The sequence below is a fragment of the Caretta caretta genome, chromosome 3 (assembly GCF_965140235.1).
Source record: "Caretta caretta isolate rCarCar2 chromosome 3, rCarCar1.hap1, whole genome shotgun sequence".
NCBI classification, from domain to species: Eukaryota; Metazoa; Chordata; order Testudines; family Cheloniidae; genus Caretta; species Caretta caretta.
In genome coordinates, this window is record NC_134208.1 from 158,508,777 (window position 1) to 158,652,955 (window position 144,179).

The following is a 144,179-nucleotide window of genomic DNA, read 5'->3' on the forward strand; positions in this document are numbered from 1 at the left end:
CAAGAAAGAAAACCTTAATGCTGACTCATAGGACATACCACAGATATACAGCTGTATACGTTATTATTAATAGTAAGTAGGAACTATGGGTCAACTTGCTAATCTATTGCAGAACAGTAAAATGTGTTTATGACACACACACATACTACAGACCTAGGCCTGATTCTTTTCTCACATTAGGCTAAATAAGGAACAACTCTACAGAACTCAATGGAATTACACGAGCCTAAAACCAGTGTGTCTTCACAATCACACACACATTTTAGTATGTTACCTAATGAAACAATGAAGGTACCCTCTGCATGAATGTTCTGTGCCCAACAGAACAATAATGTCTCAGATCTCTGATGGGTGCCTAAGCCTAGCACAGAATTTCTTTTACCCTGTCTCTCTGCATGTGTATGTCTATACATAATTTCTGTTCCTTAGCTCTTGTATAATACCTTTCAAACAGAACTATCAAAGCACTTGAGTTCTTTCAGAGTCCGCCAACCCCCTGCTACAAGAGTTAGAACACATCATCCAGCCCCATGTTCTTAGAGTACTACTACTAATACTTTGCACATAGCTTGTTTCATCGAGGGATCTCACAGTACGCAACAAACATCAAGTGACATAAACACCCCTGTGAGGCACAGTAGATATTATTATATCTGTTTCACAGACAGGTAAACTAAGGCAGAAAGATATTTTAAAAAATAACATCCCCCAGATCAAGCTGCAAGTCAGCAGTGGTGCCAAGAACAGAACCTAGAAATCCTTGCATCAGATTCTCTGCTTCACTGAGCTTCTACGTGGCACAGCAGAGAGGGGGCAGCTCTCAAACAGCCACAACTGACTCCTTGATTCTCACAGTGATTCTACACTGAGCTGAGTCCCAGTGTAGGTTAGTGGAGCCTAGAGGCAGCTCTAAATTCTAAGAGCTATTTAGGTACCTAACTCCCACTGAAGCCAATGGGAGTTAGGCACCTAAATACCTTTGAAGATCTGGGCCCATATACCTGTTGAGCAAGAGCTGGAGCGCAATGTTCCAGCCACGCCCTCTTCCCAGATTAATATTCTCCCCATGCTGGGAGCCAAATACATGCATGAGGGGGAAGATGTTGGCCTGGTCATCTGGTAAGCCAGCTATGACCCAGCTAAGAGCTGTCCCATGCCAGAGAAATTCTCAGCTGGGCAGAGGTGTCTGCTTTCTGACCCCTTTAAGCCACTGAAGCAATGCAAAGGAGACTGGACTACAACTGAATAACACTCTAGACCCTTATTCCCATTCCTTTGTGTCACCCACCAACCCACTCTACCTCCCTGGAATGATCAGAAGTGTATCATTCTTGTGACAGGAAGGCTCATGCTTCATGAAGAGTTGCCAACCCTCAACATTAGTTTTGGCTTGTATTTCCTGTTAGGTCATGTGTGGTTTTTTTTTTAAATAAAATATTAGCCAAATTCATTCTCAGTTACAGTGAGGTAAATGTGGAGTAAGTCTGTTGATTTCTGTGGAATTACTCCACATTTATTTACATACTCATATTTCCTATTGGTATACAACTGGTCTTTCTGCTGGGAAGAATCAATAAAATATCTGCCACTGGGAGGCTGTAAACACCATTCATAGTTGCAGAGATAGCTAAACAGTGACAAGCACACCTGTTTTGAAAATTCATTTTTAATGCACAGTGAAAACTTTCTTAAGCAACCACTCAAGAGACTGACAGAGATTGGTTATTTAACAGAGATGGATCTTGTAACAAAAGTGGGTCAGAATTCCATTAGGAATGAGGATACTTTGGGATTGTTATTATTATTAGATAGGATGATATATAAATAGACGGGGGGGAGGGTTGTATCAGTTTTGCTGACTTTTACAGTGTACTCTTCTTTAGAACCTATGTATAATTCACTGATCACTGCACTGTACATAAAAAATACTACATTATCATTAACTTTGAGAATCATGAAGTTTCTCTTCGTAAAATATTCCTATCCTCTGTCAGTGGGAGTCTTTTATACACCTTCAGTTCTATGGCATGCTTTCATTATTTGTCTCCACTCTGCTTCCTGAATATATAGGTCTGGAGTCTGCAAATCTTTCTTCAGGTGAGTAGTCCTGTTAATTTCAGTGGCAATGTTCCATGTGAGTAAGGACTATTGGCATGGGTAACGGTTTGTAGGTTCAGGTGCTTGTATGTTATCCTCTCAGTCCATTCAGTGTCTCCCCTGCAGTACAATGCTTTTATTTTGAAGCAGGGGGTATAAACTTAGATGTGAAGGATTTGGACCCCGGTCCTACTTCCACTGAAGTAGGTTTGCCACTGACTTAGGCTTTTTGTGGTTGTTTAAGAATTTTACTTTTACTATATTTAGACTGCAAGCTCCTTGGAACAGAGAATGTCTTTTTATTCTGTGTTTGTGCAGCACCAAGCACAATGGGATTTTGGTCCATGACTGGGGCTCCTATGTACTACAGTAATAAAATAATAAAATAATAATAATAGAACTGATCATCCATCTTATGAAAGAAATATTATTTCCCCACCCCTTCATGTTTTTACATAGCAAGAATATGACTCCATAGGACCAAATAGTCTACCTTTGTGACCTGGTTAGATTTGTGATTGCAACTTAGTCTAACTGATGTACACCATAGGCCTATCTTCTGCAGATTACTTGATGGGAAAACTAGTGCACTGAACTTTATCTGCTCTTCATCATATAATGATGGCCCCTATGTGATTCCAGGTCTAGAAACTATAATTTCCTTGCCTTATCTAAACATCACGAAAAGGGATTTGTTGCTAAGAGGGATTTGTTGTTTCTTTAAATTTTTATTAACCACTCCCTGTATGATTAAAAGAGTGATGTATATGATGTATATATTCAGAAGAAATTTAGATCTGGAGGTCAGATTTTCTGACTCTTTAAAATAATATTACAGTACTCTTAGGCTGTCTACATTGGGGATTTTTGTATAAATGTAGCTGCACTAATGCAAACTCACAGTGTAGATGTGCTGCATGGGTGCAAAATAGGGCTTGAACTCATGTGACTTACCCTGGTAACTTATCCTGGGGTAGGTCACACAGAGGCAAGCCACATTTTGCACCAGGGCAGTGGGTCTACATTAGAGCTTTCTACTAGTGTAGGTACACTAATGTGGTTACATTTGTGCAAAATCCTTAGTCTAAATAAGCCCTAAGTAGTAGTCTAAAATATGCACACACAGCTGTATGGCTACATAGCAACACACATGTGAACATGCCATTGTAGAATACTTCCGATTTTTTTAAGGGGAACACCTACAAATCTTCAGGCATTTCTGAATGTATGATTAAGATCAAATTTTCCACACACACACACATTGCATAGACTGGGAGACACGAATGGTCAGACCTGCAAACTCTTACACAGGAGTAACTTTACTCACATTGAACTCAATGTATCTGCTTATGTGAGTAGTGTTACCCATATGCTTAAGTCCTTGGAAGACTAGGCCCCTCTGAGCTCAGACACTGCAGAAAAAGTTGCTCTTTTTGTGGAAAGATTCTAATACTCTCTTTTCCTGCACAGAGCGCTAAATAAGATTTCTTGAAATAGAAAAACAAAAATGTGCTCACTCTGTCTATCTGTGTGTCTATGAGATTGGCAATCCACACCTCCTTCTGCAGGTTCAAAGAACTTTCTGCCCCTGTTCACTCCAGAGGCTATGTCTTTACTGCAAAAATGAGGTATGGTTTTACATCGAGATAGCTATCTCAGTATAAAATCCTAGCAGAGACAAGACATGGGTTGTTTTTACCTCAGTGTAGCTAGTTGAGGTCAACCCTATAACCACCAGCCGGTGTTATCTTAGCTACACAAGGGTAAAAACTGCAGTGCCTTGCCTCCCTTACGGATTTTATATTGAGATAGCTAATTTGAGATGGCTATCTTGATTTTAAATATCACCCCTTTTCACAGCCAAGAGCCCGTTCTTGCTGCGAAATGGGAGTTGTGCTTAAGCCCTGCAGGAGCTGTGTGGGATAGCTGGAACCATAGCTTTTGGGGGAGGGATAGCTCAGTGGTTTGAGCATTGGCCTGCTAAACCCAGGGTTGAGAGTTCAATCCTTGAGGGGGCCATTTAGGGATGGGGGCAAAAATTGGGGATTTGCCCTGCTTTGAGCAGGGGGTTGGACTAGATGACCTCCTGAGGTTCCTTCCAACCCTGTGATATTCTATATTCTATGACCTCCTGAGGTCCCCTACAACCCTGATATTCCATGATTCCTGAGGTCCCCTCCAACCCTGATATTCCATGATTCCTTTTAGATCCACCTTTAGGATGCAATCCTACAGAAATACAGGGGACAGATCCTAAGCTAAGTGAAGTTACTGCAGAGCTATGATAGTTTACATCAGCGGAGGATCTACCCTGAGGATTCTGATTCTCCATTGCCCTGCGTCTTTAGTCATTTCCATCAGGGCAAAGTAGGTACCCCATTGGAAAGGTAGTGGTTTGCACCCTCTTTGTACAGATGCAAATAACCAACAAGGGGCAGGGGAGCATCCAGTCCAAGTCACGTCCTCACTTTGGGAGAAATGTACCCCTGTGCTGAAGGACACTACAACACAACCCTAGGCACCACTTAAGGCTCCAAAACAGGATGTAGGTAGAACTGAAATGGCCTTAAACACACTGGCCATGAGCAGGCCCTCTGCACAGAGGTGCATTTAACCCTCCAAGTACTGGCATTAGAATCCTGAAAGCTACGGTTATAAAATATGCTACTTAGGTTAGAGAATTAATTTGAACCCACCTTGTTCTGAAGCTTCTTACAATATTACTATTTCTGGTATCTATCCTAGGACTGCCTCCTGAGCTTTGGAAGCTCAGCAGGGTGTGTATTAGATGCAAACAGCAGCCCATGTGTGGGTTAGGCAATGACCCAGGGATCTTCTTTGTGAAAAAGGAACTGAAGTTGAGGGTTTAAAATAGTGCAGCAAGTGATATACATAGCAAGATCAAGCTGAGGTTGGAAAATGGATCGTGTATCTTTAACCCACAGAAGTAGAAACCTTTTTTTTTTTGCTAGTTAACAATGGAAACTTTTTTTTTTTTTTTTTTTTAGTGTTTCCCTCCCGCGGTCCTGCCAAGCAATAGAAAGGAAAGGAAAAAAAAAAAAGAAGAAGAAGAAAAAAATGAAACTTGTTCCGCTGAGTTCAACCCCAGACAGGCTCACAACTTCCTTCCTGCCTTCCTACTCCCCGCCCCTCCTCGCTCGCCCGCTCGCTCGCTTTTAATCGCACATTGAACAAACATTCAAGAAACTGCAAAGCTGAAAGGGACAAGGCTGATCGCGCGGTTGGCGGGGAAAGGATCATCAATTAGCAAAACAACAGACCGGTGAAGGCAAGCCCCCACGAGTCAACAAAAAAGAAACTAGCCCATTTTTTAAAACCCCTCTCCTATAGAATATAGACGGCTACATTTTAAAATCCTGATCTGGATGAGGAAATGATTTCTGGAGCATTTTGTGTGGGTCTCAGTTCCTGCGGGTGTTTCAAGGGGATGTGAACTAACAGGACTGTGAAGTCTGCATGAGTCCCTGATCTACCAGGTAAGGGTGGACTGTTTAATTCGATTTTTTCCCCTTGGCTTTCTCTCGATTAAGCGGATTTTTCTTTATCTGGGAAGAACAGCAGGGCAGGGGGGTTGGATCATGGAAAAAAAATAGTCGCACACGTTTCACAATGTTTCTCAAACGTGCCTCCATGCAAATGCCATTTCAAGCCGCCTTCTCCACTCTTTAGTGAGTAACTGTAGTATTTTCACCCCCTGGCATTAGCTCGTGCATTATGCTGCAGGCAGGAGCAAAATACCTGCCTTTTCGGGCAAGCGGAGCGATAGCAGCAAATGCCTGTTTGAAAAGATGGTGGTGGCAAAAGGCAGTTAGATCATTTTCTGTGAAACCTATGAACTGGTTACAAGAAAAATACAAATAGGCTCATGTGCGCTCCGGAGTTCTCTCCAGGGAGGAGAAAGCAAGCTGTCAGCAAAACCACTCAACCGTCCGCCTTACAGTGCATCTCCGGCCAGGAGTTGAGTATGAAAGGCTCTCGGTTTGCTCTCCCACTACATAGCAGGATAGGGGCGTTCAAATGTATTTCTCCTGAACGCTCTGAGAGAGATGGGCATGTACACACACACGACATCTGCACACACCTGGACACTCACCCGTTTGCACATTGTCACAACATGAGCCAGTGCGAGCAGCAGGCTGTAATTCTAGAGATGCATAGGCACCTGTATACCCCGCTGTACACGCACACCGCTGCAAATTATACCCCGGAGCGAATAGATGCCTTTTAATTAATATTAATACGCAAGACAAAGGCATTTAGCAGATAGAGTCATAAGGACACACAGAAATATACATGGACATACAGTTGCACACAGTACATTTACATCTACAGCTTGTGTATGCACACGTGCATATAAATAAACATTGACACACACAACACACTCATGCATATCTTTCATACATAGAATTCAAATGCTCCAAAGGGAAAAGAAGGCCGTAATTCTAGCTATACATACATGTACAAAGAGAGGCACCGAGCTAATATAAACAGATGAAGACACATGGGCAGAGGGTCACCCACGCAGGAAGAATCACATACACACAAAAGCACACAGAGCTGCAGCACACACCCATCCAGATGTCTATACAGGGAACGCAAACTAGACATGCGTGCCCAAGAGTATATGTAAGACTAATTCAAGAGATGCATACACAATCTTATACCACACAGTGGGGACAGACACAGGGTAAACACATCTAGATCTAACATACATGAAACTGCACAAAGCCATGCAGATGCACACAAACACAGAGAGCCAACAGCAGACATATGGATGCATAGTAAACAAAACCACACAAAGGCATATAGACCTATCCACACTTACACTGAAAAGAAACACATTCTCTAAGGAGAACCTAATTTGATCTTCATGTCATACGGGGACAGACATATACACACATACCCACAGCATAGACAAAGGCACACCAGTACTTACGCATATTTAAGCCAAAATCTTTTAGTCAAAACTTGAAAATTGTTATTTAGAAATTCTCTTGTGGTGCTGTATGGGAGTTGTAGTTTGAGTGCTTCATGCCCCCATTCTCTTCTATAGGTTGGGCTCCTTGGCCAGGCTGCGCCTCTCTTGAGACACAATAGTTTGCCCACTTGCTGAGCCAGTCCATCCTGAGAGATGTAGTGTGGATGGAGAGGGAGCCAAGAGGAGATAGGAGCCATGAGGCAGGTGAACTACAAGAAGTGTGTGTTTTTAACAAAAAGTTGAATTTTTCCACAGAAAGCAGACATTTCTGTGAAAGATTTTGTTTAGTTGAAGTTCCAGTTTTCCATTGAAAATCAGTTTTGACAGAAGAATTTTGATCAGCTAATGTGAATAGATGTAGCGTACACACAAATGCAGATAACACATGCACAAGGCAGTAGAAATACACAGGCAGAAGTTGTACAGAGTCAGCCAGAAACCCCTCCAAACAATGAAGTAGACAGGAACAGATGTAACCAGATGAAGAGACATACAAATACACACCTGAAGTAGTATACATAGGTATATTTGGCATACTCCATGCCTTGCAGAGAGACACACCTAACATACACAAAGCTACAGATATGCACAGGGACTGAGCAAATAGACACACGTGGGGATACACTCAGAGTGAGACACACATACACAGTAAGTGGATTCAGGCCCTGAGGCATACACACACACAGAGGCAGTAGATATATATGTACATAATCGACTCCTAGCACACGGAGGGCCACAGCAAACCACACCACACCACAGTCACTTACCCTTTGCTCACGGGCGGAGTCTGTGCCTTGTCCCATGCCCATAGCGCTGTTGCTCCTGGCTCCAGGCTCATGGCTCTCTCTCTCCTCTCCAGCTGATTTGTTTATGGAGCTTTGGGCAAGGGCCAGGCCAGCTCCTCTGCCCCCCTGCGGCTTCCCAGGCGATGGTGCTGCCCCCGGCCCAGGGAGGACCCCGGCTGCCCGGCAGAGGCTGACCCAGGAGGAGAAGGAGGAGGCGGCTTCCCCCGCGAGCGCCCGGGCTCAGTACTATGGCTGTGTACTGCTATGCGCTCAATAGCCTGGTGATGATGAATAGCAGCAACGAGGTGAAGAGCGGCGGTAGCCGGAGCAAGACGCCTCCCCCCTTGGGGCAGGTGCTGCAGGTCCCGGAGCGGCACGGCAGCTGCTGCCCGCTGGCCACGCTCAGCCCGGGCGCTGGGAGCCCCAGCTGCCCCCGGAGGAGCTCGGCCTTCCTCTTTCCCCAGGGGGAGCAGCCGCCGCCAGAGGAGCCGGGGAGCGCCGGGACTCCCGGGGGCGGCAGGCTGCCCAGCAGCCCGAGCTGGCTGGGAAGGGAAGAGCTGGCGCGGCCCCGCCAGCGGGAGCTGCAGAACGTGCAGGTGAACCAGAGAGTGGGGCTCTTCGAGGCGCACATCCAGGCGCACAGCTCCGCCACCCTGCACCTCAAGAGCCCGCGGCTGGGCAGGAGATCGCCGTCCCCCATCCCGCCCCGCCGCAGCCGGCCCCCCGGCGGAGCCCCACAGGAAGCGCCCAGGAAGGAGGAGGACAAGGACCCGAGAAGCCCCTTTCCCTGGCCGGAGGTGGAGAGGGGGATTTGGGGCCGCGGAGCGCAGGATCCCGGAGAGATGGAGAGGGGGCATGAGCCCACCAGAGTGCAGGTTTCCGGAGAGATGGAGAGGGGGGGTGGGCTCTGTGGGGCGCAGATTGCCAGGGAGACGGAGAGGGGGAGCAGCACTCTTGGAGCACGTTGTACAGAGGAGATGGAGAGGGGCGGTGGGGTGCCCAGGGCGCTGGGAGCGGAGGAGACGGAAAAGAGGAGCGGGTCCTGCGAACAGGAGGGACCAGAGGAGAGGGGGAAGTGGAGCGGGTCCTCTAGGGCACAGAACTCAGAAGTGATGGAGAGGGGGAGCAGTGGAGCGCAGAACTCAGAAGTGATGGAGAGCAGGAAGAGGGTTCACACAGCGCAGGGCTCGGAAGAATTGGAGAGGAGGAGCGAGTCCAGTGGAGCGCAGAGCTCAGGGGTGTTGGAGCCAGGAGCGGGGACCCACAGCATGCAGGGCTCTGGGATGATGAAGCCAGGAGCTGGGACCCACAGCACACAGGGCTCTGGGGTGATGGAGCAAGGAGTTGGGACCCACAGCACGCAGGGCTCAGGGGTGATGGAGCGAGGAGAGGGGACACACAGCGCGCAGGGCTCAGGGATCATGGAGCAGGACAGAGTGTCCCTAGAAACTCAGGGTTCTGCATCAACAGAGGAGGGGAGCGAGAACTGTGGATCAAGGGGCTTGGACACTTCAACTGCCCCGGAGCAAGGGAGGGGTGAAGAGCAGCATTGCCCCCCCAGGACTGGCTGCTGGGGGGAGCTCAGGAGTCTGCTGGCCTGGGCTGGCTCTGCGGAGGAGCTGCGCCCAGTGTCTGGGAACTCCTTGGGAGCAGTGGATCAAGCCTGTGCCCGGCTGCAGCAGGACCACCCTGGAGACCATCAGCTGCTGGTGACAGTGGCATCCACAGAACAAAAGGGGAAACCCCTGGGGGAGGGCTGCTGCGGAAGCAGCATCCCTGCTGTCATCATTACTGACCTAGGGGGTCAGGAGGAGGAGGCCGGGGAGAGCCCCCAAGTGAACATGCCCATCAGGAAGCTGTCTTCCTCTTCGGCTTCTTCCACTGGTTTCTCCTCATCCTGGGAAGAGTCCGAGGAAGACATCTCCAGCGACCCCGAGCGCACCTTGGATCAGGCCCCGCCCTTCCTGCAGACCCTGGACCAGCACAAACCCAGAGTGGTAAGTCCAGCCCAAAGCAGCTTCCCCGGGGTTGTGGTCCCCAGTGTTGGCTCTAGTACTGGTACCCCAGACTCCACCATGGCTCCTTCTCTCAATGCTGGGCCTGGGACCAGGGCCAGCCTCCCTAACCGTAGCCTACCCACTAGCTTCTCCTGTGTCCTCGCTCCCCCATCCTGGAACTTGGCTGCTCACCATGCCAGACTGCGTTAGGCTGCGGACAGGTAAATGACAGGCAGGGTAGCTGAGGTCTGGTAAATGGATACTGTAGCCCCAGATCCTTTGGGAACCACTCTTCTAATGCATCATCACCCTGGCAATTATAGTAAAAGACCTGCCAGTAGCCCTTCTTTATCTCAGCTGGGGTGCTGCCTCATTAGCCATCATTATTAACCACAAAGCCTGTGTGCTTATTAAACTCTGATGAAAGACAAAGCCAGAGTCAAACTCTTTCTGTCCTGGCTGAGATTATATTGATTGGTAGGTGTTTAGAAGATGCTTGCAGTCATTTAAGAGAAACTTTCTCTCTCTCTCTCTCTCTATTTCACACACACACACACAAAACCCATCACTGGTAACAGTATGTTGATGGTCATCAACTGCTTTTAGGAGAGATCTTGCACAACCCAATGGAATGCCCAATTCTGTAGTACTTAGGCAAAACTCCTAACCAAGGACTGCAAGCCTGGTTGCAGAGAATTTACGTAGAACTATTTATTATTCTTTTAATTTCAGACTATGATGTGGTTCTTCTCACCGGCACCAGTTTTACACTAGTGTAACTTCAATGGCTTTTGAGGAGTTTGCCCTGATTCACTTGCACATTTCCTCTTCAGAATTTCTATCTATCTATCTATTTATCTATCTATCCATCCTGCTGCCCACCAATGTGGCATTTGCACACCTTTCACGTAAAGTGAATAGCAATAATGAAATCTCTAATACATTTCATGGACTCTCTGGCATGTCTCCATTTTTGGAGTAAAAACTTTGCTCAGAGTAGCATTTAACATTTGTTATTAATTTATTTTATATGTTTATTTGAGGTGGGTTTATTTGGTTGGTTTGGGGTTGCTTGGGGTTTTTTGGGTAAGGGGGAGGTGCGAGTGTTGTGAGTGTCATTCTTGCGAGGGTGGAAAGGCCTTTTCAAAGAGGAAGGTTTTGCAGCATTTCCTAAAGATGGTCAGACTCTGGATTCACCTGATCTTCTCTAAAAGATTGTTGGATCCTCTGGACAAAGCATGCTTTTTCCTTAGCTCTCACATGCTTCGTCCTGAGCTTTGTGAGGTGAATTGTCCCAAAGGAGCAACGTCACAGTGTTTCAGAGATCGAAATTCGGTCTTTAATGTAGCTGGGACTTGATCCACTAATTGCTTTAACATTTAGGACCAAAGCCTTTAAACTGTCAAATCCTGAAAGCGCCCACAACTCTCATTAACTCTAATGGGAGATGTGAGGGCTCTCTAACTCTAATGCGAGATCTGGAGCATTCCTCATGATTCGGTCCATTATGTTTAAACAGCCTTAGGCATATGGTAGTGAAACTCCTGTTGACGGCAGTGGTATGAGTACAGTAGAACATAAACTGAATAGAAGGATCAAGCCCTCAAAAAAGGATACTATGTGGTTTGTGAACAACTATCAGGCTGAAACATAAATGAAAAACACCTTTTTTTGGCTGCTTTTTTCTTCTCATAGCAAGGATCCAGGCCCAATTCTGTGGAGGGCAGAGAAGCAGCTGGGCAGAAACACTGTTGGCAAATGCTGTAACTCTTAATGTTTTCAAATAGTTCGACATATTTAGATCCTTTAATCACTCTCTGGGCTCCTTGTTTTGTGATATTCCTCTAGCTGACAAATTTTTGTTCTGTGCATATTAGTTTTAGTAATCATTGTCCATCACTGACAACTGTGATCAGCAATAAGTCCTGCTGAACCTGTGCTGCAGACAGTTGAGTGCTAGTGTGAACGGGACAAAACCAGCTTCCTTGAGTCTCAAAACTAATTTCTGTGCAAAAGTGGCAAAAAAAGCTTTGTTTCATCCTTACTTGTGGACAAGTGGTTTTCTAAGCTGTTTCAGCAGGACTCACGGCTGACAATGGGCCTGATTCAAAGCTCTTTGAAGTCAATGGAAAGACCCCTATTGACTTCAGCGGACTTTGGTCAGGCCCAGTGGTCTAGCAGTGAGTTTGCTAGCATAGGTAAGATTAATTTGTATTATCAAAGGGTCAGATTCTGATCTAAATCTGGTGGAACACCAGAGTAAGACCAGAATCTAGCCCAAAGAGTCTCCTGAAAATCTGGGGGAGGTTAGCCAGCATTTCTTTTTGCTTGGCTAATCCCCATAATAGTTGCTGGGTTGCAGCCTCCGTGGGGATTCCCTACTATAGCATGAAGTTCCACTGTGGCTTTGATCCCCTGCTTTGCCATTTATAGTGAACTTCTCACGAGGATTATGAGCAAATGTCTGGTAATCCCGTGTTGTTTTGTGCAGATCCTTGATTAACTAAACATGCCCAACCCCCAACTCTGTGTTCGCACTGCAAACATTTGAGAATCCATAATGACAACAGAAAAGGGCCACTTGAATGGTCTCTGGTTGTACACACATTTGTTTTCATGGGTTTACCAATTTCTATTCGACAAAGTGTAACTGTCTGGAAATGAAATATACAGCGAAGGAACATGCATAAGGAATGCCGACTACAGATGATACTAACATTTTTCTGACAAGATAAACCCTAGTGGCCAAATCCTCAGCTGATGTAAATCAGTTGAGCTCATCAGTGGCATTGTGTTGAATTATACCAGCTGGGCCTGAGTATGTGCATCTGCAATTAGTGATATTTGTGTGGGTGGGAAAGGTTACAGCACCTGAAAAGGAGGTAGCAATGAGCAACCGGAAAGTGGTTCTCACTGGAGGTATGTTCGGGGGTTGTATGCTTCATGCTGGGTGTTTACAGATTCAGTAAACAACAGGCTCACTTCTGCCCTTCCTTTCTGGTGTCTATCTGGCTAGAAAAGCTATCTGGGATGTCCGGCTGTCTATTGTTGTTCCTCTTTGTGTTCTTTGTATGGTGGGGCAGGCAACTTCCTTCAGCTGGACTTCAGAACTCATCCTGTGTTGATGTTGCAGATATGCTGCTGTCTAAGTGTATTTTGCAATCTCCACTATCAGGCCAGCTAATCAGACAATAATCCTGCAAATGATTGGGAACATTAAGTTGTTTTGCATGAAGAATGTGGATAGGTTAGTCACCTCCTTTAGAGACACGACACATTTAGGAATGATATTTTCTGTATAACTCTATAGTTAGGTACCTCCACAGATCTCTTTGCCACTCCCCCCCGCCCAACTGATGAGGAGAGACCTACCTCTCCTGTTTCAGTCTACTCAGTAAACTGCCTGTATGTAAAATGCAGTGGGGCCCTGCAGGATGAATGGTGTTAGAGAAGATTGAGATAGAAAATATTATTAAGGAGTGTGTTAGTGATTCTCAGTGAAATGACAATAAGCAAATTAGACCTTTTTTTATAGTAACTCCTCCCAAGGTTTAAATAAAGTGTAAACTGTGCGCGGGTTTCAGGCACTGTGGTTTTTACTGGGCTGCAGATAGTTGCTTGGGGGAAACCCCACCCCCATTTGTGCCAGCTTGCAAGGCTCGAAAGGCAGCAGAGTGATTGCACTTCTTAAGCAATGTAGGAGGAAGAGCCTGTCCAGGGGAATCTGAAACCCAGTGTGCTCCACAGAGTTTCTGGGCCGGCAGTGCGACTGTGGGCAGGCTGGGGAAGGAGAGGGAGTGTGGCCAGTGGGTCCACATGACCTGCAACCCAGCTGCTACTCCAGTCTGGGGGTTGTCTAGCAGCCACCCCATAGACATGCCAGTGCTTTGCATATTGGGAAGGATTCCTTTCTTTTGTCACATAGGCTCTTTGCTTAGAAGGTGGGGAGAGGGGCTTACTATCCCAGCAGCTGTGCCCATTCAACTCCCCATTGGAGACAATGCAGCTGCACAGATACAGCAGAGTGGATGATCAGACCCCTGCAGAGGATTTCACCCTCATTAGGCACCTGATCCTCCTGTCACAGGGTAGATGTAACTCCCATTGCCTTCAGTGGAGAATATGGCCCTGCACGTGTTTCTTTCCGACAGGAGCCCTATTCTCCTGCCACAGGATCTGAGTAACTCCTGCTGCAGTCAGTGGAATTACTCATGTCTTGCAGCAGGTGACCTGGCCCCCTTAGCTGGTTAATTCTCCACTCTGACTCTTAAGCAAAAGACTGGTGCAACGTGTTATTGCTTACTATCTGATCACTATGGTGAGTCGCTGCTATCCAAGCAAAATCCTTGATTCCTCAATAACTCAGAAGCCGGAGAGAAGCAACACTTAGTTTGTCAGAACATCCTGTAACTATTTCCCTTAAGAAAACAAAGGCTTTAAACCCACCCCCCACCCCTCCCGGAAAAAGTAGCATAAGATGCCCTTAAGCCAGAGGTGGGCAAACTACGGCCTGCGGGCCACATCGGGACCGTCCTGTCTGGCTCCTGAGCTCCTGGCCCGGGAGGCTAGTTCCTGGCCCCTCCCCTGCTATCCTCCCTCCCCTGCAGCCTCAGCTCACTGCTTCGCTGGTGCAATGCTCTGGGCAGTGGGGCTGCGAGCTCCTGGGGCAGTGCAGCTGCAGAGCTGTCCTGGTGCAGCCACGCCGCCAGCCACCATTGCCCCAGGCAGTGTGTTAAGGGGGTGGGGGGGGAGGTTGGATAAGAGGGCAGGGGAGTTCGGGGGGGTGGTCGGGGGCGGGGGTGTGGATAGGGGTCGGGGCGGTCAGAGGGTGGGGAATAGGTGATTGAATGGGAGCAGGGGTCCCGGGGGGCAGTCAGGAAGGAGAGGAGGGGTTGGATGGGGCAGAAGGGGGCAGTCAGGGGACAGGGAGTGGGGGGGTGGATGGGGCAGGGGATCCGGGGGGGGCAGTCAGGAAGGAGGGGGGGTTGGATGGGGTAGCAGGGGCACTTAGGGGTGGGGTGACCAGGGGCGGTCAAGGAGAAGGGGTGGTTGGACGGGGTGGGGGGTCTGGGGGAGGTCAGGGGACAGAGGGCAGGGGGCCGTCAGGGAATGGTAGGGTTGGATGGGGCAGAAGTCCAGGGGGGGGCTGTCAGTGGGTGGGGGCCGGGCCATGCCTGGCTGTTTGGGGAGGCACAGCCTCCCTTAACCGGCCCTCCGTACAATTTCAGAAACCCGATGCGGCCCTCAGGCCAAAAAGTTTGCCCCCCACTGCCTTAAGCATTCTTCTTCCTAGCCTTCCCCGGCACTAATGCAGAAACTGAGGGACTCTGACCCCTGAAGTGTTGCAATCACAAAACTTGCAGCAAGTTCAAGAACTCTGGCTCTCTCAACAAGCATCGTGTAATCGCCACTGGCCTAGAAGTATGGAGTTTCCATTAACGTGAGCTAAATAGTGAGAGCTTTTGGAAAGTGCATATGTGATTACTGCAGCAAGGGGAATATATTTATTTGTGTGCCTGACTGGCAGTGACTGTAAAATATTTCTGACATGAGACAATGTAGCTGTGCCAAGCTCCAGCCAGGCACCAGGCAGACCCCTTGCCTTCTCTCTAGGGTGTTCCAAAGCATTGTCTGACAGAAGCACTCCTGATTTGCTCCCATAAAATAAATCAATCAAATTCCATGTTTTCATTCCCATCCGATATGTCATTTTAATGAGGAAGTAGCTGTGTAATAGCAAGTATTTCCTCACAGGGCTTGCTGGCGATGATGCTATGCAGAGCCCCCTGCCACACGGTTCCCATCTGGCCTTGTTCTCTCATCCTGCATACCCCCAAATGCATTGTGGTGCGGTGGAAGCGCTTCTATAAGAAGGTGGATGATACCATTTTGGCTCCCTTCTCTTCAGCAGTTTTTGAGCCAATGGAGGAGGATTTTTACTGCATTCACCCCCCTCCATGTCCTATAGCATAGGGATTATATGGCACATATTACACCCTTTTATTATAGGCATGTGTTTACCAGCACATTCATTCACTCTGGTGGTTTTGAGCAATTCCAGGCTGAAAACATTCATAAAAGAAAGCTGGGGAGGTTTCCGAGATCTCTTTATTTGGGATTCGAATTCTGTGTTGCACAGTTTTGTGACCCCTGGTGCCCGAAGGATGATTAGGAACCAGCTTTTCAAAACAGTCCACTCATTTTGGGTGCCCAGCTTGACACACTGCAGGCCAGCCACCCACATATCCCACTGATGCCTGTTGGAGTTGTAGGTACCTAGCATCTGTGAAATGACTCAGATTGGATACCCCAACATTTAAGCTCACTAAATTTGTGGAGACTTTTCACAGTTTTGTCTACATCTTTACAGAACCATAAAGTGATTAAAAACAACCAAACTGCAGCCAGGACCTGTGTCATGTTTTCCATGTTATTTCTATAACAAGTTAGGACAGATTTACATGAAAAGATAACATGAGCTCAGCACTCACTTTCAATCATTGCGTGGCACTTCTTGAGTATGTTGGCACCTATTTCTGGTATTAAAGCTCACTTCAGCTAAGATTAGTCGTGTACGATAATTAGAGCTCACTTTTTATCCATACCAGTAAGTGAACTGGTTATTACTGAATAACTGAAGTTATTCTCATCTGTTTTTATTAGATGGAACCCAGCTAAAGCTTCCTAAGAAATATGTTAATATTTAATAAACACTGCAAAAATAAAATATGGATGACATTTTCAGAAGTGCCTGAGTGACTTAGGAACCTAATTCCCATTTTCAAAAGTGATCTAAACACTTAGGAAACTAAGCTCTATTGATTTTTAGTGACATTTAGGCTCATAAGTGCCAAAGTCATTTTTGAAAATAGCACTAGGTGCTTTTGAAAATTGTACCCTATGCCAGCCAAATTATGTGAAAGCACAAATAGACTTTTCTCTCCACAGCCTGCACAGTGGTTACGAGTAATTCAAGAAGCTATTTAAGTATTATGTCCATGAGCTTCAAATGTGGGTGCCTACAGTTAGGTTCTTAAATCTCTATTTAGGCAACTAAATAAGTAGCCTGATTTTCAATAGTGCTGAGCACCCAGCAATTCCTGTTGGCTTCAACTGTCCTGCGGGTATTCAGAAACTCTGAAAATTAGGCTCCCAGTGTCAAGTTGGGCACCATAAATGGAGGCACCCCAAATTAGTTTTGAATATGTAGATCCCAACCTCCGTGTACCTTTTCCCTTCTACAATATGTGTGTGACACTATTTACCTAGCACACAGGGCTGCAGTGTGACTTTAATGGATGTTTGCAAAGCTCTTTGAGATCCTCAGACAAAAGGCTCTAGAAAAGTGCAAGGTACGATTACTGGTGAGCACCAGTGCTTTCTGTCCTCATGTAGTTTTTTGTAGATGTGCACAATTAAAATCTGAAACATCTGAATGTTGTTCAGACTCATGTTATCATTCTTCCTCCGGCTACAAAGGTTATTTTCGATGCTATCATACATTTCTGTTATGAAAGAAAAGAAGATTTTATAGTAAAAACATTTTTTATTATTACACAGGGAAAATGAGACAGTCTACTAAAGAAACATTCAGTCCTTTCTTTCAGATCTAAGATTTGTTGCTGATCAAAACACAGAGATGATTTTGGGAGAAGTAGGGGGAGGGATAGCTCAGTGGTTTGAGCATTAGCTTGCTAAAGCTAGGGTTGTGAGTTCAATCCTTGAGGGGGCCATTTAGGGATCTGGGGCAAAAATTGGGGATTGGTCCTGCTTTGAGCAGTGGGTTGGACTAGATGATCTCCTGAGGTCCCTTCCAACCCTGAGATTCTATGTCTGTACTTGCTGCTTGAAACTTCTTTCTTGTAAATAGTACGGTAGTCTGAGTCTGAGGAGCACTACAGAATGGGAACGGCATTAACAATCAGTACGATTGGGGACTTTAAGCAATGGGAAAGCATCCCTTATCTCCCAGAAAAGACAAACATAGTCTCTGGAGTTGGATTTGAAGTATACTTTTAGCTGCTCCCTGCCCTTGAGGTCTGATTTTCAAAGTGTTGAGCACCTACGATTGCCATTGGGTGAAGTCCTGGCCCCACTGAAGCCAATAGAAGTTTTGCTCAGGATTTCACCCCTCGACTTCTGCTGGAGTAGTGGGTGCTCTGCACCTCTTGAAACCAGGCCCTTAGATGTTACCAAACACAGTGGGCCTTATCCAGCAGTCCTTACTGAAGGAAAACTCCCATCAGCCTGAGTGGGTGTGCTTGGCCTGCATAAAAGACTGGCCTATCAGACCCAACAATAACAGGAGTAGCTTGTTGTCAGGACTGCAAAGACCATGTGGCAGCTCTGACTCTCTCACCTTTGCATGGTATCAGTAATGGGGCAGGTTTTATTAATGGAGTTGCGCAGAGCGGAAGTCAACACAGGATTTGGCCCAGCATCTTCACCTGCCTTAGTAAGCATGAGCTTGCCCCGTCAGCCCCCTCACTTGGCTGTTTTCCTGAGAATTCAGATTCAGAAAACCTGAACTGTTTGCCCTACCCTTTGTCCTTGCTTAGACAATGCATATGCAGGAAGACATAACAGAACCAAGTAACACACTTCCCCCCCCGAACGGTTAAAGAGGCACTTGGATACCATGGCAAAGGGGTCGATGCCCACACCAAAAAAGAGACGAGATCAAGGCACTGTGGGAGGAGTCTCCCTCCTTCTACAGTCCTTGTACATGGCTTGGCCATTAGGTGGCCAGAGGAGAATTCCCCCATTGCAAGGAGAGTATAGGACAATCATAGTTGTCTTACAAGGTCCATCCCACAAGCCCTGGCATGGGGGGCTTATTGTGAGTGGGATGGGTTTTACTGGGGTGTCCATTTGGAACCCTATATGGAAATTATAATGTAGTTTCTATCACTGGCAGTTTATATTTAACACACTGTAGAGTGTTCAGACCTGAAGCTGTGTGCCAAGGGGGGGAGAGACAGGATGACTTTCCCAGTGATCTGCAGACCAGAAAGATAAATCTGCAATCTCTGTTGGTATGTTTTATGCTGGTGGATTTTGTTAAATTAGAGTCAAAGTTATTGCATCCTAAACCACTCACATTAAATGTTCTTCCATTTTAGCAGCATTCTTTCCAGGCTCAGCTACATTTGTTTTTATCTTTTCTATGGCAATTGATGACCTAAGTCTGAATATGTATAATTCTGCAGGATCTCCTGTTATGTATTTCTTCCACAGCTGTAGCTGAATCAGGACCGTCTAATCCAATGATATGTTGTAATGCCTAATGCTTCCTTTAATAAATTCCAGATTCTAAGAGTTAGCAAAATTTACATATCCCAAGTAATAATTTTAAACAATAATAGGGACAGAGCCTGAATTATGATTGCATCTTTATTTATTCTTTTAATCTTCTCTAGTCTGACCAGAATGGGAAACCTAACAGGATGGATAAATGATAATGAGACAAACAACATAATCTTTTAATAATGTCAAGTGGAAAATCCAATGGCAAGTTGGCATAGAACTTAAATAAGAAACTCCAACTAAATCCTTACTGGGGACAAGTTCAAATGTGCTGAGCAAGGGATGTAATTAGAGACAAGCCCAAATAAGCTCCCCTGATTCACACAACTGTCTGAACTTTGAAACAGTGGACCTGATTTTTCTCTCGCACCAGTTTTATACCATGCCATGCCATGCTATGCCCCTTCTGTAGTCATTAATACCAGTGCAGAGTGAATGCAAGGGGGGTGCTAAATTCTCCCAAATGCAAATGGTAACATTTTACACCTACTGTGCACTCATTTTGCACTGGTGCAAATGACTGCCCAAGGTGCATGTCAATGCTGAATCAGGCTCATAGACATCCATAGAGTTACATCTGATTTACAACAATGGAAGTGAGAGTAAAATCAGGCCCTGATTTGGAACCTCAACATGATCTGGTGCTGAATTACAGAGGCAACCCCTACTTTTATAATGGACCAAGCCAAAAAATCCAGCTCCAAGTACCCCTCACCTATGAGTGGATGTTCAAAATACATATCTCATATTGCAGCTTGGGACAATCACTGGCTGTCATGACTGTTCATGCATTCAAAGCAAGGCTTGTGGTCACAGTACGAGGAGGTACTAGGGAATGCAATTGCTAGTGTGTTTAAGCAGCTACGGGAAAATTGTTAATTATTATCACTTCAGCAATGTATTGCCATAGTGCTAAAGGCCCATCATGCTAGGCTTGAGCTGCAGGGACACCCCTTGCTATCAGAGGGCAGGGTGAAGATAAAAAGGAAGAGAACAAATAGAGAAAAGAGATTTCAGAAATTGACTTGCACCTGCCTAAATTATTGTAACATTTTAAAAGGCTGCACAATATATGTAAAACCTATGATTTGACAAAACACTGTCAAGTACTTTTTCCCCAGTTCCATTGTTTGTAATTTTCTCCTAGGGACTTGTAAATACAATTTTATTCTAATCAGTTTTGCCCTCTTTCTACTTGGCAAAGCTTAGGTTTTTTTCGCCTGTGTTTTTAACAGAGCTGAGATGAACCTCACTCATTTGCAAAACTAACAAAGTGAACCTAGTGCTCACAACACTGCTTTTCAGTTGAGTTAAACACAATTGAAAAGCCTCTTTAGCATGCAATAAGAAGCTAGCAAAAACATCTGAAGCTCTGCTGGCTGGTCTTGTTTTGTACCTTGTCTACATGGGAAAATTACACTGGCTTATTTATATCTGTTTTTAAGTCAATATAGTTACACAGGTCCAAGCACCTCTATGGACACATCTATTTGGATTTCAGAATGACTTGTTTCAGCCTAGCTTAAACCTGCTCTCAGTTGACTTAGGTCAGGTCTACACAACAGACCTATGTCGGTATAACTACATTGCTCAGGGGTGTGAAAAATCCATACCTTGAGTGACATAGTTATGCCGACCTAACCCCTCCAGTGTAGACAGTGCTATGTCAGCGGGAGAGCTTCTCCTATGAACATAGCTACTGCCTCTTGGGGAGGTGGATTAACTATGCCGACAGGAGAGCTCTCTCCCAGTGTAGGAGTGTCTTCACTTAAGTGCTACAGTGATGCAGCTGCATCGGTACAGCTGCACCGATGCAGCATTTTAAATGTAAACTGCCCACAAACTAAACCAGAAAAAAGTCACGTTTAAACTGCAGTCAGAGGGCTACACAGGGATTGGCCTGGCTTAACTGTATCAATTTATATCAACTCCTTACACTATATTGGTGCATCTTCCCAAGGCCTAATCTAAGGCCATGTCTACACTACAAAATTAAGTCAAGCTAACTTACATTGGCATACAGCCGCCGCAGTAATTACATCACTTGTGCGTGTCTACACTTTGCTCCTGTGGCGGTGATGTGCGTCCTCACTTGGGACGCTTGTACTGATTATACTGTCAGTGTGGGGCATTATGGGATGGGTCCTGAAAGCCAGTAACAGTCCGTGTAAGCAACACAGTGTCTACACTGACACTGCTTCGACCTAATTACATTGACCGTGACTCTACGCCGCTCGTGGAGATGGAGTTATGGTGGCGGTGTAGCGAGGCAGTCACGTCAGCAGGAGCGAAATTTAAGTGTAGACCCTTCCATACTTAGGTCAACGTAAGCTGCCGTGCGTTGCCCTAACTCTGGAGTGTAGACCAGACCTGAGGGTATATCTACATTGCAATTGAGGGTATGATTGCAGCTCAGGTAGGCAAACCCACGCTAGCTAGCGCAGCTATCAATAGAAGCGAAAACATGGCGGCAGAGGCTTCAGTGCAGCCGTGGGTGCATACTGTACCAGAGTCTATGTCACTGCTTCTTCACTGCTATTGTTATTTGAGCTCTCTAGATTCAAGCTAATGCAGGTATGCCTACCCCAGCTGCAAGCACCCCCACCCCTTTGCTGTGTAGACATACCCAAAAGGGGGGAGCCAAAAGGGGTTAAGCTAACTTGACTGAGCTAACATGATTGAAAAACACACCCTGTTTGCCAGTCAAGACCGTGCTGGAGGGGTTTAATAGCTTAGCCCTGAGCCAGGCAGCCACTGTGCAGCCTTCTCCCATACATCAGTCTGGAGTTGCCGGTGTACAGACAGCAGTGTCTGAGCTACCTGAGCCCTGGGCTTCTCTGGAGCAGGGCATGGCTCAACTGCCATGAGTTTGGGGAGGGGCACAAAAGGGGACTAGGAATAAAAGACCCATTAGACAGACTTATTTTCACTTGAGGGGTGCATGGGCATTTGGAAAGAGCTGTGCAAATAACTGACTTTTTGGTTTGCTGGCCATTCCAAAAAATAAAACCGAAATTGTTTCAAGTCAACATAAAACAATTTTTTAAGAACATTTTTGGAAAACCGAAAAGTTAGAAAAAAAACCTTTTGGGATAAACTAAATATTTAAAAATAAAATTGAAATATAATTTGAAATGAAAAGTCATTTGGATTGTTTTGTTTGTTTCTTTTTTTGACTGAAACAATTTGGAAAATTCAACTTCAAATTCAGTTTTGGTTCCCCCAAATCTGCATTATTTGCCTCCCTCTCACCCCAAAAAAAAAAGTTTTGGCTGAAAATTTTTGCCTAACTCGCCATCTGAACTCGGGTCTGCCAGCGTGCAAGCACGGTGCTCCTTTAAACAAAATGCTCAGTACATGAAAGGTTTAAGGACTGTTCATTGCCCAAACTTTCCCTTCATTTCAGCATATGTCTCCTCTCAACTCTATCCAAACTTAGAAATAAGTGATGTGCTACAGTTCACTTTCCTTTAAGTGCCTCCCACTGGAGCAGTTCTCTCCATCTGAGCCAGTCTCATTATTCAAGATCACAGCAATATTTCATGGAAATGGCACCAAACAACGCATCTCACAGTGTGTTTACTAAAATCTTTTGGACCTTTGCTGTAATGCTGTTGTGCCCTTTGACAAAGGATGCTACTAAATCTGCACATACCAATTTGAACATTCACCCTAGAGAATTTATCTTTGTCAGTCCCTATATAAAGCTTTTAATGCAAGGATCTCAAAGGCCTGGTCTGCACACAGAAGTTGCGCCAGTTTAACAACAAGTGTGAAGTTAAATTGATTTAGCTAAAAAGATACAACTTTGTGTGTAGACACTCTATGCAAGGTAAACTTCTGAAAGCCAAAGTAGAACTACTCACAGAATGAAGAGTAGCCAATGTGGAACTGGCTACTGGAGACAGCAGAGGGATTTCACCAGGTGGCATAGAGCCAGAATAACAGTTTTATGCCAACCTCTCTGTAATTCCCTCAGTCATGTGCCTTCAGGAGAGAGGGCATGGCCAATCACTGCTGTGCTTCTCTTACTCTCAGCTGATGGAATAGCTGTTGGAGTCAGAGGCAGCCCAGAGAGTAAGTCAGAGTAGCCCTAAAGCTTCTCTGATTTATGCCAAAGGCTGGGCCAAGAATAAATGAGAAGCAGAAAGGTAGCATAAAGCCACCTTTGCCTTCCCTCTCAATTTTGCCACTGAGCATATCTTGGCCAGAACTGATAAATTGGGCACCAGATCTTTACAGCAGTTTAAATCTGGATCCAGCTCCAAAGTGTGTAATCAGGTATTGAGACCTTGCAGGATCAGCCTCTTGAAAGTGGTTCAGCCTGTTTCTTTACCTGCTAAAAAGTGAGTACAGGCTGTAGGGTTGCCAACCCTCCAGGAATTAAAGATTAATCTTTAATTAAAGATTATGTCATGTGATGAAACCTCCAGGAATATGTCCAGCCAAAATTGGCAATCCTGGTATGGGGTGGGAGTAAAACCCTATCAAACCAGAATGGTTGCATTTACACTCATGTTGCACTGGTGTAAATTACTTCACAAGGTGCCTGGCTGTGGAGAATCAAGCCTCTGGATCTCATTACAAACCTGGGGCCCAATTAAGTTTCCATTGAACTCAATGGCAACATTTTCAATTACTTCTGTGGGAGCAGGCCCAGGCCCCCTTCCTGCCACCCAATTCCCCTGAGGGGGCTGGTTTTAAATTGAAGATGTATTTGTGGGGCCACAATCTGTATATGCTCTGGAGGCATCAAGGGGCTAGAATGGCTTCTTGGGGAATTTCCCCAGTGTGGGTTGGTGTAGGGCTGATATAAGCAGCTCTGTGCTGCCCTCCTGTGCAGCCCCCTGCAGAGGAAGAAGTTGGAGGCGTAACTGGGCGGGAGGGTGGTGTCTGTGTGTTGGGGGAAAGGCCAAGCACAAAGTGCTCTGGTTATTCTGGGCTGCAGAGCCTGGAGTTGCCTAAAATTAGAGGTGATGTAGCAGAGCCATGTTTGCACCCCTATCCCCAGTCTCCTGGGCTGTGTCTTCTGTGCTGTGATTCTTAAGAGGGGCAGCACAGAATGTGTCCCTTTGTCTCTGGCCCAGAGTTCGCGACAAACCCTGAGCAAGACAGAGGTGCCTCATGGCAGTGCTGACAAACCCTTATTTAGCTCTAATGGCATGAACAAGGTCTATAGTTTAATCTGAGGTCAACCACACTTTGCTGTGATTCAAACTGAAACCTGTGGTATCAAATGAATAGGAGCAGCAAGGGCTTTACATAACTGGCGTGGCAGCTTCTCTGGAAGGTGCACTGCCGTGGCTCATTTAGAAAAATAATCTAAACTCACGGGGGCCCTGAAATCTGATCTGAAAATCTTCAGAAAGGCCTGAATTTGTAGGGCTAGGCCTGAATTTGTAGGGCTGAGTGGCAGACTTTCACTCCTCCAGAGCTTCACACTAGACTCATTCAACAGATTCAGGAAAGGGGAAACTCAGTGGCAGGCAGCTAGCTGCAACTTCACCATGGCTTGTATAAACTGCATAGGTTCCAGCTACAAAGAAAGAGAGAGACATGAGCACACGCATGTGCTATATGAAGAAGTGTCACAGAGCTCTCTCATCACTGCTGCCCTTTCTGCACTACTTGTACGGGTTGGGCTGTTCCCTCACTTGGTGTAAATCACTTGGTGACATCAATGCAGGGAAGGGGATTTATACCAGCTGAGATCTGGCCCCCTAGACTCATCTTTTCAGGGGGATTTGGGCAAATAGAAGAAACAGGAGGCTATTGTGTGGTAATGTTAAGGTTTTAGCAGCAGCCTTTACTTGATATAAATCAGTAAAATAACCCTCTCTGCAGTAATGTACTTGGGACTGTCTCTACTAGGAAAGTTTGTAAGCATTTTTGTGCACCAGTGCAATTTTAATGGTGGGTGCAAGGTATAGTGTGGCCAGGTTGCAGGTGATTTTACACTGCACCCACTACACTACACTAACCCTGCTCTGAATATTTTAAGTATCCTGATAGACTAGTGCAATATTCAGTATGCATCTGTGCATAAACCTCATAGGTGAGTCAGAGCACCAAACAAAGGAACCAATGAAGCAACTGAGAATAGCAGAGTCCAGTAGCATTCTGGCAGTGACCCTAGTGCTGACATGCCTCCATGTTGGTAGTGGGAGGCAATGATGTGCTAGTAAATTGTGCTAGCTCTATGCTATCTCAGGGATCCCATTAAGTGGGAGGAAGGGAACACGCAGGACTGGCCCCTTCATAGGGGTGGATTCTGCATTAAAGGGCTGCAGCATAATCAAGGCCAGCGTTTTGCCAAGCTTCGTGGCTCAGCCCAGTAACAGCTCTGTAGCTCTCTAGACAGCAGCATTACGATTGCAGTCTTGCCAACCCGAAGTCTTTCAAAAATCACAAGTCAGGCCTAAAAACTCATGAGATTTTAAAAAGAAATAATAATTATGGGGTTCATTTTATTTGTTTTGGGGGTTTTGAGCCTTTAGGTTGGACATAGGGTCACATTTTCAGGCTTTTTATCCATAGCCATGAGGGCTAGAAACTTTGCTTTTTTAAAAAAAATAAAAGCTGAGATTCTCAACTAATCATCTGGGAATTTATGGAAAACACCAAATATAATGAGACTCCTGATTAAATCTCAAGAGTTGGCAACACTACAATTGAAATGGCTTCTTCTGTCTGCCAAGAATTCCACTGACTGGGGTGAAAGGCCATAAAGCAAGCCACACCTACCTACTAAGCAGACTTTGCTGACAATAATAAAAACAAACAAGATAAAGAAACCCCCAGCTGCATGCCCCAATGCTCAGTAAAACAGCCTGCCTTCCTGTTGGTACATGCGCCTGGGGGCAGAGATAGTGGAATCAGCCTGACTCTGATAACTATGTGGAACTTACACAACATTATCTCTTGGACAAAATATGGAGATAGGTGGACAAATATGGTTAACAGAAGAACTAGCACCAAACAAATCCTAGACCAAAGGCTAGATGGATTTCAAGTTGATCTTCACATAAAATCTTTAAAATCGAAATCTTTCCTTAAGAACATAAAAATGGCCATATTGGGTCAGACCAATCGTCCACCTAGCCCAATATCCTGTGTTCCGACAGTGGCCAATGCAGGTGCCCCAGAGGGAATGAACAGAACAGGGAAATTATCGAGTGATCCCTCCTCTCTCCGCCAGTCCTAGCTTCTGACAGTCAGAGGCCTAGGGACACCCAGGGCAAGGGGTTGCATTCCCTGACCATTCTGGCTATTAGCCACTTAAGAACCTATACGCCATGAACTTATCTAATTCTTTTTTGAAGCCAGTCATACTTTTGGCCTTCACAACTTTTCCTGGCAACGAGTTCCAGGTTGACTGTGCATTTTAATGGTGCAATTTTAATGGTGCTACCCAGGGGTGTAAGGTATAGAGTAAACAGAATGCATGTATTTTTACACTGCACCCACTACACTACACTAACTCTGCTCTGAATATGTTTAATATCCTGATAGAATAGCACAGTATTCTCAGCGAGAGAGAGCGAGCAATCTGTGCATAAAACCTCATAGGTGGGCCAGATACTGATAAAGGTGCATTCAGAGCTCTTTGATGCCAGCAGCTACCAGGAGATAGGAAAGCAGCTCTAATTATATTAATCCAAACACAGGAAACCAGCACAGAGGTTGTTGGCCAATATCTCTCCTTGATGCAGATTGCAAGATTTTAGCAAAAATCTTGACTTTCAAACTAAACAATTGCACCTGCACAATGATCTCTGAAGATCAAGCACAGTTTTATTTACAGGCAAGATGAGGCGCTGACAATACTCAGAAAATATCAAGCAGGGTTATCTAAACATCCTATAACTGCCATACAATTGAATGCTACAAAGGCATTGGACAGATTCTTATGGCTCTGTTTTCTAACTGTACTAGAGGACTTTGGATGGTTAAATGGATTGAAATATTTTTTCCACTTGAATTGAAAACCTGTATTGTTTGCCTCTTTCATTAATAATGGATGGGCATACATCCTTGCTACATTCTAAGATAAGGACTTTCTTTCTCCTTTCCTTTTCAATATCTTTCTAGAGCCTCTTGAAATTTTTAGTTGTAATAATCCACAAATCAAAGTAATCAACATTAGGTGTAACACCTTTAAAGTCAATGGACCAAATTATGTTCTCAGGTACACCATCTGTTATGCTGACTTTGACGGATTTGCACTAGTAGAACTATGAAGAAAATCGTACCCATTCTGTATTACATGCATGTGTTCTTTTGCAGGTCAGCAGCACATGCATAGATTAGCACTGCCTAATAAACACAATTAGAACATTTCCAGGATATAAAATTAACTTGGGAAATAAGTTTACTGGATAGTATCCAAAAATATATGATTGCATAACATTTACCATCTACACTATGCAATGAAATAACTTATTTGGGAATTAAATGGCAAGCCAGTTTAAACAGCTTAGCCGGCTGTAACAAAACACACGTTACAAAACAAATAATGAACACTATTACTAAGTGACAACATTTATTGAGCAGAATGAGGATGTCAGAAGTAAACATTGGCAAATACTAACACTGTGATAACACTTACCATCTTCAAAGCATGGCTGCACAAGCCTTACATGTTAGGTATAATACCCCTGAAAATTCCATACTTCTGAAAATACCTGCTAATCCCTTCCAACCCTCAAAATATACTAAATTTCATACTGGATAATTAACAGCCTCAAATTTCACACTCAATCTAGAAATATATTGGCTCATATATAGCGTGTGTAGCTCCCTGTAGACTGTAGGGCTGAATCTGAATCTGTCTTCAGATGCATACACAGTTCCTGTTGACCTCGATAGAACAAGCACCCACACCTCTGACTGCCAAATTTGGCCCATGCTCTTTACTGAGAAATCTGTCTTCTGCCACTGAGAGAAGTTGACTCAGAAGACCACAGACTGCAAAGCCTACTGACTGGCTCCCCTGAGTTATATGAACCTCCAACTATCCATGCTTGGGTAACTGGGATTATAGAACATTATTTCACTTCATGTTGAAGCACCGTAATGACATTGGGCCAAATCTATCTCTGGTATAGGTGCACTAAGTACAGAGGGCTTATACCAGGGATGAATATGGCCCAGTGTATGAAAGACATGAAAATGGAGGGTTAGGTGGGTTGGTTCAGGGTGTTCACGTTAATGAGAAATAGGAAATGTCTCTGAGTTGCCTCGTGCCCAAAACTCGATGCGTTCAGCTGCGGAACAACCTGAACATTAAGGGTATGTTTACATTGCAATTTAACACTCATGTCTTGCCTGTGTCAGCTGACTTGGGCTCACGGTGCTTGGGCTGTGGGGTTGTAAACATGTAGACATGCCCTCTAATAACAAGAAAAAGATAACATTAATAACCAAGAAAAGTATATAAAAATAAATTAAAATATCTTGTTCCTCTATTGATCCAGAAACAGAAAGCAGACTCAGGGGTACGTCTACATAGCAATTAAACACCTGCGGTTGCCTTGGGTCAGCTGACTCAGGCTTGCAGGGCTCAGGCTGAGGGGCTGTAGAATTGCTGTGTATACATTTGGGCTCGGGGTGGAGCCTGAGCTCTGGGGACCCTGTGAGGGGGGTGGGTACCAGCTTGTTTCTCTCACCCACAGAAGTTAGTCCAATAAAAGATATTACCTCGCCCACCTTGCTCTTTAAGGTCATGAGTCATTCTTGTGCTAGGCTCCAGCCAATCTGGGCTGGAGCTGGGCTAGTGACTCGGGGAGGTATATAAGCCTCACAAGACAAACAGCACTTCAGTCTGCTCAGCATCACTTCATGGCGTGGAACTCTCCTCTGCCTGATAGTGGTAACAGATTCCACAAACCTTAGCCTGCTCCAGCCCAGTTCCTAGTCCTGCTCCAGCCTTCATCTTGCTCCGGCCTTGTTCTCAACCCTACTCTTGCCTTGATCCTACTTTGCTTTGGACTCCTGATTCTGGGTCTGACTCCTGGCTCTAACCACTAGGCATGACCACCCCGTCACTGTTTCTGACACTGAAATCCTTATGTAGTCAAATCTCTCATTAACTTCAGTGGAAATTTTGATTGAATAAAGACTCCCCAGTTTGATCTGTAAAAACCAAATGAGGATTGATGGTTTATGTGATGAGAGCAGATGGTGCCAGTCCAGGTGTTAGTCTGGACAGATGACCACAACACAAAATCCACCATCACAGCTGACATGATTGAGCTCCCTTTGACAGTCTCAGCAGAGAAAGGCCAAGGATGGAGTGGGCTATGAAAACTGAACTATCTCCTTATTCCTAGAGATAGTTTGGGGATGAGGTGCCTTGGCAGGGCTGCGTAAGGGAAGGTTGCCTGTGATATACTAGAGGAGCTTAGACTTCAGGGCTATCAATCCAGCATCCTTCTTCACCAGTAAATTCACAGACACATTTGTAGACCAGAAATAAGAACTCTCCTCCTTAGCTATTTCCGGTCATTTCAAAATGAAGTTAGAATTCAGCATTTTCTCTCTCTCTTTCTCTCTCTCTCTCTCTCTCTCAACATAATTGCTGAGCTCTCCTGTGGAACAGGAAGTAGTTTGAGAAGCTGTTTGAGTAACCAGTATCATCAGATCAATGGAAAAAAATGGTTTGAGATGGTTTGTAAAAGTGCAGCAGGCTATTTTGAAATTACTGTAGTTTCCTTTTCCCAAACCAGAGCAGGTTTTTTACTGTTAAGGGGGTCTCTATAGTCAAATGGAGCATTGCTTATTGATTGTTTACATGATGTACTTTGGGCCTGATCCAAAGCCCACTGAAGGCACTGAGAGTCTTGCAACTGGATTTTTTCTGGAAAGACTCCCATTGCCATCCATGTGGTTAAATGAGGCCCAGATCAGTTGGTCACTAAGAGGACGAAGGCCCCATGTAATATAACAAAGGTGGGAACATAGCTTTTTGATGGATTCTCTTGTGTCTGTTGTCAATTGCAGTGCTCTAGACTAGAGAACCTAGGTTCACTGGGGCAGGGGGAAAGAGAGGGAGAGATAGAATAGAGAGATGCCATTTTGCTACTAGTAGAGGGATGCAATATAACTGAATTCTTTCCCCCTGTTCTTAATAATGAAGCTGGGGCTGGCCATATACCTTAGTGACACCTGCAGTTGCTTTCATCTTTTACAAGTTGAGAACAGAATGACCCATCCCCTCAGTTCAACTTTTAAATGAAACCAGAAATGTTGAAAGTACCCATCCACCACAGGTTGATTTATTTATTGCGTAGGACTTTGAAAAAAGTATTTGAAATACATCTACTGTCCTTTCTCTGATCATCTTCGCCCTTCGCATTCCTTTGTCTATCTCACTCCTTTTTCTCTTTCCCTTCTTTCCATTCCTCCCTCTCCCTGACTCTTTCTCTTTCATCTTTCTTATAGAAATCAGAGATGTTAGAAACCTTTTAGATCCCATCTTGCCCATCACTTGGGGGCTGAACTTTTCTTTACAATGTGTTCTCCAAGGTTTTATCATGTTTGGCTTTAAACATTCATCAACCTTTTTCATGGCTCATCTGTTCAGTTGGTTCCTAGCGTCAATGAGCCTTTGGCATTGAATTGTTTTCTGTGGCCCTTTTGTGCACTCCAGAAAGAGTTTCCACTAGAGTTGGTTTGAAAAAAATTGGAAAAAAAAATCCACTGATTTTTTTTTTCCAGTGGAGATTTGAATACACCCAATATTCATCCTAACCTGAAGAATGTTGGCCTAAAACCAAAATGTTTTAGCCTAAAATTGAAGTATTTTGATTTGGAAGTGCTGAGCACAGTGCCACATGGAAGTTGTAGTTTGGGTGCCTCATGATCCCAATCTTCTCTATAACCTGGGATCCCTGGTCAGACTACATCTCCCATGATACACTATGGCCTCCCCTCTTGGTACTAGGAGGAGTGTAGAGCAGAATTGGGAACTACAACTCCAACTCCTATATGGCACCACAGCAGTATTTCTAGATTGAAATATTTCAGTTTTCAGGGGTTTGTTTTTTCAATAAAAAACGCAAAATTTTCAGTGGAAAGCAGACACAGCACACACACATTTTAGTTAATAACCCAATTTTCTGTCAAAAAACAGTTTCAATGGACATTTTTTGACCAGCTGTACTTGCCACCTTTTATTGTTTGTCCCAGAGCACTGTCTGGTTGTGTCACAATGTAATGACCCAATGTGATGATGATGTCATGAAAAAGGACCCAGTCTTGCTTTCCTTTAAATGACTGTCAAAATTCCCCATGTACTTCAGTGAAAGCAGAATCAATATTAAGTTCAGCAGAAGGCCAAAGAACTGTGATGTGTTCCTTGACAATATGGTTCTGTATTGATGCCAAATCATTTACATGGCATTTGAATGGTCCTGCAGGAATAGATAGATACGGAATGAGCCCCCAAAATTAAACATTAGAGGGCAGCCAATGTTTAAAAAAAGGATGCGGAGACACTTCTCAGGTTACATGTTAGACCTCCTTGTACCATGTAGTTCAGGTTAGCAGGAGAGAATGGTCTAGATCCATAACCTTTGAATTCATCAGGTTACATTGTTATGGGGCCAATGCTACTTTCCATGGACCCCAGAACATAGTCCTGATAGCAGATTAAGACAGTGCATTTAAATAGGTCTTTACAGGACTGTATATGGCAGAAGTGCAAGGGAGGGTTTAATGGAAGGTGTAAGACATTAGCTTCAGCAGTTAGCATAAGACTTTGGGTCTATGACCTTTGGCACAGAATTCTTAAGTAATCAATTTAATTAATTATAATGTATAAATAATTAATACATAATCTATAGATTGGGCAACAGTGATGTAGTCAGTAGACAAATGTTAAATGGGCCCCTGCCTGTTAGTTGCAGCAAAGGGTTGCAGTGCTAAGTAGGGAGCCTGGGGAAAATGGGTCAACACAGAGGATGGAATGGAGAAACCTGCAACAGGAGAGCTGGGGCAGCTCTGGAAAGAGAGAGTGCAATCTGGGATGGGAAAGAAGGAGATCAGCAGGGAGGGCCAAGGGGGCAGATGTGCAGCAAGAGGGGAGCTGAGGGGAAGGGCAGGTTGAGAAGGGAAGTAAAAAGGGCGAGCCAGCAGGGAGTGCAGACAGAATGCAGGGGGAACCATTAAGCCATTTGGGAATCTGCTGCTACTAATGGTGGGTCCCGTGAATCCTGGCTGCAGCTCTCCCCTTCATAGGCCAATATGCTGTTTTTGCAGATGTTCTGTAGCGATTCCTTCACTCAGCCCCTCGGAGGCTCCAGGGATAGCAGTGTGCATGGGTAGGGGCGCAGAGAGGAGGGGTATCACTGTGGGGAGGCAGTGAGAGAGTGGGTGTATGGGGAAGGCAATGAGTGAACAGCTGTAGGGCTGGGGGGGTCAGTGAGAGAGTGGGTATATGGCTGTTAGGGAACACAGCAGAGAGAGTGGGTGTAGGAGTATAAGTGGGTGAGTGAGCGAGGGCAGTGAGTGAGTGGGTGTAGGACTCTAAGGAGGGCAGTGAATGAGCAGGTGTAGGGCTGTGGGGGGCAGTGAGTGAGTGGGTATAGAGCTGTGGAGGGCAGTGAGTGGGAGGGTGTAGGACTGTAAGGGGGGCAGGGAGTAAGCGGGTGTAGGGCTGCGGGGGGGCAGGGAGTAAGCGGGTGTAGGGCTGCGGGGGGGCAGTGAGTGAGTGGGTGTATGGCTGCGGGGGTCAGTGAGTTAGCAGGTGTAGGGCTGTGGGGGTCAGTGAGTGAGTGGGTGTAGGGCTGTGGGGGGCAGTGAGTGAGTGGGTGTAGGGCTGTGGAAGGCCGTGTGTGAGTGGGTGTAGCATTGTGAAGGGCAGTGAGTGAGCGGGTGTAGGACTGTAGGGGAACAGTGAGTGAGCTGTGGAGGGCAGTGAGTGAGTGGGGGTGGGGCTGTGGGAGGGGGCAGAGAGTGAGTGGGTGCAGGGGTGTGTAGTTGGGGGAAGGGAGGGGAAGTGAGTGGGTGCTTTAGGTTTGCATGTTTGAGCGGGCAGGCAAGTTCAGTCAAGGCATCTGTGTGATTGGGCCCAGTCAGCATGTGGGGGTGTGTATGTGTGTTTATGGTAGTACCTGAGTGACAAGTGTGAGTAGGCTGTGGAGGGGGAAGGGAGTGAGGGGAATGTAGACAAAGAGTGAGCAACTGAGGAAGTGATTGCCTAGAAGAGTGAACAAGGAGGGGATTTCATGGATGGAAAGGGACAGAAAGGGAGGAAGGGAATAAGAAATTCAATTGAAGGGAAATAGACACTGGAAAACATGAGTAGAGTAGGGCAGAACTACTGCACAAGATTATACCCAGAGAAAGTTACCCAGGGAGAACAGCAACAACAGAGGCCAAGACAGTTGGATTTTAAAATTATTTAATGACTGGTATCAAAAGGTTACAATAAATTAATGTACACAAATGGCATTGGATTTTCTGTGCACAAAGTGATCCATGCATGGAGCTGTATAACTGACCGCCTAGACATGTGAATACCTGCTTCAGCATGCACACGTCTGAGATTTGGATGCACAAGCTAAGCACATACAAATATCTGTGCACCTCTAACTCTGAAAAATCTGGCCCATATCATTTGAGAAGGTCCTACGATTGCACCTGAACTGCCCTTGGTTTACTAGTACACATGGGTTTAATATATTCAATCCTTCAAAAAAGGTTCTGGTAAAGGGAGGGGGAGGTGTGCTACACTTTTGAGGGCTGCTGATAATTTCTGAGCTACTAGCCCACCCCTGGGCTTGTGGGAGAATCCTGTGAGCTGGAGGGACAGCAATGAGTCCTACTGCAGGAGAGAGAGGAGGGGATTTTGTGGCCCAATCACAGTCCAGGCTTGGGATAGGAGACTGCAGCTTCCCACTTGCTTTGGCCAGTCTGTCTCCCTGCAGCTTTGCTCTGCTCCGCACAGCTCTCTCTGACCAGCTCCCAATCCCAGATTCTACAATTAGGCCCCAGTCCCCTGTTCCTTTGCCCAGTGGGCACTTATCCTTAAATCTGTCCCTGCAAATTTGATGCCATCAATACACATGGATTAAAATCTGAGAATATCCTTCTGTCATTGGAAGTTGGTAGCACACTGAGAGGGGAAACGGGCTGAATTATGAGGAACCTAATTAAACCTTAATTCAATCTTCCCCATTAACTTGAGGAAAAATATAAATGCATCTGAAAATACACACAAGTAAGCAGCAAATTTTTCACTGTGGTTGTAATTTCTGAAAGCTTCCCACACTACTGGAGCTTTGTTGAACATGCATCACTTATTATTTAAGTGGAAGCTGATTGCTTTCAAATCTAGTGACTGTGACATTGCCAAACAGATGTCATGCCTGGGTTCAGATAAACGATAGCATCCTTTGCTTAGTCCTTTTTCCAAGGTACCTCGTTCTCACGAGGTAGCATATCCCCTAGCTTGAAGAGCAGTGAGACAGAAAAATTAATAACATGAAGTCGTGTGTTCTCCATATTTATTCCTTCTCAAGAATTCCAGAAGAAAGACGATCAGTTTAGAAGTCAAGAGCGGACTTCTAATTGCTGAACTTTGCAAACTCTAGACACTAGTTGTATTCTTTCTGCCTCTTACGTAAATCCCTGTAATACAGGGGCATCAGATAGACAGTCCTCAGCTGACAATTTTGTTGATATGATGCACTAGGCTGTATAGAGTCCAGCTTGCTGAGTTGGGCAATGCATGGCTAACTGTATAAAGCCATATTTGTCAGTAAATGACTTAGACACAGAGTGTTTGATTCTCCATTGGTATACCTGGTATAGTCATTGACAGTAATGAACAATGAGTGTCAGTCATTTCCATTGTGATTTGGTAGTGGTTCACACTTACTCTACACCAGTGCAAACAAAAGGTGCTGAGCAATGGAGAATCAGGCCCAGGGAGCTGATAAGCTAATAAGACATTATTTGTATATAGTAACTTATTCTAAACAGATCTTAGCTACACTTTAGTTCTCTTCCATGTGCTCACATTCTTGCAGATATGCAGGCAGGCATTGGGTATCCCAGGGGCATGTGGTAACCTCTGAGACTGTAAAGTACCTTTGCCATCTCCTTGCAATACCCACAGGGAGAAACGCAAAGGCTGCCCCCTCTCTCTTTCCACTGTCACCATTAAATGTTTAAATAAATCATCTCAGATTTGGGATTTGAGATGTCACCCTGGTGGATGGTTACATTTTAGGGAGATCACCAAACCCACAAAACATGTGTGTGATCGTTGCAATGGTATTTCAAGTTTATTTTGATTGAAACCTGGCTTTCTCCGTCCACCCATACATTGCAACCCCTGGGCTGAAATTGAAAAGGTCCAGATAATGAAGATGATTAGAGCCAATGTAGGATTTACATGGGAGAGATTGCAAGAAGTAGGATTACAATTTAGCCTGGAAAGAAGTCTGAAATGGGGCTTGAATGAAATATTTAAGGTTTATTGTGAAAACTTATCAGTACTTCCTTCCTACTTACCCTGCCCCGTAGTACAAGAAAAAGGGCCGCTCAATGAAATTGAAAGTGAGTAAGTTTAGACCTCTGACAGAAAACACTTCTTTGTTTTGTGTATAGCCAGCCTGTGGAACTCACTGCTGCAGGCTGTCATAGAGTCAAAAACTGGCTGGATTTTTAAAAAAGAGTAGCAGCATCTCTGAACTTTACCTTTATAGTTATGCAGGCTATGATTTGTAATCATGTCATGTTTCAGTTCAGAATTTCCACCCTGCAGGGATAGCATGGCACTACTGCTGACAAAGATTATGAGTCTGATTCTCATTTACATTAAGGTGCCTTTACTTCACTCTGGCAGTGTAAAGGGGCCTTAAAGTAACTGTAATTTATGCCCACTTTAAGGGCCCTTTATACTGCTAGAGTGATACAAAGTGGGACTCCCTGAGAGTAAGAGTATCATGGATTACCAACTAAGCAGGCCAGGCTGGTAGGTGTTAGATACGGCAGGAAGCAGAATTCTGGCCTTGACAAACCAATGGTCTGATCCAGCGTAGAAAGCTTTGTGCTCATGGAGGCATCCTGTAGGGTTACGGCGTTATTGGAATGATTATTTTGTGACTGTCAGCATAGAAGAGGTGGCTTGAATGGGTCTGCATTGATATGCTCTGGAGGACAGATCTTCTGCTGGTGTAAATGGCCATCATTTCATTAACTCCAGTGGAGCTCCCCCAGTTTGCACTGGCTGAGGATCTGGCCCAGAGTCTCCAACTTACATAAATAAGTAACTGCTCAGTTCAGTTACAAAACCCCACCCTTTTCCTGCCGTTGTGACTAGAGAGGCTGTGCCACGGTGATGCTTTATCACAACAGAAAATAAGAGAAACATGGAAAAAACAAAGTGATCTGACATTTGGTATAAAGTGCACAGCTTGCCTCTGTTGGGGAAGGGGAGGGGGAAAGACATTTGATGTATGGGAGGTATTTTTTTAATTAATTTTATTAAGCAAGAAGGAATGAATCAGACCTGAAATGTACTTATATGGGGCTAATTGTGGTTAGGTCTAAGGAGTGGCTTAAATGGAAATGATTATTTGTGCACTGTCCAAGCAGTCATACTACTATAGCATATTCAAATGAAATTAACTTTGTGTGTGTCTATTGATTCTGACTAATCAGTAGCCTGACATTTCAGCAAAGCTGATTTTCATAGTCTTGGTGTGTTATTTAAAGCCTCATTGGTTTAACTGAGTACTTTAACTTCCAAAGAAGAAAGCCAACAGGGCTGGGGTGGGTGTGGGAAGGGTAGGATGGCTTGGTCAACAAAGTTCAGAGAGAATAAGTGTTGTGTTCAGTGATCATGTGAGTAAAGTGTGGGTCAATCACAACAACTGTCGTGTCAATGTGTACAGTGCTTCTTCATGCCAAGATATTTCAGGGCCCCTTTCAAAAGCTGTACTGAGTTATGATTGCTTGGCTGTTCCCTAGGGAAGGTCAAGTGAGACTGGCTATTTGTCCATTAGTATTGGTCATATTTGAATTTTTTTTATAGTAACCCAGTCCTGACAGTCATGCTACTACAATTGCTTAGCTTCTACAGTAAAGCCCTGGTCCAAGAAAGCACTTAAGCATGTGTGACTTCAGTGGGACGCCCCATATACTACAAAGTGCAAGCTTTGCTGGACTGGGGCCTGAGCTAGTCTGTACACTGTACAACGTTACCCTCCCAACTCCTTGGGTTCAAATCCTGCTGCAGGGAACAAGAGAAAATGTGTTTGGTGAGTCTCAACCAAGGGACTTGGCTTTATTTTTTCATTCACGTCTCCACACAGTTGAAGTTGGCAGTCAGGAGATGCCTGGATTGGAACAACTGCATGTTGTGGGCCAGGCCTGGGGGACATGAGCAGGACTTTACAGCTCAGTAATACCACTCAGTGCTTTTCAAACATTAACTCATTTATTCCACACCTCTGTGAGTGTGTTGGTATTGTGTGCCAGGGTAATCAAGTGGCAGAATGGGTCAGGCCCCTCAGAGCCTGCCAGTGATGAGCAGAGCAATAAGGAGTCGCAGAGGGCAGCATAGATTATATTGGACAGTTAGACAAAGAAGGGTTACAGCAACAGCGCCTTCTGCTCTCAGGGCACAGGAGTTCCCTGTGTTTGCTACCTTACCTCACTGCCGTTCTCCTGGCTTGGGGTAATCTGCCCAGCACCTTGGAACAGTGGACATAAAATAGTGCCTGCAGTATGGCCCTACGGCTATCAGAGATCCATGGTCTCGGGAAATGAAATTTAAGTTCACACTACACGGTCTCCCTCTTTAACAGGGTTCAGGTAAACTTATGCTTCCGGGGTCCAGCAAAACCCATTCCTGCCAAACGGGTCTCGCCCCCTCTCACCAGGAGTAGCCCCCAAAGCAGCCCAGAAGGCCTCTGTTTCACCCTGCGTTCCAGGGCTTCCTACCTAAATTCTCTTCTGTGATTGGAGAGAGATTCTATTTCTTCCCGTCAGGAAGACAGCCAGAAACATCAGAACTTGGAGCTCTGCTACCTGGGCAACCCCAGCAACTTGCCACCCCTCCCACCCACCCCCACCAACCTGCAGTCAGACCCGCCCACACAATCACTTACCAAACCTTTTGCTACTCATGCACATTCACCCATTTTGCCTGTATCACAGAGCTCGTCTCTGATTGTTGCCTCCTTTATTTCCTGCTCCCTACTGTCCCCTAGCCCTCCCACCTAGGGTTGCCAATTGGGGTTGGATGTATTCCTGGAGATTTCATCACATGACATAATCTTTAATTAAAGATTAATCTTTAATTCCTGAAGACTCCAGACCAATCCTGGATGGTTGGCAACCCTACAGTCCCACAATGATAGGCAGCCCTGCACTTTTTCCAAGGTGAGGCAGGTACTCACTCCACAGCCGGGGTTTAACCCCTTCTGTGCCTAGCTGGGGTTGGGAGTCTGTACAACTGGTCACAATTATCATCTCCATCAGCTTGTGCTCTGGCTAGCTCTGGCTCTATGCCTCCCTTCTTTTCAGGAGCCACTTCCAAAAAATAATTGCAGCAGAGGCCAGTGGGTTAAGTCCCTTTTCTTTCCAGGGATCTACTATTGGCAGGAACTGCATTAGCTTTCTACATCACTGGGAGTAAGTGTGCACATTACAACAGTGTATGAAAGAAAATGCATCCATTGGCTGGCATGCCAGGGGAGGGTAGCATACCCATACCCTCTAATGCAAGAGAAGACAGGGCTCTACAACATTTCCTCCTTCTGAGGGCAGCTTGCCAAGGCAAGCACGTTAGAACTGATAAAAACATCTCTATGCAAACCAGAAACTGGGGTGTACGGGTTTCCTCTTCGGATTTGCATTTGTCTTGCAGCCTTTTTGAACTGACCTGAAGTGCAGTAACATGCTGGCGGAAGAGCCTTTTATGAGTGTGGTTAATTGTAAACAACTTGAGGTGGAATGAGAGGGTATGAAAAAATGAAACAGAACATTGCTTTCTGTTACAGGAGATCAATGTTCTTTCATGGCACGGCCTCTCTTTCCTCACACAGCTGGCTAATATGCTGCAGGAGCAAGAGATAGGAGACTGACTAGCACACACACATGCATACAAATGGTATACACGTTGTAGAATGCATATACCACCACATACTAACAGAGACAGACACATACACACAAATATGTGATTGTCACCATTTTGGCCAACACAAGGAATTGAACTAGCAACCTCCAGAGCTAAAAGCATGAGTCGCTATAGTTTTAGCTAACAGGTCAGGCTAGAAAGTAGTATGGGATGGGAGGGTGTCTATAACAAACCCATATTCCTTGTGGCTCAGGCACAGAGGAGGATGTGTCTCTTTCTCACACACACACCAGCTGCTGGCCCATTGAGTCGAATGTTCTGACCAGTTCCTAAGTGCAATGTGGGCACTGTTAGTACCCAGTGGACCAAATCCTGAAGTCCTCATAATTTTTCCCCTCAGTCCTTACTCAAGCAAGACTCCCATTGAAGTCCCTGGGAGTTTTGTCTGAGTAGGGACTAAGCAGAAAATGAATGAGGACTCCAGGATTTGGACCACTGTGAACTTTGCTTTTGCTTTTTTTTTAAAATTAAAATGACAAGCATCCCAGGATTCTGTAATAACTGAGGCCAAAGGGAAAACAGCTGTTTTTGCGAATGTTTAAACTGACAGTCTAGATCTATTAGCTTATACCGACAAAACAAAAAAGCCTCCACATTCAGATATCCAGTCTTGGGTCAGCCCAGTGGTTAGCAACAGTGTATGAGGCTTTCATTAAAGAACCCACAGCCAGGCAGAATGTCCTGCCTGCATGTTTCATTACAAACCAGACACCCATCCTAGGGCCTTTTGTCTCAGCAAGATTTGGAAGATGTGGGCTAGCTGGGCCAACAGGCATAGTGGGGAAAGTGGTCATATGAACGTGTTTAAGGAAAACATGGACTATTTGCCAAAGAGCTGACAGTGCATCTGAGCAAACCTGCCAAAAGCAGGAGGAGCTATAGGTTCCAAACACTCTTTGGGGGAAATTCAATTCCAAATCCCCATTTGGCAGCTGGCTCGTATCTCTGTAGTGGGCTGAACTAAACACCTGGGTCCAAACAACTCCAAACTTTGAGGAAGTTTGGGACTTGATCCACATTTGGTAACTGGCCCCTGTTTCTATAATGGACTAAGACAACAGTGCACATCTGACTTTGGAAAAGTTCTCACCTGGACCCTAACTTTGGAGCTTGGGCCAATATCTAGTTTCCAGCAGAGATGTGATAGGACTTGCTTACTAACCCCATGATTATAGCAATGCATATCTCAGGCTGAGGGTTCGTCTGGCACAGACATTCAACTAAGCTGTTCCTTCAGCCTAACTTCATCATTGATAGCTGGGGAGTGGATGGGAACTGTCAGGAGTACTGTGTAAAGGAACTGACATCACACCATTCCTCACCCACCAGGGTCAAAGAAAGAAGCAATAAAAAACTGCACTGATACATAGCACTTTTAGTTCTTGTACACATGGAAGTCAGGTGTTTGCTAACCACCATTGTATTAAACATGGCTGTTGCTAGCAGGAATCTAGCACAGCTTTGCTGGATTTGGATTTTTTTCTGAGAATTGCTTTCCCCAGTGAGTTGATGCCTCAGATATAGACAACAAATCAGTGGCACCAGTGATTTGTTGGAGGAGGTCCTTGGGGGCTCCCAGGTACTCCTTGTTAAAATTCCATCCCTAAATTGAAGTGATTTCCCAGCCACTGACAATCACCCCCCACTGGATCTACCAGAATTGATTTTTGTCTCTGGAAATTCATAAAAATGCTTTTGAAGAGCAAATACATTGCCTCTGAAATGCACCAGTGCGGCACAGATTCCTGGTTACACTTAGCTCTACCACAATACTAATACGCAGAAAACTTGGATTTTTTTAATTTCCAGGGAAGGATCCCCCAGGGTCCCCCAATAAGATCTTCAGTTTTCCCCCAACCCCACTTACAAATCACACAAGTCAAACACTCCATTATACTATTGATATGCTTGGCAGATTTTTTTTTTTTCTAAAGGAACAAAGTATAAGCTTTTCCGGTGACATACAGCTTGATGTAAGTTTGTTTGCCCTGTGGTGATGCCTCTCTTCTTAATTACAGTTATGAGTAAACACTTTTGTTTACATGAGAAAACAAATGAGCAGACCCCTTCAATCTCTTGTTCCTCCTCTCCATGAGCATGTAAACCCTGATACATGGCGATTATCACAGGCCAAGGTGGAGACATTTTGATTGAAAACTTGTATTAAAATACTGGCAGCACATTACCAAGTGGTAGAAAAATTGTGCCAGTACCAAACACATGGTTAGAGCTAACATGATTCTGTTCCCAATGTTAACAGCACTAACTAAACGTTAACTACCTTACATCATCCTTGTTGGACAATTTAAGCGAGCATCAATTTCTCCCATTTTACAGCTGGGGAAATCAAGGCATAGAAGTTCAGGTCAACATTTTCTAAAGTGTCCACTGATTTGGGGTACCTCTATTTTTTGTACCTAACTAGAGACACACAGGGCCTGATTTGTTGGAGGTGATGTGCAGCTGTGATTGATTTCAGCTGGAATTGAGTGTGTACCACCGATTGAACACCTGGAATTTGAGCTGCTCCAAATTAGTGGCCACTTGGGAAAATGTTGGCCTGTATGAGCTACAGACAGTGTCAGTGCTGGGATTAGAGTCCTGGAGCACAGTCCTGTGCTCACCCCCAGGCTAACTCTCCAGTTTCCCAGGAGCACATTCAGTCACATATACTAGCCCTTAAAATGACATTTAACTCTTTTTTTCCTATTTCTCATTTGTAAGTGACTGTAAAGCCAGTTCCTTTCAGTCAAACAGAGAACGAGATAATTCAGAAAACAATGTGTGATTCAGTTTGTAGTGGAGCAGACAGTTTACAGGAACTGGCTACTCAGTACAGTACGTGCTGTGAAATAACAGTTCTAACTTGGCACAGGTTGGAAGGACAGAGGTGACTAAGCAGTAAAATTGATTAATAGCAATAGCCATTTACAGTAGATCCAGGAAACCTCCTTGAAAACCGTCCTATAGCTTAATGAAATGCCCCCTGAGAAGCACGAACCTTTTGGCACACAGTCTGGACCAGTTTTCAGAGCACTACGGGCCGGGTGTGAGCAAAGGAGGGACACACAGCTGGTGGTGCTTTCCCCCGTGGCACTCCACATTCTGGGCTGCTGCTGGATACAGGAAGTGCCATGGAAGGCTGGATACCTGTGCAAGGGGCTCAAGGGAGAGACAGCAGCAATGGAGCGGAGCAACTGGCATGGGGATTTTGGTCTAAGGTAGGGAGTCATCAGGTTACTGGGGAGTGGCAGGTGCTCAACAGCATCTAGATACTATGGTGGATGGTGCTCTCTATATTACGTAAATACGAGAGGAGAATGAGATTCATGTAAACAAAAGAAATATGGGTCCAACTGCTCAAGGGCAGTATTACAAAGGAAGATAAGGGTCTGATCATCAGGAGTGCTGAGCACCCACTGTTCCCACTGAAATCAATAGATGGAGAGGATGCTCGGTACCTTTTGAAATTCTGTCCCTTAGTGTATTGTACTTTAATCCCATCCGCAGGGCTGTGTGACTGCTTCTGGCTATTTTCTGTATACAGATTCATGACATACTCATTCATAAGGAGGCAAAGCTGTTTCCCCGATATGATTTAATCACTCATGATAAAAAAGACTTTCTTAAAAAAAAAAAAAAAAAAAAAAAAAAAAAGAATCTTTGTCACACACTCTGAGCAACAACCCTGCAGCTCCTTTGCTTGCTCCTGTTACAGGTTAGCATTGGCACCATTATCACTGCTTGCTTGGTGCACAGATCTTGCACAGTCCTTTCACCTCCTCCTCCACATCGACCTCATTTGGGGTTTTACTAGCATGAGAACCAGAGATTTTTTTCCCCTTGGTAGCGGCTGAGATTAGCTGAACCATCGTTGTGAAAAGCCTTTGTACTGATTGAGGGCCTTTTGGGGGCAGCTAGGTTGGGTAGTAGCTCAGTAGAAAATAAATGGCCACGTGCATGGATTCAGCTGAGCAGGGGGTGCATTCTGCAGTGCATTCAGGTGCCATATAGCAGAGGAATGTCCTAGCTTTCCATCCCCACAGTATGAACATTATCTGATCCAAGTAACAGCCACCCATGGTCCCAGATCTGCAGCCCTTCCCTAATGCTTCCTTTCTCCAGCAGGCCACGAGCTTCCCTCCTCATTCCAGCTGTAGTCATCTTCTGCAGGAGGCTAATAGCCTTTTACTCCCCATCTCTTTTCCCCTGTGTTTTGGAGAGCTGGCTGGTAGGCCCAATGGTACATTGCCCACCAGACCAGGCCAAGGTAAGAGGCTCTGGTAGCTGGGCAGTGGAGAGAGAGATTTGCCTTCTATCCTAATCAGTTCTCCTAGCTCCTGACGGCCACTGTCAGTCACTGCATGGAAATCGGTCAGAAATATTCAGCCATATTTACATAGCTGGTATGTCCGCTGTCTGGGAAATTTGGGGTTCCATTTGCCCATCCCTAGCAGCTAAACAGCGGAAAAAGCCACGAGGGAAATGAAGCCCGTCTTGACAGTGATAGTGTGTGACTGTCCCACTGGCAGCAAGGGCAAAGAGCAAGGGAACCCCAAAGTCAAAGGGAAAGTCAAGGGCTGATAGGAGTTGGTTACTCGAGGAGGAGGGCAGAGAAATGACCCTTTGCCACAGTGATTAAGGAGGCAGATGCAGTTTACTGTGAAGGGAGCAATATTCTCCTTTGTCTGAGATCAGGGCTTGGGGTAGTCCTGGGCTCCTCCAGAAGGGGTGAAACCAGTGACATTCTTGCTAGAGATTCATAAGGCTAGAAGGGACAATTGTGATCCTCTAGGTCTTACTTCCTGTGCAACACAAGCTATAGGGCTTCCTTGAGTTAATTTCTGATTGAATCAGAGTATATCTAGATCTAGTGCTGTGTCCTGTGCAGCAGGAGTCAACCTTCGGTGTGACTTGTAGGCTTCGGGAGGAACAACATAGAATGGAAAAATACAGCTTTTCATCAATATAAGGGGCTAAATCTTTGAACGTTCTGTTGTCTGGGCCCTGAATCCCTACCAGGCCTAGAAGAACCTTACTGTGTAGGGGGCAAGAAACAAACTGAAGCCAGAGGATGACTGTGTGGCTTTGTGAGGATAGGATGAACCTGCTGTGGCAGAAAAGGTTTCTCCAAGGCCACTGTCTAGCAGTCCTGGCACTGATACTTTTCTCATCACTGTGGTAGCCAAACTCCTCTTGGTGCTGCTCTATGCATGAATTTATTCGGCAATAGTGATTCAGGAATAATTCAGAATATTCAAGAATAACTATTCTTATTGCAGAAAAAGAGTGTCCACACGTTGAGATATGCAGGAATAGCTCTTGCACTTCAAATTTACCCCCTTAATCCAAATTAATTTTCAAGTGTAGACAAGCCTTTACTCCACTTGAAAAGAAGGAAGAAGGAGAATGCCCACAATGGAAAATACAGCCTCAGTATGAGAGAATCAAAATACTGATTGCCAGTTTATCCCAGCTCTAAAGTACTTGGCAGTGCTAGCATCTAATCTAATCTAATCTAATGTCTTTGTAGGGGAGGTGCTTTTATGTGTGGTCCAGTTGCACATTTTTTATTGTCTACGATAAGAATTTTTGTTTCACTAAATAGCTCAGCAATCTAACGATTTCTGCAGGTGTGTTGCTGTTAAGGGGTGGAGGAGGAGATACTAACTAGAGAGTTGCTTGCTAATCAAGATCTTCTTTCAGCTGGACTATACCAACAAAGCTCACAGCTGGGTCTGTGCAGACACATGCCTCACAATACACCAAAGTTTTGGTTAAAAATTCTTGGGCGGTGGGGCGGATGCTAATACCATACAGCCCAAAGGGGGAAACCAGCGGACTATTTCCTGATGGCCAAAAGTGATAACATCAAAGTATTGTTTATATGGTCAATTGTTTCTAGAACTGTCAAAACTTCTGGGGGTAGAGATTGTACTTGTCTTGAAAGTTGGATTCAAGAGCCTTAGTGCTATTGTGGCTGCTGTTTTGCAGCTGATAATTAAATACACTCATAATAGTGCTTATTGTTATCAATTATTAAAGATGCTAAAGTAAACTTCAAGTTAGAGAAACGATAAAGAAGACTCTTGACCATGAGGAATGATTTAAGAAAAAGCTTCTCCCCCTCCCAAACAAGCTATAGCTTTGTTTGCCGTGGATTTCGTCTGCTGATTGCTTAGCTGTTGGCTGAACTGCTTGAGCCTTGAATATTCCTTCTATATAGCTAAAAGTTATAAACTAAGTGTGGTTCTGACAAATGAACAAAGGGGCCTTTCCAAACCAGCCAATGTCTTTCTGTGTTGGCAGCGTGTATGTGAAAGTGAAGGTTAATTTGAAAGAAACAGATCTAGACTAAGTTTAAATCTAAAACTACTGGCTGAAACGTGACCCTGTTTTAGTCAGTGGCAAAATTCTCATTGACTTCAATGGGACCAGGACGTCACCCACTGTTTGTGGATTGATATAATGCTGTTTTAATTGAATTAAAATTCTAAACACTTCTCCATTTCTTACTCTAGTGTTCTTTAAAATACTCCTTAACTGGTGGCCAATTCTCCCTTTCCCACTTCTCCCACTAGTCTGCGGAATGGAGCTAAAATTAACGTGGCTGTCTTGTAGTTTAAAACCCTCACTGTGCTAAATAGCTGTTCTTAACTGCTGCTAAGAAGTTTCGGGGGGGTCCCACAGAAATGGCAGATGTTAAATCTCAGCAGTGGAAAGGAAGGCTTAAAAGACAGAGCAAACCCACACCAGAACAGTGAGGTCAAATCCTGGCTTCAGGATCCTTGTCAGTGATTCTCTAACACTAGCTAATCTGTAACAAGATACACGTGGTGTGGGTATACAGTTCTGCACAGCTTTATTTCTTCATGCAAATAGAATCTGCTGGCTATTGGCTAAGTGCATATGCTCATGTCTCCCTCTGTTTGTGGTCTGCATCGAGGGTGAGAGTCTGGTACTTACTCCCAGCTAAAGGAGTTGCCACAGGCTCCTGAAACTGAAAGTGTTGTCTTGTGTACTGTACCTTTCTAACGTCCAAGAACTCTCTTTGTGAAGAAACAGCAGCCATGATGTCTTTCTGCAGCCTGTTAGCTGAAAAGCTTCCTGTGTCTTTCACAGAGATGCTGCTATTGTTTATTATGTCCCTTAATCAGAAACCTGTTATTCAGTCTGGTCTCTCTAAGGGTTTTATCCCCACTGATGAGTCAGGGTGGCACCAGTTACATTATATAAACTGTGTCTCCACAATAACTATTGAACTGAAATAACTGAGGAGGGGATGAAGAGGACACAAAAGGGAAATCCTTCCTGTTGAAATTTCAAAAATGTATCGGTCACCAATGTGCTGCAGAGTAATTGTATAACCTGTCTGACTCGATGCACACAAATATTCACACTTAGTCTTGTTCGGAATTCAGACTGCATCCATGAACCTGCAGTAGCCTGCTTCAAACTTGATTGCATTCACAAACGCTCTGGAGATGCTTCTTACAAATGTCCATGCTCTGGCTATTCTGGATCCTCCTGTATGTTACCAGGTGGCTGCTCGTGCTGCTGCTCAAGACGAGTCTCTCTCACTGGGCTAGATTACACAATCCACGATAACTGACTACAGTTTATCGTAGGGGGAGGGAGGAGCCTCCTGATTCAATGGGTGCACAATACGGAACTGCCAAGGGGCACCAGCCACTACCAGCAGCACCCTTTGCCCTGGCACCACAGTAGTGTGGAGGGGAGGCTCTGAGGGTGGAGGCGGGGAAGGGCTGGAGAGCAAACCTGCCCTGCGCTCACCCTGCAGTGGCAGCTCCTGTTCCTCAGAGCTGGATCTGGCTCCCTGCGCCAGATATTGTCTCCTGACACATGGGTTCTGAAACCTAGGGAGGGATTTGGAGCTCCAGAGCTCTAGCCCAAGCCACAACCTCGACGCAGTTATTTTCAGCTGGTAGCCTGAACCCCGCAAGCCTGAGTCTGTCGACCTGGGCTCTCAGACTCACTGCTGCTTGCTGTGGAGACGCACCGTCTGTCTTCATTTCCCCAAAAAAACAGGGGTGATATGCGCTGTACTTGTCTTAGGTTGATGAGGACTAACTTGTTAACATTTACCAAGTTCTTTGAAGTCTGAAGGGGGCTGCATGTAGGTTTACTCTTATTTCTGGAAGCTTTTAGCAGAATAGACCAGTGCTTACTTTGGGGGAGGGAGAGAAACTGTGCAGGGCTTTGAATTACATGAGGTTAAAGACTTATGTACGATTAACCAGTGCTCTCATTGGTCTGTGCTACCACATTTATTGCCTCTAAACAGAATTGGAAAACTAAAATCTGGTCAGAGGACGCACTCTTTTTTTTTTTTTCATGGACAGGCTTGGCTCAGCGTTCTCTCTCCTGGTATTTTGACAGACTGCTGAATGGATTTATTGCAATAAGAGCCAAAAATGACTGTCAGTAAATCCCTGGGGTGTGGGGGTTCTCCCTTTAAGACAAACCACTCACTTTTTGCTCGTACATCCTATGAAATATCGAAATATCTGTGTTTGGAGGACTTCTGGCATTAGTTCCAGAAGGCTTGGCGAGGGGGGTGGTCTATCCCATAAATAGAATTTATTATAGGTGCTGGAACTAAGGGTGCTCAGAGTGCTGCTGCACCCCTGGCATGAAGTGGTTTACATTATATCCAGGGTTTACTGTTTGGTTCAATGGCTCTCAGCACCCCCACTATATCGTTTCAGCATCCCTGGAATTTATGTACCAATCTTATAATATCCCAGGGCTCTTGGGCACAATCTATATGGGTCAGTATATGAAAGCAATGTAGCTCTTCAGGAGGAGACTTTTGGGGTGATGGAAACTAGGTTGGAGGGGTGAGGTATAAAATGGGGGCTTTACTGACAAAATATTCACTGTACACTTGAGAAGGGCTCAGACTAGGCCTTAATACAAAAGGGCAGAACTCCTATTGATGGAGTCACACCCATAGGGCAGAACTTGGCCCGAAATATGTGGCTTATTGGCTGATCTCTTACAGAAAGCTTTCATACATGTCTAGTAGCTGAAGGCATGTTAGTACTTCATCCTGCATGCAGCTGTGTTCATGTGACTTTCTGGGCTAAACTTCCCTACAGGGGAATAGGCAAAGTCTTTCTGTTTATCCATCTCAATGGAAAAGTTTAGCTTTGGTCTGTCTCGCCAAGGAAGGAAAGAGTGTGCCAAAGTGATAATGCAGCACATGTTGTCTGCATACGGATATGGACAGAGTGGGAATCTGGGAGTCGTTCAGACATCAGCCTGCCTGAATTGCATGTGTTACAGTTACAGGCAATTGTAAGATGGAGTAGGGAGATCTGGGTCTGTAGCAGAACCAAAAAGCAGACTGCCAGGATGACCCTGGGCAAGTCATTTAATCTGTTTCTGAGTTTCCAGCATAAAGTGGGGATAGTTCTTACTGTTTTGTCTATTTAGATGAGCTGGTTGGGGCAGGAACTGGCATCTGGTGCAATGCACAGTGGTGCCCCAGTCTTGGTTGGAGCTTGTAGATAGTACTGTAATTCAAGTAACAAACAACAGTAGTATCTACAAACAAACACTGATGTCCCACAAACAGAATGCTATGACAGGTCACTCAGAGGAGAAGCTAGAGTTTAAGGCCAGAAGGGGGCCATTGTGATCATCTAGTCTGACCTCCTGCACAGCACAAGTCAGAAAACTTCAGCAAGTGTTTCCTGTGTCAAGACCACAACTTCAGGTTAGTTACAGCAACGACTGAGCAAACTCCCAGGAAAAAAAATAACAACAGAGTTCTGGAAAGAATATAAACTCCTGTTTCAGGGAATAAGCCAATCACTATCTAAAGAGTGTCAGGACAAAATTCTCCTCATGGGCACACTCTTATATACCTATCTACTGCAAGGTGTTTTGCACCTTCCTTTTAAACGGCTGATACTAATCACTTTTGGAATGGGATACAAGACTAGATGGATACTGAACTCTGCTCCCAAAAAATAAAGGCTGCAGTCATATGTGGGGCTCTGTCCCTGAAGGATTTCAAAGTATGGCTGCCCTGTTGATCTGTCAACCTTAGAGGTGGCTATTTCAGTGACAATAACCTGTTAACTCTCTGAACGGGTATTGGCTAGTAGTGCTCTCTGGTGCAGTTGAGAATCTTGCTCTATATAATATTTTGCACGTATACAGCCTTCTTTACTCCTAGAGCTCAAAGCAGCGCACAGAGGTAAATAAGCACTATTCTTTGCAATGGGATAACTGAGGCAGAACAGTTAAGTGAATAGCTCAGGGCTCCATGCCAGTCTGGGAATACAGCCCAGGTCTCATGACTCCCAGCGCAATGCTGGGAATCAACTGGATTGCAGAGCAAGGTCTACATGTAAAGGGCAGACCCGTCTGAATACATGTTTTTAATTGACTCCAGTTGGAAGGCGTAGGAAGCAGAACCAAACAGACCTAGAACTGACTCATTAAACCCAGGTCTCAATATCAGTTACTTCAGCTAGGTAACTTATTTGGATATTGTACCCCTTCCTGTCTAGGGAAGCAGCAGGGTTGTGAAGGAAAAGCCAATGTTTATTCCACCCAATAGCATTACCTGTGTCGCTCTCTCCAAAACTTTCCATTTGCAAAAAAGAACACTTTCTCCTGAGTGAATTCTAGTGTTAATCCCAAATCCCAGCTCTTATTACTGTGTAGCAAAAATACTGCAGCAGTTTCCCTGGTGATTTTGTCCAGTCTTGATTCTGTTAACACTTCTGTTCCTATCCTTGGAAGCAGTTCGAACTGTACATGAACATCTCCATCCCTTCTACATGAGCAGTTTATTTCTAATTCTGTTAACTGTTTGCTACAGTACTGCTTCTTTTCCAGATGTTACAGATGACCCTTTCTTAGTTAGAAAAAAGAAAAGGAGTACTTGTGGCACCTTAGAGACTAACCACTTTATTTGAGCATGAGCTTTCGTGAGCTACAGCTCACTTCATCGGATGCATACCGTGGAAACTGCAGAAGACATTATATACACACAGAGACCATGAAACAATACCTGCTCCCACCCCACTGTCCTGCTGGTAATAGCCCATCCAAAGTGACCACTCTCTTCACAATGTGTATGATAATCAAGGTGGGCCATTTCTTGCACAAATCCAGGTTCTCTCACTCCCTCACCCCCCTCCAAAAACCACACACACAAACTCACTCTCCTGCTGGTAATAGCTTATCCAAAGTGACCACTCTCCCTACAATGTGCATGATAATCAAGGTGGGCCATTTCCAGCACAAATCCAGATTTTCTCACAGGTTTTTGGAGGGGGGTGAGGGAGTGAGAGAACCTGGATTTGTGCAGGAAATGGCCCACCTTGATTATCATACACATTGTGAAGAGAGTGGTCACTTTGGATGGGCTATTACCAGCAGGAGAGTGAGTTTGTGTGTGGCGGGGGGGGGGGGGGGGCGAGGGTGAGAAAACCTGGATTTGTGCTGGAAATGGTCCAACTTGATGATCACTTTAGATAAGCTATTACCAGCAGGACAGTGGGGTGGGAGGAGGTATTGTTTCATGGTCTCTGTGTGTATATAATGTCTTCTGCAGTTTCCACGGTATGCATCCGATGAAGTGAGCTGTAGCTCACGAAAGCTCATGCTCAAATAAATTGGTTAGTCTCTAAGGTGCCACAAGTACTCCTTTTCTTTTTGCGAATACAGACTAACACGGCTGTTACTCTGAAACCTTTCTTAGTTAGCAATCTCTCTGAAGTCAACCAGTTCTCATTGAATAGTCTCTCTAACAGTTCTCTGTGATCTACAGGGTGTACAGCACAAATTAACACCTCAAACACAACTCTAAATCCAACACCTTTTTCATTAGTACTTCCAACACCCTGGCTATTTTGGATACCTCAGTTCATTAGCAAGACACCATTTCTGACACATACACATCTACCTTCCAGTGTGATTGAACTTAACTACGTGGAAGTCATACAGCCACTTATAGACTGAATTGGATGAGAGTTCTGGCATCTGCTGACACCTTATCCCCGATGCCATTGTATGTGACAGGAAGGTATCTGTTCTAGTCCTTCCACAATAGTATATAAAGTGCCTATAAGATGTCTGGACCATGTTAAGCAAACATTTACTCATGTTATAAACCCTGTTTTATGCCTTTCTAGGGCATCCATCACCTCAGTATCTAGGCACCAATATTGAAGTTTAAAAAATATTCCGACTTTAGCTCATGACTCCTTGGGTTTTAACTCTGGTCCCATTGCTCATGGCTCTATTTAACGCCATTGGTGCCACTTTGCTGAGGATGGGGGATTGCTACATTTCCCTAAGGCTTTCAGAGGGAGAGGTCCTTGCATTCCATACTTCTTGGTAACTCCACACTAGGGGTGTCCAAACTTTGCAACACTCTGGGACATGTTAGTCGATAGCCAGATTGTTTGAGGGCTGCACCTAACTTGCATATGCATTTACACACCACTTTTAATCACAAATATATGTAGCCATGAAATTTACATATGTGTCTATTTTCCTCTGAATAGAAATTACTGCTACATAAATTGCAGTTGTCCTACATGGGCAATGCATGTGGCAGTTCTTCTTTGTATACCAAGTCAGCTATCAGTAACTAAAAGAATACCTGGACAACTCCAGTGTCTCTGGCCTAGAAAATGGTCAGCATGCTTACCTCTAAAACAAGTATTATTCTGGTCTAATACTTAGAGCAATATGTCTGTCTCGCTCTATCATTCCCGTTCATCCAAGAGAACTGAATTAAACAATGATCAGGTTCCTCCTGTTCTTGACTTTGTCCTACTATTGCTCAACTTTGAGCAGGGGGTTAAGATACTTGACTTTTTTGTGGTGTATGATATCTGGGGACAGTTGCCTAGGCTGCTATCATTAATTGACAATGCATCTTATTTATGCTAGCAGGTAGCAACATCATTTGGCCTCCATTGGCCCGTTGCTGTTTGAATATCATTGCCTGATCTGGGAGGAAGAAAGCAGAATTTCTCAAGGGAACATAATCTTTGCAGGTATAATGGTGGGGGAAAAGGGCTTTTTTGCCATTAGCTTCCTGTTTTTTTATGCAAGGAGTCTTGATGTTTATACAGAGGATTCAAATCAGTGTCATGCAAAAAATGCAAATGCCGCTTTCCATTTGTAGCTTTTAAAATCTACTACTTTACATGTGACAAGAGTCGGTGGAACTTCTTTCCTGTAAATACCTGATTCTCATTCTTTAGAAGGATGTGTTTTATCTAACCCTCTGTTGTTAGATATATCACCAAGTTATAACATCCCATATATGATTGCTCCAATCGTGGCCGATGCTATAATGTGACAGTACAACCATGTTGTTCACAGTGCAGACAATAAAACCTTTTGGGACAAATGTTCAAAAATAACTAGAGACTTTGTAGCTGTCTGAATTTTTGGGTACCCACTGTGAGATCTTAAAGGGCCAGATCTTCAGAAAGAGCTAATCAGCCTCACTTTAAAGAGGTTGGGTGCTTAAGGTGTCGAGTTGGACACCCCAAATTACTGGTTACTCCTGGAAATCTTGGCCCAAATGTCTATCAGATTAAGTGGCCTTTCTGGAGTCACAGACCTAAAATGCCCCGTGTTCTGCAGAAAGGGCTGTTTCTTTACACTGTAACTCAGGATTGTTGAATTAATACTTTTGTTCTCCCACCATTTGTCTGTCTTAGGGACAGGAAGGAGGATTTTCTGACTGTGTTTGTACAGTGCCTTGTGCAACGGCATTCCAGTCTCAGCTGGGCTCTCATCATAGTTCTGTTTTATCTAAAAGTAACGGGGCGAATTAAATCTGCAGAGCAAAAAGTCTGCTGCAGCAATGATGGCATTTACCGCTTCTAGGCTGTGGGCCGTATGGAGGTGCGGGTCGTGTTATTTATGACAGTACAGCAGCTCTTCTGGGGTAGAGAGGAAGAAATAACTCTAGGCCAAATCTGATGAAACTGTACCAAAGGGAGAAGTGCAAGACTATGACTTTAAGGGGGCATTCTCCAGCCTCTTGGATTTTCAGTTGTACTTAGAGCAGGTGAGTGACTGTTCTTTGTAAATGAAGAATAATTTAGAATTGCCCATGCTCATCAGAATACTGGCTCGGTAGCGTAGCAAGCTGTCCATCTCTAGAGGCTTGGAGCAAACTAATATCTTGTGTAACTTACTGTAGCCAGGTTTCAGAGTAGCAGCCGTGTTAGTCTGTATCCGCAAAAAGGAAAGGAGGACTTGTGGCACCTTAGAGACGAACAAATTTATTTGAGCTACAGCTCCCTTCATCGGATGCATCGGATTACTGTAGCCAGTGGCTTTACACAATGGATGAGCTTGGCCCTTGGATTCAGAGCTGGCTTGGGCCACAAATGAGTGATGGTTTCAGCCTAGTTCCTAGTAAACACTTGTTCACTAAAACTGCAATCTCTGGTAGCAGTCCAGAACTAATGTCTGAATTGCACTGGTTGTGTTCTGGGGAAGCCTGGACTGTCTCTGCATGTATTATGCTTGGCTCTGGCTCTTTGCTTCATGAGCACCAAGATCCAATAAGCTATATACTCTCCTCTCAGGATGTGTGGTGTGGCTGTGGTTTTGCCTCTCTCTTTAGAAAAGTGTAGAAGGCCGAATACTTCCAAACATTTTAAATGTGCAGAACTGCTGCTTTCTTTAAACCAGCTCTGGAAAAGCGCTGCCCTCCTTTCAGACAGGGATTTGCTGGGGAAGATCAGAGGAGGGAAGGGAAGCTAGTTTTAGCAGGTAACATTCTCTTGCCATCGGGCGCTGGAACAGTTTTTATCGTGGGGGTGCGAAAGACCAGGGAACAAAGCAACCAAATGTATGGTTTGTTATTATTACTTCAAGCCAGGGAGTCCTGCTACCCCCCTCCCCCAGCACCTCTAGTTCTAGTGTCCCTGCTTGAAGTATGTTAAAACATCATAGGCTGTGAAAACAGCCTGGATAAATAGTCTTGTTTTTCCTACCTGTTATGTAGGACACACTCAGATATCTTAGAAGCTACAAAAAAAGAAAAGGAGGACTTGTGGCACTTTAGAGACAAACAAATTTATTTGAGCATAAGCTTTCGTGAGCTACAGCTTATATAAATATATAAGCTCAGATAAATTTGTTCATCTCTAAGGTGCCACAAGTCCTCCTTTTCTTTTTGCGAATACAGACTAACACGGCTGCTACTCTGAAACCTTGGAAGCTACAGTGGGTGCTGGCTGCAGCTGTTGCTTACTATACAGAGAATAGCACAACAGTGAACCAGAGACTCCTTTCTGGCTCCCTGTCTTACTTCTATCCTGGTAGAGCAAACGCCGGAAGAAAGTGCCCTTGCCTTGAAGAGTTGACAACCAGACAATGAACTGATAAGGGACAGCTTGTTTCTGGGCACAATCTAAGGCAATTAGGAACAGATTCTGTTTCTCACTGCAGCTCCTTACACTGCTCTGGCCTCCTGGGGAATTCCTCAATACAGGGGTTGACTTAACCAGCTCTATGGCATCCTTTTGCATGAATCGTGGCATGGGGGGGCATGACTGGGGTTGGGAAGGAAGCAGATGAGTGGGGGGGAGGGGAGTGGCTGAATCAGTTGGTGCTTTGGCTCCTCTTTAGAGGAGCACACAGGCAGTCACGTGGGTGTCTGTAAGTAGAGCCAGTCAGGACTTGGATAAAACTTTAGTTGGGAAAGGTCTCAGGTGTGGGATGGAAGGGTGTATGCTTGTTTGTCCATCCATCTCTCTTTCAGAGCAAGCCAAGAGTGCTCGCTTGGGATGTGGGAGACCCCACTTCCCGGGTGAGTCCCCTAACCCTGGGGTGGGGGTCAGGTCTGCTTTTTTTTTTTTTGGTGAAACTTAGAAAGGTCTTGGTTTCATCCTGATGCAAAACAGGGGACAAAAATTCAAAATCACAAAGGTTTTCTCAGGATGGTTTTCTGCCCAGCTCTTCCTGCAAGCAAATGTAGCCCTTGGGCTTGATCTGATTGTGCCAGAACTGCACCAGTTCTGGAGCAGCCCATACCTCAGGAAGTGCAAAGGCAGCTTAAAGCCGAATCCAGCGTCACAGTGTCTAACTCCACTACTTGTATTTTGCCGCCCTCCCGTTCCACTTCATCCCAGTATTAGTCATAACTTGCCCTTCCAGACACTGTAAAAAGCCAAGTTGGGAGTGTGGGTTACGTCCGTTATGTTTGCACCTCATCTTGACACTGGTCAATTTAGTGTTTAGTGTTTACTGGTACTCAATGTGTAGTGACGGTGTGTGTGCAGACAATAACTGGAGCCCCCATTATCTTCTAGTACGAAATGGAACAGTTTCTGGCTCTGTTATACCTTCTAATTTAAATGTAATGTAAATTCATGTGGTATGCCCTGCAGGCTCTCACATCTCTTGCTGATCTCTAGTTAGCTCCCTTGAGAGAGACTCCTCCTGTTCTGCAAGCTCCAACCAACACAGTGTAATGGAAAAATGAAGAAGCGAAGCCTGGTTGCACGTCATGTGGTATCTTAGCAACTAACCACCACACTACTCTTTAATAGGCAGGCTTGCCTGTCAGTTTCAGTACAGTGATGAAGTGCAACATTGAGCATCCCCCGCCCCCTCCCAGTGTGGTGGCTGAGAACAGGGAAATACCAGGGCTTTCTGGTATCACAGTAGCCTGCTGTGTGCTAACAAAGCAGTAATTTATGAGCTTCACAAAGAATTTCACCAGCCTTCAAGCAGAACAGAAGGGCTGGCACTTGGCCACTGTGCTAATATCAATATAGGAAAAACACTCTGCTTCTTCAAAGCTGCGACAGCACTTCCTATTTTCAGGCTAATAACACAGGTCCTGCTGTACAGCATCAAACATAAACAAATATTGAAGACTTATTTATATTGTCTTGCAGTAAAGTTTATGCAACAGGAAGCTGGAAACAGTGAGGGTGCCTTTTAGAAGCTATTATGAGCCTCCAAAAAATGCTCCAACTGCAGTTGTAAAATCCCTTGGCTGTATAGAGACATAAGCAGGGTTGCCCTCTGAAAGGGGAACTTTGCCCATCAAGTATGGGCTTTCTGACAGCGTCGAATCTCTTGTTTCAGTTTGGAGTAAAGAAACAAAGTCCAGTTCTGGTTTGGCCATGCATTGTAAGTTTTGTTTGCCTCTTACTAATATTTGGGCTCTTTCACATTGTCTCCATGTAGGCAGTGTGTCCCAGGCAGAATGCAGATCCAATAATGGTTGTGGCCTTTAGGTGCTTCCAGTAAGGATCAGACCTTCATTGTGCCAGGTGCTGTACAAAAGACAGGGTCCTTCCCCAAATTGCTTAATATACTTTAGTCTAATCCTCTCTCTCTTGTTCCAAAACATTGAAATTAACATTTTTATTGGGGCTAACTATTCCTTCACATGCACCCCTAAAAGCAATCTTGTATCACTTTGTGTCTGAAACCACAGAAAGCTAAGAATGCTGTTCTTGTACTGGTTAGAGACAGTCATCGTTACTGGCTGTGAGCACAGAGAGTATAAAGTCATCCAGTCCCTGTTTTCCTTCCCACCTGTCCATACAATGATATCTAACTGGAAAGTGTGCCAGGCAGCAGCTGCCTTTGCAGAGGGAGAGGTCTCCATTCCAGCATCTCGTCAGGGGGTGAACAGAGATGGGACAACTCACTGCCGCTGATGAGGTTTCATATAATAAATGGATGAATTCCAGTACTGGCAGAAGCTTCTCCTAACTTTAATGACTCCTTCACTCCAAGAACTCTGGCTTCTTGGCTGGTGTACCATAGTCCCAGAAGTAATGGCTGCTTTGAGACATTGGAATTTCTGTTGGAGATGGGAGACATCCCTGTTTTTAAGTAGTCTAAGGTCAGTCATGTCTTGTGTTTTAAGTGGCAAAAATGCCCTTTGTTATTTTGTAAGAGAACACCTGAACCATATTTGTTAAGTTCCCCCGAATACTCTTGTAGCTCCTCAGAACAAGCAGAAAGGTTTGAGGGTGTGTAAATCATATTTAACTTTTGGAAATGGTGAAAATAACTTGTCACTTCATTTGCTGAAACTGGCGCTCTAGTTTTGGCCAAGCTTAAGTGAATAGTCAGTATTCAAAGCTTGCTATGTTCTGTTCTCTTTAACGAAAGAGAAGTCCCACCATCCGCACTGCGGAGCAGCCGCTGTGTGTTCAGCCCTTTCCATGGTCAACACTCTGCTCTCTCACTGACTGATCTACAAGGTAGCTCTCTGTTTGGCAGAGCATTCCAGTGATGACTGCTAGCCCCTTTCACTCAGACCCTACTCAGTACATGTTGATCAGCTGCTTATTTTAGAAGGAATCTCTTTTAAAAATACCTGATCAGGCCTAAAGTTTCACTCCAATATTTGTTGCTGAGACACGTGAAAAAAATAAGAGTAGATAAGGAGAAAAGTGGAGAAGATGATTAAACGTTCCCCACCTCATTCCTAATAGATGAAACATAGCTTTCTGCATCTGCATCACTCTCCTGCTATACCTGTAGGCCAAGAGCCACAAATTTCTTTCTTCCAGCAGAGTCAAAGCAACTATGGGAGAGTGGGCTGGATTCTAGTCTGTAACTTGGCCCTTAGTTCTGTCAATATCCTTACTGCTCTCGTACACTTATGTAAATTTGAAGCCAATGGAGTTACTCCAGATCTACACCAAAGAAATAGCAGCACTTGATCCAAATTCCAATTGCAGTGCTACATCCTAGCTTCATGTACTCCTACATCAGTAAGGTTGCACAGGTGTCACTAAGGACAGAATCTGGCCCCAGCAGAATCTTTATTAAAGGTGATCCATAATGGGCTTACTCCAGAATGGTAACATTTTCCTGTAATCTTCTCTTCGCACTGGCCAGCAGTTATGTAAGCAGCCCTGCAGACAGTTTTCCATTATTAATGCTCAAAAGAAAGTTCCATTTTCCTGTTTCAGATGAGCATTTCCCCTTTGGGTTACAGAAACCACTTCCTCCTTAGCACCCAGTGGAACACTGTAAACATGAGTTAAAGCAGTTTTCTCAGTTTTTTTTTTTAAACCTGAACGTGCTGAAGTACTTATCATTGTCCCCTTCACCTGGCCTTGCTGGGACACTGCATACAGGAATCAGTGGCTTTTTTGGGGAAGAGTTTTTGGGTGGTGGTTATGGGCATCTGCCCTTTAGATTCTACTCTCTTACATAGAAGCTGCATACAGAGTGATTTTCTTTAAAGTTCCTTACGTGTTTAGGGTTAAGTTCTCCGATTGTCTTTTTGGCTATATCTCTGTGCATCAGTGTGGGTTCAGCTGAAACTAGTCATCGGTGTTCAGAACAATTTTAGTTATGTTTTGGGTTGGTCGGTTTTGACAGTGTTCCTTTTTGCTCCATGGAGACCAGAATCTGTGGGCTCGTCTCTGTATTTAAAATGCATTGGAGCCTAGCTGAGTAGTTGGAATTGACAACCCAAAGCAGACAGGTTGCCTTGAAAGGCAAAGTAAGAGAAGTACAGGAAACCCTCTTGCCAATTTGCCAGCAACTCGAGAATCATCTTGGCTTGTCTCAATTTCCTCTCCCAGCCCTGCCCCTCCTGCCTTCCCCACGGCTGTGTGCTGCCTACTCATCTGCCATATTTGTCAATTTAAAGGGAAACCACAGCTCTCTGACCACATCTGAATATCATTACTGCCCTCCCCTTGTTCAGCAAGGATAACTGTTTTACTTGCCTATTTATGTGGATGTCTTCCCATGTGGTCATGACACTTCTCCACTAGAGGTAGGGTTTCCACATGACCTCTGTTTAAAGGTTGATCTTTCTAAGTCCTCTAAAATTGAGGTGCTTATTCAGAGTCCTTTGAAATTTGGTGTGTCTCAGGAGGGTGCAGGGTAGGACTAGAGACTGAAACTTGGGGTCATTTGAGCTAGGGATTGCAGTAATAGAAGCCCTGAAAAAATACCCATTTTTCAGAAAGTTTCTAGATGGGTGTTTTGCGCAGAGCTAGAGATCAAACTATTGATGTGATGTGAATCAAAATAGTCCATCTGTAGAGTTTTAGCCAAGGTAGTGCATTGCCCCCATTAAATCTCAGGGGCACCCAAACTGAGAACGCTATTTAAGAAAATGTACATGTTTTACACGGTGCATGTGCCCAGACAGAAACAGGGCTAGAGGGTTTCCATTCCTGACATTTTATATGATTTAAAGCTCGACTCTTGTAAATGCTTTAAAGTCTGAACGGTTACCCAAATTGCTTGGAAGTTTGGTGTGCCTCATGGAAGCACAGAGTAGTAGCATTAATGATCCAAATTTGGGATCAAGTGACTAGGGGTTCCCAAGTTACAGACGACCCCCCCCCTCCAAAAAAAAAAAGTTTCCTTATTTTACCTTGTACTGTTTAACTGAGAGGTACTAAGGAGTGGATAAAAAGAAAAGGAGTACGTGTGGTACCTTAGAGACTAACCAATTTATTTGAGCATAAGCTTTCGTGAGCTACAGCTCACTTCATCGGATGCATTCAGTGGAAAACACAGTGAGGAGATTTATATACACACAGAACATGAAAAAATGGGTGTTATCATACACACTGTAAGGAGAGTGATCACTTAAGATGAGCTATTACCAGCAGGAGAGTGGGGTGGGTGGGTGGGGAACCTTTTGTAGTGATAACCAAGGTGGGCCATTTCTAGCAATTAACAAGAACGTCTGAGGAACAGTGGGGGGTGGGGGAATAAACATGGCGAAATAGTTTTACTTTCTGCAATGACCCATCCACTCCCAGTCTCTATTCAAGCCTAAGTTAATTGTATCCAGTTTGCAAATTAATTCCAATTCAGCAGTCTCTCGTTGGAGTCTGTTTTTGAAGTCTTTTTATTGTAATATTGCGACTTTTAGGTCTGTAATCGAGTGACCAGAGAGACTGAAGTGTTCTCCGATTGGTTTATGAATGTTATAATTCTTGACGTCTGATTTGTGTCTATTTATTCTTTTACATAGAGACTGTCCAGTTTGACCAATGTACATGGCAGAGGGGCATTGCTGGCACATGATGGCATATATCACATTGGTAGATGTGCAGGTGAATGAGCCTCTGAAAGTGTGGCTGATGTGATTAGGCCCTATGATGGTGTCCCCTGAATAGATACGTGGACACAGTTGGCAACGGGCTTTGTTGCAAGGATAGGTTCCTGGGTTAGTGGTTTTGTTGTGTGGTTTGTGGATGCTGGTGAGTATTTGCTTCAGGTTGGGGGGCTGTCTGTAAGCAAGGACTGGCCTGTCTCCCAAGATTTGTGAGAGTGATGGGTCGTCCTTCAGGATAGGTTGTAGATCCTTGATGATGCGTTGGAGAGGTTTTAGTTGGGGGCTGAAGGTGATGGCTAGTGGCGTTCTGTTATTTTCATTGTTGGGCCTGTCCTGTAGTAGGTGACTTCTGGGTACTCTTCTGGCTCTGTCAGTTTGTTTCTTCACTTCAGCAGGTGGGTATTGTAGTTGTAAGAATGCTTGATAGAGATCTTGTAGGTGTTTGTCTCTGTCTGAGGGGTTGGAGCAAATGCGGTTGTATCGTAGAGCTTGGCTGTAGACGATGGATCGTGTGGTGTGGTCTGGGTGAAAGCTGGAGGCATGTAGGTAGGAATAACGATCAGTAGGTTTCCGGTATAGGGTGGTGTTTATGTGACCATCGCTTATTAGCACCGTAGTGTCCAGGAAGTGGATCTCTTGTGTGGATCTCTTTTCAGTCCCTGGAAAAATCATGGAGCAGGTCCTCAAGGAATCAATTTTGAAGCACTTAGAGGAGAGGAAAGTGATCAGGAACAGTCAGCATGGATTCACCAAGGGCAAATCATGCCTGACTAATCTAATTGCCTTCTATGACAAGATAACTGGTTCTGTGGATGAAGGGAAAGCAGTGGACGTGTTGTTCCTTGACTTTAGCAAAGCTTTTGACACTGTCTCCCACAGTATTCTTGCCAGCAAGTTAAAGAAGTATGGGCTGGATGAATGGACTATAAGGTGGGTAGAAAGTTCGCTAGATTGTTGGGCTCAATGGGTAGTGAACAATGGCTCCATGTCTAGTTGGCAGCCAGTATCAAGTGGAGTGCCCCAAGGGTCGGTCCTGGGGCTGGTTTTGTTCAATATCTTCATAAATGATCTGGAGGATGGTGTGGATTGCACCCTCAGCAAGTTTGCAGATGACACTAAACTGGGAGGAGAGGTAGATACTCTGGAGGGTAGGGATAGGATACAGAGTGATCTAGACAAATTGGAGGATTGGGCCAAAAGAAATCTGATGAGGTTCAACAAGGACAAATGCAGAGTCCTGCACTTAGGACGGAAGAATCCCATGCATCACTGCAGACTAGGGACCGAATGGCTAGGCAGCAGTTCTGCAGAAAAGGACCTAGGGGTTACAGTGGACGAGAAGCTGGATATGAGTCAACAGTGTGCCCTTGTTGCCAAGAAGGCCAATGGCATTTTGGGATGTATAAGAAGGGGCATTGCCAGCAGATCGAGGGACGTGATGGTTCCCCTCTATTCAACATTGGTGAGGCCTCATCTGGAGTACTGTGTCCAGTTTTGGGCCCCACACTACAAGAAGGATGTGGAAAAATTGGAAAGAGTCCAGCGGAGGGCAACAAAAATGATTAGGGGACTGGAACACATGACTTATGAGGAGCGGCTGAGGGAACTGGGATTGTTTATTCTACAGAAGAGAAGAATGAGGGGGGATTTGATAGCTGCTTTCAACTATCTGAAAGGGGGTTCCAAGGAGGATGGACCTAGACTGTTCTCAGTGGTAGCAGATGAGAGAACAAGGAGTAATGGTTTCAAGTTGCAGTGGGGGAGGTTTAGGTTGGATATTAGGAAAAACTTTTTCACTAGGAGGGTGGTGAAACACTGAATGTGTTACCTAGGGAGGTGGTGGAATCTCCTTCCTGAGAAGTTTTTAAGGTCAGGCTTGACAAAGCCCTGGCTGGGATGATTTGATTGGGGATTGGTCCTGCTTTGAGCAGGGGGTTGGACTAGATGACCTCCTGAGGTCCCTTCCAACCCTGATATTCTCTGATTCTCTGATTCTATGACTTGTCCAGGCTGAGGTTGATGGAAATTGTTGAAATAATGGTGGAATTCCTCAAGGGCTTCTTTTCCATGGGTCCAGATGATGAAGATGTCATCAATATAGCGCAAGTAGAGTAGGGGCATTAGGGGACAAGAGCTGAGGAAGCGTTGTTCTAAATCAGCCATAAAAATGTTGGCATACTGTGGGGCCATGCGGGTACCCATAGCAGTGCCGCTGATTTGAAGGTGTACATTGTCCTCAAATGTGAAATAGTTATGGGTGAGGACAAAGTCACAAAGTTCAGTCACCAGGTTTGCCGTGACATTATCGGGGATACTGTTCCTGACGGCTTGTAGTCCATCTTTGTGTGGAATGTTGGTGTAGAGGGCTTCTGCATCCATAGTGGCCAGGATGGTGTTTTCAGGAAGATCACCGATGAATTGTAGTTTCCCTCAGGAAGTCAGTGGTGTCTCGAAGATAGCTGGGAGTGCTGGTAGCGTAGGACCTGAGGAGGGAGTCTACATAGCCAGACAATCCTGCTGTCAGGGTGCCAATGCCTGAGATGATGGGGCGTCCAGGATTTCCAGGTTTATGGATCTTGGGTAGCAGATAGAATACCCCAGGTCAGGGTTCCAGGGGTGTGTCTGTGCGGATTTGTTCTTGTGCTTTTTCAGGGAGTTTTTTGAACAAATGCTGTAGTTTCTTTTGGTAAACCTCAGTGGGATCAGAGGGTAATGGCTTGTAGAAAGTGGTGTTGGAGAGCTGCCTAGCAGCCTCTTGTCATATTCTGACCTATTCATGATGACGACAGCACCTCCTTTGTCAGCCTTTTTGATTATGATGTCAGAGTTGTTTCTGAGGCTGTGGATGGCATTGTGGATGGCAACCTCATTCTGCACGGCTGAGGTTATGGGGCAAGTGATGCTGCTTTTTCCACAATTTCAGCCTGTGCACGTCGGCGGAAGCACTCTGTGTAGAAATCCAGTCTGTTGTTTCGACCTTCAGGAGGAGTCCACCCAGAATCCTTGTTTTTGTAGTGTTGGTAGGAAGATCTCTGTGGATTAGTATATTGTTCAGAGGTGCGCTGGAAATGTTCCTTGAGTTGGAGGCGTCGAAAATAGGATTCTAGGTCACCACAAAACTGTATCATGTTCGTGGGGGTGGAGGGGCAGAAGGAGAGGCCCTGAGATAGGACAGATTCTTCTGCTGGGCTAAGAATATAGTTGGATAGATTAACAATATTCCTGGGTGGGTTAAGGGAACCATTGCTGTGGCCTCTTGTGGCATGTAGTAGTAGAACAAATTTATTTGAGCATAAGCTTGAAGTGGGTTTTTGCCCACGGAAGCTTAAGCTCAAATAAATTTGTTAGTCTCTAAGGTGCCACAAGTACTCCTCGTTCTTTTTGCTGATACAGATTAACATGGCTACCACTCTGAAACCTTTACCCAGGAGGCCCAACTATTGTCTCCACCATTTAGAATAGGTACACCTAACACACTGACTGCACCTGGAGTGTATTCAGATAATTCCCATTCTGCCAGCTGCAGGGGAGGAGAGGGAAGGTGATGTGGATAACTTCCCCCGCCCCCCACTTTTTTTGGTCCTTTAACAGTGTTAGATGGAGTCCTATGGGTGAGAGAAAATGGGTTATAAAAGGAGGTGAAGATCTTGTACACTTCATCAGCTATGTAGTTGTCAGAGTAAAGGTATGTGTGTTAGCAGGGCATACTGGAGCATTGCTGAAAGAGGGCAGAGTGAAGGTTGCAAGGGCAACCTTAACTGGGCAATTCCAGGTTTTCAGAAGTTTGAGTTTTGCTTAGCTCAGCATTTTGTAAGGGGGTAACCTACCACCAAGCAACCTGAACCTGTTAATGTAGCTTTTTGCCATTGATTTCTATAATACTAATGTGTATGCTGAGCAACATGCCCATTTGAACAGTCGCTGTTCCATACAGTAAACTGGATCAAGGATTCTAGTCTTAACCCTGGATGTGACATTTTGAAGACTCCCAAATAAACAAATGTCCTCTGTGTGTGTGTTTGAGGGACATCTTCAGCTCTAAAGGATAAATTAAACAAAGAACAAACTGGGCTGTCCCTGAGATCTGACCACTTCTGATATGACTCTACGTAAGTGTTTCTGCTTTTGTAGCTCAAGGAGCACTTGGTGTGTCTGCCACTCATGGAAATGTCTCTCCACTCTAGTCCCAAAGATCCTTGGTGTCCACCCAACATACGGAGCTGATGGAGGATCAGTCCTTCTGACTCTTCAACTAATTTCCTCTAACAACTCTCTCCACTGAGTTAACTAAACCCACTTCCAAGAATGTGCTGGTATAAAAGGCTTTGGGAGCAAATAGGTTTATATAAAAATGACCATGAGCTCCAGATCCTCAGCTGGTGTAAACTGAGGTAACTCAAATGATCTCAGTGGAGATATGATAGCTTACACTAGCTGAGGATCTAGCCCCAGTAATGTGAAGTTGCTGTACATGTAAACTGGGGTGCTATGGTAGTTACTGGCAAACCATGTGAGATGTCAGCCCTTCAAACCCTGTAATTAAATGGCTTATGGAAAAATACAAATTCTGATATGCTAGGACTTTGATACCACATGACTACAAATGCAGTTTCTGATTAATGTGTACTGAAAAGAAGAGTCTGTATAAATGGCTGTTCATAAAAGGGAGTGTCTGATATGCTTTGTGCATTTTTTCTGTTCAGCACAAAATACAGCTGGAAAGCGAGAGGATAGGCAATGTAACAGAATCCTTCACCTGGCCTCAGGTTCAAATTCAGCCCTGGTTAGGCGTGAATGTGAAAGGCAACTCTTATGGAAACTGATCTAAAATGAGTTCTTTCTAGCAGACAGATGTCTACGTTGCAACCAACATTACAATTGGTTCTAACTGCCTGCCCCAAGAGTGCCACCAGGGGTGCCAAAGACTGATCTGCTCAAACCCTGGTCAAGAGGTGATCCCTGCAGGTCTATGATGAGCCATGTTACCAAGCCCGTATGGAGAAGCTTGTACTTCCACAACACATACTGTGCTACTTGAACATTCCTGGAAACTGACATCCTATATCCAGTTATACACCTTCCACCAGCACTTAATCTTTCAACCCTGCTCCCATTTAGCAGGGCAATGGGGAGGTCTGCAGATATACTGTTCTTGGCACTAAGCATCTCTTCACTCACTTGAGTGAACTGTACATTTTGTCTGGAGAAAAATAAACTCCTGTGAAATAGGCTTCCTCAACCAATTTTCTCGACTTCTATGAGGCCCCTGTTGCTGTGTACTACACCTGAAAAGGTGGAGGAGAATCAAAGGATCTGTGTCTTCTGAGATGGAACATGGGTCCAGAAAAATTGCATGTTACTCATAGATGTATTTACTTGGCTCCTAATAAAATTCAGATACACTCTACAGTTAGACAGAGTGGGAATGTGACTGCTGTATGTTCTAGTGTTTCTCTCACTTGCATGTCTTTGATTCAGGTGGTACGTAGCACGGGAAAAATTAGGCTTAGATTGAGAGGCTCAATAATCTATCAGTTGTGCATGTAGAACTTCTACATTCACCTTTGATGGTTGTATGTGATATCTGGTACAAAAAGTCACAGGTTCACCTCTAATTCCAGCTGCAATCTGGGAATTGGGGACCCTCCCAAAGTAAGGTATCATGGCTTTAGTTTCTGCCGAGGTGAAAACTCCTGATCAAGCACCTCAGAAATAAATGGGTACCTCGGCTCTAGAAGCAATGCTTATCTTTAGGTACTTAGATAAATGATGTAGATTTCCAGAGAGTGCTGAGCTTCCAGAGACTTGTTGAAGTCAATGGGAACTTCTGGGTGCTCTGCACTCTCTGAAAATCAGGCCACTTAGGAACAGAGCTTCAGATATATTTTCTTGGGTTGGCCCCTATTGTGACGGGTTCCCCTGGAACTGGGGTACCACTGAGCCCCCCGACCCACCAGCCCTCTCCCAGGCTCCAGCCTGCCCTTTACCAGTACACATATAGGTAGGGACACACCCAGCTGCAGTTACATACAGATGCTGTGATCAGCTCTGCATGGGGAGGCACAGCTAGGGCACCTCCCAGTTCCTAAGGCACGCACCTCCTCTCTGGAATGTAAACCCAAACTGATACCGTCTTGCGCTGCACAGAGAACTGTACAGTGTAAGGTCATGAAATTCGCCCCCTTCCTCAATATGGAGAGGAAATTTACAACAGATTTCTGCCCCAAGTTATGATTTCCACACACTGGTTTTAGAAAAAACAAAAACAAGTTTATTAACTACAAAAGATAGATTTTAAGTGATTATAAGAGATAGCAAACAGATCAAAGCAGATTACCTAGCAAATAAATAAAACATGCAAACTAAGCTTAATATACTACATAGATCCGATATGAATAGCGAATTCTCACCCTAAATGATGATGCAAGCAGGTTGCAGGCTCTTAAGAGGCAATCTGCACTAACTTACAGCATGGAATCCCCAGGTGTTTCATTCACTGGCTAAAAATCCCTTTAGCCTGCATCCAGCACTTCCCCTCAGTTCGGTCTTTGTTCCTCAGGTGTTTTGAGGAATCTGTCTGGGTGGGGAGTCCGTGAAGTACCATGATGATGTCACTCCCCTGCCTTATATAGCTTTTGCATATGGCAGGAACCCTTTGTTTCAAAGCTTGGTTCCCACTCCAGTCAGTGGAAAAATATTGAGGAGTCCTTGTGGCACCTTAGAGACTAACAAATTTATTTGGGCATAAGCTTTCATGGGCTTAAGGTGCCACAAGGACTCCTTGTTGTTTTTGCTGATACAGACTAACACAGCTACCACTCTGAAACCTAGAAAAATACTGGAATCCCAAGAAGGTGTCCAGTACCAGGTGACCTGGTCACATGTGCCTGTAGTGTCATAGGAACCACGAGTCAGAGGCTGTTTGTAGCATCCGGGGGGGTGGGGGAGGAGATAAGCTTCTTCCAAAGCTTCTTCCAAGGCCTGTTGTTTTCTCGTAATGGCCCTTTAACCTGAACGGGCCCTTCCCAGCCACCCATCTAGACTGAGTACATTCTGCCTGGCAGGTGTTCCCCATGTGTAAGCACATTTGAAATAGATACATAGACAATAGTCCTAACTTCAGAAACAAAACTGATACATGCATACAAGTAGGGTAATCCTATTCAGTAAATCATAACCTTTTCAGTGATATGTTACATGACCTATTTTGCATGAAATACATCATAGTTATGCCATAATCATATCATAATATCTTTATGAAGATTATGGGGTGCAGTGTCACACCTATACCTGACCATTATTGTCTCTGAAGGATTTCTAGAAGGGTCTGACTGAATGGTCAAATGGATGCTTTCTGCGAATTAATACAACATAGCAGACACTGGGCCAAGCCTCAATGTAATACCCATTTGAGTCTTAGTCTCTGGCAGTCGTGAAGAAGCAGTGATTGTTGTCAGTTGTCCAGGTTTCCTTTAAATGTCTCATTGAAATGCTGCCCATTTCTGCAACCTGCCAATCTATTTAGATGTCACTGAGATACTTTCCTCTCTGAGAGTAGAAGAGGAATCCAGGGAGCAGAGATACTTTCCTCTCTGAGAGTAGAAGAGGAATCCAGGGAGCAAGTCAGGCTGACACAGAGTAGGCTGCCCATTCCTGCAAGAGTCCAGCATGTCTGGGACCAAACTGTCCTCTGTATTGCACAGTGGCCTTACTGCGGGAAGAGTGTACAGGGAATGTCTCTCTCTCTTCCCCCAACCCCCGCACTGTGCAGAGCAGGGCAAGAACGCAACCTAATGTTCAAGGAAACTAGGGTGAAGACTGGCTCCTGCCCAGTCATGAGACAAGAAGGCATCCATGTAGTTGGGGCTGGCAAGGCTCCAGACATGTGTGCCACTCTTTTCCAGAGCTGAGTATGCTTGATACTTCATAGGTCTCCCTGCACAGGTAGATGGTTCCATTGCCAAATGAGGGGCCAATGCTGCCCTTCTACTTAGCTCCACTTACATGGCTATGTTAGGCAGTGCCGGGTTTACCATGGCGCCGGGCCCAGAGTCAGAAGGGGCCCTGGCCAGCCCGATTCCCCAGCTGGCTGAGCCGGCCAGGAAAGCTGCCCCCACCCCTGCTCCACCCCTCCTCTTCCCTCCTCTGCTCCACCCTAGCCCTGCCTCTTCCCGCCCTGCAATCACCGGGCGGCAGAAAGTGGAGCGACCCAGCCCCAGCCCACTCTGCTGGCTCGTGCTGGGGAGCGGTTTTCCCCCTACCCTCCAAGCCTGGGGAGGAGATGGAGCAGTGGGGAAGGCACATGGGATGGGGAAGAGAAGGGGATGGGGAAGTGGAGGCAGGGGGGAAGGAAAGGGGGGAATGGGGAGGAGATGGGGCAATGGGGAAGGGGCAGGGATGGGGAAGAGTAGGGATGGGGGAAGCAGGGACAGGGGGAAAGAGGCAGAGGGGAAGGAAGGGGCATGGGATGGGGAGGAGAAGGGGATAGGGGAAGTGGGGGCCCAGCATGCAGATCCTCTTGGCAGCAGCTGGGGCTCCCCTGTTAAGCAGGCCCATCAAACCCTCACCCTGACAAGCCCCAACCTCCCCTGCATCTGTACCACCCTGATGAGCCCCCCCCCCAACACCCTCCCCACTGAGCTACAACCACCTACACCTGGACCCCCCACCCAAATGAACCCCACCTCCCCTGCACCCAGACTCTCCCCCCCCCCCATTGAGCTCCAACCACTTTCACTTGGTTCCCCCCTGCAGACTCCCATTGCCCCTGCACCTGGAACCTCCCTATGCATCCAGATCCCCCACTGAGCTGCCTGCACCCAGACTGCCCCACACCGAACCATCTTACCCCCATCTGGATCCCCCCACGCTAAGTCCCTCTGCACTTGGATCCTCCTGCCAGGCTGAGCCTCCCTGCCCACAACCTGTGTGCCTGGCGCAAAAGGGGCAGGGCCCCAGGGTGTTTCTGTGGCAGGCATGGCCCTTGTGCTGTGTCAGGGTAAGGTTCAGCCTCACTGCCGAGTCCCTGTCCCAGGGGGCGGGGGAGGCTGCAGGGTATTCTCCCACCTCCATGCAGCCAATGGCCTTTGCTCCCCACTGCCATGGTGGAGCTTCCACATTTATTTATTATAAAAAAAAAAAAGTGCAGAATTTTAAAATATTATGCACAGAATTTGATGCAGAATTCCCTCAGGAATATGGGGCACTGTACAGCTGTGATGGTGGGACTGTGAAGGGGGTGCTGGACAGTAGGGGCTCTATGGGTGGGGAAGCTGGGTAGTGGGTATGGTGTGCAGGGTGCTGGGCAGTTGTGGTGGGAGGTCAGTGGGAGGAGTCTCTGGGTAGGGGGTGCTGGGCATAGCGGGTCCGGAGGCATTGGGATCTGTGGGGAGGTCTCTGAGCGAGGGGGCACTGGGCACAGGGATCTGTGGGGGAAGTCTCTGGGCGAGGGGGCGCTGGGCAGGGGAGCAGTGTGGAAAGGGCATGCTGGCAGCTCAGGGCTGGAGGGGCCAGTGTGCGTCTAGCAGTTGTGGGTTTGTAAACAGTGCCCTTGTGCTGGGCTGAGTGGGGCCACTCCTGCTGGGCTGCGCCTCATCGCCGCCAACTGGCCCCTCGCTCTGCGGACTGCCCTCCATCACATGCCCTATTTTTCCAGTGGGAGCCCACAAATACGTTTGGCGCTGGGCCCACAAAAATTTAATCTGGCCCTGATGTCAGGGCAGGATTAAACATCTGTCTGGGAATACATCTGGAAATGACAAGTTATTCACCTACGTTGGTGCTCAGTATTCAGTGAGGGGAGGGGAGGCTTTAGCTTATAAGAAAAATAGACTTTGAGCTTGGCACAATGTACATACCCTATTGATGGCCTCCGGCCAGAGTGATCCATAACCATTTGTCACCTTGGCCTTTGTCCCCCTTCCATGGCCATACTCATCTCTCCCATGTGCCCTGTTCTTATAAGACCACTACTTTGAGTTACAAAATAGCTGTTGGGCTCTGATTTACAGAAGCTACCATGGAAGTGGAGAGTTTTAACTCCACTTGTCAAAGCATTTGCTGTTGCTATTCCTATGTGGGAGAAACAATTAAACTTTAAATAGCACTTTAAATCTTCAAAGTGCTGTCCAAACATGAACTCATAACTCCAAATATAAACCAAAGAGCTAAGCTGACTTGAAGGGAATTGAGAGGTCAGGGCCCTTCAGCATTACTTATTCATAGGGTTCAGTCATGTCTGTGAAATTCATAATCCGCGTCTCTTAAAAATGTGTTTCTTACACTCCAAGTACTCAATGCATGTGGGTGAACACATGGCCTTGTGACTGAACTGCTTGTTCTAAGCAAATGTGATTAAAGTAAACTTGTGATTCACAGCAGAGCAAATGCTGTAAAAGTTCCCTTTTCCCCAAAAAAGCGTGAATCATTGAAAACGCTTATTCGGTATTTCTCAGTCTGTTTGGGAATTATATGTACTTTATAGAATGAAATTTAGCTAAAGGCAAATAGTGTAATGGACTTGCCTGGTTAAATGGGATGAACTGCACAAAATATCTTGAATGTAAATATATTTTTAAATCAAAATATTGTACTTCCATTTTGAGTTGTTGTGGGGTTCCGGAGTGCATTGTAACAACAATTCTCTTGTTGAGTATGCCTTCCAAACAGGGTTTCTAGAAGGTTTTGATTTTGCGGCTATTTCAGCAGGATTTGGAGCTTTTGCACTCAATAGCATGTAAGTAGCTTTAAAGCAAAGTTAAGTAATTTAATAACATTGTTAAAACCACCACCAAGCATAGGGAAAACAATACACCACTTATTTACAAACTTCTTGAATACTATTCACTATTTTATCATGCTAATCAACATGCTACAAATCAGTCAGCTCCTCCATTGGCCAACATCATCTCTGCCTTTTGCAGCGCCAGACTAAACAGACATCTTGTATCATCATGTCTTAAAAATTGCCCAATTTAGGCCTGGGACTAGGAGTAAGCTCCAAAGTTGACGGCAATCTACCAAGAATGCCCTACCTTGGGGACTTCAGTACCAGGGATAACTGCTATGGTGATACACAGGGAGAGAGTTTCTCCTACTACCTAAATTCCCAGCCACTTATGCCTTTATAGCTAGTAGGCAACACTTTGAACTGCACCCAGAAGTGAATATGAAGCCAGCACAGAACTCCAAGTCCTACTCTTCTGCCTACTGGCTCTCTCATCTTCCATGGTAATGACCAAATATCGCTAAGGAATCTGTAAAGTAGTAGTCTTTTGGGTTAAACAAACTAGCCCATTAAAATCCACCTGCTACAAAATGAGAGAGACATACAAAATGTCTTAAGATGTACTTCTGACTCTCTTATCATTTCATTTACTGTGATCACTTGTACACTTGATAAACACCTGTATGCTTTCTCCTGGTCATGGCAGCAGTGTCCACATGTACAGTACAAAGCAGTAACATCGAGCATTTCCCCACAGCTGACCATGTTGCTAGCTATCTCGCCTCCAAGTGCACAGGTGTCTCTCGTACTCCAGGTAGGCTTCTTACCGTGAACCTGTTCTCTGTTGGAGTTGCCACCCACCTAGAAACTTTCCGGGTGGCTTTTTAAGAGCTGAATATCATATGGCTTTCAAACTGCAGCCCTTAAGACTCTTTTTGGGCTATCGAAATTGCATATCAGCTGGATGTTTTCGTTCAGATATTGTAGTCACAGATGTGACTGGAGCTGAAATAACCATTTCCCCAGCAAGAAGGGATGAGTTCTGTTCTCAAAACTCAGATGGTAACCCACTGTAATTCCAGTTCAGAGTCTATACTAGCCGAGTGGCCAGGGGTTGAGTTACTGGTTGATTTGCATGAGGCTGGGGGGGTAAGAAGTACCCTTGTGGGGCAGATAAAATGACAATGGGAAATGGGGAAATCAATATTGCTTCAGCACTTTCAGGCTGTTCTGTGGATCAGCACTAGTCTCTGGCTCATGCTTTTTAATGCCAAGCTAGAAAGACTACAGCAGAGGCAGTTGCTGAGCTGAAGTCAAACTTGGAGATGGAGAAACAGTGGATGTAGTGCACAGGGCTGCTGTTGTAAAGAAATCAAAAAAGTCTCCAGAGCCCTAATGCTGCTTCATCAAAGTCCAGGGCATAGATTCCATTAGCATGAGTGGTGTTGAGTCAGGCCCCAGGAGAATGTGTTGCATTTGTCAAGTGTGGAAAACGGAGCTGTCTGAAGTGAATAGCTGCTCTGTGCCTTGCTTACTATTCACGAGCACTTCACACCAATGGGCTGCAGGTCTCCCGGATTTTTGGGGGGATAGCTGCTTGGAGTGTGGAGTTCTGTCTGCCAGCAAGGGTATTTATGATTGATAGAGTTCAAATAGTTTAAAGCTTGCCATCCATTGAGGGAGCAGAAAAACCATGTGACTTCAGTATGTGGATGGCCGCCTAAAATAGCGAGTGGCTGTTCATGAACTACTCTGACTCTCGGGCTGAGAACTGCCTGGCCAAAGGAATTAGTGTATACTTAATGAATGACAAATACATTCACTGAAATCTGGATTGGTTCCCAAACAGAAATAGGCTAAACTTGTCTAACTCTTTTTCAATTAATAATTCAACCAGCTTTACTGGAAGGCCAGTTATGACTAATCCATATTAGGAAGTTTTCAGCTGTTACTTTAAAGAAAGGGCTCTCTCGGGAGGAAATATATAATGGAGATGTACTCATGGGTCTGCGGCTCAGTAAATTCTGGGTTCTAATCCCAGCTTTGCCCTCAACTTTCTGTAAAGCCCTGGGTAAATAACTTCTCTGCTTCTGTTTCTCCTACTATGAAGTGGGGAAGTATTGAGGCTTTATCACTATAGTGTGAAAAACCTAAGATTGAGACTGGTTGTCTGTAAAATTCAATCATATCTAGCCCTTCCGTGATGCTCCCCATCTGTGGATCTCAAAGGGCACGTCTACACGGCGTTGGGAACCCATGGGAGTGAGCCGGTCAACCCCGCCTGACGGACTTGGGCTAGGGGGCTCACGCTACCACTCTAATAGTAGCTGTGCAGACCGCACTGTGAAGTTGCGGCTCGGGCTGCGGTGTAGGCGCTGAAGCCAGCGGCGTGGGGCGGCCTTCCGAGGCCGAGCCCCAGCTTCAAAGTGCTGGCCGCACAGCGATTTTTAGCACGCTAGCACAAGCCTGTCAACCCGGGCCGGCCTCAGGGCTTGCTCCGAGGGGTTCCAAAAGGCTGTGTTGACCTACTCAAAGCGCTTTGTAAATGCGGGAAGCATCGTTGTTCTCATTTTACAGCGAGGAAGCAGAGGCTTGGACTGTAAACACGCAGTAACAGAAATGCTGAGGATAATGTATATACTCTGCCTGCTCCCTCAACTGCTATATCTCCTTCTAATCTTTAGTTATACCAGAGAACTCATCCTCTCATGGCTGCATTTTTTTCAGCCTGTTTTCTTCTTTCTTGCATGGGTGGCATGAAGAACGAGTCTAGCTGCCTTGCATGCTGCCATCCCCCAATATGCTGGAATATTTTTAAGTGATCTAAACAGATGTTACTAGATTCCACAAATAGCTTCAGGGCTACTGCAGCAGCCTTCATAGGTCAGCAGGAATAGCTAAGAAGGCAGAGCACGGTGCTGTGTTAGGAGTAAAGATCTGGGAGGGTGGGCTCATGGAGAGGCTGTTCCTCCTCCTCCAGATGGAGACCGCTCCCACTGAGGTTAATGGGAGCGGCTTATATCTTGTGTGACACTGACAAACCAGTGTCAGTGTGACACTGACAGGCCAGCTCATGCCAAGGTCCCCATGTCTCAGCTGACCACTGACAAATACATCGCTGAAAACAGTCTGGTTCACCTTAGCCCTGTTAAAATAGATATTACAATCATAAAATTGTGTGTAGCCTCTGCTGAATATCCGTGAGTTGCTGCATTAATCTCACTGATAACACTAGTATCCCATATTGTAAAGTACTATTTGAGCATTTGCACTGTAAACCTTTGTAACGGTGTAAATCACCAGACAGGAGAGAGACATGAATTAGTGTGAAATGCTGGTCTCCAACAGGCTGTGTTATGTCCTGCCTGGCCGGGAAGGCTCATTGATACCGGACTGAGTAGAGTTGAACACTGAAGAAGACAAAAGACCCCCTCCCCCAGCATGAAGGCGAGTCTTTTTTTTTTTTTTTCTTCAACTTCAAGGTCCAAGAGAAACAGACAAGGTTTTCATTTCGAGGCCAAAAGACCAAAAACACGACACTTAATCACAGCCTTGGATAGGCTAAGAGACTACTTACGCTTGATCTTAGCTCCAAGTGATTGCCCTTTGCCTGACACTTAGGAGTGGAAAGAACCTGTGATAGGCTCCAACAGAATTTCTCTTGGCCTCATGTGTTTGAGACAGTAAAAAAGTGTTAGAATCTTCTTATGTCAGAAGCATAAGAGGTTAAAGGGACCCTGCAAGGCACCTTTGCAACTTTTGTCCATCCTTAAGGAGGTGTTTGCCAGTGTCTCTAGTTATCATGGGACCACTACCCAATCCTTTTAGGAATGGAAAGAAGTATATACTGGTTGTGGTGGACACTAGCTACCCTGAATCCACAGCACTAGCTAATATAGAAGCTGAAGCTATGGCTACTGCCCTAATCACTGTTTTTAGCAGGGAAACCTTATCCGACCGTGGTGTAAATTTCATGTCTGTAGTTTTCAAAAAGTTATGGGAGTTGTGTGGAGCGAGGCATATAAAGGCCACCATCTATCATCCAGAGATTAACAGTCTGGTAGAAAGATTCAATGGGACATTGAAGTCTATGCTGAAGATGTTTGTTACCTGGGAAGAGAATGAGTGGAACATGTCACTCCCTTATTTGTTATTTGCATACAGGAGTATACCCAAAGAGTTTACAGGGTTTGCCCCCTTTGACCTCCTTCATGGGAGACAGGTGAGGGAACACCTTAATGTAGGGGAGCATGTCGCTTGTTTTAAAGAGAACGTAAGAGCTTCAATAGACTTAGTGCATCAGCACCTTGAACTGAGTCAGGTGTCTCGGAAAGCTTGGTCTGCCAGGCATGCTGGAGAAAGGTCTTTCGATCTGTGTGACTTGGTGCTAGTGTTGATTTCAGTGATGAAAAACAAGATGCATGATTGTTGGGAAGGACCTTGTGAGGTGATAGAGAGAATGAGATCACTTAGGATGTAACGACACCCCCTGGTGTGGGTGGGAGCTGTGCAGGTAGTACATGTCAAATGACTGAAATCTTACCATATAAGAAAGAGATGGTGGTGAATATGATTTGCTGTGCTGATGAGGAAACATTTACTGCCCCTTTATTTGATTTGGTCAGGGAGAGTCCAGAGCGAATCTCTTCCTTAGAGCATCGAGATTTGGAAGGGTTTGAACCCAACCCAAAAGCAGGAAATGTTGGCCCTCCTGAAATACCACAGGCAGGTATTTTCCAACCGACCAGGTTTAACTAACAAAATAGTGCATTCCATTAAAACTAATGGGCCGCACCCTGCTCCTAGCAGAGCAGACCATGCTAAAGGTGAAATGCAAATAAAAATTCAGGAGGAAGTGGAGAGCATGCTAGACATGAGTGATCTCTAAATCAGAAAGCCCCTGGGCATCTCCTATTATGATGGCACCTAAAAAGGGATACAATCGTGAGATTTTCTGTTGATTTTAGATGGGTGAATATCATCACCCAGCCTTATCCTTACCCCTTATCCTCCTGGATACTAGATGTATTGTGGGGGTGAAAATTTATAAGTACTCTGGATTTGACTACTTTATATAGGCAAATGACCTTATATGCTGATGCACCGGAAAAATCTGCTTTCGTAGAGGAATCTGGCTTATATGAGTTTAAGATTATGCCTTTTGGGTTAATTTATGCAGGGGTTATGTTACAGAGGTTTGTCAATAAGGAGCTGCAGGGTTTACAGACCTTTGGCGTGGCCTGTGTAGACAAATTGCCTTTTTGTTAATGACTCTAGGCAAGACCATCAGAACCATGCAGGAATTGAATTATAGAGGCTTAGAGAAGCCAACCTCACTGTCAAGGTGTCTGAGATAATGCAAGAAGCCAAGGTCATGCAAGAAGGGGGCTATCTTTATTTAGGGCACTGGGTGGGCAGTGGGTTTGTTTGCCCTGATCCTTTAAATCAGAAGCCATTTGGAATTGGCCTGCCCCACAAACCAAGAAGCAAGTCTAATCCTTTATCAATCTGGCCAACTGTTGCCGAAGGTTTGTAAAGGGGTTTAGTGATGTTCTGGCCTCCATAACAGACCTTAAAAAAAGGGGAAGCCGGGCCTGTGAAAAGGGCTTTAGACAAAGCCTCTTTTATGTCCTTAAAGAGCCAGTTTTGGTCAGCCTTGATTTCAGCAAACCCTTTGTGCTGTGAACTGATGCTTCTAAGATTGGTTTAGGTGCAGTGCTAATGTAGGATGGGGTGGGGGGAAGAGGCATCTCATTGCCTTGAGTAAAAAACTAACCCTCCTCCCGCACTGAACAGAACTGTGCTGTCATCAAGTGGGGTGCTATGCCATAGTTTGGGCTATTATGCAACTTAAGCCTTCTCTGTATAATAGAAAATGTAAGGTTCTAATGGGCCACTCACGGCTAATATGATTGCACTGAGCCAAAGGGACCAATTTGAGACTATTATGCTGGAGTCTAGTTCTACAGGAGTTTGACAGGGAGATCATCCATATGAAGGGAAAAGAAAAGTTAGTTATTGCTGCCTTGTCAAGGATAGGGGGACCCTGAGGTGTATTCAGGAGCCTCGGTGACACTCCTTCCTATGCCATTTTTGTGTTGGGGTTGTGATGCTGGGAGATCAGGTGCTAGATCATGTCAAGATCTCCATGCCTCAGTTGAACACTGACAAATCCATAGATGAAATCAGTCTGGCTCACCTATGTGTTAGCATTGTTCAAACAGATATTAGAATTATCAGAATATGTTTGGACTTCATTGAATACTTGTGAGTTGCTGCTGCATTAATCTCTCTTAGACAATCTGTATCCCAGATTGTAAAGTAATATCTGAGCATTTGCATTATAAGCCTTTGTAACGGTGTAAATCACCAGACAGGAGGGAGACATTAGTTAGTGTGAAAAGCTGGTCTCCAATAGATGGTGTGATGTCCTGCCTGACAAGGAAGGCCTATCGACACCAGACTGACTAGAGTGGAATATTAGAGGATAAAAGACTAGTTGTTTACTCTACCGCCCTCGTCCCCACCCCTATGAAGCTGAGTCTTGCAAGTGAATTCCTCCCATCCGCTGAGTTTGCAGCTCAGTGCAGAAGGGGGAAGGGAACCTAACAAGGACACCTAACAAGGAGGAGCTGTATCTTTATGCTGCTTGGACTCTGGGGGGCCAGGATTACTAGGCATAAGCAAAAGATCCCTAATGCTTAGCCACATAGAGCTTGCTTAGCATAGACACTTCTATTACTTTGGATATTTAAGATTGTAACTCATTTGTGTATGTATGTTTACCTGCTTTAACCTTGTAAATAACTTGCTTGTTTCTTTTTCCTATTAATAAATCTGTATTGGCTAGAAGTGTCTTTGGTGTGAGATCTAAGGTGCAATTGACCTAGGGTAAGTGACTGATCCTTTGGCACTGGAAGTAACCTAAATATTGCTGTGATTAGTGGTGTAAGGGACCATTTATCACAAAAGCAGACTCACCTGGGTGGCGAGACAGATCATAGCACCCAAGGGGACTGTCTGTGACTCCATTTTAAGGCTGTTATAGTGCCTGAGGAGTTTACACTTGATGATTGGTTGGAAAAATCGAAGTATAGAACTCACAACCAATTTGGGGTTTGTGCCCTGGCTCTTAACAGGCTGCTCTAAGGTTGGTACTCCAGCTCATTGGCCCTGTAGGACAGCTTGGCAGGGTGAACAAGCCCTTGTTATGTAGAATTATACTGATTCTGAAAAAGCATAGCGTCTAACTTCACAGAAATAATACACACACTACCATATCCACGCAGTTCCAAGTCTCTGTGTGTGACGATGGACTCTCTGGGAGATGTGGTGAGATCTATCCTAGGTACTGTACCATAGTATCTGATCACTTCGCAATCTTTAAGGTATTTGTCCCCACATCAACCCTGTAAGGTCGGGCTCAGCTATCATCTCCCTGTTACAGAGGGGGAACTGAGGCGTAGGGTGACTTGCCCAAGGTCATACAGGGAGTCTGTGGTGGAACAGCGATTTGAACCTGGGTTTCCAGAGTCCCAGGCCTATGCCTTAACCACTGACCATCCTTTGTGCAAAATTGGGCACTAGTCATAAGAGTATCTTTGCTTTGCATATACCATAGTGATGCTTGCAGTGTAAGAACTGGACTGGCATTTGCTTAGGACCAGATTTTGAAAGAACTGCTGAGGTTGAATCCCTCATATTCATAAATTAAATGCTTATTTGACTAGACAAAAAAAAGATCCAAAGCCTTTCCTTTATGTTATTATGTCCATTATGTTAGAGCTAGTGCTCTAGCAAATAAACCCGTCTCAAGCCAGTGCATCTATACCAGCAAGAGACACAGGAATGGGGGGTTCCTAGATGCGGGACAATGGGTATAATACGGAGTGTCAACTGCTGAAGATCTCAAGGACAGTTCATTGCCTTTTCTTTTTCAGTGAGGTGAGGGTGTTGGCTCTTTTTGTGGCTCTCACAGTGGCAGCGGACAGCAAAGTTGCTGATTGGACCAACTAGATGTCCAATATGGAAGCCGATGGAGAGTAGGAATGGTCTGATGATGGAACCAGAGAAGTCATAAGATCACTGTCTCTCTTCTTTCCCTGCAATTGGGAAGAAGGAATAGCAAATTCTCCACTCTGAAAGGAAGGAGCACAACTGAGCTCTGTTACAGGTTCCTTCAGGTCTTCTATTTAAAGTCTCTTTAGATCAGCACTGTTTTGCTCACTGGTGTGCCAGAACATTCCAGTGCTCTGAAGACAGGTTTGCAAAGTTGGTTGCAGAAATGAGCTATTCAGCCGGAAGCATCTGCCTGCCCGGGCTTGCATACAGGTTGTGCTGTGGCAATCGGCACATCAGCATTTTATACAATGAATAAAGCTGTCCTTCTTATCGCTTCAGGAGGTAAAAGGTTTTCCCTCATGAAGGGAAACAATCATCACTAGGGAAACCTTAACTACTTTTTAAAGACTGAAAGAAAACACATTCATTCTTTTAAACATGGAAAACTAAATGGCCTCTTTTTCCCTTGGCTGCGTGTACCATGGCCTCAGAACAGGCTGACATACCGTGAACATTGTGGGCAAACACTCTCTCCTTTTTTTAGTACTCTGCTGAGTGTTGTGCAAAATCTGCCTTTCTCTATTGTGAGACAAGACAGTAGGTTCTGGAAGCAAATTGCTAACCTTTAAACCTGAAATGTGGTTAACTGAACCCTCCTCTCCCCGCTCCCCACCTGTCCCAAAAGCACTCCCAGGTTCTGCTGAAAGACACTGAACTTTGTGTGACTTGTCACAGTGCAACCAAGCAACCCCTGTGGCTAGAGTTCCCTTTTTGGTGGGACTGATGCTTTCACTTTAAGTCTATGGGGCAGAGAGACTTGCTGCACTGCAGGTGTGCACCAATCCCTTGAGGGTATTTTGAACATTGCACACTGTGACTCCTAGCAAGCCTAAGGGACTGGGAGGGTGGTGGGGGTGGGTGAAGGGAGTGCAGGGGACAGAGTTCTCGGTAGGTTTTGCAGACACTGCAGTCTTTCAAGCATTGCACGAGAAGTGAATGGCTTGCAGTGGTCATTTTAAGGACTTCATTAAATGCATGGGTGGCCATGGACAGTTTTTCAATAAATGCTGGGGATTGTTGACTGTTAACGTGCCGCACACAGGGACGTAGGACTGGAAGGGGCCTCCTGGATCACTGAGTCCAGGCCTCTGCTCTGGCTGGCAGCACGACTGTATGTAATCCTGTTCATACGTTTGCCAAGCACTGTCTAGGAACTAGTTAGCTTGCTTGCCCAGCAAACGTAAAACTCAGTACCAGTTTCTTGCATGGATTTTAGAAGTTACTCAAGTTCACACCCTCCTGCCATGTCTACTTGTGAAAATGAAAACCTAGAGGGTAAACTGTCAAATCCTAAATGGGGAGGGAGTGTCTGGAAGTGGAGTTAGGAACTTGGGTTCTATCCCTGCCTCTGCCCTTGACTCCCCTTATCCATTCACTCTTTCCAATATGAATGCAATATAATTAGGGCCTGAGTTTTCAGAAGAGCTGAGCATCTATAGCTCCAATGAAGTGAGTGGAAACAGCGGCTGCTCAACACCACTGCACTGGACTGTGGATCACAGCCTCCTCCAAAGACTGCCTCTTGACATCTCCCTCAGTCTGTTCTGACTCCAGACTCTTTCAAGTTCTAACTGGAGTGACGTCGTTTTTAGGATACGGAGTAATCACTGACTGAAGGTGCCCCAGGACGCTCATCCTCTTCCAAGCCTGAGGTAGACTTCAGTCTTGGCTAACATAATGTGCTCGTATTAAATAACAATAAAGAAATAATTCAGTACAAGCCTGACTCAAGCAATTTGCAGGAACAATTGGCCCTATAAAACTGTTGGATGCCATAATTGCAGCTAATTAACCTGGTTGCCACAGATCTCTGGCTCAGTACAGAGTAAGGGGAAGTCACTCACAAAGCAATCTGTAAGGGAAATAATATCAATTAAACCCCTTCAAAATCTGTACCAGGAAAGGGAGAGGGAAGGAAGGTCTCAGAAGGTGCAACTCCTTCGACCAGTCATGCCCCACCTGTTTAAAAGAGAGCCATCTGTGATAGTGCAAATATAAAGCAAACCTCAATCTCATCAGTCACATTTTGTTTATTTTAATGAATCAAAATATTTCCTCTAAAATTCTGGGTTGGCGCTGAGTTCTTGTCTAGTTTTTCCATAGAAGCTCTGTTGACAGATAGGGGAAACCCACAGCCTGTCTCAGCCTCCCGATAAGTAACGTAAACACAGTAGATAAATCAGTGTTTTCTCTACCTTCCTCCCCCATATGCCAAAAGGGAGCACTAGAATTAAACGTCTGACCCTGCAAGGCATTGAGCTGCCTCTCCTCCCCATCTAGGGCACTTAGCCGGACTGGCCCCAAACTAACGTCCAAAGATGCACAGACGAAAGTTAGGCAGTAGCTACTCCCTTATTGGGACAGAGGAAGATGTAGCGAATCTGCAGCTACTAAGAGTTCTTGCAGAAGTAAGTCTACAGAGTTTACTTCTATAGCTGTAATATTTAGCCTCACTGCCACATAAGTGTCTTAGCCTGCCCCAGGGGGCTCTTCACTGAATATTTTTTCATCACTGCTGAATAGTTTAGCACAAAATAGCTAATCCCTCTGCATTTGCTGCTGCTGTTAAAACAGATTAGATGCACCGAGAGAACACTACATTTATAACACCTTCCCTAGCTGCCCCACTTATGCACTCTCTAGTGGTGCTGCAAAGTTATATTAAATTAACCCTTGCACCATTAACTGGAGAACTGGCTCTTCCAAACCTCACCTAAGGACACCATACATGCAGCATCGCTGTGCATGTCATAGACCCCGATCATGCAAAGAACTTAAACATGTGCTTCATTTTAACCATGCGTAGTGCCATTGACTGCAGTGCATACAAGCCTTCCTGAAATGGTCAGACACATGCATAACTTCACCAAAACCACCATCTTGTGGACCAACTGACACTTCACTACACTATAACACCACATGAGTCTTCCAAATAGGCCGGTTCCCGGTGGTCCAAAGAATAATTTACTCTGAATATCTGTGCAACCACCTGCAAGTAACACTCCCCTAGTAACTACATATGCAGTCTGACCTACACAGGTAACTGTAGGCTTGATCTGATACCTAGCTCAGAATAAGTTCTTGAAGTACAAACAAACAGTTACATTAAAGCTTGGAGGTGATGCTCTTCCACGGAACGCCTCACCAAAGGGCCTGTTTAAAAAACCTTGTTGCCTGGACTGCTGTGTTCCCATTCGCGGGTGCCAGCAGGAGTGTGTGTGTGTGTTGGGGGGAATGCTTGGGCACTCCAAGGGCCTGGAGCCCCCCTTGTGTCAGGATGTGTTTTGGATGAGGACGCTGTGTACCTAGGCAGAGAAGCCTGGAGCCATGTGGGAGATTGAAATAGGGAAGGGGAAAGCTGTGGGGTGAAGAGTGGGCTGGGAGAGTAACCCCCCGAGTGGGAAAGTTTGTGGTTTCTGGGGCCATGGAAAGGTTTGTGGTCACAGTGAATCTTGACAGAGTAAAATAATCCGTGTCTCCTCCAGGAGATGTTAGATCTCATTTTACAGTGGACAGAAGTGTCAGGCAGCTCCCCAGTTCAGTAGGGCAGTTGTCCCTGGCAAAAATTCTTACTTGTTAACCACTACAGTAACAGAGAAGCCAAACACTTGTTTTTCACCTAACCAATCAAATGAGCTCTGTGTGAGCTAGTCAGCAAAACAAACTGCTCTGGCATCCTGGGCTGCGAATAATACACTGTAGGCCTTGGGCTGATGGCACAAGAGATCTCTATTGGTGAAGCAAACTTTTCCTTGTAAAGCTGGGAAGTGCTTATCACAGGCCAAATATAAAATAAAGATGGCTCCCAAAGGAATAGAGACTAAGCACACCCTGTCTTCTCTAGTCTTGAAGATATGCTTGAAACGATCCAAACGACTATTCCTTGGTAGAACTATCCACCAAGAGAGAGGCATGGTGGGCTAATGTATGGTGTTTGGAAAATACCTGAGGAAGATGAGGGAGAACCAGCACCAACCTGATAGCAGAATGCAAAGACTTATTAAGGATGTAAACTAAAGAGGTTGCTCTAGGGGTCCGAGCACAGGACTGGGAGTTAGGAACTCCTGAGTTCGCCTTCTAGCTCTTAGTTCTTTTGGGGACTTGACAAGTCACTTCACCTTTCTATTCTACTCTGTATAGGTTCTTACACTGCCCTTGTCACCACTGGGAGACCTCAAGTGAATTTCTGCCTCTGAGAAACCAGGTAGAAATGGCCCCTGAGGAGTGGGGAGGACTGTGACATTGGGTACGTCACATGGTATTTGATAAGCTGAAGCTATAACAGGCTGCTTATTTCCACACACTAGAAACGCTGCAAATCATGGCCTGAAATTTCCCAAACATCCCCATAGAAAACTCTAGCAAGTCACAGATGTTCGGGGGCTTATTCCTTCACCCGCTTACTTCCCTGGTCCTTCTCACGTGAACAGAGAGCAACAATACCCAAAGTCTAAAGGTGCAAACAATTCGATGTTTATTGGGGTGAACTTCCAGCAAGCATGATTCCAGTTTCCTTCCTTAGTATCCTCCTTCCCAGCTCTGACACCACAGAGCCTTACCTGTGTCCCTGTTTCCATCCCCCCCCCCTCCCCCCAGCAAAACATGATTCCAATTTTCCCACCCCATTCCGTTCCCATTTCCCCCTTGCTTCCTGATTGACTGCAGACTATATAGTAAAACTTGTATAGCTTTACCTAAACCTATAATTTTACTGAAATTTAACTAACCAATCCTAACGTATTGTAACATGATTATTTAACCAATTATATCCCACCATCTTAATTAGTTTACACCCAGCAAAATTAATTATACAGCAGACAGAAACAATCACAGAACCAGACAGAGACCATGCAAATAAACAATAGCAAAGTGGGAACTATAATAACAAAACAATACAGAAGTGAGGATTTCACAACTACATCTATAAAGACATAAGGGTTTCCCAGCTGTGTCTATTGATAAGTGAGTTCTTACCAAACAGAAAACTATCAAACTAAACTTCCTTTTATATCCTCTAGGCTCTTCCCTTTCTCTGGAGGTGATAGATCAAATCACCTTTCCAACAGCTCCATATTGCCTTATTTCAATGTGACTAGTTTGGAATGTGAGGATGTGACCAGTCGCTTCCCAGCTTATGGCTGCCTCTGCTGCTTAGCCAGAGATGTTAGCCTGAGAACAGGGCCTCAGACTGTCACAGTAAGAGAAGGCCCTTACACCAGCAGACAGTGATTTTGATTCTTTCTTTTATACCTCTGTAACTAGCTAAGTGATAAGAATACACCTAAATTCTTAAGAGTATAGGCCTTTATAGACAGGCCTGAATATCTATATCCTAACAATAGGCACACAAATATACTCCTGCTTCACCAAGGTCATCTGAATTTAACAAGAGCTGACTTCTGCAGCTTGATACAAACATTGCCACTCTACTCAAAATCCTCTGCACAGCCGCTCCAAGTAAACATCTCCGCCCCTGAAATACAAGGCCACTCAGTAACACTTTAGGTTCTTCCCCCCATCGTGGCACCTCCTTGATTGGATGAAGGGTCTGACTGCTTGGCAGGGTTTGAGGTACTGTTTAGTATGTGCAAGCCTGCTGGAAAAGCAGTAACTCTAAAAACAGGTTGTGCACTTAAGTGTGGCTTGCAAACACCTGTCCTAGATTTGCATCTGAACCATTTCCTGGGGATGTAAAGTAGCGGGAATGTGCTGTGCTTTGTAGACATGCTGAGGACAGGCAACACTGGACCCTGGTTCAGCTGGCCATTAGGTCCCTATCTTGCTTAACTGAATAGAAAGTGCACTCTGTCGGTTCAGTGCCCGCTAGTTAGCACAATAGGTTAAACAGTTGCCAGGGGCAGGGGTTTAGCCCATCCCAGAGTTGTGAGAACTCTATTTTCTTTGCTAATAAGGCCTTCTGTTCTGGTGTAAGGGAAGAAATCAGACAGAATTGACAGAGCAAGACTTATCTGGATATCTCTCAAAGCCTCTGCTGGGGAAGGCATTGGGATACTCCAGGAGTCACTTGGCATTGTTTAGCTCATGCTTTGAAATCCATCAAGGCTTTTGCTATAAACCTCTAAGCACCGAAAAACAAAATCTTGGCTCGAGAACAATCATTGCCTTGGCTTGTATCCTGGGACTGAGTGACTTATGTTTCTGCCTTGGTGGGAGGATTCCCCCTTTTATTTTAGACAAGTTGGGTCGCATTGATCTGAAGCCTAACTTGCAGACTGGAGTCCTTTTTTAAATCAATCAATCAATCAATCAGTGACAATCAGAACTTAATGTTACTATTTTGAAAACAAAAGGAGGGGGAAAGCCCCTGTGCACTCTGCCAAGAGAGAACAAAGAACAGCCAAAGCACACAACTTCTGGCATTTTACTTGGAAAGAAAGCATTCATCCACATGTCAAGTAGGGAGCTGCCTTCTGCATTCTTGATCCAACCTGACAAAGTTGCAGCTTGAATAATTAAATCCTGAACAGCAAAGTGCAAAAGAGACCAAGGACCCTGGTGATCTTAATGGTTTGGAAGCTTCCTTGACAAACGTTTGGTTTATAAACAAGCCCAGGACCAGACTGACACCCCTGATTCCCCAATAACTACTTAGAGGGTTAGTGACTAATCCATGCACTCTGGCAGGAGAGATGGTACACCCATCTCCCTGTCCTCCTCCCTGTCCCCTCCCTCCATTGTGCATCCCATACAAGAGCCTGACACCCCATGGAGTGCAGGGACTGCTCTCTCACTATGTCCCACAAGGGACACTCAAAGAGCTTGGCTTGTTTAGCTTAACCAAAAGAAGGCTGAGGGGAGATAGGATTGCTCTCTATAAATATATCAGAGGGATAAATACCAGGGAGGGAGAGGAATTATTTAAGCTCAGTACCAGTGTGGACACAAGAACAACATATATAAACTGGCCATCAGGAAGTTTAGACTTGAAATTAGACGAAGGTTTCTAACCATCAGAGTGAAGTTCTGAAACAGCCTTCCAAGGGAAGCAGTGGTGGCTTCAAGACTAAGCTTCATAAGTTTATGGAGGGGATGGTATGATGGGATAGCCTAGTTTTGGCAATTAATTGATCTTTGACTATTAGTGGTAAATATGCCCAGTTGCCTGTGTTGGGATGTGAGATGAGGTGGAATCTGAGTTACTACAGAGAATGCTTTCCTGGGTGTCTGGCTGGTGAGTCTTGCTCACATGCTCAGGGTTTAGCTGATCGCCATATTTGGGTTCAGAAAGGAATTTTCCTCCAGGGCAGATTGGAAGAGGCCCTGGGGGTTTTTCGCCTTCCTCTGCAGCGTGGGATACACGTCAATTGCTGGAGGATTCTCTGCACCTCAAAGTCTTTAAACCACGATTTGAGGACTTCAATAGCTCAGACATAGGTTAGGGGTTTGTTACAGGAGTGGGAGAGATTACAGGTTTGTTACAGGTGGGAGAGATTCTGTGGTCTGCATTGTGCAGGAGGTCAGACTAGACAATCATAATGGTCCCTTCTGACCTTAAAGTCTATGATTCTGTGATTCTAAGGGTACCTGGCCCTACCTCACCCTTACTCCCTTTGTAAGGTCAGTCTAAAATCTGATGCAGCCTGTTCTCTCTTGCATATGGCTACCCCTGGAGGCAAAGCAGATTCACACTCCCCCTTCCTTGGGTCCATGCTTAAATGGCATAATCTAGTGCATGCTTCTTGTGGTTTAATGTTAATACTTCTAATGCCAATGGCCCTGCACTCTATAAAATCACACCAAGATAGTAAGAGAACCTGCCGTCTCAAAACTGAGTTCAGAGCTTCAGATAAGTGGCCACCCCACATCTATGTTTCTCTGTTGCTAAGACTTCATACAGCTGCTCTTAGCAACCTTGATGTGTGCAGTGGTCCAAACTCATACAACGGTGACTTTCAGCAGGATGGCTTAGGAAATTAAAAACTTTTACCAGTTTTCTGTACCCAGATCAATTCCCTCTCCCTAAATGCATTGGCTGCAATATTAGGTGCCTGGTTCTGGCCTGTGACTTCACCCCAAGTAAATGCCCTAAGGACTGGGGATGTTGGATTGCTCGTTCATCCCTTGCAGACCGATAGGGAATGAAACTTGGTTCTCCAGACTGTAGAGAATGAGCTAGCTGCTCTCCTACGTGCATTTTTAAGGTTGAGCAAATGAAGGTAACTTTAATGTGCACTTCCAAGCTGAACTCAATTGCTCCCGAGACGCCAGGACAAAAGCACTGGTTGTCTCATCTTGTGCAATTAGGCATTTTTCCATTGTTGTTGTTGTATATAGCCTGCACAGATTGTTTGCACAGCCTTCTGGTATTGAGATAAGAAATATCTCTGCCTCTTACTAGCTGTGTGTTCCATCAGAACAATCTAGGGAAAACAACTTTCTTCAGGAAAGACTGCGTCTTTGAAAGAGGCTTTCCTATGTTTGAGTACAGCCCCGCCTTGGTTCGCACAAGTATTTATACTAATAAATCTATCTAACAACAAATACCATATGTCAGAAGCGAACTGTTTTCTCAAATGTGCTGACTCCTTGGGTTTGGCTCATCAATCAGACACTCACGGACTCAGTACTTAATGACCAAAGCAGCTGTCTTCCAGTGGGAACAAAAATAGGCTTCTCGCTTGTGGATCTGAAGTGGAGTTTTGCCAGCCTGACAAAAGCTGGCATACCTGCAAAATCTTATTAGGACTCCTAGAATTCTAACTCATGAGCTGTCCAGGGTGCACTCCAGAAATGAGCTGACAGCCTGTCCTCTCCTAAAGGGGAAATTTAAGAGATAGAGAGAGGATAGCAGGTGACTCTCCTGTACGTAATGCAGATGGGTACTCTCCTGAGCCAGTCGGCCTGATTCTGCTTTCATCAGTGTAAAACTAAAATTCCATTCACTTCAATGGAGTTGCTCTTGATTTATGCCAATGTGAATTGATAATTGAGATCCAGTGACTTATTTGCTACTAGCCCAGCCTGGCACAGGAGCAGAAGAGAAAGGTGAGGAACAGTGTTCCCTGTGCTCCTTTCTCTTCCACCCTTTAGTGTTGTCTTTCTTTTCCCTGGTCCCCAAAATCCACAAACTTGCTCTCTGAGCCAGTTTTATGAACAGCAAAAAATTGATCCACTATATGCCTTTCTCTGTTTCCTTAGAGCAAGTCATGGCGGAAGATCAAAAATATGGTGCAGTGGTCCCCCTTTGTTATGTCCTTCAAGAAAAAGTATCCTTGGATTCAACTAGCAGGGCATGCAGGTATGGAAGGTTGAGCTGTGCCGTGTCATCAAGGGAACCCTCTATGGTGTGAGACTAATGAAGATTTGGGAAGTCTCCTGATTGTTCAGTTAATCAGCTGTGTTGGCCTCAATTGTCTCTGTGACACTCATTAAGTGCTCACACCTTGAATCTGTCTCTGGGGAAGCAGGGCCTTGAGGGAGGGACTGATCTAAATGCTACATTGCATCATGTGGAGATGAAGGAGATCCCAGTGTGGGCATGCTTGTGAAGTGTAGTGTTATCCCTGCTGCCCGATGCTGGAGTTACTCCTGTCACTCAAGCAGTAGAGGTTTGTGCTCGGCTGATGAAGGTTCCAAGTTCAAACTCTGCCGCTTAGCCATGTGTGGGGGTGTTACTCTCCTTCATCAGGCCCTGGAAGCTACCATGATTAGAGGCAGTGGTTCGGGGGCCGGGAAAGGAGTGATAGAGTCCCCCCAAATGAGTAGTAAGAGTAGTACATATAGCTTTGACTCTCACTTGAGGTCTGTCATGTCAGATCCTGTTAACTTTTGATACTGATGCATCCGATGAAGTGAGCTGTAGCTCACGAAAGCTTATGCTCAAATAAATTGGTTAGTCTCTAAGGTGCCACAAGTCCTCCTTTTCTGATGTAACACTCAGTAGCAGTTCATTATGCCTTGATTGTTCTGGGTGGGGATGTCAGCAGGGGCTTGAGGCTTCATGACTCTCTGCCTGCTTTCCTCTGTGAAGGGTCTGCACCCGAGTAAGCACTGTGTTGCCTTTTGTCTCTCAGGTAGCTTCAAGGCTGCAGCCAATGGCAGGATACTCAAGAAGCACTGTGAATCTGAGCAGCGGTGCTTGGACCGCTTGATGAACGATGTCCTTAAGCCCTTTGTTCCTGCCTACCATGGAGACGTGGTGAAGGATGGGGAGCGGTACAATCAGATGGAAGACCTGCTGGCTGAATTTGACTCCCCCTGCGTTATGGACTGCAAGATGGGAGTCAGGTTAGTGCTGCTAGGTGCATTGGCTTGTAACTGAGTAGAAAGGAGCAGCCTGAGTTCAAGAATCCAAATCCAGGGCTTAAAGCAACATAATACCCGAGTAAAGACTATCCAGAGCAAACTGGCTACTCTGACAGGCTCACCTGGCCATGGATGACTATTGCCCAGGGCTCTAGAGAGGGAAGCCAAGCGGGTGTGGGTGGGAGACACAAGAGGAAACCTGGGCTGGGAAATGGTGGAACAGACTCCTGCAGTCACATGCTGGTGACTGTAGTGTACTGTGAAAGTGGATTGCTTGGAGCTGCAGGGGGCTGTTGCATCAGTCTGCACTAGTAGCCCATTTCTGTTCCAGAGGTCTGGGGGTGGCACTTTTGAGACAGTACCTTGCCCTGCTCTCTCAGCCACAAGGGGCACTGATCTAAGGGGGGGGCACATTTCAGGAGTTGTATAGGGGTCAGAATAGAGATCCTTGAATGAAGCAGCTTTAAAAAGAGGTGAGACACAGTGAGAGAGCCCTGCTTGGGAGCTCCCACCACAAGTTGCCTTAAGTCCAGGCAGGGGTAGCATTTCTTGGACATCACACACCTAGACTAAAACACAAGCAGTGCTGTTGCACACCCACCTCTGGCTCTGTGGTGAAGAGCACCAGGGAGTTGCACCCCTCTCTGAAGGAAGAACAGCATTTACCACCTAATGTTTTACACTATCAAAGTATATTCTAGCGTGCTGAGACAAGGTCTATCAGGACAGCTCATGTTCTGGGAGATGCCCCAATGAAAACATCGGGGCATATGTGTACTCCATGTGTGGCTGTAGCCCATTCAAGCTGCAGCGAAGGCCTTGGTGCTAGCTGTCAGCCTTCTTGTATCTCTGCCTGAGACTCTCCACTTTAGATCTGAGTTCAAACAGCTTTTAATCCTTTCCCTTACTTCGCACTTGCTCTTGCATGCTCTTTTGGATACAGTACATCTGATGAAGTGAGCTGTAGCTCATGAAAGCTTATGCTCAAATAAATTGGTTAGTCTCTAAGGTGCCACAAGTCCTCCTTTTCTTTTTGTGACTACAGACTAACACGGCTGCTACTCTGAAATGAGTGGTTTCAGAGTAACAGCTGTGTTAGTCTGTATTCGCAAAAAGAAAAGGAGGACTTGTGGCACCTTAGAGACTAACCAATTTATTTGAGCATGAGCTTTCGTGAGCTACAGCTCACTTCATCGGATGCATACCGTGGAAACTGCAGCAGACTTTATATACACACAGAGAATATGGAACAATACCTCCTCCCACCCCACTGTCCTGCTGGTAATAGCTTTCTAAAGTGATAAAGTGTGCTGGAAATGGCCCAACTTGATGATCACTTTAGATAAGCTATTACCAGCAGGACAGTGGGGTGGGAGGAGGTATTGTTCCATATTCTCTGTGTGTATATAAAGTCTGCTGCAGTTTCCACGGTATGCATCCGATGAAGTGAGCTGTAGCTCACGAAAGCTCATGCTCAAATAAATTGGTTAGTCTCTAAGGTGCCACAAGTCCTCCTTTTCTTTTTTCTGAAATGAGTATGTAATATTCTACTCTGTCCTTCATCAGTGAATCCTGAAGCCTTTCACAAAGAGTGAGCATAAGTATCCTAGTCTTTCTTAAAAAGAAAAGTATTACCAGCAGGAGAGTGGGGTGGGAGGAGGTATTGTTTCATGGTCTGTGTGTATATAATGTCTTCTGCAGTTTCCACAGTATGCATCCGATGAAGTGAGCTGTAGCTCACGAAAGCTTATGCTCAAATAAATTGGTTAGTCTCTAAGGTGCCACAAGTACTCCTTTTCTTTTTGCGAATACAGACTAACATGGCTGTTACTCTGAAACTAGTCTTTCTTGGAACCCATATACGAACTATTAAAATTCAATCCTGCAAACACTTAGCTATGCAGACCTTAATCATGGAACTAGTCCTGTTGACTTCAATGGGATTATTTGAATGAGTAAGGATTACACATGGGCAAGCATTGCAGGATCAGGTTCTTAAGTTTTTATGTTGAAACCTAAAGCCAGTATGCAGATTCAGGCCAGATATAAACCACTAGCCAGCTTGGATTTTAGATCCCTGTGAAGGACAAGCTTAAAGCTTAGATGTGGTAGAGATGCTTATGCTTTCTGGAAAAGCTGAGGGAAGAGAGGAATTTATTTTTTTCCTTCTTCTTCTTCTTCCCCTTTTGAACTCCTGATGTGAAACATGAACTGGCATGTCAGACTGTCAGACACAAAACCCATACTCCCCTCCAGAGGGGGTGGGGGAGGAATGCAGGTAATGGAATGCTGGCAGTCTCCAAGCTAGAGGCATCCCCCCTCCCCCCCGCATGGGTTGAAGTGTAACTTGAAGGAAATGGGGAGTGGGTCTGTCCCCTGGGCTGACAATTAACTGTTGAATTGGAATTCATTTGCAAATTGGATACAATTAACTTAGGCTTGAATAGAGACTGGGAGTGGCTAAGTTATTATGCAAGGTAGCCTATTTCCCCTTGTTTTTTCCTCCCCCCCCCCCCCCCCCCCAGACGTTCTTGTTAAACCCTGGATTTGTGCTGGAAATGGCCCACCTTGATTATCATACACATTGTAAGGAGAGTGGTCACTTTAGATAAGCTATTACCAGCAGGAGAGTGGGGTGGGGGGAGGTATTTTTTCATGCTTTGTGTGTATAAAAAGATCTTCTACACTTTCCACAGTATGCATCCGATGAAGTGAGCTGTAGCTCACGAAAGCTTATACTCAAATAAATTGGTTAGTCTCTAAGGTGCCACAAGTACTCCTTTTCTTTTTAATTAAATCTTGTTCACACGCCCCCACAAGAAAACCCACTGTCCTAGTATCTCTGCCTATGTGCTGTTCTTTGTATCTCTGAAAGGAGGCAGGCTGTTCTGCTGCACTGTTTTGCTTGGCCTCTGCTTCACAGAAGGGGAATGAAGTTCAAGTTACTGCATGAACAAGTAGAAAAATATTCTGAGCAGGGTTAACCAATGCTTTGCCCAAAAGAGCACATCCTCGTCAAGGAGGTTACGGAAGATCATTTCCTTAAAATTTGCTTGCACTGGCAGTAAGACCTGTAAGCCTGGTCTGTGCTGGTGTCGTTGACAAGCCAGGAGGCTACAGCAGTGCAGGAAGTTGTGAAAGGGGCTGTATATCCCTTTGCCACACTGTTATCAGTGGGTGGAATTAGGCAAAATCATCTGTATGTGATTGCCGAGCAGGTAGCTAGAGCTTGACTTTCAGGGGAGATCTGCAATACAGTGGAGTCAAAACAGCATTTGTGTTAAAATATACATAATGGTGCAAAAAGGTGCACACTAAAGCTTACCAATGGAGGCTCAATGAGGAAAGCAAATTGCATTTTCAACTCTTAATGCCTCTGGGACAGGATCTCCACAGTGGCTAGGCAGCTGCGGTGCTGTGGCTGCATCTGCACTGGACCTGGCTTGCTGACTGCGGCCTCCACATGCTAGCAAAATAAAGAGAGAACTGTCTACTTCCAGCTGTGTACAGCTCCTAACACAATAGCTGCTCAGGGTCCCTAGGTGTTACCACAATACAAAATAAGGCTTATACCCATAATTGCAGCTACATGAAGTTTACAATGTTCAGTGGCTAGCAGAGGATTTCAGAATCTAGATAGCAAGGGTCCAAACCAAAGGATTGAGACGTATACTCTGGCTTGTCAGAAATGGGATTTTGGTTCAGGCTTATCTCCTCAAATATGTTGCACCACAGAAGGTTAAAGCATTCCTCTGAGCTGAGCTGTTGGCTATTCCCAGCCAAGCAGGAGCTGTGGGTTTTCCCACTCTAGCAGTGCTGTGAAGATAGTGTACTCCCTACTGCATGCATCTGATGAAGTGAGCTATAGCTCATGAAAGTTTATGCTCAAATAAATTTGTTAGTCTCTAAGGTGCCACAAATCCTCCTTTTCTTTTTGCGGATACAGACTGACACAGCTGCTACTCTCAAACCATGCAATGTTGTGGGTGCAGGAAGAGACTGCTTGTTTACGCCTTACCACCCTTCTTCTTTCCAAGTGAGAAGCAATATTACCTTGCTTTGGAAGGCAGCGGCCTCCTCCAGTTACCTTCAACCTAAAATCAAATTTGTTGGGGCACAGGATAAAGTGATGGATAAAGCCTAGGGGAGACTAAGAGGGGGAGGGAAGGGTATCCACAGATTAAGAGACTCTGGACTCCTCACTATGCTCGGAGGGGGAGTATTTCAGACCATACTGCCCACTCCCTCCTCCCACCCAAAAGTCACATGCTAACTGAAGCCACAGCCCTTCGCCACTTCGTTTCAGGTGAGGTTTTAAAAGAGAGGAGGCTCTGGTAATGTCCTGCCATGTGATCAGATGCCTTGGTTCTGAAACAGATATAATCTAGCCTAGCAAGGTCCCATGAGAAATACGCATAAACCCCGTCCCACATATTCTCTCTAGCACACGCCCCCTTGCGTTCTACTTGAGATGTGGAAGTAAAGCACCCATTGAGCACCACTTCCTGGGCATACGCAAGACAGAAAGAAAGCATGGCCCATCTGCAGAGAGCTAGTCCTTAGCTACCTAAGAGAATAGCTTTGTTGTAACTGGTCTTTGGATATGAAGGGATACAGCAGGGTTATTTGCTTCATTGTGTCTTGCTGGTGTATCCAATCTGCCATACCAAACTACTTCGACTCTGACAGGATCCCAGTACAAAACAGGATTGAACTGAGACAGTAGCTGGCAGAGAGACTTCCAAAAACCATGCTATAGGGCAGAGGTGGGCAAACTATGGCCCACAGGCCGCATCCGGCCCACAAGCCATTTTAATCCGGCCCTCGAGCTCCCGCTGGGGAGCGGGGTCTGGGGCTTGCCCCGCTCCGGCGCTCCAGCCAGGGCACAGGGTCGGGGGCTGCTCTGCGCGGCTCCCGGAAGCAGCGGCATGACCTCCCTCCGGCTCCTACGCATAGGGGCAGCCAGGGGGCTCTGCTCCACATGCTGCCCCCGCCCTAAGCACCGCCTCTGCAGCTCCCATTGGCTGGGAACCACGGCCAATGGGAGATGCAGGGGCGGTGCCTGCAGATGGGGCAGCACGCAGCAGAGCCGCCTGGCTGCACCTCCATGTAGGAGCCAGAGGGGGGACATGCCACTGCTTTTGGGAGCTGCTTGAGGTAAGTGCCTCCCGGAGCCTGCACCCCTGAGCCACACACACCCGTACCCCAACCTCCTTCCCCAGCCCTGATCTCCCTCCTGCTCTCCGAACCCGTGGTTCCAACCTGGAGCACCCTCCTGCACCCCAAACCCATCATCCCCGAGTCCACCCCAGAGCCTGCACCACCATCTGGAGCCCTCCTCCTCCCCCGCTGCACCCCACCCCACGTGTCCCAGCCCGGAGCCCCCTCCCGCACCCTGCACTCCTCATTTCTGGCCCCACCCCAGAGCCTGCAATTTCGTGAGCATTCATGGCCTGCCATACAATTTGCATACCCTGATGTGGCCCTTGGTCCAAAAAGTTTGCCCACCTCTGCTATAGGGAGTGGAATTTCAGTAGATGATGCTTTTGCTCAGTCAGTGTCAAAGCAATTTCCTACAATTGTGTTAGAAGGCCCTGTTCTGCTATTCTGGAGATGTAAAATCAAGGTTTTGATCCCTTGTAGCTATTAGATATGGTTGGACTTTATGAATAACCTCTGTGTTCTGGCCAGATTCACATTGTGGTAATTACATTCTGCCTTCCTGATTTCCTGCTGCATTTCAACTGGGTGGCTTTCCATCTGCTCTCCTAAACTCTTAAATGGCTGCCCCAGAGCGAGATGCATTTTCACGGGGTAGGTTAAATGATTTTTTTAGAATCTTTACTACTTCAGGTGGGCTTTGAGGATTATAGCTTGTGAAATACTGATTCACATGTGTTTCTAGAGTGAAACTTACCATTGGGGGCAAGTCCTGGGGGGAAGGATGGGGGAACCATGAGTTGGAAGATTAAGGCCAGATATCATGAACAAGTCCTCTGTTTAGGAAGCAGCAAATGGTGAAGGTTATTGAATGTCTCTGCTACCAGAGGAAGGGGTAGAATTTGATTTGTATGTATTTATAATTTTGATTGATAATATCACCAATGTGTATTTGTAAGCATTTTTTCTATTGTTAGCTATTTAAATTTTCACAGAGGTGGGAAATTCTGGGGCTGAGGCGGGGGGTGGGGAGCAACAATGGAGGTGTTAGAAATAATTATTTCATGATAATAGACATTGAGATATAGAAAGGTCAACCTTCATAACCATTAAAACACAAATTGTCAACATCACACGTCAAAATATGTGAAGTAAATATCCTTAAATCAGACTTTAGTAAGTTCTCAAGCGGCAGTTTTTTTACTTGGCCGAGCTATAAATGTTGTTGATCATCGATGGAAAGATTTTTTGTGTCACTTTGTGCGTGTGTGTGTGTACAGTGAAATTGGACGTTTGCAGATAAAAATCAAATCCTTCCAAGCCCACCTATAGAGCCCAAACCAGTGCTGTAAACTGTGACAACAGGGCCTTCGTAAAGAGCAGTGGAGAAGCCAAACCCTGCACAGAGTTTATTCCTTAGCAGATCTTGTTAGTTCAACAGATGATGGCAAAAGTGTTTGTTCTGAGAGGGACTTATCCAAAGGCAGGTCTTAGCTGTTGCTTGTGACTGAGCAGATCCTATCTCAGCATTTTCACCCTGTCCTAGAGGCGCCTGCCCTTTCTCCGCCCGCGGGTTTCTCTAGGAAGTGGCAGCTTACATCTGTCTGGAGGCTGACTGAAAACAGCTGTAAGACTTTGTTGCCAATTCCCCGATTTATCACAGTTATCACTGTGAGATGACTGGCCAAAATCCACAGCAAGGGTAATAAACACTCTGTATGTCTTCTTCAGAGAACAGAATTTCAGATAAATGGGACCCAGAACAATAAAATCTATGGAAAAGGACATATATGTCCAATGGAGGAACACACACTCCAGCCCCTCCCAGTTGTCTCATTGTTTTCCATTATGAATCCTACAGACCTGTTCAAAGTTACACCTCTTCACTCTGCTCTGCATTTTACAGGAGTGGGAACAGGTTTATGCCTCCTTGATAGTCCCACTGAAACAGACTAATGCCAGATGAACTAAGCTATCTTGAAACAGCTTTGTATGAAAACATCCTGTTTAATACCCTGTTTGCTGCATCACAACGTGGTGTGCGGTGAGGGGGAAGGGTCATGTACCAAAAAGCACAAGACAGACTTCAACAAAAATCAAAGCATGTCAGCTGATTCTCAAAGGGAACATCAGATGCTGTTAACAGTCAAATGTTGGGATGTAGCAACTTCTCTCTCTCTCTTTTTGAATTGTGTCAGTTTCCATGGCACATGGTCTGTTGACAGAGCACATTTTGAAAGCTTCATTTAGCTCGGGAGAATAACTCCTTGTTTAGGTTTGCTCAGCGTTCCAAACTGGTTATCCAAGACAAACCTTGAGTAATCTGCTCCTAAGTTATTCCAGAGGAGAAGGGTTGAGTGAAAGAGAAAACCTCCCCCCTCTCGTTGATGACACTGATTTGGTGCACCTTAAGGGTCTGAGGCTTGAGTGGAAGTAGGGCCTTGAAGGTGATTGCAAAAACCTGATGCAGTTGCGCAGTGGCCAGATCAGTGGTCATGGAAAATGATCCCACTGACTGAGTTTCTGTATGGGCTGGAGGGGGTGTTGTGGGGGGCCTCAGAAGAGGTTACAGTAACTGGAGTGGTGAGGGCCCAGTAGGGTGACCAGATGTCCTGATTTTAAAGGGACAGTCCTGATTTTTGGGTCTTTTTTCTTATATTGACTCCTATTACCCACCACCTCCTGTCCCGATTTTTCACATTTGCTGTCTGGTCACCCTAGGGCCCAGACAGTTTTAGCTGAAGGCTGATCTTTGGAATGAGGGAGAGGAAGATGTGGCAGGACTTGGACAGGAGAGGTGCTTACTACCTCACAGGACCGGTCCGTTGGTGGAGAAAACCTACAGCTCTTAAATACCACATCAGCGGCATCCTAAGCTTATCCAGTATTTATCCAGGACCGAACATGGTCATCTGTTTCCCTGATATCTTTGACTTGCTTCAGCAAATCCCCATAGAGTTACCTCTCAGTTATGTCAACTCTACCCATTGATCAGAAGATGACACCATCTAATGTACCGGAGTCCTGTTAGATATTTCGCAGTGAGAGAAGGGTAGCTGTGTTGGAATAGATCTGGCAGAGGTATTACTGGCCTGCCTCAGTCCCCATAGCCCACTCATACCTGTCAGGAGGGAACTGTGGGGCCGCAAGGATAGGCTGAGTGGAGGAACTAATCTGATTTTAGCCATATTAATTTTGAATCCTGAGTAAATTCAGAATGTCTGAAGTATTTGCAACAGGATGAAAGGTTGGGGTACTAAACTGTGCAGGATCAGTTAAACAAGTCTTATGTAGGTTAATGTCTTAACATTTCTCTATAGGCAGCTACTCCCTGGATATCTTCTGTTATCTCAGGTACATGCTTTCTGGGGCAAGGACTGTTGCTAACTATGCAGTGCCTGACACAGCAGGGCTCTGATTCTGACTGTAGCCTCTAGGCACTACTGCAGTACAAGTGTCTTGTGTTTCTCTTGGCCCCTCTCTGCAAATGGCAGAGCAGCTCCTACTGAGCCAGCCCTTGGAACATGTTATAAATTGGACCATTTTGGGGTTGCTCCTGAATTGTAATGTTTGTCTGTGGGCTGAGCTCTGAATGATGGCAGGTGTGCTGGAAATAAAAAAGCTTTTCTGTGTATGCTGCATTTGCCTTCAGTATCTGCTTTCTTGGTGTAACTGAAGGTAGCAGATGGACTTTTCCTGTACCGCGTCTCAGGTTGCTAATGTTGAGTTTTTGTTTGCAGAACCTGTTCATGAGTTACATGGCCTGAGGCTCCTGGGCATGGGAGGCCTGTATACACATTTATTGCAACCCCAGGTGTTGGGGGTTCTTGTTCTTTGGAAATTGCCCGTATGACACTGCCTTTTTAGGTCTTAGTCCTGTGAGGACCTTGAGTGCCCTCGCTTCCAAGTGAAGTCAATGGGAGTTGAAGGCACTTGGACTTCCTGTTACGGACTATATTGGGGGATCAGTCCCTTAGTAAGGAGTGCCGTCCCTCCTCAGTGCTATTAACGTCAACTGCTAATAATCTTTCTGCCTCCTTTGCAGAACGTATTTGGAGGAAGAGCTAACAAAGGCCAGAAAGAAGCCAAACCTGCGGAAGGACATGTATCAGAAGATGATTGAAGTAGATCCCAATGCCCCAACCGAGGAGGAGAATGCCCTGCATGCAGTAACCAAGCCCCGATACATGCAGTGGAGGGAGACCATTAGTTCTACAGCAACACTGGGATTCAGAATCGAGGGGATAAAGGTGAGTCTGCTTGACCCATCTCCATGCCATAACACTGGTCACTGGCAGAATTCTTGGGAAAACTAGCCTGGGAGAAGTATTAAGTTCCTACAACCCCTATTAGTAGCATGAAATTTCTGTAGCCAAACTTGGTGAAATGTGCACACAGAACAATCTCTCTGAACCAGGCTCATAGCATTTCAAGATGTCCTATGCCATCTTATGGCTTCTGAGGGGAACCTTGGAAAACTGCTCTTTCCACCCAAAACAGCAGGCAAAGCTTTGACTAAACTTTTGGGTCCTAACTTGCCCCAATAACAGAGAACTGAGCCCGTTCCAAACTTTAGAGATATTTTTAAAAAAATCGTGATCCAACTCTGTGACCTGAAAATTCAAAGCAGCATTTGTTTCTGCTCCTTCCCCTTCCGGTCTCTCGAGATATGGTTGTAGAAGAGAGGAGTGAAATGTTGTGATAAAGGCACAAGTAAACTGGGGAAAGTCTGCATGACAAATAAGTCCTATGTAAAAGCTCTGCACATTTGACTCGTGTTTCACTGACTGCCTGCCACCGTCCCTGATGGCACCAGAGAGCTAGCAGCTCTAACTACTGAAAAGCGAGGCCATGTAGCTTTGCCACAGGAGCGCCGTAGTGTAGACCCTTCCTATAGTGATGGAAGATATTTTTTCTGTCTATGTGGGTAATCCACCTTCCCAAATAGCAGTAGCTAGATTGACAGCAGAATTCTTCCATCGCCATAGCTGTGTCTATGCTGGGGCTTAGTTCGGCTTAACTACAGCGCTCAGGAGTGTGGATTTTTCACGTCCCTGAGTGCCGTAGTTATGTGGACCCAACTTGTAAATGTAGACCAGGCCCTAGAGTAATAGTTGCTGTGTAACATCCTAGCAACTTAAAATTGCCCTCTAGAGGCAGCTTGTCTAATTGACTTTGCAGCACTTCTTGGAATGCAGAGGCTGGGATCCTAATTGCATCTATGAAATTACAACTGTAGTAGATTGTTCCTCTCCTCCCCTCTCCCCCAGACAAAAACATGATCCAATCCTTTTAGTACATGAGCCAGTCTCTATAATGGAGGGAAGCAAAAGCCTAAATGGAGCTGAACTTTACCAAAGCTCAGGGTGTCTGTTTTGGTGTCTGGAACGGTCGTGCTAAAGTTCTGAGCTGAAACCTTGATCCAAACCAGAATGTGGGTTTTAGTTTGTGCCCATCTCAGATTGCAGTATCAAGGCATGATCATTATCAGGGGCTATGGAGATTCTTCTCCCACGTAACAGGATGCTCTGTCTCTCATTTAAACACAATGGGTAACTCTTGCAAAAGTGCTGAAGGACGTGTCTTCACTGCAGAATTAACTTGAGTTATCTACGCTTGAGTTACTTCTCTCAATTTTAGCCTAGCTTGAGTGAGAGCAGCCACCCTGCAAAATAGCATGCGAGCTGCTTTGTCCACTCAGGTGCTGCACTCACTTGTGTGTGGGTCTAAGAATTCTGGGGGCCGTCCCACAGTTCTTGGCACTGCAGTTAAGCAGAGCCACTCTATGAATTATCTCCCAGTGAATTGTGGAGGAGCTTGTCTGTCCCTTCATGAGGACGGTTGGGTGGGGGAGAAGAATTATGGGAAGGCATTGGAGGACTAGTGGCACATAAGTGGAACTAGCCTTCATCCACACTACAGGATGGTCATGTGAGCAGCTAATGAGTTGTGCTAACTCGAGCTGCAGCCTGAGCCCCCTTATGGGCCAGCCAACTTGATTTACAAGCACCACACTCGAGTGAAGGGTTTGTATGTGTGAATGGGGAACAAGTTACAACTTTGCAGTGAAGACAAGCCCTAAGTGACCGAGGGTATGTCCACACTACAGCGGCACAGCTAAAGCACTGCAGCTGTGCCGCCGTAGCACCGTAGTGTAGATGCGTCCTACCTCAACAGAAGGGGTAGGTAATCAGTGTAGGTAATCCACCTCTCCGAAAAGGTGGTAGCTAGGCTAATGGAAGAATTGTACGGTGGGGGTTATGTCACTCTAACTATGTGGCACAGGGCACAAAATTTTTCACAGCCTTTAGCGATGCCGCTAGATTGATCACATTTTTAGGTGTAGATCAGGCCTTAGAAACATAAGTCTCATTGCAAGTTAATGGGTCTTAGGCGCTTTCAAACCCTTTACTAGAGATAAACATCCAATAGCTGTAGAACTGAATTAAAATAAAGGAAACCCTGCTTTGAACTGGGGAGAAGGGCAGAAGGGATTAAGAGTTCAGATCCACTAACCAGTGGTCAGACTGATTAAAACAAGCTGAGGTTAAAACAAATGGTAAGTGGTGGTTAAAATGAGTAGTGGCAGTCGCTCCAACTGACACCCGCAACCCCAGCTGCTCCTTCAGTATTCTGTGGAGATCCTCATAATCACAGCCCTGTTTTCTTAACACTCTTTGATCAACGGGAAAATGGCTGACATAGAGATTATTTGTATTGTCATTAGGCATCGGATTTAAAACTCAGTCAGCATTCTCACAGCTGCTGTTTCAGGCTGTCTGCATAACTGGGCAGGCGTCACTGCATCCATTTACATTAGGGAGGGCTTCACAACCACAAGGTTGAGAGACTTGGAAAGTGGGGGGCTAAATGCAAGCATACATTCTGGTGCAAAGACGGTGCCCCATTGAAAAGCACCTTCTTATTGAACTGCTGTGACTGGACCACTTCAACCCATGCTCCTAGCAAATGTTTTTTATTGGACAAATGCCGAGCAATGAAGGCGATCCCATTGTGAGAAGAGTGGGCCTTTCTGAGGTTGAATTGATGCAACAAGATTCATGACCAGAGGGCGGTATTGCATTTGTATCTGTCTGTGTAACTCAGGGACTTGCTGAAAGGGGCTAAAGTAAGAATAATCATTTTTTCAGCATGGTTGGTGTGCTGCAGCATAGTTGCTCTCCTGAGAGGCCTCCACCAGTGGCTACCTTCCCCCTGCAAAACCTTTATCGTCTTGCCATAATCCACACTCCCTCATCTGTTCCACCAGTTCTGACCACTGCTCAGTTCCCCCTTCCCCTCCAGTTCTATTGGAGGCTGATTCTTACTGGCTGTGGAGAACTGTCCCATTTGACTGATTTTCCCAGCCCTCTTCAAAACACCACTAAATCCCCTCCTCTTTGCTCCCTCCACCCACTCAGACAGTTCCCTATATCAGCCCTTAATCTGAACAACCCTTCACCCATTTCCCATTGCTGTAACTGTCACTCTTTGGCTGGTGTACGTTATGAATCTAAAACCAGGGGTGAACGTGAGCTGGTAGGGGCCGGTCCTGTGTACTGGGAAGAAGCTGCACCGGCCCATACCCAGCCCACATTAAAGCGTTGTCGTGGGAGCGCTTTAACATCCCTGCCCCTTTTGCCTCCCCTGTCGGCGGCCCTGCTGGTAGGGTCCGTACCGGCAGGGCCACCGACAGGGGAAGCAAAAGGGGCAGGGATGGTCCTTTGCCGCTGCAGTGCTTTAATGTTGCTTCCCCCCCCCCCCCATTGGCGCTTTAATGATCCTGCCCCCTTTGGCCCCCCCAGCCGCCAATGGGCGGGGGAGGGGGCGCAAAGGGAGCAGCTGCCCTGGGGCTGGCGATTTAAAAGGGCCTGGGGCTCCGGACGCCACTGCCGCTGTAGCAGCAGCGGTGTGCAGAGCCCCGGCCCTTTAAATCAACACGGGAGCCCTGGGCGGCACAGGCTAGCCGGACTGAAAGGGCTGGCTGGGGGATGCTGATCGCCCAGCCCCGCCCCTTCCACCTGAGGCCCTGCCCCTTCCGGAGGCTGGAGCCGCCCCGCCCTGTACCAGTAAGTGGCCTCAGTTACTTTCACCCCTGACTAAAACTAAAAAGTAGCTGGATCAATTAGGACTAAATCTTGCACATGGTGATTCGTCTGTTGCTTCTCTCTGTCCTCTTGCTAAGATCAAGTGTATTTGTCTGTTCATAGTTTTCTGGGCTGCATGCGTGGTCTAAAGGATTATATATAGAGATACCGCAAGGGGATGGACTCATCTAATTGAGTCTTTTGCCTCTAATTACTGTAATACTCCTTAATTCCTCAGTTCCTAGATTTTGCCCCCCCTCCAATCTATAGCACTGACATTTCGCTTTGGTTACTGGCATAGATCTTTTCCCCTGCCTATAAGCTGAAGTGTTACACAGAGCAAATGTTGCTGAATTGTATTACTTTGCTTGTTTCATAACTGGATAAGCATCCCCTGCTGAGAACAGGCATTCAGTATCTTGAAGCTGCTATCGAAGCCTCATGGGGAAACTTAGGAAAGTTTTACTGAGAGACAGTTCTTGTTTTTTCCCTTCCTACTTTCTCACTATGGACATCTTCCTGGAAAAACAGGATTGTCAGGATTGTCTTTAAGTTGTCTGTAGTGGATATCTTGATACAGAAGATCTTGTGCTAAATCTTGTTTTCAGATCGGCACGAGCAGCTCCCACTGAAGTAACTGAGAATTGTGTGCCAGTATCAATAGGCCGAGTGTTGTGGGGTGGAGATTTGCATGAAGAGAGCCTGAGCCCTGGTCTACACTAGGGGGTGGGGGATCGATCTAAGTTACGCAACGTCAGCTATGTGAATAACGTAGCTGAAGTCGACGTACTTAGATCGACTTACTGTGGTGTCTTCACCGCAGTGAGTCAGCTGCTGCCTCTCCCCCGTCGACTCTGCCTGTGCTTCTTGTGGTGCTCAGGTACAGGACTAGACACGATAAATTGAACCCCGCTGGATCAATCGCTGCCCGCCGATCCAGCGGGTAGTGAAGACATACCCTTAGTCAATGTATCAAGTTTCAAAAGGAAGGCAACGGAGTCTAGTAGGCAGACCACAAGACTGGGACTTGGGAACCCAGTTCCTGTCCCATTCTTAGCTCCGTCCCCAGCTTGCTGGGTGACCGTAAGTCACTTACCGGCTCTGCATTTCTCTGTCTGTACAGTGGGGACAGTGGTGCTTTCCTGCATTGAAAAGGCTAGGAATGCCAGATTTTACCAAAATAACCAGGGTAAACCTCAAGATGGATCCCATTTCTACTGGTAGTTAAAACTACCCTGAGGCATTAGTCACTCTCAGAAGGATATGCTCTGCATAGTGCACTGCTGTATTGATGTATACACATTTATATAGTCACACAAACTCCATTGACTTAACTTCCTTAGGCTCCTGAAAATCCCACCCAAACACCCTTCAAGAAAGAACGTGGCAACCTGATCTTGCTGACTGCAAGTTCTAGGATTTCACAGAAGAAGTTAGCCTTAACGCGAAAGTTAAAACTGGTGCTAAAGTGGGGGTGGTGGCAGGGAAAGCCCAGTTGCTGTGGCCCATCAACCAGCTCTATATTTCTTCTTTGTAAAGATTAACTCCCTGGGGCTAAAACACCTGTAAATATCAAGCCTATTGAAAACACCACAGCAGTGCCTGGCAACTCAGAGAAAACTTCAGGAGGGGAGTAATTATAGGAGCAGCGTTATAAATATTCTAGCTGGCTTTTCTGAAACTGAGCTAATGCCTTATCTCAAAGCCCATCCGCAGTTCCATTTATTTCTCGCTGCATGTAAGACTCCACTCGTAATCATACACCTCCTTTCTTGAGTGCTTTGTGCAAGGCTGTACTGGAGTTTACATGTGAAACTAGTGTGATAGCCCTTCTCCAGGTTGGTATCTGTCATCTCCAAGGGGCAGGGTGGGGGGAGGTTTCCAAACCTTGGTATAAGGGCTCATATGACTGATGCATAGTAGCCAGGGAACTCTCCCTCTGGAAAACAAGAGGGAGCAAGTTGCTGAGCAAGCAAACGTCCTCTGAAGGTGCTTCCCCACTCTCTCAGAGCACACATTCTGTCAGCATGACTTTTCTGGTCTTGGCCACCTGCAACGGTGCACAGGCCCTGAGGTGATCTCAGGCTGTCATGTCCCAAACCACATAGGGCTTTATGCATTATACATGGCTCCCAATTGCAGGCTCACAAACAGCAGTTTTCCTGCACAGGTGGAACATCGCCCAGATCCACTCCACTGAGCATACTTTAGCAAGAGAGATTGTTCATCATCTTTAGTTATAGGTTTTACTATTGCTTAATGCCATTTACATCATGTGCATAATCTTGGGTTACATTTGCATATCATTTACTGACTAAATTTGGCACACTGATTTACGTGGTCAGTCTACACACCCCAACAATTCATGCATTGTACACACACATATTTCACCTTCCATTTCTGATTGATTTCAGAGTTTACTGTCTTGTCCGCAGTCAGTACCTTACTCTGTGGGAATGGTGCTCAGTTGAATACTCGGAACGCCCCTGGGAAGACTTTATAAGGACATCTAAAGCTACAGGACAGGATATTCATTGTACTCTGTTCCTTCCCTCATCCTCTGATCCAGTTCTTCATTCTTACTTCATCTTCCCCAGCATAACAGGATGTCTTTCCGGCTCCCATCCTTTCAGAGTGTTGTGGGCAAACAAGTCATCCTTCATGGAGCGCTAGACTATGGAAACAAAGCTGTGTGTATAGGACACACTTTAAAACTAGCCTCTACATCCAGGAAGTGCGGGTCCCAAAGGGAATTCTGGTTACCCAGTGGTTTATAGAATCTGAACAAACAATGAAAGAACCTGATCTATGCTCTTCATTTCTACAGCATCTGAGGCTCTCAAAGTGATTTAGCATCACAATAGCTTTCTTAATTTGTTTGGGAGACTCTTCATCACCCCCATTTTGTAGCTAAGGGATGGAAGCAGAGACAGGTTAAGTGACTTGGCAAAGATCCCATAGGAAGTCCATGGAAGAGCAGGAATGGAACCCCAATCTTTTGACTTCCAGATGTTTGCATACTTCCTTCCCTAAGACCTTTGGGAACAGAATAGTAGGAGAAGAGTGCCTTTTTGGGACAAAGTTCTACTGGGAAGTGTGCTGACGCAGACATGCAAGGGTATTGTGCTGATTCACTACTGGTGCCTGACATCTGACATTTGCCTTACTGTCAGTCTGGCATTGCATGTATCTGTGCTGCCTGGTAGCCTGTAAGCTCCTTGGAGCAGAGGCATCTTGCTATTTCTGTCATGCTGTGCACAGAGCTCCATTAAATTGAGCACTTAACCGTGGTTAACTCTAATCCTGGGATGTAATCTCTTGGGCTATGTCTTTTCTCTTAAAATTTCCCACCATTGCTATTGATAGAACACAGAAATGTAGGGCTGGAAGGGACTTTGAGAGGCCATCTAGTCCAGCTCCCTGCACGGAGGCAGGACCTAGTATACTGAGACCATCCCTCACAGTATTTGTCCAACCTGTTCTTAAAAGCCTCCAGTGATGAGGATTCCATAATCTCAATAGACTAGCTCAGCCATGGGTGCCCCACAGCCACCTCACTCAGAACAGGTCTAGATGACCGAATGAGAAACATGCTGGCAATCTATCTACCTCCTACCACTGTGGAGCTGCACCATTCCTAGCAATGGTGAGAAATTTAAGGAAAAAAGGCCTAACACTTACCTCTTCACTACATCAGACTTTGTTTAGGTCAAGGGTAAAAGCTAGAGATGCCTATTCATAACCACTGCATCTTTTTTTTTTCTTGCAACTCCTTTTATTGCCTGCTCTGTGGCTTTTGGGAGGAGAGAAGATATTTAATGATAGACCTGACCTGACTCTTCAATCTATGGGCAACCTACATAGGTCACAAAGCCTCCACTGTGGATCTTCGTCTGACAGTGATGCTTAAAGAAATCCTTCCAGGGCAGATTCTGACATCCTTGCTCATGTGGAGTAGCTGACTTCAAGGGGACCCTTCCTGGAGCGAAGTACCGCTCGCTGCCAAGTGATGGGAATCTGGCCTTGAGCCATTTGGCTGTTTCCTCTGCTGAGCAGGAGCAGATGAAAGCAGGCCGGTTCAGCTGGGAGGGTGTGCTGGGTCCCTTTGAGGGCTAGGCTGGGTGCAGCCTGAGCAGGTGAGATGTTCAGATAGCAATGCTGCTCAACTGGAGTGGGAGGGAAGAGTGTGCACAACTTGCTGAGTTTTTACACTGCGTGACCCGGTCCTTGAACACAGAGGTGATCATAAACAGCCGACAGGCAGGCGTTTTTTACGACTCTTGGCCATTATCAATGGGCCGGGGACCTGGGTTTCCTGCAGACCCACCATTTTTTGCAGTTTTCAGTAGGGAGTAAAGCGGGTATGCCCAGGGCCTATGTGTGAACTGCTGCAGCCTGCATTATGCCTTCCCATCCAAAAGCTGCCCTAGTGTTTCAAATTAGACTGGCTACCCAGGGATTTTTGTGTCCCCTTCCGGGAAATGTCTACCTTTCCCTTCCCTCCATCCTCAGATGTTTTCTAGCACAACTTTTACGCTTGCTTCTTCTTGATGCAAGAATACAATAAGAGGCAGCCACTGGCTATTAAACATTCTGGTCAGAGAAAGCAGGGAGAAGAAATTCAGGAACTACATGGCAAAAAAATGAGTGGTACTTACTTCTAGGACCTGCGTTTGGGGTCAGTCAGTGCTATGTCCCTGGACAGTAACTTGCCCATGTCGTTAGTGGCCTTGGCAGGTCTCTGTGACACTGGGCAGTTTCTGCTAAGATTCTTTATTAAGTAATGGGCAATACTGAAGTTGGCTGCAAGAGCTGAATGGCAGGTCAGTCTATCTTCTGACATCTTCAGTAAGGCAAATAGCCACTGCATCTGACCCTCCATAAGCAGAGGACTGTCACCCCCTAGAGAATAGAGCACTAGACTGGAACTCGGGAGACCTGGGTTCAAATCCTGGCTCTGTCACTGGCCCTGCTGCGTGACTTCTCAGTACCTCTGTTTTCCCATCTGTAAAATAGGGATAGTGATATTACTTCCCGCTGTAAAGCACTTTGAGCTGAAAAGCACTATGGAAGAGTAGGTATTATTTATTATTATTTCATGACACTTACTTGAATCTTGGCCACCTGTCCCCTTGCCCTCAAGGAGGCCAGTCTGCATTCTGGTTCATGACATGCCCAGCAGCATTTCAAACACAAGTCACCTCTAACTGCCCGCTCTCATGACAATGTGTCTGGATTTCTCTCCCTTTTTAAGAAAGAAGATGGCTCAGTGAACCGGGATTTCAAGAAGACAAGAACAAAGGAACAGGTCACAGAGGCCTTCAGAGAATTCACTAAAGGAAACCGTAACATTTTGGTGAGTCAGCAGTTGCATTAGGACGACATTGCCCAAATGCCTGCCAGGTGCGAGGATGGGCTCCTTCCTCCTCTAGACTCTTGCCTTGCTGGTGCATTGCCTAATGTCAAGGACCACAGAATTAACCTTGCTGCTGCTGTGCCGCGCCTATTGGAAAATAGCACCAAAAGGGCAAAGTAGAGACCACTTCCTAGCCTGGAGATGGTGCAGGGGTAAGCAGAGGCTAGGAGAGAACACGCTGTTCGCTGTAATGGCGACACTCAGACTTTGTGCTAGGCAACTGATTATATCAGGCAGCTAGTAGGATTACGAAACCATCCACTGCTGGAGGACAGATGCGGAAGGGTAGGCTTGGTCGGCTAAACCAGGGGAGGGGAAGTCTGCTGTAGAGATGGAGAAGAGGCTGCAGGCTCCCATCAGTACTGGCTGGGGCTGGTGAAGAAAGACCGGACCTTTCCATCTGTTCTCTTACCTCTGATCTCTGGATGCTTGGCTGGAGAAGATTTCCTTCCTATACTGTGGGCTGCCTCATAAGGCAGGCTGTAAGGGTGCCCAGTGTCCCAGCCATCCAGGGGCGCTGGGGGTTGGGGGGGCAGGAGGGGAACATCTTGTCTGTAGCCATCCCTCTCCTGGGCCTGAGCGCTGCAAACCCATGTATCCTCCACATGCCAAATGGTGCTGCTGCGCATTGCTAGGTGAACTAGCTGGTTAGCTGTAAGTGTTTTACATAGACTGGGTGAAATATGCAATTTGATAAACTAGCTGCGTTTTAGGCCCTACCATATAAAGCCTACTAGCGAATGACTCTAAATGACCTGACTCTTAGCACTGCCAATTTCATACCTGCCTGTTTACTTTGATGTTAGCTAACTGGGGTTTATTCTTGGATCTGTAAATGATGCTGCCCAGCTCTGGTTTGGCCAAATTGCTCCTATGTACGCAGACTGACTTGGGAGTCCTTTCAAACCACTTTGACACTGTTTAAGGCTAGGGCTAATGAGAGGTGAATCTAATCAGTCAAACTGCTAACCTCCTGAAGTCCACCCCTCTGCAACCTCCCACCAGAGCCAGAGTTTGAGCAGTTGATTTGACTCCTCTTAGAAGAGGGGCTGGAAGCACAGTTAGCCAGTACTGTATGTATTTGAATATTTATAATTTAGCCTGCTTTTTGGATTAGACCAGGAACATTGGTGTGATTAGCAAGGGGATTTTGAAGGATTCCAGAAATTCGCTAGGTTACTAGTCTAACACACCCCTCTCTAAGTCTTACCAATGACTTGCTTGAAAAGACTTGAATTCGCAGTAGTGCTTATAGCTTATTTTCTTTATCATTCCAGAACGGTTACCTTAATCGGTTGAAGGGGATCCGTGAAACCCTGGAGACATCGCCATTCTTTAAATGCCATGAGGTAAAACTTGCCTTTCTCCCTTGAGATGATGCTTAGCTAGATCCGTCTCTATGTATACTGTGTAGTTTCTGTCCAAGAAAGGGATATAGTCAATATTAGAACTCATACATTTCTAAAACTTGAGTTTATTCTCAAATGTGTATTTTCATAGGTTTGTCTGCTTAGTACCTGCAGGGAGATCATATGACTTACGACTTTGATATAACCTTGTCACATCTGACACTAAGTGACAGCTATCTTTAAATTGTATGACCATCAATTTTTATTAGTCCAGGAGCTCATGTTTAAATGTTTGTTCAGAATGCTTATGCTTATATATGACTTCAGAAATATTTCTAGCTATTCTATCATATATATATGTACTAAAGTCTACATAAGTGCAAATTCCAGATAATGGTTGGCATCCATCATCATGAGCTATTCAAACATGCTTCCAGATACTCTCCCAGCATCCTTTGAGGTATCTCAAAACAGCACTTATAGAGCTTGCTGGGAAGAGCTGGTCAGGGATCTTCTGTCAGAATTACTTTCTGTCAGAAAATAGTTTCCATATTTTTCCCTACATGTTTTTGTGCCTAAATCACAAGTCTCAGGGCAATTGAAATGTTGAAATTACTCGAAACAAAGGATTTTGGGTCAGTTCAACAAACCAAAATTAAACATTTAGATTGCAGCAATGTCAGGGTTGGGGGGGGGGTGGGGTTGTTTTGTTTTTTGAGCCAATGTTGAAACAAAGCATTTTGACATTTCCAAATGGAAATCTTTTGGAATTTCCATTCCACAGGAAACTTCAAAATAACAACTTTTCAGTCTGGTTTGGGACTAAAATAAATATTGAAAAGTCAGCATTTTCCATGGGATAGAAACTCCGAATTTTGCTGAGTTCTGTTGCTGGGGTTCTCCTCTGGAGAGTGGGAAGAGCAGGCTTTTTCAGAACTCAGTTACCAAAGAGATGAGAATGAAGCAGTTATGCAGGAGTAATTTCTTTAAAGCGAAACTGGTCCTTCAGGGCAAAGGGGGGCTATCAGAGTGGAAAGGAGTGCTTCCGACGTGCATTCATTCCCAGACCTGTCTGTCTCTGGGAAAGCTCCAATGCACTGAGGGAGAAAGCCTCCTCACAAATGTAAATTTATAACAACTTGTGCAAACGCTACATGCTTCCATTTAAAAACTTTTTTTCTATAGGCAGACCTAAAATGGGTGATGCTTCAAACACGGTAGCACTTCTGTTTTGAAATGCTGACATTGGTTGAATTCTTCTAGAGCTACATCACTATTCTTTCCTGGGGACTGCTTCAGGGGACGGGCTAGTCTCCAGCACTTCCCCCATGCTGTCTTGAACTGGTGATTAACATGGAACATCTTCTGACCAGTCTGGTGACTGATCAGATGGTCTTGTTAGTCTAATTTCTGCTGTTAGGATCCCTTCCAGCTAACAAATTGCTCTTCAGTCCCTTTCATGGTTCAAGAACGGCTTCCTACAATTGGCTGAGTCTTTCTCTGCTAGCTTCCAAGTCTCATCTGCATTCCTAGGCCCTTATTCGAGGGGCTAGCTGAAGTGCCCACTTTCGCTGCTCCTGTAGGGGTTGCGTTAACCGTTGCTACCATGAATAGCAATAGTGCAAATCAGTATAGAGTCCATCAAACTACTGTACCTGGGAGACACATTATTATGGCCCTGACTCTGTAAAAGGCTTCTGTGTGGGAAGCTTACTTGAGTGTTTTCCTGAATTGAGGCCTATGCGCTGACTGAATTCTTTTTTAACTGGGGAAGCAGAAGCTATGTGAGGCAAAACTATGCAGTGAGGATTATGAAATGTGATCCAGGCATCCATGTGCACAACTGAAACACAGTATTGATGCAAAGACTGACTCAAACCCAGCACCGGGTAAGAACCTTGGGGAACACCTTAGGCAGGCCAGGCAGTGGGATCTGAAAGTCCGCATACCTGGGCTGTCTTGGTCCAGCAGGGGAAGCAAATATCACAGGCTCTTCAGAGGCGCTGAGCACCCACAGCTCCCACTGGAGTCAGTGAGCTCTGTGGATATTCAGCACCGGGCCAAACTGGAAATAAGGCCAGGTATTAAAGGAAGGAGAAGTGCAAAGGGGGCCCTTCTCTGCATGAGTTTGTGTGAGCTCTGTTCCACCTTCTCCTTGGCTGTCCTGGTAGGGATTCCTCCAGGAAGGGAAGCTGCAGCAGAAGGATTACCTTCTTCAGGAAAGCTTTCTTAAAGTAATACACAGCCAAACTCTACACACGGATGCCCTCCCAAACGCTTGTTGGATTCAGTGGGAGAGGTGCATGCGCACACACTGAGGACGGACAGGGTTTCATTGTCTACAGGCTTATCAGAATGTGAAACAGCCCCTTGTAGTGGTGGCAGCAGCTCACGGAAGGGATGGCTGTTACCCTACTGTCCTGTCACCTCCTGGTAGACTGACAGGGGCCATGAGCCTTGGTGAAACCTATCCCAGGCTCTCTTCTGAGTGTTACTGGATGAAGCATCAGTCAGGGAGGGAACATTTTGTCTGTGTGTAACTTGTATTCAAGAATTTAAGCACAATTGCTGAGGCAGTGTTTGTATAGCATAGGATGCAGACCCAGTGAGTGTAGCTTAATTCCAGGCATTGATCATCCATAAGGAACTTGGCTTGTGAAGAGCTTTATTCTAAATGCTGATGCAAAGGGCTTGGCTATGCAGGAACACCCCAAAATTAAGACAGATCAAATGCAAGTATGACATTAATGGGCGTAAGTGAAGGCACATGAATTCCTGAGCGGATGCTCTCGTTTAAAGTGGCCTACGTTTGCTGTATCTTTATCCTCCTTTGAAGACTCTAGAAATAGGAGGATTAAGGTCCAGTAAGGCCACTTTACTTCTGAATGGCAGCGTTCACTCAGTGGTTTTATGTGCTTTAACTGATGTTCATTAACTTCATACCTTTAGTCTTAACTTTCCTGAGGGTCCCCATGAAGACAAGCCCTATATCTTCCCACTCCCTCCCCCCACCCCTCCGAACCTCCACTTGGCTTCTGAAGTTTGCAGCTGCAATTTTATATGCCCAAAGTTTCATGCTCCTCTCTTCGGCAAAGCTTCTTGCATGCACAAAATCTGTGCCTTGTGAGTAAATCAGGGAGTTTAGATGTTTGATTTGCATGTGCAAATGCAGCTGGTGTGCACAAATCCAAGTTTTTGCACATGCAAAAACTGGAGCGTAAAATATTGCAGGTGCAGTTTTAGATAATGGGGGTGGGACCGCAAAAGCAGCTATACCCTGACTGGCATATGTGTCTGTCTAAAACTGGAAGCATGACTACTGGGGTCTTTTCTCTCTGCAGGTAATTGGGAGCTCCCTCCTCTTCATTCACGACCAAAAGGAACAGGCCAAAGTCTGGATGATCGACTTCGGGAAAACCACACCACTGCCAGAGGGACAATTCCTCCAGCACAACGTGCCATGGGTGGAAGGGAACAGAGAGGATGGCTACCTCTGGGGGCTGGACAACCTCATTAAGATCCTAATGGAACTGTCACAGAGCGAGGACCTGCATTAAAGCCATATGTCCAATTCCACCACTACCCAGCATCCCGCCCCTCAAACTGACTCTTCTGAACTGCACTACAAGACACTTTCCAGCCCCCCGCCCATGTTAAAGCTATCACTTCCCTATTTAAGGTGGTTTTTAGTTTTTGTACATATGTAGATCGCCTGCCAGAACAAACGCTGAACTTGAAGCCTTGGCTTTGCTCAGTAGATGGGAGCAGATCGTGTTGCTCATCGCGGGCGCCTGAGCAGCAAGCAGCTGTGGTCTGGTTGGCTAGGCGAACGCATGCTCTTTCCATAGCATTTCTGGTTCTTAGTCCATCTCTCTTTAACAAGAACTTATGTAGTGAGCAGTTGTGCAGCTGACATGCCCTCCAGTTGAACGAAGATGGTGTCCGAACCCTGAGTTCTGTTGCTCCTGAACTGTGTAATTAAAGCCCTTCCAGCTAAGCGAATGACAGAACGTATTCATCTGTAAGGAGCATCTGCCCTCTAGTGGCTGGTGCTGGTAACACACCATCCTCCAAGCCGGCAAGACTCCATAGCTTTTAGATTGCCATTTTAAGTGTTCTGGAGAAGGTGAAGGCAGGGACACCAGGTTGGGAGAGGTTTAGTTACATTTAATAACATCCTTCGTCCTAGGAAGCTAGAGGTGTAGACTCCTTAGGAGATCTAGGTTTCTCTCTCTCTCTCTCTTCGAGCAACCTTGTTACCCACTTGTGATTGTTCCGTTATTTTTGAGTGGCCATTGGAATTGCAAAGTCTGTTCTTGTCAATAACTAAGTGTAGTATAACTGTGGCTCTTACTAACCTGTTTAGTGCTGGTTGATGAGCTTCCCTCTAACCACTGAGGTGAGCTGGCGTTGTCAGCTGTAGATGTTTACCATCGGCCTGTCTTCGAATTGAAATCGCCTTTGAGCAATTTAGCAGTAGGGCAGTGTGCTGGCACGTGACGATCTGAGGCTGATGCTCAGACCTTGTAGGCCAGCACTGGCTGAGAATGCTGTGGAACCAATAGTCTGAACCTAGACAACAAGGAAGAGATTACTCTTCTGTCTCCAGCGATCCTGCTCCCATTATAGGAGCAACTGCCAACCCTCCTAAGCTGGGATGATGGCCTACCATGTGGCTTGAAGCCTCAGATGAGGCTGAAGGAGAGCAAAAGTGGCTATGGGACCATTATGAAACTTTAAAAAGGCTTCAGTGTTGGTGGGTATTTCCTAGCAATAATCAGATAAGCAGTCCTCCGTGCTGTGTTAGGTTAATACTGCCAGGTCTGCAAAAGGGGATGGGAACCCCTGGTAAATCTGGGTCAGAAGGGAGTTCACAGGGGGAGCGGTCTCCAGTACTTTTCAATGCCTTTGAGCGTCTTTTGTAGTATCCTTGTTACGAGCCCTTACGATTAGCAAATGCCAGGCGTACTTATGGGTTCTTTTAGAACCAGTTCTGGCTACATCTCAAACAGAATTGCATTAATTGGTCTAAAAGGGTTCTTTCATATGTGCAAACAACCTACCCCTAGTGGTGTGCGTTGAGAGCTCTCATATCTACAGGGGTATATGGAGGAGGTTAGGGCAGGGAGGCAGCTCTCAAGGTTATCACCTCAGTTTTACTGGGTAAGACAAAGGGATTTAAGGCAATTCCCCCCCCCCCCCCCCTTGTTACCCATGTAGCTCACTAAATCCAGCTCTGGTTTTCACAAATTGTTCCCTAATTGGCTCTGCCTAAATTGGATGTATACGTGGCCTTTCTGCTTCAAGGCTTGTGAAAACAACCAGTTCTCTATTTAGGGTGGAGGCTAATTTTTAACTTCCTGGAACATTTGAACTAAGCAGCATGCTTTTAGCAGAGCTAGCTTGCTAAAGGTCAGCTATTGATGTGGGAGGGGAAGGCTGTTGGTGCCTCTTGCTCTTCCTGGAGAGCTTGGAGTTCTCCAGAACTTAGGACATAAGGACAGTATTGAGCTTGGGTCATGAACAATCCTGCAGCTTTTGTTCCATGAATAATACAAGCTAGCCAGGAGTCTGGCAGAAGTTATGAACCTTTCTCCTCCCCACCCCCAACTCCGAAAGACCATTGTCTCATCTCTTTCCCCAACAGCGATGCTATCAGCCCGCTCTGCAATAGTTAGATGGGTGCAACTTTCCTGCGTCAGGAAGGTACCCTCACTGCGGCGCTAGGTGTGTGTGGGGAAGGGAGGGGCCCACTCAGCCATCTGTTGTTCCCTAGCCGTGCACAAGTCTCTCTCGTGGAGATTAAAATCTCGTCAGACTTTCTCAGTTCATATCTCACCAGGCACAGGTCTGTAGTTCTGAGCATATAGTTGTAAATGGTTGCACTGTTCAGCTTTTTGCCCAGGTTTCCTATGCTGCATAGAGTAGCCCCTGTGGAAGTGCCTTACGAACTTGCCCCTATTCCATTAGTGTCATGGAAAAGGTTTTTAAGTTATATTTATTTTCATTCCTTCTTAATTGCACAAAACACTACGACTTAATGCATGGAATCTTTTTTTTTTTTTTTTAAAAAAACCCTGTCTTTTTAGTTTTTAAAATGTCCTTTTCCAGCTTTGGGGAAAGGGCTTTGAGCAGCAGCCTAGATATGTACCAATTTTAGCTGCAGTTTAGCTTTGCATTGCTCCTGTATATGTATATTATTTTAAAGTCTGTTTTGTAAACCCAATTCCTTGCTTTGTGGCTTCGAAAGAAGCACATTGTTTCCCCAGATGTCTTATGCCTACCTGGAGGCTGGAACTGTTGCTGTGAGGTATTCCTCCCGCTCTGCCCCCCTCAGTCATTGGGTGATGCATAGTAAATCCGAACTGTACTGAAACACCAACGCACAGTGCCTGTAAAGAGCCTATAACTTCCAAATAAAGGCATATGAAAACCAGCTATGTTTGGTTGCAAAGGAAGAGTTCATTCCAGGTCATCGAACCTTGGAGTAACTCAAGGGGACCTGTCCTGCTGTGAGCACCCGCTCATTAAGGGCCTGATTCTGTCCCTGGATACACCTGTACTGGGAGTAAAACTGGGTGTAAGTAAGAGGAGAATCGGATCCTAAACTAGGGGTGGGTGGGGGAGAACTTACATGAAAGGGAAATCAGACTTCATCTGGGAGGCAAACCAAAGCCAAACCTGTAGGGATCTTGGCTGCCAGATGTCTGTGGTTGTGGGGAGTAGAGCTTTCATTTGCCCACGGTCAGGGACAATGGCTACTGCACTCACAACCTCCCAGCATTGCTTGTCTGGAAAGATCCTAATCAAAGAAACCGCCACTCAAGCTGTTTCCCAATGTGTTGCGGCTCCTGTCAAGCCCCTCTTTATACCCTTGTCTCTGATCTCTGCTTTGGACAAGGAGAAACCATGGATAACCAAGCGTTCCTTTGTAGGCCACATACTCTAACATGTTCACATCAGTCTGTCCTCTCACTTCCCCTCTGTACATACACACACAACCGATTTGCAGTAGGTAAGCAGAACTAGCCTCTCTATGTAGATGAGGCACCAGTGATCAGGGTCTCCCAGGCGGTCAGCATCAGAAGTAGGATGATTGCCCAATCTGCTGACTCCTAGCTCCAACCTCAATCCATTAGGAGATCGCAATGCCCTTACACAAAGCCCTTACCTCTTCTCTTTCCCCATCTAGGCAATGGTGGTAAAAATACTGTTGCTCTGCCAAGTGTTCCCATTGGAGGAGAAATCAGTGATGTAGAGTCTGGGTGTATCCTTAGTAGAACTTGTTTGATATACACCAGTCTTTGAATAGAGTTGATCATAAACAGCATGCAGGCTGTTGCCTTTTAGGACTCTTGGCCAAAACACCAACACTCAGTTCCCTGGAAGCAATTCTGCCTTAAGGACTGAGTTCAAAAGACTGAGAGCTCAAACTCCCTTGCTGGTTGCCAAGGTCCCCAAAAGAAATTGTATCAGAAAATTAACACAGCATTCTATTCCAACTGCAAACTTGCTTGCATGCTAAGAAGAAACTTGTAAGACTATGTGTAACACACCATAGAGTGAACTCTGGTATAACAATACTTAACTACATCATGTAGACCCTGAGAATTACTAATATATCAGTATTGCCAACTCTTTATCGCAAGTCTGGGGATATTTGATGCTCTATTTATAACTGTAGCTCCTGGAGACAGGTGAGAATCTCGGCTTTCATTTAAAAAAAAAACTTTCTAGACCTCATAGTTGTAGAGAGGAGCTTGGAAATGGACATGAAGAGCACCTTAAAGGCTCAAACCAGATGGCAAATAAAACACTGTAAATCTATGTTTTACTACATTGTGAGAGATTTTTTTCCATCATGATTGTTTTGAAGGAGGGGAGGGGTTGACTCAGGTCGGATTGGTAATGCTGGCAGCTTTACCGGGAGTTGAAAATGCAAAGTGCTACGTACAAATCTGACGCCCATGCTTCAGTTTAGAGCAGGGCAGGGCAGAAAACATGCCTACCTGTAGTCTGCCTTGATCTGTTCCATTCTCCAAATGGACGTTCCAGCCCTCTGAGTCTCAGATCTCCAACCTGCCTGAACACTTCATACACCTTGTTAAATTCTGGGCTAGTATACTGGAAGACTTATCTCAGGTTTCAGAGTAACAGCCGTGTTAGTCTGTATTCGCAAAAACAAAAGGAGTACTTGTGGCACCTTAGAGACTAACCAATTTATTTGAGCATGAGCTTTCGTGAGCTACGGCTCACTTCATCAGATGCATACCGTGGAAACTGCAGAAGACATTATATACACACAGAGACCATGAAACAATACCTCCTCCCACCCCACTCTCCTGCTGGTAATAGCTTATCTAAAGTGATCATCAAGTTGGGCCATTTCCAGCACAAATCCAGGTTTTCTCACCCTCCGCCGCCCCCCCCCCCCCCACACACAAACTCACTCTGAGGGTATGCATCCGATGAAGTGAGCTGTAGCTCACGAAAGCTCATGCTCAAATAAATTGGTTAGTCTCTAAGGTGCCACAAGTACTCCTTTCCTTTTTGGGAAGACTTATCGAGTACGTTCTTGCAAACTGAGGGTATTGCTCTACATTTCCACTAACAGGCAAATTTTACAGTCTCTCTTAGCCCCCCTCCCTAGTTAGAAAGCTGAAACAAATGCTTTTTAAACCCTCTCCTCCCAGCTCTTGAACAGGCCTGAGGCTGGCACCAGGCACTCACTCAGAGTGTAAGAGAGAAGGGGGAGAAGATAGCAGGTTAGCATGTGATATATGTTAAAATCTTGTGAGAATGTGAGTGATGCGCTAAGTGATATAACTAGGATGTGTTAATCACTCTCCCCCCTCCCCGTGGAAATGCAGGGCTTATCTGTAGTGGTCTGCCTTGTCTGAGCCTTGAGTCAGGCTAACTGAAAGCTGAGAGTGTAGAATAGCCTAGAGAGCCCTGACTCTCTTGGTCAGCAGCATCTTACTTGGATATTGAAGCTGACAAGGTGACGTTTACCTTGTCACTTGTAATTACCCATGGAGGAACCAGCTGCTCCAGCATCTCATGCTAAAAAAACAAGGAGTACTTGTGGTACCTTAGAGACTAACAAATTTATTTGGGCAAAAGCTTTTGTGAGCTACAGCTCACTTCATTGGATGAATGCAGTGGAAGATATATATACACAGAGAAGATGAAAAAAATGGGTGTTGCCATACCAACTGTATGGAGACTAATCAATTAAGGTGGGCTATTATCAGCAGGAGAAAAAAAACGTTTGTAGTGATAATCAGGATGGCCTATTTCAAACAGTTGTCAAGAAGGTGTGTAACACTGCAAATTCCTCAGGGGCTGATGTGTAGACATGATGGTCGAAGCATTGTGGCATAGAGGCACCTCGTGCCTTGGTTGAGGCGTGGGTTACAGTGCCTTTAATGCTTTCACTCAAGCCACTGTTTGATGAAATGTCATCAGTCACTTGTGTCTCCAGTGCAGCTGCTGTACCTGGTGAGGAATGGCATTGTGCAGCCTGTAATCAGTCTTATCCCAGAAACCCCTCTCTCTTTGGGGCGTGGCTGGAGTGGGGAGATGGGAACTCTGATGGCTTGTCAGTAGTGCCTTGAATGTGGGCATCACGCTGCCATCGGAAAGCGCTGGGCCTTGACTTGGCTTTTCAGAAGGGCTGAGTGCTGGCTGCTCCTAGGCACACGCATGCACAGAGAAAGGGATGGGGGTAAGGTGCGGGTCTGAGCAGATTTGGGTGGTGGCCCCAACCAAAAGCCTTCAGCCACGGCCAGGAAGAAAACACCCTTAGACATGTGGTATGTAGGGGTTTTTCAGATTATTTTAATATTCAGACCTTTTCATTAAGGTGCTGGTAGGATGTTTAAAACCAAGCGGACAGCGTCAGCATAGGCGTTGGGAGATCTGAGCGCTATTCCTGACTCTGCCATTTGGCGACATGGGACAGGGCCTTAACCTTTGTGTCTCCATTTTGTGATCTGTAAAGCAGGGAGGACACTTAACTGTTTAGCGGAGGGATTAGGGCTCCTAAGGCACCTTCCATACGAGGACTTTAGCAAGCTTGGCAAAGCCTTATTATTTAACCTTTTGGTTCCTGGCATGTGTGACCAGCATGGGGGTAACACTACAGTTATGCTCTTTGGTTTTGAGCCAGCAAGTCTGGCCTGAAGTGTGGTATTCCTTCCCCTGGCCTCCTAATAATGTGCCGAGCTATCATGACACATTTCACAACTCCCCCCTGTGTTGGAGTATATAAACCGCACACTGGGTAACACAGGGTTAATGGGGGCACAGGTGGCCCCACCCTGTCACACAGAAATGGAGGGAGGAGCTGAAAAAGAGGGGGAAACAGCAAAGTTGGTGAGGGACTAGACCACTAGTTTTCTGCTTCTGGTAAGATGGCTGGCTAAAGGAAAGAGGTCCTTGGGTGACTGCTGCCTGCTGGCCCCTGCCTGAAGGGTGGGCCTGATGCTGCTGACTAACCTTTAGTGAGACTACTCCACTTTAGCCTGTAAGCCTAGTTGGGGCTGCAGCTTAACAGAAGCCCGCCAAAGGAACAGAACCTTAGTCCACCTATGCGACAGCTTGTTTGGGTTTGTCGACAATCCTGGAAGGGGCAGACAGTGGGCCTGAGCCTCTTATGACTGGGCTGATGAGGTGGAACACTCACAGCAGACCAGAGGCTTGGGGGAGTGCACTCTTCGCCATTTCCGTCCCCCCGCCCTCCGCCGCCTCCCCCTGCAAAAACCCTACAAAAGCACATGTTAAAAATAATCACTTTCCCAACTGAGTAGGATAGACTTGGGCATTTTGTCCCATCTGCAATAGAATCAAACGTCCACCAGCCTATGGCATTTTTGACCCATGATGTGTTTTCAGTGAGCCATAATCCCTGCTGGCTTAAAGCACACCTCTTCCCAGATGTCTGCTGTTGCACAGTAAAGCCAAGAGATGGCAATGCTTCATTCCTATTAATCTATGAAAAATATATACCGAGGCATTGTGATCTGAAACATTCATCCCTTACTCTGGGCCCTGGGCTGAAAGAAATGATGATGGAATTCACCTGGCTGAGATAAACTCATAGTTCTGGACTAAAAGGAGTCCTAGCCTCCTCAGAAATGCATGAACCACACCTGCTATACACAAGCGCTCAGATATCTGGAAAGTGGCAGATGGCCCTTGCCAGTTTGGGGAAGGGAGAGGCTGAATTTCTCATTCTAACAGTATATTGCCTTTCTCCCACCTTCTCTTCCCACTTTCCTATTCTCTATCTAGTCAGCAGCTCTCCCTTCTATGTTCCACATTCCCCTCTCATCAACCGCCATTCTGTTCTTTCCCTCCCCCGATATCAGGTTTGAGTGCAGTCTCTAGTGGGCTAGGATTGCCCAGAGAGCACCTTTGGAGTGGCCAGCTAAGAGGAGTGAACCTCCAAAGAGAGAGAGCATGAGTTTGGTATTTTAAGTCCCTATAAAATAAAGGGATGGGGATGGATGGTTTAGGGGCTGGCATTGGAGGGTGGAACTGCCAAGGCCCCAGCTCATATCCTGACTAGGGTAGTAATGGCCAAATGTGATTACAGCTGCTAAGTGCTCTGTAAGAGACCAAGAGCTGAGGCCCAGATCCTCCAGGGTCGTTAGATGCTTAATTCCCATTGATTTCTATGGGCGTTAGGAGCCTGAATACCTCTGAGGATTTGGGCCTGAGTGACTAACAATACTAAGCTGTCCTCCTGCCCATAGAGGTGCTCCCTTCCACTCAATTTATGCACATTAGTTGGCCTCAGAGGCCACAATGGAAGGTGTCATGTGATAATGACAAAGACTCATCCGATGAAGTGAGCTGTAGCTCATGAAAGCTTATGCTCAAATAAATTGGTTAGTCTCTAAGGTGCCACAAGTCCTCCTTTTCTTTTTAAGGACTCACAGTTGCTTCTGAACAAGGCACTGTACTAGAATAGATATTATCCCGAGAGCACCTTCCTGCTTCCCTAGAGAGCTTCTGCCTAGTACAAAACCAACCTCCACCCCCATCCTGCCTGGCTTCCTGCTAGAGCTGTGATGAGCACACATGTGCTGTACTTTGGGAGGTGATGCTGTTTTGCTGTGCTGTACCAGTTGGAGGCAATAGAGAGAGCAAGAACGTCCACTCTTATCTGGAGCTTGCTGTCTACTGTGCAACACCTAGCTTGGTATAGCTACCACAGCCATCTGAGACATGGGGGTCGGAGTGACCCTCTTGCGCTCATAACTTGTATTCCCTCCTTTTGTGACTCTGCACTCTAGTCCAGCCTCAGATTGGAAGCCTGACTTTCTCTAGTCTCTGAAATGCTGTTTGTGTGATGTGTGGATCTTTCTAGCCCATCAGTAGCAAAATAAGGGTAGATCAAAATGATGGGCGGCTGCTACTTGGGCAAACTCATCCTCCAGTCTGTAACGGGCTGAATCTGGTTCTGACATGGGGCTTGTCAAGGTCACTTCTGAGTAGTCTGGAGGGTGGTGTCCTTCCCCTGCAGCTAGGCTGTTTTGCCCAACTAATGGTGATGCTGGCAGCTTCCCAGAAGCCTGCTGGCTACATCATATGGAGCAGAGCACGGCCTCATCTGTTCCAGTCCTGCTGAAGCATTGTGGTGTCAGTGGTGCCAGCCCTCACCATTTTATTGCAAAGCACACTCTATTTATTTGGTGCGTTTCTTAAAGCCCCAGGGCCTAGAGTCATGTGACTATGTGAGACTCTCATCTTTCATTTTCTTTAAAAAAGGAAGTTCTCTACAGTCATGAAGGCTAGAAAAAGCTTGTAATGAGATGCCTAAGGGCTCAAACCAGAAATCAAATAGAGCCCCAAAAGTTTTTCTAACGGTGGGTTTTTTAAGCCAAACTCCAAATTTTTGTTTAAACCCCTGGAGTTGGCAGTACTGCAGGTCAGGACCTGTCGTCTCCCACAGGCCATATTCCATGATAAAGCTGTTGCGGCCACATGTAGAACACAGGGTGCATTTCGCTTGTGAGCTGCACTTTGGCAACACCTGGTGCAGGAAAGTATGAGACCTTCCTGTGGGACAAGTGGCTGCCGCAGCTGCGCTCTCACCTTTTCCTAGCTCAAGATGCACTGAGGCACTATGCTTGCAGCCCAGACACTGCCGGGCTGAGCGATCCCAGCTGGTGCAGAGCTCTCTGAACACCAGGCTCCACAGATTTACAAGGTGGGGTTATTTTAGTCTTCTTTATTGTCTGAGCAACCTGCTGATGTGTGTGGGTGTGTCTATTTTCTACAGGCAGGTTTTATCTTCAGACTTATACTTCTCCCTCCACCCTCAGGGGGACTATTTTTGCGTCACAGGTTTTGTGAACGTACTTCACTGTATCAAAAGAAGCAATTGTCCTGAGTTCACCCTGTCCTTCAAGCTGCCCTCAATCTCCAGGCCATGAGACCTAAGGGCAGGAGTCCATAGAGATGCCTGATCTGCAGGGCTTTAAGGCCCACTGGCTGGAGTCTATGGAATCGCCTTGCTCCACAGGGCAATAGGGGCACATGACCCATGTCCGGGGACGTGGGGGGGAAAGGGGGTAGCCCTTCTCTGCCAGGTAGCAAGGCCTAGCGGCCAGAGTCCATAGGGGTACCCTGGGGTTTGCAAGGCAGTAAGGTCCAATGGCCAAAGTCAATAGAGATATTCCGAGGCTACAGAGCAGTAACGGCTGGTGGCCAGAGTCATCAATGATCCACTGGGTTCACTGGCAGCCAGGTCTAGCGGCCCGAGTCAATGGAGATACCGCTCCAGGCATGGCGGTATGGCCTAGCAGCCAGAGTCTATAAAGTTGCCCTCCAGGTGGGGCTGTATGGCCTAGCAGCTGGAGCCAATAGGGTCACCTTCTAGGCACGGTTACATGGCCTAGCTGCCAGAGTCTGTATGTGGAATGCATCCGATGAATGAGCTGTAGCTCACGAAATCTTATGCTCAAATAAATTTGTTCGTCTCTAAGGTGCCACAAGTCCTCCTTTTCTTTTTGTGAATACAGACTAACATGGCTGCTACTTTGAAAAGAGTCAGTAGGGTAGCCCTCTGGGTGGGGCTATAGGGTCTAGTGGCCGCTTGGGGGGCGGGAGGTGTGGGCTGCCACCCGGGGGGAAGTGGGGTGGCAGCCAGGTAGGGGGACCCGGGCCCTCCATGCTCCATTGGATCCCATCCCAGGGCTCTTGCAGTGGCGAGTGAGCCCACCACTGGTTCGGTGGGGATCCCTCCGCAAGACGCTGACTGGCCTTGGGACAATGGCTTACCCCGCCCGGGCTACTTCCTACGTTGTCACTCCAGTCTGTGATCTGGGCATCTTCGGTGTCTCTGGGTTCTTTGGCCGGTGCAATTCCTTGTAGCTCGGACCTCCCTGAGGTGTCCACAGGTAGGTGGGTGTCCATGCGGGCCTCTGGCTTCTCCGGCCCAGGGCTCCAGTGGTTTCTGGGCAGAAGCCAGCAAGGAGCATCATTCCTCTCCAGAGGTCAGCCCAGATTGAGCCGGGCTGCTCCCTCTTATACTGCTGCTACACCTGGAACATGCCCGGTAGGATGTGGGGGTGTGGTGAGGAATTAACCCTTCCCTGTCCAGTGCAGGGTGAGTTCACCCTGTCACAGACCTTTACCCATGGGATACCCGTGGGCTCCACAGTGGTATTCTCCTTACACAGCTTTACAGTATCTAAGTACATGTGGCATGCCAGTGACTCTTGTGAACGGAGATGATTGGACTTCCCGGTCTCACATGAACCTACAAGATGTTCTTTAATCTTCATAGAATCATAGAATATCAGGGTTGTAAAGGACCTCAGGAGGTCATCTAGTCCAACCCCCTGCTCAAAGCAGGACCAATCCCCAATTAAATCATCCCAGCCAGGGCTTTGTCAAGCCTGACCTTAAAAACTTCTCAGGAAGGAGATTCCACCACCTCCCTAGGTAATGCATTCCAGTGTTTCACCACCCTCCTAGTGAAAAAGTTTTTCCTAATATCCAACCTAAACCTCCCCCACTGCAACTTGAGACCATTACTCCTTGTTCTCTCATCTGCTACCACTGAGAACAGTCTAGCTCTATCCTCTTTGGAACCCCCTTTCAGGTAGTTGAAAGCAGCTTTCAAATCCCCCCTCATTCTTCTCTTCCGCAGACTAAACAATCCCAGTTCCCTCAGCCTCTCCTCATAAGTCATGTGTTCCAGTCCCCTAATCATTTTTGTTGCACTCTGCTGGACGCGTTCCAATTTTTTCACATCCTTCTTGTAGTGTGGGGCCTAAAACTGGACACAGTGCTCCAGATGAGGCCTCACCAATGTCAAATAGAGGTGAATGATCATGTCCCTCGATCTGCTAGCAATGTCCCTACTTATACAGCCCAAAATGCCATTGGCTTTCTTGGCAACAAGGGTACACTGTAAGTGCTTCAATTGAGGGCCACTAGAGAGGCATGGGGCTGTGAACTGGTGTTTACACACACAGGCCCTCACTCATTCAGCAGGTAGCTAGACCCAGGTCCTCAAAGGTATTTAAGTGCCTAACTCCCATTGATTTCAGTGGGAGTTAGATGCCTAAACCCCTTTGAGGAACTGGGCCCTACTGTCTGTCTATCTGACTGTTTAATTTTAAGTCAAGGAAAAAGAACCAACATTTCCATAAGAGCATGGTATCTCTCACCAGTGGGTCAGGCTACTTCTGAACTGAACACAAAATGGCGGCTGCCTCCCACAATAACCAGACTACTGAAAACAGAAACAAAGCTATGGAAATATCTGAAAAAATGTAATTAAAACCTGACACTTCCTCCAGAAATTTGATGGGTTTTTTTGGGTCAAAAAAGTATTAAAAATGAAAATTTCAGCCTTCCTGGTAGTGTCATGGCCCTTCTGCTTCTGATCCCAGTCAGAAACCAGCCCTGTAGAGGGGAGGGGGAACAAACAACAGGGTTGTGGAACACAAACGTCAACTCCGGACAATATTTGGTGTAAGTTCCTAGCAAGGGCCCAGGGAATGCAAGTTGAGGTAGGTTTCCGTTAGTGATGGGGAAATGTGGAAGGTCAGGTTGGACCCAGAAGAAACATTTTAAAAGTTGTGCTCATTATGGAGCAATTTCTTAAGAGGCGTGTGCTGAAATTCCATCATGGGAAGGACTGGAGAAAACAACTGAGGAGGTATCTATCAGCCTCTTGCATCATCTTATCCAGGGGTGCCCAACCTAGGGCCCATGGGTTGTACACGGCCCACCAGAGTATTTCATGGGGCTCTGGCTGTCAACCCGAGGCAGCTGGACTCCAGCTGTCAGTCCCGGCCAGTGGGGCTCAGGCTTCAGTTTAAAATATAAATATAAATCAATACAGGTGACTTTAAAGCTTATTAAAATAGGTAGAATCTGTTTGGCCCACTCAAGGTTGCGCTTAGATTTATGTGGCCCTCCTGGGTAATAAGGTTGGGCACCACCGAGCTATTCCATAACCCTGCCACCTTTGCCAGGACACAATTGATGCTTTTAATTTTCTAGTGCTTTGTCCTGTCTCCTGTAATTTATTCCAGTAATGCCTAGAGGCCCTAAGTGAGATCAGAACCCCATTGTGCTAGATGCTGTACAAACACACAGAGAGAGGCCTTGCCCCTAAGCGCTTACAATCTCAGACAAAGAGTGGAAAGTGACACAGAGGTTCAGCGAGGTTAAACGACTTGCCCCAGGTCACACAGCAGACCAGTGGTAAAGCTGGGGGGAAAAACTAGGTCTCCTGATTCCCAGTTCAATTTGTCTTCTCCGTTAGATCACACTGCCTCACTAATGTGCTTTGAATGCTGATTTGAATGGTAGACTTGGAATCTCTGAATTCCCCTCTTGTTACACTGCTGTTTATCTGACAGGCCTGGGGGAGATCCAAAACTGGGCATGTGTATAAATGGAAGTGTCTCAGCCAATGTGGGCAACATACTGTGGATCTGGGTAAGTAGGATTACTTTTGGATAACTAGAAATATACTGTATTTCTTTATATATTATTATAGATTTCTATATAATATTCTATTAACACAGAAAGCAACAAGATCCTTCCTTTTCAAAAGAAAATAAGAAGGAACAAAATTAAGGTCTGAGGGAGAGAGGGTGAAAGAACGCGATGTGTGTCTCTCCTTAGCAAAGAGGAACTCTCGGGCTAACAAAAGGACATTACTCTCTGGCACTGTCCGTGCAGCACCTGTCACCAGCATTATATCTGTCCATTATAAAAAGGGAGTGGGAAAGAAAGTTCTCCTGTGACTGGCGTGATTGTTCCCACTCTAGCAGATCTCCTGAAGGGAGGTAACTCCTTGTGGGTGGCCTACAATAGCTTTAATTATGAGAACGACCGATATGTTCTATTTGTAATCTTGACTTTAAAATAAGACGTTTCAGGCGTGAACCAAACGGAGGCAGATATGGAAAGAAAAAAGAGCTTTAGATGCTCCTGGAACTGCAGTCTGCTGAGGCTTACGCTACCTGCCCAAGGTATTTGCTGCAGGGAGGACTAAAGATCCCACACGCGGGTGAGGGGGCAGAAAATGAACAGCCATTGAACATCTGAAAGTGCAAGAGAAGGAAAAAACCAACGTTTTTTCTTCTCTTACCTTCTTCCTCTCCTCCCCACTCCCCGCTCCACCTTTCCCATGCCATCCAGATGCAGCTTTTGGCTTCTTTAGAAGCATACGCCCTAAAGCCAAAGCCTCGTCTCTCTCTCAGATACCAACTCCCCCATGTACTGCCAATAAATAGGTTGTGTTGAGGTTAGAAGTGATTTTTTTCAGGTTCTGATCCTAAGGGAAATGATCCCTCCAAAGGCAACTGCTGAAGCCCTATGGTTAGCTCTGGATGGTCTGTGGAAATTCAGAAAGCTTGGAGGCCCTTTATTCTCATGCATTTTTTCCCCAAAAAACATACAAATATTTCTTGTTTAAAGGCCTGTCAGTGATGTATGCGAGAGTTAAACCAACCTCGTCTGAAACGAAAAAAGAGCCATCTCCGAAAGCTACAAGTTAGGGCTGGAATTGGCATGCGCTCCACTTGCTGACAACATCTGGGGGTTGGGTCAGGGCATCATTTTAAAGGGAGAGGATGTGCAAGGTTGATGCCGGCTTTGTGGTGGCTTCTTGAGGATGGTTTTGCTGTACACAGGCCTCTGCCCCAAGGGGAAAGCTTGGTGGAATAGAAAGTGAAAGCTGTGGGGGAGTTAAATGCAGTCCATGGGAGCTGAGTGAATTTGGGGTTCAGTGATTTTACAGTGGAACTGACTAATCGGGCCAAATCTCAGTCCTGTCAAAGTCAATGGCAAAACTCCTCCCCTTGGTTTCGGTGGAATCGGGGCCAGAGTGACCTGGATGTGAGGGAACCTCTGCTTTTAGTGAGCAGAATGTGCAGCGCACACCTATAACACTGGGCCATTGATGTGTGATGGATCTGCTTAGCAAGGAACTACAACTCCCATCTGCTCCCTCCTCACTGCATATCCCTTTCCTTAGCCAGGTCAGGGGAAGGAGCCTGACCCAGGAGGTGGCCAGACTCTGTGGGGAAGCAGCAGCCTCACAGCTAGTCAAGAACCACTGAGAGGCTGCATGCCAAGAGGAACCCTCAGGAGCTGGATGCGGAGCTGGATGTGGGACAGGCTGTGCCTGCAGGTCTGTGTGGGACTTATGGGGGGACAGGGTTGGTACAGGGCAGAAAAGCAGCAGTGAGGGCTGAGGAAAGCTGATTGATACTGGATCTAATCCATGCCCGTTGTGACCATGCCCTATCATGTGGGTTAAGTTGCAGGCCTTGCTCCTGCTCTGATGTACACCAGGGGGGAGAGACATGGTGTCTTCTGGTGGCTGGCCCATAAATAACTAACAATATTAGTAGGTCACTTAGGGGACTAAATGTACAGACCTCTGCTTTTGGAGTTGAAGGTCAGTTTTCTTGTCCTACCTCTGCAGGTGTCTGCAGGTGTGAGATTTATCTAGTAATTGTGTCTGTCTGCAGCACAGGGATGTGTTACTCTGTGACAGTACCTAGCACTGTGGCCAACAGCATCACCTCAAGGGTACAAGGCTCAGGCTCAATCTGCCGGCCCAAGCTTTGCTTCACTTCAACCCTCAGCCCAGTCACAGGAGCATGTGCATGTTGACCTCCCCATGGAGCCGCTGTTGGATAGTCCATGGTGGGCATGGTGGGCAGGTGTCCGGTTTTCAATCTGGGTTGGTTAAAAGTCCGGTTGGCGGTGCTGCGGTGCTAAGGCAGGCTATTCCCTACCTGTCCTGGCTGGCACCATGCTGTGCCCTGGAAGCGGCCAGCAGGTCCAGCTCCTAAGCAGGGGGACCACGGGGCTCCGTGCGCTGCCCCCACCCCGTGTACTGGCTCTGCAGTCCAATGGGAGCTGGGGTGGGCGGTCCCTGTGGGCAAGAGCACTGTGTGGAGTCTCCTGGCCCCCTGCCTAGGACCCAGACCTGCTGGCTGCTTCCGGGGCATGTGCTGCGTGGTGCCAGGACAGGTAGGCAGCCTGCCCTAGCCCCCCCACTGTGCCGCTGATTGGGAGCCGCCCAAGATAAGCCCACACCCCAACCCTGAGCCCCAACCACCTGCCCCAGCCCTGAGCCCCCCAAGCCTGGAGCACCCTCCTGCACCCCAAACCCCTCATCCCCGGCCCCACCCCAGAGCCTTCATCACCTCCCACACCCCAACCCCCTGCCTCAACTGCAGCCCCTCCCACAATCCAAATCCCTCTGCCCCCCCCAGCTTGGAACCCCCTCATGCACTCCAAACCCCTCATCCCCAGCCCCACCTCAGAGCCCGCACCCCCAGCCAGAGCCCTCACCCCCTTCTGCACCCCAACTCCCTGCCCCAGCCTGGAGCCTCCTCCCGCACCCTGAACCCCTCATTTCTGGCCCCACCCCAGAGCCCACCCCCCCAGTTAGAGCCCTCATCCCCTCCCGCACCCCAACCCCCTGCCCCAGCCCCAGCCCAGTGAAAGTGAGTGAGGGTGGGGGAGAGCTAGCCACCAAGGGAGGGGGAATGTAGTGAGCAGGGGCGGGACCTCAGGGAAAGGGTGGGGAAGGAGCGGGACCTAGGGGAAAGGGCGGGGCGAGGGTGTTCAGTTTTGTGGGACTAGAAAGTTGGTAAGCCTAGCAGCATATGGCCCCAGGTGAGCAGGAGAGTGGGGCTAGAAGCAGTAGGTGGAGGATGGGGAGCAAAACAAGAAAAAGAGCCAAAAATTGGAGAAAGAAACTCAGACAACATGGAAATAAGATGAGAGCGGGGAGAAAAAGAGGGACAGCGGGAACTGTGTCTGGGCACAGGCTGGGGGGACATGAGGATGCAGGGGCCACAGCCACCAAACTATGACAAGGGGGATTCCACCAGAAATGTCAAGGACCTTCTGTTTTCTCCCATTGGTGACAGTACAGTGTCCTGGAGCACTCTGTTGGCTTCTCAGGGTGCCCAAGACTGAGTCACCTTCTTACTCCTCCCCCCACCAATGAGATAGAGACTTGCTTGTGCTTAGCTGGAAGTCAGCTCCCTGGTCTGGCAGAAGACCAGTTTTTCACCTCTGCTGTGGAGTACCACCTTGACACCCGCTATAAGGCCATATTTTCAGTGCATAGACATAACCTTTTAAATTCCATCAGGACATACATTTCACAATGACATTAATGATCAGCGTGATCCTGGCTTTCACTTAAGATCTCATGTGGCTCTTTATAGATAAATACTATGTGTTAGGTGTAGTGAGTTTGTCAGGCCTGAGAAGAGTTGCTGACACAGAGCAGTGAACCCTTTGCCAACTGGCACCAATGAGCCTTTCTGGTACAGGCACACACAATTATTCCTGCCCTTTCAGAACTGTCTTCCAGGGCTAAAGCTGCTTTCAATTAGAAGGAAGTCAGAGGAAAAGAAAACAGAGCCTAGAATGTGAGAGGAATAGAAGGGTCTGAACTTGGCAAAGCTTTTAATAACTCCTAAGACATTCTGTCATGTGTGACTTGCCTAGTGAGATATAAAAAGGGCTTAGGACACGGATATGCATAAGAATAGCATGTGCAGTTACAAGATAAAATTACAAGGCTTCTCGTTTCTCCTGGCTCAAGGCATAAGTTAATCACAACTGGGGTCAGAAAAAAACTTGCCTTGTGGCAGTACAGAAATATTTTATACTGATGATTAGATGATTTGGGCAACCTGTTAATGCCATTACTAAGCAGGTTAATTAGCTGAGTGTATGAACATGGGCTAACTTGGAGTCCATATGAGTTGCTGTATATCTGTTGCCTAGATATGCCTGGCAACAATGTAAGGTGACAGATTGTTGTAACCAGTGTTTTAGCTTGCACCTGTATTTAATTAGTCTGGATACCACAAAGCTGTGCAGAGGAGCTGGTTGTTGCTATCACAAACAGCTTTGGAAAGCCACTGCAAAAGCTGTATGATGCACTACTATCAGGTGGGTGCATAGCTGGTTGGAAAATCATCCCCAGAGAGTAGTCATCAGTGGTACACAGTCATGCTGGAAGGGCATAATAAGTGGGGTCCCGCAGGGATCGGTTCTGGGCCTGATTCTGTTCAATATCTTCATCAATGATTTAGACAATGGCATAGAGAGTACACTTATAAAATTTGTGGATGATACCAAGCTGGGAGGGGTTGCAAGTACTTTGGAGGATAGGATTAAAATTCGAAATGGTCTAAAGTAAATAGGATGAAATTCAATAAGGACAAATGCAAAGTACTCTGCTTAGGAAGGAACAATCAGTTGCACACATACAAAATGGGAAATGACTGCCCAGGAAGTCATTGTGGAAAGGGATCTGGGGGTCATAGTGGTTCACAAACTAAATATGAGTCAACAGTGTAATGCTGTTGCAAAAAAAGCAAACATCGTTCTGGGATGTATTAGCAGGAGTACTGTAAGTAAGACACGAGAAGTAATTCTTCTACTCTACTCTGTACTGATTATGCCTCAACTGGAGTATTTTGTCCAGTTCTGGGCACCACATTTCAGGAAAGATGTGGACAAACTGAAGAAAGTCCAGAGAAGAGCAACAAAAGTGATTAAAGGTCTAGAAAACATGACCTATCAGGGAAGATTGAAAAAACTGGGTTTGTTTAGTCTGAAGAAGAGAAGACTGAGAGGGGACAAGATAACAGTTTTCAAGTACATAAAAGGTTGATACAAGGAGGAGGGAGAAAAATTGTTATTCTTAACCTCTGAGGACAGGACAAGAAGCAATGGGCTTAAATTGTAGCTAGGGCGGTTTAGGTTGGACATTAGGAAAAACTTCCTAACTGTCCAGCACTGGAATAAATTGCCTAGGGAGGTTGTGGAATCTTCATCATTGGTGATTTTTAAGAGCTGGTTGGACACACACGTTTTCAGGGATGGTCTAGATAATACTTAGTCCTGCCTTGAGTGCAGGGGACTAGACTAGATGACTTCTTGAGGTCCCTTCCAGTTCTATGATTTCTCTGACTCTTTGGAGAAATTTTACTTAGCTTAGTAGGAGTTAGAATAATCAAGTTATACATACAAACTAAAAATGGGGGTGCTTCCTAATTGCTCAATATGAGACGTACATCTTCCTCTGACAGTTAAGGCATTAGCCACTGTCAGAGGCAGGACACTGGGCTGAATGAACTACGGGACTGTTCTAGTCTGGCTATTTAATTAATAAAACAAAAGGGACATAGTTATGTCAAATTAGGTCTAAAATTTAGGCTTTGCAAAAATAAGCTTTTACAAAACACAAGACCCATAAAAATATTTCTGTAAAACCCAATAATAAAATCCACTGGAAAGAAGTTTTAAAATAAACATTCATAGGCAGTTTTGTATCCCAAACAACTAATACGTTAGTGCATGGGAAGTTGACGTTGGACTGGAAACTAAACTACAAACAAAAGTGAAACTGAGGAGTTTATTTTCAATTTTGGAGCTGAAAAAACCCCACAAAGGAAGCAACCAGTGTAACTGGTGAAACATAAACTAGCTGTTTAAAATTCCCTCAGTTTTAACAATCTGAAGATGCTCTTAGTTACAGGTAGGAGCATTTGCGTAAAAGAAAAAAACCCCAACACCTGTGGGCCTGAGTCTGCAGCCCTTGTTCAGATGAGCACCTCTAGCTCATGTGAATAGTCCCATTGAAGCCAGTGGGACCATTTGCCCAAGAAAAGGTAATACGCTGTGACCCATCATGATTTTAAATTTGACAAAGTCCCTTTAAAAATCTTTTAAAAATCCCACATATCAAATACCTCCATGACACAGAGAGTGAGTAGCCTGACTGTTCATAGAAGGGTCCTCTGGAGAAGGGTCTTCTCACTTTCTCCCTCTTCTGCCAGCCAATGTCCTCTGGCTGAAATGGGGTCCATAGGACAATCTCTGGAGTTCAGCATTATTCCTTGTTCAGCCAAAGAGGTCACTAGAGGTGCCAAAGAACTGAAGCAGGCTGCTGCTGTCCCAGGGGCCCATGGGAACCAAATCGTCACCTCTCCCAATGCAAAGTACTTCACACAGGCTGCCAAGGGATATTAGTCTCTGTAGAATAGTAAGAATTGGACCCTTTTGTGGGGGGAGAGAGCGCCTGCTGCAGCAAGCTAATATCTGACCGGAACTCCTCCACACGGCTCCAGTTGACATTAGTGGGTCTCCCACATGCATTGCAGTTACAGCCTCTGGTCCATTGGAATAGCCATCATGTCCCAAAACTATACGAAATACAGAAGATGGCTCTTGTTGGTGTGATGGGAGAATGAGGGGATCTTGTTTCCCTGGCAGTTTTTGGTGATCAGCTTTTGCCCTGAAGCATGTGGATTAACAAGCTCTTGTCATGGTGAGATCTATGTTTGCTAGAGAAGAGAAAGACCGGCTATTATTGTGTACTGCCTCCAAAGTGGGGATTGAGGATGGCAGAAGGGGAGCGTGAGGAGCAGCCGCAGATATGGGGACATGCCTGTGAAACTCGCCAGCCATCAGCACCTCTGTGCTTTGGAGAAGATTTCTCCTTTTTGTTGTTCCTTGCCACAAAATATTAATAAACGCACAGGCATCAGGTAGTTTAGGCTCCCACTCGAGGAGTTAATAGTGATTATCTGACAAGCTTCCAGGCCTAGCGACATATTTATTTGTTTTCCCAGTCAAATCTATGGTCCTGTTTTTGTCTATTTTTACTCTGCTGCTCCTCCCCCCAGCCCTGACAAGACAAGACCTTCTGGGGAGAAACAAAGGCGCTTGCTTGCTGCAGTACCCAGGCAAACAAAGACTCGAGAACAAAGAACAAAAGTGATGGCTCAAATGTAGTAGTTAGGTTATGAAACTGAGCTCCCTAGACTCCAAGTCTGGTAAAGGGCGGTACCATGCATGCCTGAAAAGCTCTGTCAGGTTCATAAGACAATTAAAAAAGACTGGAAACAAAAACTTTTCTTTCCTTACCCTGTTCAGGAACACAGAGAAATACGGTGGAGTTATTTATTTATTTATTTATTTAATTTATCCTTTTCAGCCCTCTTCCCCCTCCCCCCCCAACACAATTTTTCTGTGTAAATTTAGTGCTGGGAACTCATGTCAGTTCTGGAAAATGTCTGGCTGTCACCACTGGCCAGGTATGGCCTGGGCAGAGCTAAAGCAAACATTCCGACTCTGCCCTGGTGGTGGTGGTGGTGGTGACAAAAAATGAGCGTGGGTACATCAGTTATATTTTCATTCTGGCTGCTGAACCCAGAGTTTCTCTCAGCTGCAGTAAGCAAGTCTCTGTTCTGCTCAGTGTTCACTGAGCCCTGCATTCTTCTCTGGAGGGCGGCCTTTACACCTCGGACAACTTTAACAACCACCCCGCACTGTTCCTCCAGCATGTCTCAAGTCTATCTAAATATGACTTCACAAACACACATGCTCATGCTCGCTCCGTGTGTGTGTCTCTCTCTCTCACTCTCTCTCTCTCTCTCACACACACACACACACACACACACACACACACAGGTTAGCCCCATTCATTCCAGCTGGCAACACTGTTGCCACAGTAACAGAGATGCCTCTGTTAAGGCTTGATTTCCTTTACAAATGGCTCAGGTAATACAACTGAACACAGGTGACTGCTTGACATCCCAAGTGATGTCATTCTAATAGGATCATGGGCTTCAGACTGCAGTTGCTGCCAAAATAGCCTGTCCTGTAGGCCACAGGAGAAGGCTGGCCTCCACATGACGCTAAATAAAAGAGCTGAGCCCTCTGGAAACTGTAACAGGCCTTTCTGCTAATGCACAAACCTAATGAGCACAGCAACTTAAAGCATCTTCTCTTAAGGCCCCATCTAAAATACAACTATAGCCAAGTCAGGAGATCCAGTCAAACTTTGGGTTGGGCCTAACTGTGTCCCTGTAAATGGACTTCCAGGATGCTGACCCTGTTGTGGGCATACAGTTAGATTCCAAGTACAGCACCGCTTTAATCCTGTTGTAATATGTCAAGAGACAGGCAGACGGTGGTGGTGGGCTGAGGGCCCAGGAAACTAGTTTTCTGTTTATCTTCAGAACAGCTACAGCATGTGCGACAGCAATATAGCCTTCCTGTAGACATCCTTCCTCCCCGCCCCGCCCCTACCCCTGCCCAATTGCCTCTAAATGTGGAGGGTGGCTCATTCTCAAGGATCTCTTCATGCCATGGCCTCTCTCTGGAGACTGACACCAAGCTTTCCAGTTGGTGTTCATAGTGCTGGTGGTTTTTTTATGGTGCGAACACTTCCATTGAGAGCTGGACTGACACCAAGATGGCAACAGCTTTTGATCACTAATGACCTGGGGATGGATGCACCTCTAGATATTTAAATAAATGCCCAATCATAAAAGGTGTCATAAAAATAAAAGATGTATGGAGTCATCCCCTGAAACGCAAAAGACAAGTGCCTCTGTCTGTCAGCTGAGGTATGCTAGTTGTAAGTTAGAGCTTCTGCAGCATCTTTGTCACAGCCTTCATTGTTCTGAAGACTGTGTAATATTTAATGGGACTGGACCAAAACTGCCTTTGCAAATGGACAGAGCAATAAAAGTTAACTAGCATATACTAATTATTGACAATTCATTGAGTGGGATGGGAATCTGGGAGGCAGTGACCATGAGTTGGTCGAGTTCAGGATCCTGACACAGGGAAGAAAGGTAAGTACCAGAATACGGACCCTGGACTTCAGGAAAGCAGACTTTGACTCCCTCAGGGAACTGATGGGTAGGATCCCCTGGGGGAATAATATGAGGGGGAAAGGAGTCCAGGAGAGCTGGCTGTATTTCAAGGAATCCCTATTGAGGTTACAGGGACAAACCATCCCGATGTGTAGAAAGAATAGTAAATATGGCAGGAGACCAGCTTGGCTTAACGGTGAAATCCTTGCAGATCTTAAATATAAAAAAGAAGCTTACAAGAAGTGGAAGATTGGACAGATGACCAGGGAAGAGTATAAACATATTGCTTGGGCATGTAGGAATGAAATCAGGAGGGCCAAATCACACCTGGAGTTGCAGCTAGCAAGAGATGTTAAGAGTAACAAGAAGGGTTTCTTCAGGTATGTTGGCAACAAGAAGAAAGCCAAGGAAAGTGTGGGCCCCTTACTGAATGAGGGAGGCAACCTAGTCACAGAGGATGTGGAAAAAGCTAATGTACTCAATACTTTCTTTGCCTCTGTCTTCACGAACAAGGTCAGCTCCCAGACTGCTGCGCTGGGCAACACAGCATGGGGAGTAGATGGCCAGCCCTCTGTGGAGAAAGAGGTGGTAAGGGACTATTTAGAAAAGCTGGACGTGCACAAGTCCATGGGGCCGGATGTGTTGCATCCGAGAGTGCTAAAGGAATTGGTGGCTGTGATTGCAGAGCCATTGGCCATTATCTTTGAAAACTTGTGACGAACGGGGGAAGTCCCGGATGACTGGAAAAAGGCTAATGTAGTGCCAATCTTTAAAAAAGGGAAGAAGGAGGATCCTGGGAACTACAGGCCAGTCAGCCTCACCTCAGTCCCCGGAAAATTCATGGAGCAGGTCCTCAAGGAATCTATCCTGAAGCACTTACATGAGAGGAAAGTGATCAGGAACTGTCAGCATGGATTCAACAAGGGAAGGTCATGTCTGACTAATCTAATCGCCTTCTATGATGAGATTACTGGTTCTGTGGATGAAGGGAAAGCAGTGGATGTATTGTTTCTTGACTTTAGCAAAGCTTTCGACACGGTCTCCCAGTATTCTTGTCAGCAAGTTAAAGAAGTATGGGCTGGATGAATGCACTATAAGGTGGGTAGAAAGTTGGCTAGATTGTCGGGCTCAGCGGGTAGTGATCAATGGCTCCATGTCTAGTTGGCAGCCGGTATCAAGTGGAGTACCCCAAGGGTCGGTCCTGGGGCCGGTTTTATTCAATATCTTCATAAATGATCTGGAGGATGGTGTGGATTGCACTCTCAGCAAATTTGCGGATGATACTAAACTAGGAGGAGTGGTAGATACGGTGGCAGGTAGGGATAGGATACAGAGGGACCTAGACAAATTGGAGGATTGGGCCAAAAGAAATCTGATGAGGTTCAACAAGGATAAGTGCAGGGTCCTGCACTTAGGACGGAAGAATCCAATGCACCACTACAGACTAGGGACCGAATGGCTAGGCAGCAGTTCTGCAGAAAAGGACCTAGGGGTTACAGTGGACGAGAAGCTGGATATGAGTCAACAGTGTGCCCTTGTTGCCAAGAAGGCCAATGGCATTTTGGGATGTATAAGTAGGGGAATAGCCAGCAGATCGAGGGACGTGATCGTTCCCCTCTATTCGACATTGGTGAGGCCTCATCTGGAGTACCATGTCCAGTTTTGGGCCCCACACTACAAGAAGGATGTAGATAAATTGGAGAGAGTCCAGCGAAGGGCAACAAAAATGATTAGGGGTCTGGAACACATGACTTATGAGGAAAGGCTGAGGGAACTGGGATTGTTTAGTCTGCAGAAGAGAAGAATGAGGGGGGGATTTGATAGCTGCTTTCCACTACCTGAAAGGAGGTTCCAAAGAGGATGGTTCTAGACTATTCTCAGTGGTAGAAGATGACAGGACAAGGAGTAATGGTCTCAAGTTGCAGTGGGGGAGGTTTAGGTTGGATATTAGGAAAACTTTTTCACTAGGAGGGTGGTGAAACACTGGAATGCGTTACCTAGGGAGGAGGTAGAATCTCCTTCCTTAGAAGTTTTTAAGGTCAGGCTTGACAAAGCTCTGGCTGGGATGATTTAATTGTGGATTGGTCCTGCTTTGAGCAGGGGGTTGGACTAGATGACCTCCTGAGGTCCCTTCCAACCCTGATATTCTATGATTCTATGAGTGTACTGTCAAAGTGATTCTTCTGTGACTTCGATTCCTCATAGAATTACTTCCTTGCGTGGTCTTTTTCTTATGGCAACTAGACATATAATGATATTTCCTCACACTTCTCCATATGTCTCATTGCTCTCTTTGGCTTGTTTCCCTGGGACATGCAGAAAAGTTAAGGCAAATCAATTAAAGGGGTGATGTCAATGTAAATAAGTTAAAGCGCATTAACTTCCAGGTAGAAGCTCTCTTTCTTGGAGGAGGATTAAGTTACAGTGAACCAAAAGCACTTAACTTCATTTGAGGATGCTCTCTTTCAGGGGTAAATGTGTTTTAACTTGCACATGTTGACTTCTTCACGCTGTAGTTGGCTCGTCGTAACTTTCCTGACCGCACCTGTGTAAACAAGCACAAATTCAACACTGCAAACCCAGGGCATTTTCTTGAGCCTCTGCAGAGTGAAAGTGCAATGTACCAGGTCCTCCAACTCCACCTTGGAAGTGATAAAAAAAAATACCCCGCTTTGCATGTGGGTCACTGGTCAGACCAGGTTCTGATTCTAGCATACGTGACACCCGCCGCATACCTGTTGGATTATTTTAATGGTCCATTGACTTCAGATCCATCCATTCTGAGCACTGTAGGAAAGAATCCTGGTTTGTGGTTATTTGGCAAGACCACCAGAGCTGAGCAGCGTTGATCATATTGTGCAGCAGAACTCCTGTGATTATTTTGAATTGCTGCTTGTTAGAAGAGTCCTGTGTATATGTAGTTGGGGACTGTCAACTACAATGATCCTTACCAGCTTTTCCGTGGCACTGCTTTGGAATGGATAAAGGCCATGGTCTTCTCTGGGTCCTTGATCCAGTCACCAAAGCAGTTGCCTGCTCTGTGCTTGGCTCCCCTGATGTTAGAGGTCACAGAGGGCAGCGGAAATCTCCTGCTCTAAATAAAGAGTCGGGTATTCAATTGATGTTAACTTAGCTAAAGGGTGGCTTTGTTGGCACTTGTCAGAAGTAGAAATGGGGCAACAAGGGTATCCAAACTTGGTGATGTGGAACATCCTTGTCTGTGAGTGAGCATCCAAGCCTCTGCTGAGACGGGCACTGCTCAGGCCAATGAGCAGCACAGAGAAGCCAGCTGAACAATAATAGTCCAGGATGAAAATAGGAGATTGGGGGCAGGAAGGAAAACTGAACAAAGACAATTTTGCAGGGTGTCTATCTGAACAGGGTCAGGCTTCGGCTCAGATGTGTTTCTAACGGGAGTCAATTCCTACCTGAAGATGTGCTCCGTTCTCCTGGCACCCCCACACGGTAGCTTTAGGCCAGGCATACTTTCTGAGCACAGGTGTCAGTGTGAGGAATGGGGGGGAAAGCAAGCTCTGGGATAATAGACAACTGAGGAGTTTGTAGACAGTAACTAGTACCTTGAATTACACCAGAAGGTGCACTGGCAGCCAGTGCAGAGTACAGAAGCATTATGTGTCTTCCTAGTCTGACCTATTTTAAGGCAGGCAGCTGCACTCTGCAATAGCCGAGGCTGCCAGGTAGCCTCAAGTAGAGTGTGTGTGGCAGTAATCTTTACAGAATTCTCTCCTCAGTGGTGTGTAACGTTGCTGTGTGCTGTTAACAGCTGCCACATTCCCATTCAGAGGTGGCTGCATTTCAGTGATGGGTGAAAAGATCCCAGCATGTTTGTGCCGCACATCAGTAAAATGTTTCAAGCATCCACAGGCCGCCTTGCTGTAGCTACACGAGACTTTTCCCTACTAAAAGTTCCAACTGCTGTTAACACCAGTACAGCTCTGCTGGCAGAAGCAATGTTGGAAGCTCTAGGGCACACTGGGCTTCTATTGCTGCTGGCATTTTAACACCATAGCATGCAACCCTACTCAGCACATATCTAAATGACATGGTATTAACAAGACTAGTGGGTGTAGGGGACTCGTCTACACTAGGGCTCCCATCATTGCTATCACTGGTGGCGCTGCATCCATATTGGTGAGGGTGGGAAATGTTTTCAAAACACCTTGTATGGACAAAGCCTTGGATGATGTGACCTATTGTGTGGAAATGTCAGTCATTAATTAATTCTGTTCGGGTGTGTCTACACTGCATAGTGAACCCCAGCTCTGACTCTATTCCAGCCGAAACCCCTGCACCGTCCACACAGAGAGCTCTCTGACACAAGTGGAACCCTGACTCACCCAGAGGTATGGGTCTGAGTCTGTGTCCCCCTGTAGCACATGTGCAAGCCCACTAACTTTGCAGTGTAGCGGTGGCAGAAGCCCAGGATGTCATGCTCAGATTCTAAGAGTTTGTCAGTGCTATTCCACAGTCCCCTGGGCCTGTGTGTCCTGGCCCTTCTGTCCCCAAACTTCCCACTTGACTTCTAGGAACCAGAAGCAACTTCCTCATTCAGACACAGCTATTCAGCATGTAACCCTTCCTCTCCACGCTGTTCGATTGTAAGCACACGTTGGGGTATTAGCCTTACAGAGCACTGATTCATATTTTTGCATGTACGGTTCTGTTTATAAGCCAGCCACAATGGGACGACCTCTCAGTGCAGCTGAAATGTCCTGGGCTTCCTGGATTATCAGTCCAAATTGCAGCAATGTAACGTGTCTCCATCCTACATTAGCATCTTACTGATTTTGCCACCAATTTTCACCCATTCTTGACTGAGGATGCATGCAAACTTCTCACTCAGGAGTGTCGATTACATTCCAGGTTCAGGCATACTTATTAGGGCAGACTCAGTAGCTCATGAGCCCTTCCATTTGTAGGCGTGCTGGTCAGTTACCAGATGCAGACAAAAATTCCTTAGCATAGATGGATGGCTTTCCTCCGCTGGGCCTGGAATGGAAGCCCTCGCTGCCACTAAGGTATGTCTAGCACACAAACGTCTTCCAGTGCTTGCCCTGCCTGAAAGGATGGTAAAAGCTAAGCTAGTAACCGATTCCTTCACAGGATACCTCCCCCTGGCCATGGGAAAATAATTTAATGAGACTTTTTTTTATGAATGTAATTAATTTTATTCTTCTTACCATAATGTTTCTTGCCTTGGGTCATAGTTTCCTGGAGCTTCTGAAAAGGACAGTTTAAAAAGGATGAATAAAATAAAACCAAATGATAAAAAGTCTCCTCCTGTGCAGTGACAAAGCCCCTAAACAATAGTAGAAATCTTGTTTGTTTGTTTTTTTCTCATGGCCAGACAATAATTTGCTCTTTCACTTTCATTGGCAGGCCCTGCCACCTCTACTGGGCAGAGCTGAGGGACTAGGAACTTGGGGGAGTGGATGCTCAACCAATGTGGGAGAAGGAAAAGAATAAAGGATGAAATGCAGCAGGACATTCTATGCTCAGTCCCCATCACATTACCATGTCTTGCAGCTTATACACCCAAAGGACAATTCAGGAACTGTTGGGCCCATGACCCAAGCAATGAACAGTTCATGGAACAGTGGAATTTACCCAGTACTACAGTCTGCTCCTGTGCAACCAAGTCCCATATGTGCAAAATGCTCCAGAAGGGGTAAGGAAAACTCAAGGGTCATGTTTCAGAGTAGCAGCTGTGTTAGTCTGTATCTGGAAAAAGAAAAGGAGGACATGTGGCACCTTAGAGACCAACCCATTTATTTGAGCATAGGCTTTCATGAGCTACAGCTCACTTCATCTGATGTCCCAGGAGACTCTAGCAGTTGCACTGCGTATAGCACCAGCATGACTTCCTCCTGCCAAATGTGCAATCCACTGCCATCCTGCAGCTACTGAGCATTTAACTGATCTTTGCATTGCCAGGCCTTCTGACGCCAAGGGACCATTTCATAAACCATGGCAGAAGAGGGTATGTGGGGGTCTCTTGAATAACTGTGAGGACAGAGGCTACATTTATAATAATGTCATCTTCTGGAGGGCATAACATCCTTGCTTGTCCATGAAGGTGAAGTCCTGGTCTCTGCAAAACCCTGGCAACATGCATCCGGCTAGTACCTCCCACGTTGGTGCCCACGAACCTGACTCTGTGGCCAACAAAGTCTGTGTAATGATACCTCTGTGACCTATGTGCTCATTTGCTTCTTGTGGAGGATAAACTACGGGCACGAGTCCTACCGATAGCCCTACTGCAATTTGGGAAGTCCATTGTCTCACAGCTAGCAATTATTTTAGGAACATTGTTTTTGCCAGCCTACTTTGGGGAAATGACAGCAAGAGACGGTCACTCACCAGTTCTGGATCCATGGCCTGGCTCTGGTAGCAAATTTTCATATCAAATGTACAGTGGGCTAACATTAAAATGAGCTACTTTAACAATAATCCCGGAGTAGATCCCATGAGTGTTACAACCATTATTTTGGGACAGGGGTTGGAATTTGATTTTTTTTTCTGCTCTTACTGAAAGGTTTCACACAGCCAAGTCACTTATAGTAGATATTTTACTTTGCAAGTGCAGGTTAAGAGTACTTTGGGTCAAGAGCCGTGGGGTGGACAGACAAGTTCTCCCACAATACATCATGAATCAAGTCCTAGAATGGCTATAGCTGGCCAGGGAGCTAAGAACTCTGGGATACTCCCCCAGAAGCCAGAGTGCCTGACTCGTGTCTGTGCACCACATTATGGCTGCACCAGTATGTGGCATGCATAGCAATGCAGTGTGGCTGCTCAAGTGGGAGCCTGGAAAGAACAGGTTTGCAAGTGTGTGTGACGTGAATCCAGATTTACCACGCAGTGTAGACATACCCTTACATACTCAGTTTGGCTTCAGTTAGTACATCAGGGCTAACTCTGGCAGTCTGGTTCTACAAAATACATGTTCCTGTATCAGAAAAATCCTTTGGCTGCAAAGAACATCTGGATACCAAGGGAGAACTATAATATTAAGCACGGCAGGTAGGCTGTAGAGCTATATTATTCAGGAAGTTTGCTTATTAACATCAGCATGGGACTCTGGTGTGCTAACAGATTTGGTAATTTGTGTGCTGTGGACTCTGTAGCACCATTAAACATGCGAGGGAGGAAGTTGGTTACATTAGCGAACACAGCTAATTCTCAGTCCTGTTGTGCAGAACATGTCCCCACCCCAGCTGTCACATCTCAACGGAATGTGCTTCCGCTAGCAGTTAATCTCATCTGAAGAATGCACCATAGACAGAGATCTCTGCCTGAGTGGGAAATTATTTTTATGCAGCTTAATATATTGAATTAAGTGAAACACTGATGCAAGACACTTTCATAGACTTGGGTTTCACTACTACTCAATGCTGATGCAAACTTTACCAGCCCAGCCTGGAACTTTCTGCCATGCCAAAAAATGTGACCAATGCCTCTTTTTCCTTTCTGTTGGGACCCTTACGATGTTAACTACCAAATGAGGGGAGCTGATGCCTAAAAGGAGGCTTAGATTGCAACAGTCCCGATCTCAGCAGTAGTGGCGTTTCTGGGGTGTAAAACAGCCTCAGTGGTGACAGCCACTGAAAAGAGAGGTGTCTGGTGCAGAGCCACAGAAAGGAGAGCAGAGCTTGTAACAGATGAAGCTCATGATATTAAATAAGATTCTTACTGCACACTTGATGAGTTTGTTACTTAATTCTCATCTGCTTCTTCAATTTCTTGAACCTTTGCATCTAACAGTGCTATTTTCTTGTCTGAATGCCTGTAGATAATCTGCCAGGCAAAAGACTGGCGTGTTTGTCATTCTCTCCCTGTGAAGTTTCATCACAGCTTGAGTTTATTTTATTATTTTTTGGTCTGCACTGTTGTTGCATTAAATTAGCCAGATTATTATTTTTAACAATAATGATCTTATATTCATATAATATTTTGCATTCAGAAGGAAGCCACAGAACTTTTCAAACTGCAGAGGGACTGCTTCATCCATCACTGAAATGCAGCCGCATCTGGGGTGAAGCATAGCAATTAATCACTCACAGCAAGAGTAGATAGCATCTTAGAATATGAGGTGGAAAAACAGCTTTTCCAGCTAGATTCTGCAGAATCAAAGAGGCAAAATGTTATTCCCCAAGCTGGAATTTGGTTAGGACAGAAGGGGCTAAACTCCTACCAAAAAAAGAGACCTTCACTGACCAGGTTAGCTCATCTGAAAAACAGCATTTCAAACAGCCCTGTGCTGGTGCTTTGGCTAAGCACTAAATCACAGGAAAGAATATGGCCTACGGAATCACCACCACCATTTTCTGTAGCACCGTAGGGTACGTCTACACAACAGAAAAAAGAGCCACAGCAGCGAGTTTCAGGCTCACGGGGCTCATGCTGCAGGG

The 144,179-nt window shown here is 45.8% G+C and overlaps 1 protein-coding gene across 1 annotated transcript; it reads left to right on the forward strand.

The window, feature by feature from the left end:
* Positions 1 to 5,216: 5,216 nt before the first annotated feature.
* ITPKB (inositol-trisphosphate 3-kinase B) lies at positions 5,217 to 115,988 on the forward strand. Its single transcript, XM_048843357.2, has 8 exons — positions 5,217 to 5,594; positions 7,956 to 9,878; positions 88,434 to 88,533; positions 89,309 to 89,522; positions 98,746 to 98,950; positions 108,042 to 108,143; positions 109,481 to 109,552; positions 112,894 to 115,988. Exons 2-8 carry the CDS (start codon positions 8,130 to 8,132, stop codon positions 113,107 to 113,109), a joined length of 2,658 nt encoding a protein of 885 aa, XP_048699314.1. The 5' UTR covers positions 5,217 to 5,594; positions 7,956 to 8,129; the 3' UTR covers positions 113,110 to 115,988.
* The last annotated feature ends 28,191 nt before the right edge of the window (positions 115,989 to 144,179 follow it).

What these genes read in the sequence shown, in the direction of transcription:
- ITPKB (XM_048843357.2), top strand. Translation starts at nt 8,130, where the DNA reads ATGGCTGTGTACTGCTATGCGCTCAATAGCCTGGTGATGATGAATAGC. An exon ending in GACTGCAAGATGGGAGTCAG is followed by an intron (nt 89,523 to 98,745) that starts GTTAGTGCTGCT and finishes CCTCCTTTGCAG; the next exon opens with AACGTATTTGGAGGAAGAGC. An exon ending in AAGGAAACCGTAACATTTTG is followed by an intron (nt 108,144 to 109,480) that starts GTGAGTCAGCAG and finishes TTATCATTCCAG; the next exon opens with AACGGTTACCTTAATCGGTT.